The sequence below is a fragment of the Acartia tonsa genome, chromosome 4, assembly GCF_053477335.1.
Source record: "Acartia tonsa isolate MP-2025a chromosome 4, ASM5347733v1, whole genome shotgun sequence".
Taxonomy (NCBI): Eukaryota; Metazoa; Arthropoda; class Copepoda; order Calanoida; family Acartiidae; genus Acartia; species Acartia tonsa.
In genome coordinates, this window is record NC_137263.1 from 32,445,207 (window position 1) to 32,585,032 (window position 139,826).

Here is a 139,826-nt window from a genome sequence, read left to right on the forward strand (position 1 = left end):
AAATAACGAAAAGCGAAAAATCTCCATAATAAGGTTGCAGAGGGTACGTTGGACTGTAAATTACTCTGGTATTCAAAGTTTTATAATCATTGTTATCTTGTTTGGCTCTTAAGTGCTTTCATTAAATTTTTATTATCTGGTTTGTAACTAGCGATGATCAGACTTTCAACCAATGGCTTTATTATACAGAAGGAGTAATAGTTGGGGATGGTTACAATTTATTATCCTGTGACTTATCCATTTAAAATCCTTGTTCATTTCACAAATTAATCTCCTTCCTAATCACACCATTCAAGTTTAAGAAAAATAATTTCTTTCAAAGAATAAAGTGAAAAATTATATATCTCTCATTGTCCTCTCCCTGATAAATACTCTCATAAAGCCCCCCAAGGAAATCTCATATCTCTATACTATAAACAAACGGACAGTTTGAAGTTAACATAGCCTTGCTTTAAAGATTTTACAGGAGTCCCAACACAATGCTTTAAATATCAGGAATCTTATTTGTGATAAGACAATGGCGCCGATAAAATGATGTACATCCCCAATGATAATACACAAAAATAGCCTATGTATGTATAAAAGACACCACAGTTGGGCCAAGGAATAAGAAAACGTTGTTTTAAAACTTTGGGGACTTGTGTAATAAACAGCCCAATGCCCCCTCCCGGCTCCCTTCCTGCTTCAATATACATATTTGTTTATCTTAAAAATTAAAATCCACCCAATTTATAAATATCTTATTAATTCCTTGAATCCTTACTCCAAAGGCACCATACCAATGCTATATCACCTTCCTTCCTTTCGTGTAATGTTTAATACCCATTAAGTTTACCTTTCACCCACTTCCCTTTAGTTTCCAGCCCCCTTTCCCTTTATAAATAACTAATCAGAGGTCAATATTTCCCTTCTTTTTTCTCAAAACTAAATTTACCTTTCTCCTCTGAGAATCCCCCCCCCCCCCCCCCTCTCCCAAATTTCTTGCCTCCGTTCTCCAATATTTCCCAATTATTTAACATCCTCTTGCCCCCCCCCCTCACATCTTTTCCCCTGCTCTATTTCCTCTGAGAGGTGTAAATAACTTCCCCTCCTCATGTCTCTGATACTCCTTTCCCCTTGACACAGCAAAAATAGGGGACCTTTCTGCACACACTCAGACTAGAGACAGCACAGCTGATATTTATAAAGTTCTCTCTGAATTAATAATAAAACAGAATGTTTACAATTTTTTGTGTTGAAACAAAACATAAATAAAGTGATAATTGTAAGTACAAAAAGTATTATAAATAGGTCAAACTTTTTACTAAAGCTGTCATATAGTGTAAAAAAGTTATAATGTTAAAGAAAATCATATTTTGAATTAACTTATGTTATTGTAATGTTTTCTTAAATCTACATGTAAAATATAATGACAGAAATATGTGAAAACAGCATGTTTTTATAAGCTTATTGAATGAAATTGATTATACACAAAAGACAATTATTCCTTAAACTTTTTTAGTTTGTTATTTTTAATAATAGATAAAATATACCTATAGGTTTTTAATTGGAATTAAATCCAGTATATACAGGAACATGCATAACATAAAGTTGGTTTCTTTTGAATCAAATAAACTTTAGTAGATTGAATTTATGATTCATATTCCAAACATTTTATAGGGTTAAATATTGTATTGTACATATTTATATTTTATTGTTTCCTGATTTTTGTAAGCAAGCTGGCCGCAGATATAAGTTGTTAAAAATTATATGTCTAATTTTTGTTTTGGTTGAATATAAGGAATAATTTTCAAACAAATAATAAAACCAGCTGTAACAAACAACAATAGATATAAAATATATGGATATTGTGAGAGATTCTTGCATCAAACCCTGATTAAATGTTTCTCATTTTTGGCTAATATACCAACACCTTCCCTTATTACCTAACCCCATCTGCACCCCTGACTATTTAATGACCAATATCTGAGGACTATATTAGCAACCTAAATTGACGACAAATTCACTTGTCACAATATCCACGTATTCTATATCCATTTCAACAACTGAACCATTTATTTATTATTTTTTTTTTTGGGGGGGGGGGTTAACTCCACTTTTTATATATGAATTTAACATGTCATGGGCCTATATCAGACTTCTCGGAAAAGGAAGTGGTTAACGAGGTCTTTAAGCACAAACAGACAGACAAATAAAATTAGATAAAAGGAAATGAGTTATATTTTCTCTAAGTTAGGAAAACAAATCCTTCATTTTGTTGAAAAAAAATCAATAATTATGTCAAATAGTTATAAATATGGAGAATAATAACCATTAAATATTTATAATAATTAGAAAATATTTTTCCAGTATGGCTTCAAAACCGATTATTATCCGCTGGATTAGAAATGAAGAAATATACATTGTGTTAAAGACAATGCAATGTCTATAATACAAAACGATAAATAACTATTAGCCACTTGAATAAATAAAAAAAAATATGAACAAGGTTTAGCCGTTATGTTTTATTATGGAAAATGAGAATGATTTTTCAACAATCTAGTTAAATAGCCTGGAACCTTCTTAATGTTCCAAATGGGAAGGGGGGGGGGGGGGATCCCTCTAATTAAAACCATAAATTGATTATTAACTAACTGTAAAAATGTATTGTCAATGTCTTTTTTAGGTTAGGTTATAAGAGACTAAACTTTCATTTGTTCAAAAAATAAACCAGGATAGTCTTTTGTTACGCCCATCTAATTTGAACAAGTAAGATCATTTGAACAAACATATGTACATACATACAACTTTAGTAGAAACTTAATAAAGCCGTTTACGATATATCAGCTGGCATGATTGTGTACAGACAGGCACCCTAGTACTTGAGTAATAATTGTAAAGGTAATGAATAGCAATCTTGTTGATCATATATGATAACTTATTCCTCAGGTTAGGCTCATTTCAATTCATTTCAATAGAGGAACATATGTTAGTGCACTTTTAAAAGACATTTTGTAAACGGATAAATCAGAAGCGAAGCATCTCTTTGATCAGGCCTAGAAGAGACGTACGTATATATGAAGAATCCTGTATTTACACACAAAAAAAACAGTAAAAATCAGTTTATAAGCTCCTTAGTTCCAAGGACCGGGTAAACAAAATTGCTATTAATTTTGTGATTTTTATTTAATAGTCGTGAAAAAGACTTGTAACACTTGATTTTTCAGTATGGGTTAGAACTTTAATTCGGTGGATATTAATCGGTTTCTAAGCCATTCTGTAAATAATATTTCGTTCCTTTTTTCAATATTTAAGTTAAGTCACTCTAGAAAAAAACTTTTTATTTTATTTTCCTTTCTGCCATTTAAGAAGAATTATAATTGTTTTTTTTATCAGGGTTCGGCAGCATAAGCCTCAAATTTAAACCCGCTTGTATGCATAAAAAGATTCTGAAATGATGGAATTTCGGTTTAGACTGCTAATTGTAAAAATTTAATAAGAGGATTTCACTGAGGCCTAATATTGGCTGCCGAGCCCTGAAGTTTATTGATTTCATTACTGTATATGATTGATTTTAATAATATTGTTTTTGTTGTCATCCTTGTTTAATTGGATTAACAAAGAAAAGTGTAACTAACGTACTAAGCTATTTATTATACAAATGTGATTCTCAGTTAAACAATATTGTAAATATCATTTAAAGCGAAGCTTATAATTTTGTTATTTGTTTTTAGAGTAGTTGTGCTCTAAATACTGTTTCTAAAATTATAATTACTTATCCTAAAAAATTCAAAAAATCTATTTAAAAATGCGTCATCCTATTATATTAATTAGAAAGGTACTCTTTGTCTGAAGGTTAAGATCTCGGAAATTGCTGTTCCGAATAAGTTGTGCTTTTCATAGAAGCTTTACAAATATCTTTGGATGGGTTTAGACTATTTTTCTGACCTCTTTTGCACCCCCCTCCTAGAGGCTAGGGGCGGAGCGACTAGTTTGAAATAAAGAAGCTTTAAATTGTGAAGTGAGACGAACGTATCCAAACATTTTAACCAATAATTTTGAACTACAGAAGGTTTTTTTTGTTGATTACTATTGGGGATGTGCATCAGTGTGTTGTCTTATCCCCGAAGATTCTTGCTAAATATGAAAACAAAACTGACTTAGTGACAATTATTGTAGAAAAGCTTTGCAGCAAATAATAAATACAATAACGGTTTGAAAATCTACCACATTTCCCACAAAGTTATAAATTTTACCATCCCCCTCTCCCTCTTTTGAAATGTTATTGCTTTCCCATTGACAGAAGACTTTGTCTTAAATTGGCTTACTCTGCAGCGGGGTGCGTTACACTTTGCGGTGAGGGTAATAAAAGAGTAATTTTTATAGTAGAGAGAATCATTCTATGTAGCCTTTTCTTCTTAGTTTACGTTACAGATCGCAGTAGGGGTAAAAGCATATTTTCATTTCAATAAAAGAGACGCTGAAGTGTTATTCTTTGTATAGTCTTTTTCCTTGCAAACATTTTACAGATTTTTATAATATAATTTTCAGTGGCGTGCGAACCAAAGGGGGCATTTAGGGCAATCCCCCCCCCTAGCGACCAAAACATTTTTTACATAGTTCTTTATATCTTTGGTTTTTATGGTACTATAAATTTTTTTGTGGATTATAATATTAAAAAAAAAAAATTTCTTGCTGTTTCGAGCATCCAGTATGTAATTTACTTTGACTGTCATCACACAACATACAGGAAAAAGGATTTGTGACTTTTTCTACCTAAAATATATATTTATTTCAACAGATGCTCTTTAAATCTACTTGTCTGTATTCTTATTAATGATTTTTTGTGCTTTGCTACTTAAAGATGTTGTCATCCTTGTTGTCATACAATAAAGAAATATTTAAAATCAGTTTTACATATTAGGTTAATTTTTGGTAAATTATTTCTAAAATGAGTGTTTTTATCTCCCCCTAAAAAAAAAAATTTTAATGGGGTTATTCATCCTTCCTGATGAGTTTTCATAACATCCCCTTCCACCTATAAAAAATGTTTTGTGGTGGTTGGGGGGGGGGGGGGGAAGGTTAAATTATCTTATGTACTTTTTTTTCGAAGATGCTTTCTAGCTCCCTTCCATTCGGTCACTGCAGGGTGGGGAGAAGGGATGGGGGAGAAGAGATGGGGGGGGGGGGGAAGAGATGTGGGATATAAATGGGAAATAGGGATGGGGGAAGGGATGGGGAAGAAGGGATAAGAACTAGAAGGCCCTTAATCAAATAATCCCACCCCTTAAAACGCCCTTATTTAAAATTAGTATATATAATCAAAATTTTACAAAATCTACAAAATGCCCCCCCCCCCCTAGACAAAGTGCTTTGCACACCACTGATAATTTTTTATATGATTTTTCAGCAGGGCTGCAAAATCGATTAACATCCGCTGGATTAGAACCAGTTCCAAGTATTACTAAAAAAATCACGTATACATCGTATTACAGACAATTTTCTTTTAATATTATAATGAAAAAATATAAAATTAATACCAGTTTTGTTAAACTGAAAAAAATTGCTTCTAATTTTTTATTTTAATATCCACAGAAAGCTGCATATGATATGATGCAATAAATAACTACAATAGTTACAAAATCAACTTATCATAATTTTATGAATATGACATTGCTTTTTTCATTTTAATATCCGTGGAAATCAGTCTATAATTCGATGCGATAAATAACTATCAAAATCGCAAATTAGGATTAAAAAGTAAAGGAAAATTTTAAAAAATAATCTAATTTCAGTAAAGTAACTTTCTTTTCATACTTTTGTTTAGCCAAGATCTAAGAAGGATTTTTCTCTGTAGTATTTGCATAATTTCTATTGCCCTCACTACTCTAAGAATTTTTTGCTTGCAGAAGTTGGTATCTTTAGTTATTATAATGCTAAAGTATAACGTTAGAGTTAAATAGTAAAGCTGGATTAAATATATTGTGATGTAACATAAATAAGCGACCATTGCAACCAACATTAATGTGTGTAACGTTACATTTCTATTTATGTAACAAGAAAGATTATTTTATAAGAGCAAAGCTAAAATATTGATAATTCCATAACTTTTAATTCAGGGGGTTGTCAACACCCACTAAAATAAGATAATAGGTAAATATTCCTTCCCCAATTTCACCCCCACAAGGCTTCACAACCGCCCTGTGCACGCTTCTGGTTTTAATTCTTATAATTGCAGCTTACAAAATATCCGTTTTAGCAACTTTTTAACTAGTAAAGCTCTAGCAACTCTCTGTCCGTCCGTAATTGATAGCTCTTAACGTTTATTTAGGCATGGTAGAGTTGTCCTATCGATCTTAACTTGGCATGGTGATTCCTATAGTGGTTAGGTACGACTTAGAAAGCGTAGCAACTATATAATCGTTATCAGAATGTCCTTATGTTTATCAAAGTTTTTAACTTTTTTACAACAATTTTTTATGGAATATAATTATCCTATTCATCTGATTTTTGGATTACTGATTCCTAGGACAAAAAAGTACAATGTTTGAATCGAACCATCTACACAATCAAGTCCTAAAAATGTAAGTTTGTCCTTTAACAGTATCCTGTATTTGAACATTTTGCAACAAATTTACTTTTGTTTAGACTTACATAATACATATACAATACATTTATATTCTCCTTATCTAATTCTGGAAGTTTCAGAGCTTCGCTTTTATGGATGATGTCATCATTGTTTATTTATGACTCTCCAAGTGTAGTAGATATATATTGACCATTCGTCATAGATAGATACAAATGAAACACAGAAAAAATGTAGTTGGTAAAAATGCGTAATACATTAACAGTTACTTTGTTTCATAAGGAAGGGGGTAAAAACATTATGTGTGTATTATCTACCCTTTAGGTTTCAAACAAAGGTTATTTAAAATCGGGATTTAGTTTTTCTATCAAGCTGTTATGATGTATATCAACATAATATCATTATTAGATTACCGTTATATTGTAAATTTGCATTAATGCTTGACATGACATTATGTCTATTATATGTCAGCCCTTACTATTTTTATTTAATGACATATTGTCGATATAAATCAATAAATTGTATATAAACCTAATACTTCTAAGTTTAACAGAGTGATTGTACTAGTCAAGTACATAGGGAAGTATTTTGTACTCTAAAACATACAAGTTTTTGCTTATTTTGTGCTTAAGAGTAAGATATATGCTCATATATATGATTGAAATTAGTATTATGCATTTTATATACATCATATACATATGAATCATTTTAATGGATATAGAATATACGTGGATATTATGACAGGGGAAATATTATCTTCAATTTAGGTTGCTAACATGGAACTTATTTATTGGTCAATTTTTTCATCCAGTAGGAGGGAAACGGGGATGAGGTAATGAGGGTGGATGGGGGGGTATTGTTATTTTAGCCCGCTTTGAGCATCACTTTATCAGAGTCATGATAATCTGGAATAATATCCTCCAAGTAATAATATATACATTGAATCATTTTAGCTCAAAGTAGGAAGAGAAGGAGAAAAAGAACGGGACAATTTTAAAGTTTCAGCTGATAGTTGTTGACGCGAGGGGGGCGCGAGGGAAGGACGCGATAAAGTGTGGGGGTGTTGCAGTTGTGATAAGGGGGATGGTTCATGGATGGGATGGTGTAAGAGACAGCTATCTTTTCAAGGTCAAATTTATATCATTCCTAAAGTTTTATTATTAGTAGCATCACACTCCTAGTAAGATCCATTTAGTATGAAATCCTACTGTCAACATATGAATTTAGGAATTTTAGGACCATTTCACATTTTGTTATATGCTCTCTAAGTTGTTCTTATATACACTACAGATGGTTTTAAGAGGGATAGATGTAAAGGTGTCCATATATTGCATAAGCTCCAAGTGAAAGCTCTATAAAAATAGCCTAAACTTCCTCTAGACCTAATATAAGAATCAACCACAAAAATAATTAGATAAACTTATTCATATTTTACATATTAGTCTATGCATATCTCCAAAATTAGGTAAACCAATTTTTTTCTCATAAGTTAACCTATTATTTTAGTTAAACAAACCTAATTTATCTAAATTAAAGGAGTTGAATATGATTACTTTTTCAATTCATTAAATCTTATTTCTAATGACTTTTTTGGCACATCAAAATTATTAAAAGGCAGGAACTGAACACCATAAAAATGTTGAGTCCAGCTTTTTTTGTATCATGCAATCGGGCATTCTTTAAGCGCAACAAGGGAGAAAGAGAGAGAAAAAGATACAATGCGCTTAGAAGCACACTCTAATATATGTAAGGCTGACAAATAAGGGAGGTGGGGAGGTAGGATGTGTACTTCTGTGTGTATGTTTTAATTTAAGTTCAGTTCTACCTCTAAAGCACGGTTGTTGTTTCTGGTTCGGGTGTGGGGGGAGGGGGGCAGTGTGGTGTATTTGAAGCTTATCTTAAGGGGGTGGGGGTGGTAAGGAAGTTGGTGGGGTGGTTGCTCGAAAGCCCTGTGCTTCGCTCTGCTGTTGTCGACTGGTAATGATTGTTCCCCCCTAAAGGCATTTCCAGTATACAATTTTATTCTGTGCAACAATCATACGCACAAATATATACGCTTTTTACATCTAATTTAATTATTTTTACAGTATTTTAAAAATATTGTCAATATACAAGTAAGTTAAAAATCTATTAAAAGATATAGAAATTTTAAATGGTTGTGATTTTTGTGTGTTTAAAGCTATAATAATGATGATAAAAAGTGATTTAAAAAATGTTTTGGTTGAATAGATAAGCAGTGTTTATATAACGGAAAGACGTGTTGTTATAATGTTTATATATGTGAACAATCAACTATCATTAGCTGGGATCTAGAGAGATGTGACAATGGCCGTTAAATTTATAAACATATCCAATCATGATACACAAAATTACCCCATCTGTGGATTACATTTAGTGGATGAAACGTTTGGACATTCCACTTAATGAACCAACCAATCAAAATTAAATAAAATACACAAAGTTGTTAAGCCAACGAAAAAGTAAACATTATAATAAAATTTGGGGACCAGCATAATAAACATCCTAATGTCCCCTCCCTGCTTATTTACACATAATTATAGTGATTAAGTTACACATTTTATGCTATTTTACTTCTCATATGATTTAAAGATAGATCATTTTAGCATAGCTGTGTTTTGATTTTGTCTTTTGTAATTAAAACGTAATGAATTAAAAAATTTAATTAGTGGTTTAGTGCCTACATTTTCTCGAAGTAATTTGTGGATTCTTAAGCAACACAAATACACCTGCATTATTACTTCCAAATTCTTAAAATTAATGCGCTTATTGTCTTGGATGTAATAAATGGCAGACCGACAAACATAAATAACAGAATGGACGCTCATTAGTTAGAGGATTCATAACAAAGTAATTCAAAACTCTATCTTAAATATTAGTTAAGATTATTACGTTTTTCAGCAAAACGTTTCTGATACACGGACATTTGGAATAATAGAGTAGCTTAGTCATAAAAAAACAAAACCTTGATTTGATTAAAGTCTTGTATATTAGTTGCAGAATACCTTTACCTCTAAAATGTAATACTTAATAGTTGTACTATTAGGAGGGATATCTCTTCTGAAATAAAACTATGGTTTAATAATACTTCACCGTTATTAACCATCTATTTTTAAGCTTGTTAAGTCAGAGAGGAAGGGGGCATGTGCTTGTTTATTACACTAGTCCCCAAAGTTTTTTAATAAGGTTTTCTTATTCGTTAGCTCAAAAACTTTGGGGACATATAGGAATTTTTATTGGTTGGTTCATTGAGTTGAGTGTCCAAAAGTTTCAACTTCTATTTGTAATATAAAGAAGGTTTGATTTGTGTTTCGTCATTGGGGATGTACATTAATTTATTGGCCATTGTCTTATCCCTTTCGATCCCTGCAATTAAGTTCCTTCTGTAATTCCTGTAACAATCACCTTTTCTTCAAATAATTTTGAATTCTGGCTACCCTTAAAATATTCCTTTGTAAAAAGTTCCGTGTTTTTACATTTCAGCAAATTTCCAATTGGGAAATTTTAAAAACTTAAACACAATTGAAAACCAAGACATGATTTTATTAAATTTCTAATAAGTGTAGTTTGTATGCCGGAATTCTAACAAAAAACACCAACCTATATCAATTGAAAAATGTTTAAAGTCTTCAAGTTTTAATTATCCTTTGTTAATTTGCTAGTATGAAAAAACACCAGAAGTCTTAAATGACCTTTTACAAACAACCAATTACTGCGTGAATAAAGATTTGCAGAATGCTTCGCCAATAGACCAATTTTAGAGTATTAACACATTTTTTCTTTATTAAATGTTTGCAGATCGCTTCACTAATAGACAAATACCTATTAGAGTAAGAAAAATCTTCTTTTTCTACTATGTACCAATTTCTAAGTATATAAGCTTTGATAATAAACAAATATTAGAGTATTAAGTATATTCACTTTTACTTATCAAACAAAGAAGATATCTTCTTTGCTATCAAATATTCAAATAATAGACAAAATATTATTAATTTTTATAAAAAGTTTAAAAGTGTCACGATTACTCTTTACTGCATTTAACTATTCATATTACTTTGTTAAAAAACTTCAATTCTTTTTTATATGGACTCTAAAGAAACGCAACTTCATCTAGATAGAAAAAATCTTGTAGTTTGAAATCTAATTTTAAAATTAGATATTAACCGAAGTACCTTTTTTGCCTGAAACCTTTCCGTCAGTCAATTTTTCTATCGTAATATAATTATAATGGTTGGATTGACGGATAAATTTAACAATAAAAGAATAATTATTTATCGCATCAGATTATAGAAAGCTTTCCGCGGAAATTAAAATGAAAAAGTCCCGGGCCAAAAAACTGGTGTTAATTTTATGTTTTTATTTTAATATTCTTAGAAAATTTTCTGTAATACGATGCTATACATGATTTTTCATTATGGCTGAGAACTTGTTCCAGTCCTGCTGATATTAACGGGTTTTAAGGCCATACTAGAAATACTCATTAGGCGAGAAAAACTACATTAAGGATTATATTTTTTTCAGAAACTATGTAAATAAAAATATGCATTTGATCCACACTTTATGATTTAAAGTTGTGGCTGTTTGCTTGCTTCAGAAGTTGAATCTTTACCAGCAGCTGTGCCAGGACTGTAAACAGAAGGATGGAGAGTCCAGGTGCAGGAGCCATGGAGGGACCTGACATACAGTCAACCACAGGTACGATCTTGGCAAACTTTTGTACTGTTATTTTATGAACATGAGACTAAAGTCTGGGAATAATGGATTTGTTATTACTTGAAACTTGCAATAGATGTACTCTAATAAAGTTTAACTTGTAGCTGGCTAAAATAACGACCCCGTTCCTTTACCCCATTCCCTTCCTTCTAGTTAACGAACTGACCAATAAATGATGACAACATTAGCAACCTAAATTTCTGACAATTTTTCCCTTGTCTTAATATCCACGTATTAAATTTAAGGCAAATTAGCTCTTTAAACAACTTGTCGATGAAATGTCAGCCATGAACACTTTCATTTCAAATTATTAAAATTGCATGTCTCCAGAATGCTCAGAGTTTTGATGGGTTCAATCAAACGTTTGTGTCTAAAGTTGATAATTATTAGAATAGCTGATTTTGTAGCTTATTGTAGTACAATGACATATTATTTTGTTTGTGAGAAAAATTCTGTATATATGCGACAAAACTTACTTCAAGATAAAAATTCATGATATCTTGAAAAGTTTTTGCCATATCTAAGACATAAAACTGTTAATAAATCATTAGCTGCTTTAAGAAGCGAAGCTTTTTTAAAAAAAACATTTTTGTATTTTGGGGAACCTACTCTAAAAATACAAATATTCGTCTAAAAGATACACTACAAGGCTAATACAGTCGACTAATAATTTTTGGGAAAGTTTCCGATACCATTTATATCTAAAAATCTACTAAAAAAACGAATTTTTTATATTTAATAAGACGGACAGACGGACATTTTAAATTATAGAGTAGCTTAGCTACTAAAAATAGTGTATCTACATTATTCAATACCCCTCCTCCCCCATGCTACTCGAATTATAAATCTTCTTCAACCCTTTCTTTTCAGCTGATTTTAATATTTATATTGCATTGGTCTGCTTTTAAACCATTTATAATTTTATATATTGTGCAAATGTAAATATTGTTAAAAATGACTATAGGTATGTGTTTCTTAATCATATTGATCTTGAAAATTTGAATAGTATTATGATCCAAAATTGCGTACTTTCAATTTTCTTACGTGAAATATTGTTTCCAATAATAGTTATTTATCGCATCGTATTATAGACAGCTTTCCGAGGATATACAAATTAACATAACTGGTATTAATATTATGATTTTTATTTTAATATTCTTAGAAAATTGTCTGCAATACGATGCTACTACTTCAAATATATTAATTACGTATTTTTATTTTTCCTTTTACAGGATGACTGAAAATTTAAACCTTAGTTTTTAAAATATATTTATGGCTAGTAATACAGTGTACAAAGATGTCAGTTTGATAAAATAACCTATGGTTTCTTTAAAAATAATTTATATGCCTTTCTTTTTCTTAAAAAGTTATCATAATTTATTTGAAGTGTAAAACAAGTATTTTATACACATTTACAAATTTTGAATTACAATTTAATCTTATGTTTTTTCCAGAGACCTACCACCTGGCATACACAATAATAGACTCGTCCAGAGTGTCCACCTTCTTCATATCCATCCTTCTCATTGTCTACGGATCATTCCGCTCCATCGCCATGGAGGACAAGAGCGGGGCGGGTGCAGAGGAGTGCAGCGAGGATGACAAGAAGCGCGGGGAGAGCAATGTGACTACGCTGGACTCGTTGCAGGCCATGTGTCTACCTGTCGGAGCTTCTCTCTCACTACTTATCATGTTCTTCTTCTTTGATTCCATGCAGGTTAATACAAAATTAAAAATTTGTTGGAATTAAAAAAAAATAGGTTTCTCAATCTTTATATAAAAGTAATAGTATGTTTGTCTGTGTGTAGAAAGGGATGGTTTTACAGTGAAGCTTCTCTTATAGGTCCATGCAAGGTTCATAACTATTTTTGGGTGAAGTACAACTTTACCTATAGAAGAACCATTTCGGTTCAGTGATTAGAGATTCTTCGCAACTCACAGACAAACACATCCTGTTACTTTTATATAATGATAAGCTTCATTATTATATTGTATAGAGCATAAAATCAGTGTTGCCCATTTATAACTAATCCTATTATTTAAGGTAGTATGTTTTTTTTGTCTGTAGATTAAGATTTCGATAACCACTGAACTGACCGAGTTCTTCATTTTATAGAAGCTTTTTATAGGTCCCTGGATGGTTTTAGGCTATTTAATTCTTTTATCTAATATGGTTTTAGTTCCTTTTACGAACTTCGAATAAATATCTCCTAGATGTTAAGGCACAGCCAAGTTGTTGTTTGCCATTGAATATTTTATTTTTTAGTTGTTGTTTGCTGTATGTACTGCTGTGATTGCCACTGTTGCACTTGCCTTTCTTCTCCTCCCCATGTGTCAATATCTAGTTAGACCTTGTGTTTCAGGTACACGTTTTTTTTTAGGCATTTGGAATTGGGGAAACGAAGTAGCAGGTTTCTTCATTTTTTCACAGTAGCTTTTGATTGGTTATTTTAGGTTCTGTAAATGTTAAATATTTCCCCGCAGGGGTAAGAAATAGGAGAAAAGCTATTGTGAAAATACGACGAAACCCGCTACTTCGTTTTCTTTCCATGATCCTGCATTTGTATACCAAATTGATTTTAGTTTTTTTCATTTTTCAACATTGTCTTGTCATGAAAATGTTAATAATTAATTAATATGTTTAGCTAAGGGAAAGATCTCTATGGGTATGTGTGGTAGATACACCATGGCCGAGCTTCTCTCCCTTGCTATGGCCATCTTTGTTGTCTGCATATGGGTTCTTACAGGTAAGTTTTTTTTCTTCAAAATCCTTTTATTTTAAGGTCGGTCGGTCAAAGGCAATTAATCATTAAAAATGTTTGACTTCAAATTTCTTGATTAACTTAGGTTAAGTAGAGCACTAAATGTTATGGCTAGCTCGCAAAATTAATGCTTCCTTTAGAGACAGAAAATGTAATAAACCTCAATAATAAAAAGTAGGAATAAAATAATACGTAATGGAAAAGAAAGTCCATTACCGATAGATTGAGGGACCAATCAAAACACAAAATATATTTTGGGTTAGAAAAGGTTATTTAGTCCAATTAACATATCTTTTTTTGGTTTATAAAATCTGTTGAGGCTAAGAATAAACTTAGGTAAATTTCAGTCCTGTCTTTAAACAATATATACCTTTGAATTAAAAAATCTTTTATTTTTCATGAAGTCACTAATCTTGGGGGGGGGGGGGACTTTTATTATAAAAGTCCAAAATCTTATAAATCGTTTTCTAATTCGCTGGATTTACAAATTTGGGTAGTGTTATTGAATATAGTTCATTAAGTTGAGTGTCTAAACGTGTCAACCACCAATTTTAATCTACAGAAGGGGTAATTTTGAGTATAATCATTGGGGATGTACATCAAATTATCGGCCATTGTCTTATCCCTTAATCTCCCTGCTAATGTTGTTTACTATTGTGTAGGTCACTGGGCACTGATGGACTTTATGGGTATGGGGCTGTGTGTCGCCTTCATAGCATTTGTAAGATTACCAAGTCTGAAAGTGTCAACTCTTCTATTATCTGGTCTACTACTCTATGATGTTTTCTGGGTTTTCTTCTCACAGGTATGATAGTCATTTATCGCGTCGTATTATAGACAGTTTTTCCGCGGACAAGAAGATTAAAAATTACAACACAATTTCTAGTTTTGTTAGCCACGAGGAGCTAAAGGCTCGTGCTAAAAAATACTGAAATTAATAATATCATTTTTATTTTTCTATTCATAAAAAATTGTCTATAATACGATTTTTTAGTATGGTTTAGAACTGGTTCTAATACAGCAGATATTAATCGATTTCGATGCCAAACTAGAGCATAGTTTATGTTATTTTTAATAAATATAGAAAGTCTAGATGATCAATCTAACAATTAAATAAATGAATATGTAGTGTAGGAACTATCCGAACAAATTATTGGGAACACATTTTGGTAAAAAAAAGGACAGTTATTTTTTCATTTTAAAAGTAAGCCAAATAGTAGTTAATTTTAAAAAAATAGCTTTGCTTGCTGAAATTCTACTTCCAATAATTTGGGATTGAATTTTATATTACTAAATAAAACCATGATAATTGTCTGCTAGAAATTCCTAACTATTTTATTTATTGTGTCTAACTGACCATTTATAATAATAAATTATCATTCGAAATGACCAAATCAACGTTTTAAACATTATCAATTTATTATTTCCAGTACGTATTCAACGCTAACGTGATGGTGAGAGTAGCCACGCGACCCGCCGAGAACCCCATGAACATCATCGCCCGGAAGATGTCATTCGCCAGCGGGACCATGCAGCACGCCCCCCGCCTGTCCCTGCCCGGCAAGCTGGTGTTCCCGTCCACCAGGAATGCGGGACACTTCTCCATGCTAGGGCTGGGAGATATTGTTATGCCCGGTCTACTACTCTGCTTTGTTATGAGGTATCATATTTTTTCCTTTTTCTCATAAAGATGAAAAACTATGGATGTACGGACATAATTGTCTGGACGAAAAAAATAGTTATAGAGTTGATGTCCGAAGTGGTCAAGGAAAACTTAAAATCATGAATTTTGGAATTTAAATTTAGATTAAGTGAAACTCATTTCCTAGTCTATTTGTGGGACAAAGAAAGCAGATGATTACAAAGCTGATTAAACCTTACATTTTCCTTGATGGAACCACCTGTTTAGGTATGATGCATACAAGAAGGCTCAAGCTGCAAAGCTGGCGGAACAAGGAATACCTCTTCCCTCTCACTGGCACAGGTCAGCTACCAGGGATAGGGAAATGGCAACAGTAGAATTTTGTGTTTGTCTCATAGTTATCCTCCAGTAAAATTAGAAGCACTTAGAAAACATTCAATTATTCTTTATGGCTGACAATTACATTCATTCACATTATTTTCTTGGGTGTTGGAGGGGGGAGGGGGGATTTTTATATATTGCCTATTTTTTTTTGTTGAAACACAAACTCTTGTTTATTTTTAGACTTTCATACTTCCATTGCTCTCTGTTTGGATACTTTCTTGGATTAATCACAGCTACAATATCAAGCGAGGTAATTTATTTTTATTCGTTGCCAGTGATCTCAAGGGATAAGACATTAAGTGGTAAATTTGTGTACACACACAATTGAAAAAAATTAACCTCTTTAAAAATTAACCGAATTACCATTATTTTTGAATGGCTATTGGTTTATACAGCCCTTTTAAAATTTTCAAAAAATATTAACCCAATGAACGAGAGATCATGTTTATAAAACTTTGGGGACCAGTGTAATTCTATGTTCCTTCCTCCATGTTCATGAACACTTTTTATTTCTTTTCATGAAATTGAAGTATAATTTTTCATAACATATTTTTTCAGGTATTTAAGGCAGCGCAACCAGCCTTGCTGTATCTTGTCCCCTTCACCTTGCTTCCTCTGCTGACTATGGCCTGGCTCAAGGGAGACCTCAAGTCCATGTGGTCAGAACCTTTTGTCACCGTTCCACCTCCAAAATATCAAACCATTTAATTTGTGAATGGAAAGTCGAATTATAAAGGGAGGGGGCGAAAGTGACACTTTTTGAAACCAAAACTAAAAGTTAAAGGAACTCAACTAAAAAACGAGTTACAGGTCTGACATTTTGCATGGCAGTTGCTTTTTAGGGGTACAATATGGAACTGTAAAGAAACGGCGTCGCAACCGCCGAAAACCGCCGAGAAAAGGCAAAAAAAATTCGGCGGGAAACGGCGGTTTTTGGCGGTTGCGCCGCCGTTTCTTCGCAGTTCCATATTTTACCCCTATAAAGCAACTGCCATGCAAAATCTCAGACCTGTAACTCTTTTTTTAGTTGAGTTCCTTTGTTTACTTTAAGTTTTGGTTTCAAAAAGTGTCACTTTCGCCTCCCCCCTTATAAATGACCCTAAAGAAAAGATTCCTTTGAATGTCGTCAAATTAAATATTTTTATCCTTGATCAGAACATTCCTTTGTATGTTGTAGTAGTTATAATAAAACTCCATACCTTTTAAAAATCCTATAAAAAAATCTTCCAAAAAAAGAGGAGTCAAGCTGCTCCTTTACTCTCTGTGTATGCTGCCTAGAATATCATCTCATCCGAAGAAGGACATGTTGGTGACTGTAAGTGATGACAGCAAGTCAAGTTTATGTTAAACATATTTTGATAAAAATGCTCAGTTAGAACAAATACTCCTCAATTTATTACTTTTCCATAATATTATATCAAGATATATATAATCAATATTCATAATTAAAATGATAATTTTCACACTTTAGACAAGGCAAAACTTTTTTTCCTTTTTTTTATTTATTAAAAAGTAGAAAATTAGTATACGTGTATGTTTATGAATTTAATTCCATGGACATGGGATAATGTATCTCAAGAAAAAGTTTTTACTTCAATTTTCGTCTGACAAAAAGATTATCCTTTGAATTTTCTTGATTTACAAATAATTACAGTAGGCTGTTAAGCGAAAAGATACTAAAATGTTATTAAAAAGTCATTTATTATTTATTACTGGCGAAAAAAATGTTAAAATTATTCTTCAGATGCAATATTCCTTTTCCTTGTTAAATGCCAATTAAGTGATATTAGTATAAATTAAAGTTTAAGTTCACGAAACCCCAACTATGTATGTAATATCTGCCAGCTAAAGGTTTGAAATTAAAGTTAAAAACCTTTTAAAATTTTTGAAAAGGGTAAGAGGATTAATATCTTATTTTAGGTTCAGAAATATTCAGATTTGTTTCAAGATTTTCCTTGAAATTTTTCAATATTGGTCATAAAAGCATAAAATTATAATTGAAAAGCTCAACAATCTTATATAGAAATCATAAAAAAATACAGCTTTTTTCAGTATGGCTTCGAAACCGATTAAAATCCACTTGATTAGAACCGGTTCTCAGCTATAATGAGAAATCATGTATACCATCGTATTTCAGACAATTTTACACGGAGATTAAAATAGAATAATAAAATTAATACCAGTTTTGTAGCTCAGGCCTTCGGCCCCTCAGGGCTAAAAAAACTGGGTTTTATCCTATATTTTTTTTTCATTCTAATACCCACAAAAATCTGTCTATAATACGATGCGATGAAATGATTATTATTTTTGTCCTTTTATCCTTTTCCTCTTTCCTTTTTTATTATTTCTAGGGTTGTGTGCAATACCAGCAAGTATTTTTCTTGCTAAATTATTTTCACATACAAAGTTCTTGCTGTAAGAACCCCATTCCTTTAAAAAGTAATAATAGAAATAAAAGTCACAACATATAAAATGAATAAAACTATTTGAATTGTTTCATACAGCCAAAAAATCAGAAACATTAAAGATCTGTTCAATAAGGTATATTACAAATCTTTTATTATTTTACGAGAGAAAAATCATCGATAACAAATGTTTAAAGTTTAAATAATATTTATTTTTGTTTATATAGTAAAGTTTTTGTTGAATTACCATAATTTTTATATCATTAAGATACCAGGTTGTTTTTGAGAAAAAAATTTTAATCTTCAGAATTTATATTTTTTCTGTTGTATGCAAATATTGTAAACTTATTATTATTATTATTATTCTAGCTAGATTAGATGTTGTCAAATGTATGTAAATTCATGCACTTATAGTACTATGTAAGTAAAGTAAACATTGACTAGGTACATGTACTTTTAGGCATGTTTATTAAAAGCATTATAGATATGTAATGATCTAGTTTATATTTTTTCTATATTTTTTTGACATTAATATGTTATTTAAAACCTCTGAGAGAAGGGCATTGTATTTATATTATTGGCATTATAAATGAAGACCTGTAATTTTGTCTCTTTATGTTAATTGTTTAATTTTCATTCTTATATACATTATTGTTCCTTACACCTGGGTGAATATTTTTAACCAAGATGAAATCCTCTCCTCTTTGTAAAGTGAATGATAAAATGGTTAAGTAAGTGAATCTTTTATGAGAATTACTTTTTCTATTCCTTTTTCTTTTACTGTTTTTCTTCCTTTTTCCTCTTTTCTTTACCTCTTTCCTTTCCTCTCTTTTTCTTTTACATTTTCCTTTTTAATTCTTTTTTCCTCTTTCCTTCCTTTTTCCCTTTCCTTCTCCTCTTTCCTTCGCACTTTTCCTCATTCCTTTTCCTCTTCCCTTTTTCTCTTACCTTTTCCTCTTTTCTTTTTCTTTTTCTCTTTCCCTTTTCTCTTTCCTTTTTATCTTTTCTTTTTCTCTTTCCCTTTTCTCTTTCCTTTCCCTCTTTCCTTTTTTCCTTCCTTTTCCCCTTTCCTTTTTTCCTTCCTTTTCCCCTTTTCTTCCTCTTTCCTGTCAACTTTTTCCTCTTTCGTTTTCTTCTTTACTTTTTCTCTTTGATTTTTCCTTTTCCTCTTTACCTTTTCTGTTTCCTTTTCCATTTTCCTCTTTCCTTCCCTATCTCCTTTTCTCTTTCCTTTACCCCTTCCCTTTTCTTCTTTCCTTTTCTACTTTCTCTCTTCATTTTTTTCCTTCTTTTTATTTTTTTCTTATTTTTATTTTCCCCTCCTTTTCTTCTCCTTTTCCCATCCTTTCCCCATCCTTTTTCCCTCCTGACATATTCTTTCAAGTTTTCCCTCCTGATATTCTCATTTAACAAGGGGTTGGTGGTTCTTTGTTGAAAATATTCATTCCTGCCCTTACCACTTTTATTAACTTCTCTAATTTTTGTATCAAAGATTAATTTAACATTAAAATTTTGATTAGGCATTTATATTATTCTAACCTATGTAAAGAAAATTTGATCTTTCCTAATTTTATTGTTTATTATGTCCATTGTCATCAAAGCATTCGTCCATTCTTATTGATTACATTCTGTTTTGTATAATTCCATATTTCGTTTACTTTTTGTTGATTTTCTTCCTATTATTCATACTTTTCATCCTCTTTGAATTCCTTCCTTGATATAATCCATATCTATTGTTTTTGCCAACTAAGATAACTAGTTTTAAAGAATTTTTTTCAATTTTATTAGATTTTTGTTTCCTTAATTAAAATTGTACTTCAAAATTAAATTGTCTGTTATCTCTGATTCTTCAATGGCGATTGTAAAGTGAAACCTGTAAATTTGTTATTACTAGATAAATGTACTATACCCTGTCGACCGACCCCCCTTTCTCCTGAAAAGCTCTGATAATGTGATTGATATTATGTATAAAACTTATGCTCCTAGTCTTAGTTGAATATTCATTCAATAAATGATAACTGTTTTCTGTATTTTTAGCATTTTAAATATTTTATTGATATCTTGGTTAGTAGTAAGTATGGATGTAAAATATACATGGATATTATGACAGGGAATGATTATGGTTCATTTAGGTTGCTATTTCATGTGCTATTTATTGGTCAGATCGGTTTATCTAGAAGGAGGGTAGGGGATGGGTTAAAGGGGGGGGGGGGTAGATCGTTAGTTTGAGTCCGCTGCAAGTTTCACTTTATTAGAATACGTGCTAATCTGGTGTAAGATCTAAGTAATAACAAATCCATTGCATTGTAGGAGAGTGTATAAATCAGTACCCTCCTCGTATGGGAACAGGGTAGTTGCATTTTCATTCTTCCCCCGCTTCTAGCAAAAATTTTGTGCAGTGCACTATTATCTTCAGTATACACCCGTTATTTCTTTCTTTTTTTGTGTAAGCTTTATGCTTGTTTTCAATAGGCTTTATAATGCAGAGTCCAAATTAATTGTAAATGTCACCATTTTACCTATTTTGACTAACAATAATAGTTAATTTGTGAATGGTATTTACCCTTTATTCTTGCTATTAATTTAACAACATATAAAAAATGACACAATTTTGGGGAATAGTCCCTTTCGTAACATCGCCCCATAAGGGGCGATTCGTCGTATTTTTAGAATGGCTTTTTATGAGTTATTTTAGGTTAGGTAAGGTTATATTGGGTTAGGCGATTGTCCCACAGAGTTAGGTAATTGGCCCCTCAGGGTTAGAGCCCCCCACAGGGGCTAGAAATAGGAGAAAAGCTACTGTGAAAAATACGAAGAATCGCTCCATAAGGTGCGATGTTACGAAAGGGACTATACCCCAATTTTGGGCCAAGCCCCGAGTATTTAACCTCCTCCTCAGCTAGTCAGTACCTTTAAAAAAACTATTCACGCTAATAAAAAAAAATACGTCTGTTTTTCTTTTACTACAGAATGTCTTATAATTAATTGGCCTTATCACATTAGAGAATTTAATGCCGCGTTAAATTATATGCGCATTTGTCTTTATTTTGATGCACGAACACAAATCAGCTGATCGCCATTTCCGTGGACTTAGGGCAGTGAGATGTTCGATATATTTGTGATTTTTGGAAAGAATTAAACTTTAGATAAATAATAAGAAAGAATAATGTAACAGGTTTACTATAAAAATTATACTTTTTCAGACAAAATGGCGGTCGTTACAGCTAATGTTCTACTGAAGAACCTGGGTATGATGTAAGTCTTTAGCATTAATTTCATTTATTTAACTTTATTGTATTAATTTCCGCTGATTAAGTTATAGTGTGTTTTACTCAAACGAATTAAAAATCATATATTTTTGTCTCTGGTGATTTTTTGGTCAACAAAACTGGATTTAATTTTTTAATTGTTTATATTATATATACAACACTCTGAAATCAATCCTTATAACGACGCGCCTTTAATGCATAAAAGTTATTGTCAAAATATTGTCACTGCAAACTTTTAGTAAACTTTAATCTTTTACATAATTTCAGTTTTGCGTCAAACGTAATAATGGGATCCGTGTACGTTTATCATCGTGTATCAGAAACTGAAAGGAAGCGTAGGTAATAACTTTAAATCACAAGTTTTTCTTTAAAAATACCATTAAAAAAAAAATAGTATATCGTACCTTTTTTCTCAATTATGACCATAATCATCTAATATTGATATATAAGGCTTTATTTTAATGCAAGTAGGACATCTACATGGTTATTTACGGGATGAACCTATGAGAAAAGGAAGAAACAACGTCTTTCTGGCGCATCTACTATTAACTTTGGATTTTGCGCCCGTCTGTTTAAGTCACTTATACCCGGCCGCTAATTGACTGTGTACCATGATGAATTTCATTCATACTATTTCATTTGGTTAACTTCACATACTCAAATTTACATTAGCTAAAACACATTTAAACGCATAATTTAACTATTTTTGTTGGCTGTTTGATTTTTTTTCATTAATGTTTTCAGTGTATTAAAGTTTGCTGTCCTTAAAATCTTTAATAGTATGAGACTTGCTTTGCTGTTTGAATAATATACTCATTGTAACACACGTTTTATTTTGAAATGTTTATATATATGGATTGTTTTTAGGTTCGCCGACACCAGTGCGCTTTACAAATACAAGAAAGGATTGAAGGAGACCCCATCATGGTGAAAAATAACATCCAATCATTAATTGAAGTAGTAACTTAAATTTAGAATTCAAATAAAAAGTCAGCTTTGAAATAAAAATAGAATGTCAAATTATTCAACAGAATCATAATTTTATGATTCTTATTTCAGATGAAAATGTCTCAAGATTATATTTTACCAAGACATCTTGGTGAGTTGGACACTTATTATAACCACTTCCTACCTCTGAATTAAGCCTATTTATAAATCAAAGTTTAGAAAAGGACTGGTTCAGTTTTACGTAAATAGCGAATTTAAATAACCCAAATCGATCATTTAACCACAAATATCCCCTACCAAACTTTTACCCCCCTAAAAGGATTTGTTTTAAGCCTCCAACGGGAGCTTTGGTCCTGCTGGATACTTCTTACTTGATTTTTCTAATCGTAAACAAAATCTCATTTTTATAAAAAGTAAACGGATTTATCATCTGCAGTAAAAGATCTTATTAACCGCTGAAAAGATAGGGTTCTATTTTACAGTGAATCTTCACGAAGGTCCTAGGAAGGTATGGTACCTGCACTGTCCTTCACTGGCCTTTAGTTCGTAGCCGCTAGTTTATATCTTAACAAACAGGGTCTTAAGCAATGAGCACAGCATCGCAGTAAACTTACTTTTTACACAGGTATATATCATATTATTTATAATGTTTTTATTAACCAGGACAACAATGTACAGAAACTGTGTACCTGAACGTAGTAAGTCACAAGGCTGCAACAGACATCATGAATTATGGATTACAGGTGACAGTTTTTAGCCTTCTGAAAATGAAAGGCAAATTTATCTTTGTCCAAATCTTCCTTTCAAACTACACAAGGGAGTGTATTTCTTTAAACAAAAAATAATTCATTCTCTGCAAATTAATCTATACTACCTAAACCTTTTTCAAGAATTTTACATCTCTCATTAAATACGAAAGAATCTCTATATTATATTTTAATTTAGGATTTATCCCAAAACTGCCATACAGACGTTGTATTAGTTACGGACATAGGAGAAAAAATTGGGTAAGTTTGATTTAAGAACCCTTAAAAGAAATCTATTACCAATCTATTTTTGTTAGTATTTCATATGAATCATAAAGATTAAAAAAAATATTGATATTTTTGCAACTATTAAACATACAGTTACTGTGTTTTTGACAAAAATCGGGTGTGTTACCAAAAGATTAGTTTAATTCTGTTTAATTAAAAGTTTTAAATCAAAACAGTAACCTTATTTTGCTATTTTTGTAAAAAAAATTATGAAATAACTCTAATTTAGGTTTCATGCCTTTGTTTTGACCTGTGCCAGTCCTGTCATAAAATCATTATTGTCATCTATATTTTCTTTTAAAGAAAAGGTATGTGCTGAAAGTTTATTGTTATCATCTTTAATTATTATTTTTAAATCGATAAAAACGTTTTTACCATGCTTCGAATATGTTTTATGTTGAATTAAGAAAGGTATACGAAAGGCCGTTTAGTACCGATGTTTAAAAGATCATTGTATGGGCTAGAAATTATTTTCTGAAGGTATGAGTTCTGGTTTGTTCACCAACTTTCAAAGGAGGAAGTTGGATGTGCTAAAATTACGTAATGGTGTGAGTTTTAAGGCTTAAAAACAGTAGTAGAACGATAATATTTATGTTAACCTTTAAAAAAAAAAATTTCTATAGTTCTTTTCAATAAGGAATACACATATTAGTAAATATTATCGTTCTACTACTGTTTATAAGCCTTAAAACTCATACCTTTACGGAATTTTAGCACAAAATACCTCCCCATTTTATTTTTAAAATATTTTAATATATTTTCTTTCAGCATTGCATACACATATCAGAAACTTCTAGTGTTTGTATCCAACACCTGAGATCTTTGCTTTATGGATATTCTGTCACCATGACAAACAAAGAAATTGATGATCTTATGGGGCTCAATCAGTTGCTTGGAATCCAATTGAAGGTAACTTAATAATTCCATGATATCTTTAAGGGAACCGGGGTTATTATGTCCTCAACAAAAGTGTGCTTCTTACCCTGCCTTTTTAAGATGTTTAGTTATTTAGCTGGACAGAAATACATTCTACCTCTTTATTTGTTTGCTATTTATTACCTTGCTAAAAGCCTTAATAACCATATATTTATTTTAGTTAAGTGTATCACCATCAAGTACTGAGATGGAGGTGTCCCATCAGCTGATGAGATTATCCAACAAGAACCACCCACACCCACCATTCCCACCCCCGTCCTCACACCATGTTGTACCTCAACACCATCCCTCTGCCCTGCAGCATATTAGTCATAATGGTATGAGAGGAGTTATGACAAGGACTATTCTTGGACAAATTGAAATCACCAGGCATGTTTTCAGTTTAACTAATATTCATAAATTGAATATACATGATTTTTAAAGAGTGGCTGATCCGCCACCGCTGATTTAGATTTAATCCATGCAGATTGATTTTTAGTAACTTTTGTAACTTAAACAAAAAATAAGATAAATAAACTTAACATAAAATTGCAGGAACCACGACTCTGCTGCTGGAGGAAGCCAATATTCAGCCGGACCTTCTGTACCTGTCCAGATGCCAGCAAGTTCCAGGGTACCTGACAACAGAACCAACAATGCCATGGTCTTAACTCAGCCAAATCATTTTCTACCTCAAGATACTGCAAGGGGGGGGGAAGTTTTGCCACTTTCGCGTAATCCGTGATTATTAGGCTAGGTATTGATGTGAGACTATAGGTTATTTGGGATAAAAGTTTACTTTTGGGTAGTACTTCACGTATATTTAATCATTTTTTGGATAGGTCTCCAGGTTCAGGTGCTGCAGGCTGGAAGGTGGTTTCTGGACAGGTAAAAAAAATTTAAAATTTTTGTTTGAAGAGTTAGAGATCAAATTATTAAACAAAATATGCATCTTTATGGATATTATTGACATATAAGAAGAAAAAATTAAAATCGGCCTCCAGGTTCAGGTGCTGCAGGCCTCCAGGTCAACTCTGGACAGGTAAAAATCAAATTTTTTATTTGAAGAGTTAGAGGTCAACTTATAAATCAGAATATGCATATTTTTTGATATTATTGACATATTTGAAGAAAAAATTAAAATCGGCCTCCAGGTTCAGGTGCTGCAGGCCTCCAGGTCCACTCTGGACAGGTAAAAAAAACAAGTTTTTTATTTGAAGAGTTAGAGGTCAACTTATAAAACAGAATATGCATATTTTTTGATATTATTGACATATTTGAAGAAAACATTAAAATCGGCCTCCAGGTTCAGGTGCTGCTGGCTTCCAGGTCCACTCTGGACAGGTAAAAAATAAATTTTTTTATTTAAAGAGTTAGAGGTCAACTTATAAAACAGAATATGCATCTTTTTTTGTATTATTGACATTTTTGAAGAAAAAATTTAAATCAGCCCCCAGGTTCAGGTGCTGCAGGCCTCCAGGTCCACTCTGGACAGGTAAAAAATCAAATTTTTTATTTGAAGAGTTAGAGGACAACTTACAAAACAGAATATGCATCTTTTTTGATGTTTTTGACATATTTGAAGAAAAAATTAAAATCGGTCTCCAGGTTCAGGTGCTGCAGACCTCTAGGTCCACTCTGGACATGTAAAAAATAAAAATTTTTATTTAAAGAGTTAGAGGAAAACTTAAAAAAACAGAATATGCATCTTTTTTGATGTTATTGACATATTTGAAGAAAAAATTAAAATCGGCCTAAAGGTTCAGGTGCTGTAGGCCTCTAGGTCTACTCTTGAAAGGTAAAATATAAAAAAATTTGATTTGAAGAGTTAGAGGTCAACTTATAAAACAGAATATGCTTCTTTTTTTATATTATTGACATATTTGAAGAAAAAATTAAAATTGGACTTCATGTTCAGATCCTGCAGGCCTCCAGGTCCACTCTGGACAGGTATATAAATTAAGTCTTTTTATCTGGAAAGTTACAGGTCAACTTAAAAACAAAATATGCATTGTTTTGGATATAATAAATATACTTGAAGATAAAATTAAAATCGGCCTTCAAGTTTAGGTGCTGCAAGCTTTCATTTTCAGGTATTTTTGCTTTTTTTCCTGTTTTAAAACATGGTAGGTAGATATCATACATTTTTACTTTTTTATATGGACAGTGACACTTTTACCTGGCTCCTGGTGAACGCTGGTTGTTGCCGGCCAGGTGAATATCTCAAATGGTTATTTTGGAATTTAGAAGAAAGATTTCGAAATAGAATAAGTTTAAAACTTAAAATATAATAATATAGTGAAATTAAAGGACCTGGAGCCTGTCTGGACACACATTTTGAAGCCTTAAATGATTAATTTTACTATATTATCTTATTTTAACCATTTTTTTAATACATACCTTTACTCTAAATTCAAAAATTACCTGGATATTTACTTGGCCAATGGCCAACAGCGGTCACTGGGATCCATCAAAAAGTTTCAATGAATATGATAACTACCAGGTTTAAATAAATATAGAATAGAAAAAAAAGTAGAGGGAAATCTAATAAATAGGAAATATACCTGAAAATAGTCTCTAAAGTTCACCTGGAAGCCTGCAGCACCTGAACCTGGACGCCAATTTTATTTTTTTTCTTCAAATATACATGTAACATCTAAAAAGATGCTAATGTTGTTTTAAAAACTGACCTTTAACTCTTCCAATAAAAAATTTGATTGTTTTACCTGCCCAGAGTGCACCTGGAGGCCTGCAGCACGTGAACCTGGAGGCCAATTTTAATTTTTTCTTCAAATATGTCAATAATAACAAAAAAATGCATATTCTGTTTTATAAGTTGACCTCTAACTCTTCAAATAATTTTTTTTAGTTTTTTTACTTGTCCTGAGTTGACCTGGAGGCCTGCAGCACCTGAACCTGGAGGCCGATTTAAATTTTTCTTTAAAAATGTCAATAATACAAAAAAAGATGCATATTCTGTTTTATAAGTTGACCTCTATTTCTTTAAATAAAAAAATTTATTTTTTTACCTGTCCAGAGTGGACCTGGAGGCCAGCAGCACCTGAACCTGGAGGTCGATTTTAATTTTTTCTTCTTATATGTCAATAATATCAAAAAAGATGCATATTCTGTTTTATAAGTTGACCTCTAACTCTTCTAATAAAAAATTTGTTTTTTTACCTGTCCAGAGTGGACCTGGAGGCCTGCAGCACCTAAACCTGGAGGCCGATTTTATTTTTTTCTTCAAATATGTCAATAATATCAAAAAATATGCATATTCTGTTTAATAAGTTGACCTCTAACTCTTCAAATAAAAAAACTTGTTTTTTTACCTGTCCAGAGTGGACCTGGAGGCCTGCAGCACCTAAACCTGGAGGCCGATTTTAATTTTTTCTTCAAATATGTCAATAATATAAAAAATATGCATATTCTGTTTTATAAGTTGACCTCTAACTCTTCAAATAAAAAACTTGTTTTTTTACCTGTCCAGAGTGGACCTGGAGGCCTGCAGCGCTTGAACCTGGAGGCCAATTTAAATTTTTTCTTCTGATATTTCAATAATATCCATAAAGATGCATATTTTGTTTAATAATTTGATCTCTAACTCTTCAAACAAAAATTTTAATTTTTTTTACCTGTCCAGAAACCACCTTCCAGCCTGCAGCATCTGAACCTGGAGACCTATCCAAAAAATGATTAAATATACGTGAAGTACTACCCAAAAGTAAACTTTTATCCCAAATAACCTATAGTCTCACATCAATACCTAGCCTAATAATCACGGATTACGTGAAAGTGGCAAAACTTCCCCCCCCCTTGATCACAGTGCAATTCATCAATTACGAACCCAAGATAACTACCTATCCTCAGTTGTCATAGAAAAGCAAACACCCGAGAAAAAAAGAAATCGGGTAGGTAAAAGTATTAATAATGTGACTGAATTTTTACACAAATCATCAAATCCGCCCATAGAGTCAGCAGGTCGTACGAGAAGAAAAAAGTTGACCTATTTAACATCAAGAAACCAAAATGAGGATATAACTACAAATGTTCAACATTATTCATATCAACATCAGAGTACAAATGAAACTATTGATGATATTGTTAGAAACAGAATGTCACACGCAACACTTGTTCCAAGATCAGGTCAGGAACAGTCAAATGAGCCACATCATGAAGAAAGTAGTATCATCATTAATCAACATCCAGAAGCCAGTTATCAAACAGGAGCATCTACAGTTGAAAACAAACAAGTTGCTTCTAAATCTCAGGGTACTATAGAGCAGCCCGCAGAAGATCAGTTAAGTTTAGAAAGTAATAATACACCTGACAGAGCAGCAGTAGTTACAAACAGTTCGTATGTTGGAGACAAGGAGATAGAGAATATACAGCTCCCCGAATGCTTTCAGCAGGTATCAACATTTTCCAGAATGACATCGAAACCGATTATCATCCGACGAATTAGAACCAGTTCTCGGTCATACAAAATAATCATGTTTAGCATTGTATTACAGACAATTTTTCACAAATATATAAACTAAAACCATGAAATTAAGTTCGCATTTTATTATCCGTGGAAATCTGTCTATAATACGATAGATATATATTCCAATATTTCACATTTAATAAAGCTCTACGTTGCATAGAATTCAGAGAATAAGCGGTAAGGTCGCATTTTATGGAGTAAGCGGTTAGGTTAGACTTTAGCCACAGCAGTTACAAAGATAAGATGATTTTAAATCTTTTTTATTCCCCTTTGTTACTTTTAGATATATTTTTAAAAGCGAAGCTTTTCTATAATTAGGGTCGGTCCGTCCGTACGTCCGTAACGGATAGCTTTTTTCGTTAATTTAGGCATGTTAGAATTGTCCTATCAATTTCAAACTTTGCATGGTAAATTCCTTTAGTAGTTTGGTATGATTTAGAAAGCGTAGCAACTCTATAATCATTACCAGAATGTCCGTACGTCCACGATTTATCTGATTTTTTGCATATTGACTCCTGGAACAACAAAGTATACTGTTATAAGCGAAGCAACTCTATAATCAAGTCCTAAAAATGTAAGTATGTCCATAAACATTATCCAGTATCAAGCAGTTTTTCAACAAATTTACTTACAATTTTGCTTCAAATCTTATACATTTATAGTCTGATTATTAAGTTTTGACACTATACAAGTGTTAATGTCCGTTTGTCTTACCGTTTCAGTGCTTCGCTTTTATGGATGTTGTCATCCTTGTTAATTTAGGAAGAAACAGTGAATACTTTGGGAACAACGAGTATAGAAAAACAAAAAGAGGATCTGCCTCTTCTTTGCTGGTTCTGTAGTCAAGAGTTCGAATCTTTCCAATCTTTGTGGTAATAAATATTTATAATATTTAGTTTTGGGTAATTTCAATGAAATACATTAAATTTCTTTTATTGTTTCCATAAGAAAGTAATCGGATTCGGGGCATTGATGGAAAGCAGAATAAAAATCACGATATTTATTAGTAAACAATAAACATAGTAAAAGACCTAGTTAATTATGTACTATTACAATTTTTCTTGCTCTTTGTAACAGATTAAATAATTTTATAAAAAATAAATGATAAAATACCTACAGCTTAAAGCTAGACAAATTCATAAAACTGCGATTAATACCTAGAAAAATAATATATTTCTCTGTATTGTACTACTTTAGACAAAAATATCATCAAAAATATTAATTAATAAAATTCCACCCACAAGTATTTTATATTTCAGTGATCATATTAACACTCATTCTGGTTCAAATAAGTTTTCAAGAAGACATCACCGGTGTCCAAGGTAATGATATTTTAATAAAAAAATATGAATTATATAATTTATTAAAATGTCCGACAAACCGACAAGAAATACTTTAGAGTAAACGTCCATATTGTAGAATTGTTTGCTTGCCTTGATTTTTAATATATTGAAAAAAAATACATTTAGTTTTAATTTTTTAAAAGAACGTTAGATAGGTAATTTATAATTAGCCTACTTCGCTTATTTTTAACATAATTCTAAGTTTCGTACCTTTAACGCTGAGGTACAAATGCCTTTTACTTAATATAACAGACATATGCAGAGTTGGGGAAGTTTACCCTTATAGAGCAGGTATCGCATTCAGAAAATTACTAATGCTTTTTATAAATGGAAAACTTTTAGTATTTCTTTTACTAGTATATTTTAATATTTCATATCAATCGTATTATGTTGACAAAAGAAATATTCCATTATTAGAAGTTTTTCGTTTTTTATTTCTTTGAATCGGTAGGTAACAAAAGCATTGTATTATGTCTACTGCTGTTTGAAATAGCTCTGGGGATTATAGATAACAACGTAGAACCAACCCTTAGTAGTAGGCCACAAGGCACGAACATCCCAACTATTTTACTACTGGAACAAAAGGTTTCATTATAAATACGTCAGAGAAATCGCCCCTAGAAAAAAAGTTACGCCAGCACCTGGTCAATAATAATATTATATTAAGATGTGGAAGTTACGCCAGCACCTGATCAATAATAATATTATATTAAGATGTGGAGAGGTGCTACACTCTGCCTGGAAGTTACGCCAGCACCTGGTCAATAATAATATTATATTTAGATGTGGAGAGGTGCTACACTCTACCTGGAAGTTACGCCAGTACCTGGTCAATAATTATATTATATTAAGATGTGGAGAGGTGCTACACTCTAACTGGAAGTTACGACAGCACCTGGTCAAAAATAATATTATTTTAAAATATGGAGAGGTGCTACACTCTAACTGGAAGTTACGCCAGCACCTGGTCAATAATGATATTATATTAAGATGTGGAGAGGTGCTACACTCTGCCTGGAAGTTACGCCAGCACCTGGTCAATAATAATATTATATTAAGATGTGGAGAGGTGCTACACTCTACCTGGAAGTTACGCCAGCACCTGACAACCCATCACACAGAGAAGAAGGACAAACTGGAAGAGAAAAGTGATCATCAGTACGCTGAACGACCAAGTAGATCTTCAACTACCAAGTAACTTTTCTGTTAACGTAAAAAATGATTATTTAATTCTTTGTTGTTTTGGAACTGGCTTATCTCATGCCATGATACTGTAAAAACTCTTATTTTTTTTAGGAAACATAAAGGGGACCATGGTTACGCTACTCTGAGTGAGTGTCGAACTCTTGACCAAGAATCTTCTACAAACAAAACCAATCAGATGATTACCGACACTCTGCAAATGACTGACAATAACCAAAACACAGATGAAAATATCCCTAAAGACTCTGAAGAAAATCAAAATAATACATGCAAAAATGGAGAAAGTGAAGAAAATAATGCTATGACTGAATCTAATGGTGATGTTAAAAATGTAAATATAAGCCAAGCAGATGACCTAAGAGTTCAAGTTAGTCATGAACATTCTTATGGAACTAAACGTGATTCATCCCCAGAGACAGATCAGGTAATACATGTGAATTTTGGTGCTTTCACACAAAGTACCTTGTTGAGCACTGACAGCCCTTCCCCAATATATTTTTTTGTTGAAAATATTGGGATGGGGAGTAGTTTTTCGTTATCGGTGCTTCAACAGGCGCTTTGTATGAAACTTAATTTTTCCCTTTATAGACCAATGTAAAGCCATTATTTAACGCACAAGCGAACTTCCGTCATTCTATATGTCTCATACTGTTGGCTGTGCCCTTAGTGTCTAGGATAGTTAAGACAGTAAAATAATCTAAAGCCATCCTGGGACCATAATAAAGAAAGTGGTTTGCGAGATCTTAACGGACAAGCAAACCTATTACTGCTTTATATATTAAGATGTTTATTTTCAATAGTTAAATTAATAAATTATTTGTAGTGCATATCAGATGAAATGGACAAGACTGACCACGCCTATAGCACAGCACATGCTAGCACCAAACATTCTCCAACAAACAATAGCGCAGCTAACAAAAACTCGCCAACAAAACAGCTAGATGCTAGCAGCATCAGGGGAAGAAAAAGAGGTAGTCAGGATGATGCAGCAGTCAGCAGCCAGATGGCGGCTGAGGAAGAAGCTGCTATAATGCTGAGAAAGAAGAGGAATTTTCGGCGGACAAAATTGATAAAAGCAAATTCATTTCCGTGTGCCAAGTGCACTAAAACATTTCCTCAAAAATATAGGTTGGTATTATAAACTTATCTAAGAAATGCAGTCATTATTTAAATAATTCTAACGTATTTTGTTTTGTAAGGATGTGTTAATTTATTTGGTAAGCTGAATATTTAATTTTATGCCCCTTAATTATCTTACACAAATAAGGGAAGTTGCGACTGATAAATTCTGGTTACTACAAGCGGACTCGGGAGTATAGCCACTGAGCCACGATGCCTCTTTCAACTTTTATATTATTAGCTGCGCTGCCTCTGAAAATTTTTGTCCTTGTTCTGTAAGTAATAACACAACCCTAGTAATCTCTGTCTCAGCAATTTACCTTTTTTTGTGCTTATATAAGCATTTTTGTCAGATTTAAGTAGGACGTGCTCACATCGGGAAAGTCCGCACTTTACAACAAAAGTGGCTTACTTAAATCGGACATGTCGGACTAACGAGCCATTTTCGTAGGTTAATTGCTTACTTGAAGAACTATTATTGCCCTATAAACCCCTAAAAATCCCCAAAACTAAGGGTGGCTGATAAGAATCAGCCAAATCGGACGCTTTTGACGTAAATGTCTTACAGATTAAGATTTTAATCCGGATTATTTTTCCTCAAAATTTAATCCCTTCTCAGCCATTTAGGCTATATTTGTAGTTGATTGCTTACTTAAACAAGCCATTTTTGTGATTAATGTCCTACTTATATCTTCCATTTTTGCTACAAAATCCTTACTTAAACAAGCAATTTTTGTGATTAATGTCCTACTTATATCTTCCATTTTTGCTACAAAATCCTTACTTAAACAAGCCATTTTTGGGATTGATTGCTTACCTAAATCCTCCATTTTTGCTGCAAAACCCTTACTTAAGTAAGCCATTTTTGGGGTTGATTACTTACTTAAATCATCCATTTTTGTTGCAAAATTCTTACTTAAATGAGCCATTTTTGGGGTTGATTACTTATTTAAGTAAGGATTTTGCAACCAAAATGGATGATTTAAGTAAGTAATCAACCCCAAAAATGGCTTATTTAAGTAAGGATTTTGTAGCAAAAATGGATGATTTAAGTAAGCAATCAACCCCAAAAATGGCTTATTTAAGTAAGGTTTTTGCAACAAAAAGGGGATGATTTAAGTAAGTAATCAACCCCAAAAATGGCTTATTTAAGTAAGGATTTTGTAGCAAAAATGGATGATTTAAGTAAGCAATCAACCCCAAAAATGGCTTATTTAAGTAAGGTTTTTGCAACAAAAATGGATGATTTAAGTAAGTAATCAACCCCAAAAATGGCTTATTTAAGTAAGGTTTTTGCAACAAAAATGGATGATTTAAGTAAGCAATCAACCCCAAAAATGGCTTATTTAAAAAAGGTTTTTGCAACAAAAATGGATGATTTAAGTAAGTAATCAACCCCAAAAATGGCTTGTTTAAGTAAGGTTTTTGCAACAAAAATGGATGATTTAAGTAAGCAATCAACCCCAAAAATGGCTTATTTAAGTAAGGATTTTGCAACCAAAATGGATGATTTAAGTAAGTAATCAACCCCAAAAATGGCTTATTTAAGTAAGGTTTTTGCAACAAAAATGGATGATTTAAGTAAGCAATCAACCCCAAAAATGGCTTATTTAAGTAAGGATTTTGCAACCAAAATGGATGATTTAAGTAAGCCATTTTTGGGGTTGATTGCTTACTTAAATCATCCATTTTTGCTACAAAATCCTTACTTAAATAAGCCATTTTAGGGGTTGATTACTTACTTAAATCATCCATTTTTGTTGCAAAATCCTTACTTAAATAAGCCATTTTTGGGGTTGATTGCTTACTTAAATCATCCATTTTTGTTGCAAAAACCTCACTTAAATAAGCCATTTTTGGGGTTGATTGTTTATTTAAATCTTCCATTTTTGCTGCAAAATCCTTACTTAAGCAAGCCATTTTTTGTGATTAATTTCCTACTTTCATGATAAAAATTGGTAAAATTGAACCTATATTGCTGTAAAAAAAAACTAAAAAAACTTTATAAGTCAAATTATATTAAACTACATGATATTATACAGTATTACAATACATTCAAAAATTTTATATTCTTTTCAAGTTTAAAAAATGACTGATGAAAATTTGTTTTAAATTGATACAAATAAGATTTTAAAATCAAATTCATTAGTTTTCTGGATAAATCAATCTTCTGTTTCTGATTTAAAGTTGTGTTATAAAGTTCCAGCAAAACCACTCTAACCACAGACTGAAACAATCTGTCTTTGAAGTGATTCTAATGTACTCTAATGATATTTTGATTGATTGATCAACTCTGTTCTTCAATGAAGTGAACTCCTGAGAAAAAATTACAAAAAATGAAATATATCTTAATATACTGATATGAAATACACAAAACTACTCTTTCTAACATATGTTTCTTTAATATTTAACAATAAATATTCATGAATCACTATTAACATTTAGAATAAATAAATACTAGAAAAATAAAGAAAATATCTAATATAGTATTTGTCATTTGGGGTTAGACTTTTATTCAAAAAATAAATTTAAACCTATTATATATAAAAACAAGCAATGAAGTGCACAGATGTCTAAGAGGGGAAGGGTGTACAGGTATGATAACCCCCAACCCTCAATGAAATTTGGCATTCAGGAACTATGACATCATTGTGAAGCTTCTATGACACACAAAAAGTATTTTTTAGGGTTTAAAAACCATATTACTTAGTGAATCAAAAAAAGTAGCATATGTTCTTGATCTCCCTTAGATTTCCCCACAAGAAAATATTTAAAAAAAGAGCCTAAATTTTGAAAAAGTAACTTAAGAAAAAGTAACTTTTTAAATGAAACAACTTTTTTAACAAAATTAAGGTAAAAATCCCTTTATTTTTGTTACTAGCAGAAAACTTACAAAAAGTGTAATAAAAAACTAAGTTTTAAGTTGAAAGCATTTTTTTGAGTCTTGTAAGGTTAATGATATTTTTATGATCCTAACTTTATTAACAAAAAAGATATCAACAAAATAAAATTTCATCAAAAGAGTTTTTATTTTCAAAAGCATAATTTACCAGAGATCTAAAGAGATATGTCAAAAAGGGGGCGAAATAAATGTTGAAATTAATCCTTTATTATACACATTGTAAAGAAAAAATAATATTTTTTAAGTTAAAAGCATTTTTCTATTATTGGGGTTAATTATCCCCACAAATTTTAGCCCCAAGGTAAAAAGTTTTGGGAATAAAACAGATTTACAACTTGAAATGGAAATTACCACCCCTTTCAAAAAAAAGCTTGGAAGTCCTTGAAAGTCCTTAAAAATGTAAGAATCGATCTAACACCTCCAAAAAATTGGCAAAACTTAATAAAAATATGAAGATTGTTAGCATAATTATCCCTAAAAATGTCATCTCTTTATCTTTTATAAACCCTGAACCACTTCATTATGCAATTTCCATTTTTCTGGATATTTTGCTATGGTAGTCCATAAGTGTACAGATTTACTGTACATTGTTTCTATTTGTTAAAGCAACACATATGATAAAAGAAAAATATTCTGTTTAAAGTAAAATGCTTATGTATCGATCAAAAAATAATTTTTTTTGATTTTTTACTGATCCACTTCATTATGCAAATCCAAAGAAAATCAATGGGAAAAGTTTTATTTTGCAATTTTCTCCTCTTTTGAAGATTGAATCTGATAAAATAAAAAACTTTTATAAATAAGAAATATTTGAAAAAAAGAAATTTGACCCTTATTACTTTAGAGGACAGCTGCTGAACCCCAGTTTTATGGATGAAGTTAAATACTTGTTAAAGATATAAATTACCCTCAAAAGTATAAAAAAATGTTTTTTCGTGTGTTTAAAAAAATCCATTTTAAAATCTTGATTTTGAGGATGGTGGCCTTTAAGGTGCTCCTACTGGTGGTGATGGTGAGCCAAATGTTATCAGAGTGCATGCCCATGATGACAACTTATATATTGCACTATGGTCCAATTTTTGTAGTCATAGCAGCCTCAAGCCAAGCAGTAATAAAATAGAAAAAAATGCAATTTAAACTACTCTAATTCATAAGGTAAATATTGTAGTTTTTAGATGATGGTTATATTTTGTGTCGGGAGGCTCCATTGGAGGCTGCTATGACTACAAAAAATCATACATAGGTTAATAGACAAGTTGTTGTAATGGGCATGTACTTAGATAACATTTGGCTCACCATCACCATCACCTGGAGTATCTCAAAGGTCATCATCCTTAAAATCTAAATTTTAAAGGTAATTTTTTTAATACATGAAAAAACATTTTTGTATACTTTTAAGGGTAATTTTTATCTTTAACATGTATTAAGCTACATCCATTAGACTGGAGGTCAGCAGTTGTCCTCTAAAGTGATAAAGGTTGAATTTCTTTTTTTCTAATATTTCTTATTTAGAAAATTCATTAACTTCTACCTTATACTGTATTTCACAATAATCAATGCATAAATCCCTTGAAAAATTGTTATTTTATCAGATTCAATCTTCAAAAGAGGAGAAAAGTGCATAAAAAATGTTTCTTCATTGATTTTCTTTGGATTTGCATAATGAAGTAGACCAGTAAAAAAATCCAAAAATATAGTTTTTCATTGATACATAAGCATTTTACTTTAAAAAGAATATTTTTCTTTCATCATATGTGTTGCTTTAACAAATAGAAACAATGTACAGTAAATCTGTACACTTATGGACTACCATAGACAAAATATCCAGGAAAATGGAAATTGCATAATGAAGTGGTTCAGGGTTTAGGAGTTGAAAAAATCATGTTATCCCCTTTCTGTCTCAGATGGACAGACAGACAGATTGACATTTCAAATAATAGAGTAGCTTCACTACTAATTATAGAGTAGCTTTGCTACTAAAAATAAGCTCAGAACTCATATTTATAGTTTTAGGGGGGTCTTTTGCTCCACTAGCCTCTATAAAGGAAGTCCTGAAATGAAATCTGTAATGGTTACTTCTTAAGTTATGTTAAAAAAGTTTTCTTTATAAAAATCAGATTAATATCTTTAAAAATAAGCTCAGAACTTATATTTTTAGTGTTTTGGGGGTTCTTTTGTTCCACAAGCCCCTAGAAGAAAAGTCCCAAAATTCAATGTTTACATTATACAGGTAGTTCCAATCATATAAATGAGCTTACAAGCTATAAAAACAAGCCCAACAATCCAGGGCAAAATTTGGTACTGAATTATAAATATTATTGTATCATTTGCTGCATAACTAAAACACACACACATAGGAAAACTTTTGGGTACCTATATTTTTGGGTACCCCAATGCCATAGAAATGATAAAGGAGTAATAAAAGAATTTTATTTGTGTAAGAAATATATTTAGAAAGTTTAAAAAAAAACAGAGGGGGATAGGAATGAGGATACTTTGTTAAATAGTTTAATGTTGCTGCCCTACTTATGGATATACTTATCCTTGTTTCAAATTCGTAAAGTATAATGTTGCTGTGCTAAATATGTATGTTACTGTCCTTGTTAACATTAGAAGGAATAATGTTGCTGTGTTACTAATGTCCTTGTTAAATTTAGATTATTATAATGTTGCTGACAAACTTGTGGAAATAAATGCACTAGTTAAAATCAGTAATTTACCACAAAAATGGCACAATTAAGTAAGCAATTTACTTTTTTCATAATTACTCCACGAGGAGAGATTACTAGGGACAGCATAATATAATTTTGCTGCGCTATTTATGAATATACTTCAACATCACTTAAACATCACTATTGTATGATATTGCTGCTCTACTTTTATTTATACTTGTCCATGTTAAATTCAGTATAGTAAAATAATGCTGTTCTTCTTATGAACATACTTGTCCTTATACCAGTATTACCTCTAGGGGCTCGGTGACGCTTCGGGTGCAATTCCTATCCACGCCACATTGAACCTACTCTGTGTTTTAAATTGTAGTGTAACGCGCTCAATCGCCCATTGTATTAAGTAAGGTAACACCCAATAGACAACTAAATCTTTGATTGCACGAATTTTGTCTAGAGTCCTAACTGCATTTTTAGTCCATTGTCGTATCCCTTACATATCTGATAGTATTGGATAACAATAAAATATAATGTGGAGGGATAGGTCAATAGCAGATAAATAATGCATTAACATTAGTTAAAATATAATTTCCATCGTGATAGTTTTATTAACCATGCTACAATGTTACGAGGAGGGATAGGACACTTAGAGGTTAGTTAATATACAGCCATTGGTCAAAATTTTTATGATTAATTATTGGAAGGGAGATTAATTTTATTCATTTTCATATAACTAAGATTTTACGAGTTTCACCAACAACTTGTATCCACCGCAGCGTAAAGATAATAATTTTTAAGCTGTAAGGGACAGGAATCTTAATGGATAAGACAATGCATGATAAATTATAATACTCCCTAATGATAATAAACAAGATTACTCCTTCAAGATTTAAGTTATTGGTTGAAAATTTACTCATACAACAAATAAAATAATGTTTTTATAAAACTCTGGATGCCATTGTAATTAACAATCCAATGCCCCCCACCTCCCTGGTGAAGGATTATTTATCACATCGTTTTAAAAGCAAGGATACAAAATTTTATCATAAAATTAATTCAAGATTTGTTGTTTTATTCAGAGTTGCTCAGAAATTGTTTTTAAACCGCGGAAATTAATTAAATTCTGAGCCATACGGGAATAGTTATTTATTGTATTATATCATAAACAACTTTCCCAAATTTAACAAGGATGACAACATCCATAAAAGCGAAGCTCTGAAACGGTAGGACAAACGGACATTAACACTTGTATAATGTCAAAACTGAATAATCAGAATGTAAATGTATAAGAGTCAAAGCGAAATTGTAAGTAAATTTGTTGAAAAACTACTTGATACAGGATAATATTTATGGACATACTTACATTTTTAGAACTTGATTATAGAGTTGTTTCGCTTATAATATTGCACTTTGTTATCCCAGGAATCAGTATACAAAAATTCAGACCAATCGGATAATTAGAACACATACAAATTTGATTTGTTGTTAAAAATGTAAAAAAAAATCAACATGTTTAAAATGGACGTACGGACATTCTGGTAATGATTATAGAGTTGCTACGCTTTCTAACTCGTACCTAACTTCTACAGGAATCACCATACAAAGTTTGAAATCGATAGGACAATTCTAACATGCCTAAATTAACGAAAAAAAGCTATCCGTTACGGACGGACGGACCGACCCTAATTATAGAAAAGCTTCGCTTTTAAAAACAGTACATGAATTTAAAAATTTGAATTATTTATAGCATCGTATTATAGTTAGCTTTCTGCGGATATTAGATTTAAAAATTTAAAAGTTTAAAACCAGTTTTGTTAGCTCTGAATGGTCGAAGGACCTGGCAAAGAAAACTGATTTTAATTTTATGGTTTTTATTTTAATACTCGTGGAAAATTGTCTGTAATAAGTTGCTATATAGAATTTTTTAGTATGGATTAGAACCGGTTCTAATTCAGCGGATTTTAATTGGTTTTGAAGCCATACTGGAAAAAAAATATTTTCGGTACTAGGGCATACTGAAAAAACATTATATCCTGTTTTTTATGAATACAAAAATGTACATAAGATTAAAACCAGTTTTGTTTACCCGTGCCTTTGGAATCTCGGGCTAACAAAACTGATTTAAAATCACACAAAAAAAATGTAAAAAAATTTAAAAATCAACATATTTCAATTGGACGTACAAACTTCCTGTTCATAGAGTTGCTACGCTTCTTAAATAATACACAGGAATCACCACTTACTGTTTGAAATTGATAGGACAATTCTAAATCGACATAGTGTATGAACAGACGGACGCACAGACCCTTATCATAAACAAATAAGATTATTGAAATTACATCACCAGGCCGGGATTTGACATTATTATTGCATCGTATTATAGACAACTTTCAGTGTAAAGTAAAATCCTAATACTAAAGTAACAGAATGATTGTTTGTCTGTGTGTCTGTCTGTGTGTATGTATCTTGCTAACCGCTGAACCGATCGGGTTCTCCTTATCAGGGTAGATTCTCATGGTTTCTGGGAAGGTTTATAACTATTTTGGGGGAGGGTTCAACCACCCTCCCAAGAGAAATGACAAAAAAATCGAAGTTTTAAAAAATATATGGGAGACTTCAACGTAATATAAAGAGAATTATCGTAAAATAAAGAAGTAATGTAGAGACTTTAACAAATATAAACATCTAAAGTGCCACTAGAGGCCTCTAGGGGCGTAGCCGCTAGTAAAAAATATAGGAATTAAAACAAAACTGTAAGGTATTAATTTTATGATTTTATATTAATATTCATGAAAAAATGTCTGTAATTTGATGCTAAACATGATTCAGTATAGCCGACTAGCGGCTTCGCCCCTAGCCTCTAGGGGCTTTGCCCCAAGAGATGACAACAAAAAAATTCAAAAAAAAAAATAAGAAGAACTAAAGAAATCTTCTACAAAAGAAATTTTCTACAAAAGAAATCTTCTACAAAAGAATATTTCTTCAAAAGAATATTTCTTCAAAAGAATTCTTCTACAAAAAAAAAAAAAAAAAAAAAAAAAAAAAAAAAAAATGGGGGGGATTTTTTTTGTTTTTGAGGGGGTTGGGGGTGTCCCACCCCCCAAGAAAATAGCTTAAAACCACCACAGGACCAATAGGTATATACCCTGAAGAGTAGAATCCGATCGGTTCAGTGGTTACCGAGATCTTAAGGGACGGACGGACAGACAGACGGACAGACGGTCAGACGGACAGACGGACAGACGGACAGACATCGTTCTACTTTGTATTATAGATAAATTGATGTACATCCTTAATGATGAAACACAAAATTACCCTATTGTATATTAAAATTAGTGGTTTAAACGTTACACTCTACTTAGTGAATCAACCAATCAAAATTCAAATCATAAGTCCCCAAAGTTGTTTAGCCAAAGAATAGGAAAAGTTATTATTAAACTTTGGGGATTATTGTAATAAGCCCATTGTCTTATCTCTCGGCTGAGAACCGGTCTTAATCCAGCAGTTAATCGGTTTCAAAGCCATACTGGAAAATGGATTGTAACTCTTTAAAAGAAAACCTTTTTATAGTCAGGGTCAGTCTGTCCATCAGTACTGGTTAGCTTTTTTCGTTAATTTAGACATGTAAGAATTGTCCTATCAATTTAAAACACACTACATTATAACAAGTAGGTACGATTTAGGAAGCGTAGCAACTCTATAATTGTTAAAAGATCTTAATCATCTTATTTTTCGACTACTGATTCCTATGACAACAAGGGACAATGTTATAAGCAAAGCATATCTTTAATGAAGTCCCATAAATTTAATTATGTCCTTATACAGTATCATGCTAATTTAGTTCTGACACTCTACAATTGTAAATGTTCATTAACACTTGACATATCAGCAGTAGGGACCACTTTTAACGTCTTAAACTGTTTTTAACCTATTTTTAAAATGTATATAAAAAATATACTATGGCACCAGTAAAATCAGACTGCAGAGCCTAAATTTAAATTAAGTCCCTAATAAACTTTTTTGGGGGGATTTAAATATTAATTTTTACTGTTGCCGTGGTCATTTTGACCAAAGCAAAAGGTCTTTTTTTTATTTGGGTAAAATTCGTAGCTTTTAGAGTGTTTTGCATCATAAATATTGTATTCTGGTATAAAGTAACATTAGGCCTTATGATTTTACTATAAAAATTCACTAAAAAGTTAAATCTTTACAATATACCAATGAATTAACATTAACATGTTTGTGTTCGTTCACCTATTTTAAACACATAAAAATTGGCTGTAAAGGGTTAAATTTGATGACAAGATGACATGATGTCAACAAATGTTTATGCAATACAACAAAATTATTTTTGACACATATACAAATATGATATAAAATAAGATTATTCAAACTTATTTTTTTTAATATTTTTAAAAAGTATGTATCTTTTACGTGTATAGTTTTCATTCTTTTCATTTTAATTAAATAAAAATTATTTAACTACATTGTAAATAAGTCACTTTGTGAAAACACTCTTTCGGAAATTATAAATAATTGAAATGAAACCAGAAATCTTATTGGTTTAACTTTAGCATTATGTGTTTTATTGTATTATGTTAAACTTTTTATTGAAATTGATTGTTTTAGAAAAAAAATTATTTCCATTGAACAGAGAGAGTTTTTTTATTATTGTATTGATATAAACTGAATCATATAAAATTGTTCTGTAAGAAACAATTTAACCCCAAACTAAAAGTTGCTTTTGCTCCCGTCAAAATGATCACAGCAACATATAAAATTAATTTTTAAATCCCCCCAAAAAAGTTTATTGGGGACTTAATTCAAATTTGGGCTCTGCAGTCTGATTCTACTGGTGTCATAGTATATTTTTGATATATGATTAAAAAATAGGTTAAAAACAGTTTAAGTCATGACACGATGTCGGGTCGAGATTCAAACCCATCACCTCCCAGACAATGAGCGGATGCGCTACGTGTTGAGCCACGATTGCGAGTTACACACAATATTTAATAATTATGTTATCTTATTTGTTGGCCCAGAAGCTTTCGGTACTTATATCGAAGTTTTAGAATCGCAGGAACCTAAAGGGATATGACAATGGCCGATAAATTAATTTACATCCCCAGTGAACAAAAATTAATAGATTACAATTAGAATTAGAAACGTTTCGAAACTATAGTTTATAAACTTTGGGGACTTGTTTCACAAACAGCCCAATTTACCATCCCTCCCTGAAAAACGCACGCTCATTGGTCAGTTTGGGTACTTTTTTTTTATCGTCCATTGTCTTATTCCTTACAATTCTTGTTATAAACGAAAATTAAGTTTGAAGTAAAGAAAACAAGGATGACAACATCCATAAAAGCGAAGCTCTGAAACGGTAGGACAAACGGACATTAACACTTGTATAATGTCAGAACTGAATAATCAGAATGCGAATGTATAAGAGTCAAAGCAAAATTGTAAGTAAATTTGTTGAAAAACTACTTGATACAGGATAATGTTTATAGACATACTTACATTTCTAGGACTTGATTATAGAGTTGCTTCGCTTATAATATTGTACTTTGTTGTCCCAGGAATCAGTATACCAAAAATCAGACAAATCGGATAATTAGGTCACATACAAATTTGTTGTTAAAAATGTAAAAAAAATCAACATGTTTAAAATGGACGTACGGACATTCTAGTAATGATTATAGAGTTGCTACGCTTTCTAACTCGTACCTAACTATTATAGGAATCACCATGCAAAATTTGAAATCGAAAGGACAATTCTAACATGCCTAAATTAACGGAAAAAAGCTATTTAAAAAAGTAAAAAAATCAACATGTTTAAAATGGACGTACGGACATTTTGGTAATGATTATAGAGTTGCTACGCTTTCTAAATCGTACCTAACTACCAAAGGAATCACCATGCAAAATTTGAAATCGATAGGACAATTCTAACATGTCTAAATTAACGAAAAAAGCTATCCGTTACGGACGGACGTACGGACGGACGGACCGACCCTAATTATAGAAAAGCTTCGCTTTTAAAAATGTAATAATAAGTTTTGTGAGCCCCGAGATTCCTAAGGCTAATAAAACTGGTTATAATCTGTACATTTTTCAGTATGGCCTAGTACCGAAAATATTTTTTCCAGTATGGCTTCAAAACCAATTAAAATCTGCTGAATTAGAACCAGTTCTAATCCATACTGAAAAAAATCATGTATATCAACTTATTACAGACAATTTTCCACGTGTATTAAAACAAAAAATCATAAAATTAACATCCGTTTTCTTAGCCAGGTCCTTCAATTATCAGAGCTAACAAAACTGGTTTTAATCTTATAATTTTTTTATTTAATATCCGTGGAAAGCTGAATATAATACGATGCGATAAATAATTATTTTTTTATATAATCATACAAAGTAGAACGATGTCTGTCTGTTTGTTTGTAATGATGGATCTTAATAACCACTGAACCGATCGGGTTCTTATTAACAGGGGAGCTTCTCATGGTCCCAGGAAGGTCTATAACTATTTTGGGGGAGAGTACTATTACCTCCCAAAAGAAATCAACTCAAGAAAAAATCTCCCCCCCCCCCCCCCAAGAAAAAAATCTAAATAAAAAATCGGTTTTGGGATTCAACACCCCCATCCTCAAATGCCCCTAAAGGCCACTAAGGGGCGAAGCCAATAGTGTTTTTTATAAAGTAACAGGATCTATGCATGTCTCTGTCTATCTGTACCACATTATCTCGCTAACCACTATAATTCTTCTTACAATGTAGTTTCTTATAGGACCTGGTTAAGGTTTATAACTATATTAAGGGAGGATACCAACACCCTCCTAAAAAAATTGCCCTTACACTTTTCTACAGAACAAAATTAGTAAATCATCATATAAAACTTTGGGTACCAGTGTAATTTATGGTCCAATGACGCCTCCCTTCCTTATTTGCTCATAGATATACATCAAACGTTTTAAGTACAAAACATCAACCTATTTATATTATTATGCAAGTTCGTAATCGTAACCTTCCTTATATTTGTCTCTTATATATAGTAAATGTAAATAACAAAATGGATAGCTTATGAAAATGTAGAAAGCTTTGTGTCAAAATAGTTTTTAAAACACACGCACTTATGGACTATATGTACTGTATATCATATACTAGCGGCTTCGCCCCTAGCCTCTAGGGGCTTTGCCCCAAGAGGTTTGATCAACCTAATTTTTCTTTTTTTAGATTTAAAAATAAAAAGTAAAAAAAAAAATTTTTTTGGGGTTTTTTTTTTTTTCATTTTTTTGGGGGGTTGGGAGTGTCCCACCCCCCAAGAAAATAGCTTAAAACCATCACAGGACCAGTAGGTATATTCCCTGAAGAGCAGAGCCCAATCGGTTCAGTGGTTACTGAGATCTTAAGCTTCAGACGGACAGACAGACGGACAGACGGACAGACGGACAGACAGACATCGTTCTACTTTGTATTATAGATTACTGAAATAAAGTAATGCTCAAATGTGATCCAAAAAACAATAAAAATATTAATCTTTTAGATTCCTTGTATCTGCCGCTATCGCCGTAATGGTGCGTCCTACGTGGATGCTTCTGATAACCACTTTTGTTGGGCTCTAGGAGTTCTAGAAAAAAGTATTTCTTGGTCAAGTCCGTAAAATGACTCCCAATGACTACTTCAAGGGGTTGAAAAGGTTCGAATTAAGTAATGGCCAGAATAAAACAAAATTTGGGTATTTTGACGGATTTATAGCATTTACTTTATTTCAGTAATATATGATCATTTTAAACTTAAGAAAACAGAGACTTACCTTATATTTAATAGAACAACTATAGTTTCCTTTCAATAGAGCTTGGCTTGGTTAAAATTATGTGTTGTATTGATTTAACTTTACGATTTTCTACAATTCAAATATTCTTTAAAGTATTATTTAATAGATAGAATATTGATCTGTTAGAAAAATGTATAGTTAAAATAGAAATTTAATTCACTTGAGAATATTTCTTTTTTTATCAAATAACTCGTAACTGTAGAAAATAAATTGCACAGATTTACATAACAAATACATCTTTACTCTAGGAGTAACTTTGGCTTACTGACGCGCGGCTGACCCGACACGTTAGCTAGTGTCTTGACCCAATCGATGACCCGGCACGACACACACACACATATACACTTACACACACACGATCATACACACGGAAATACAAACACATACACAGATTTCAATTTTAGGTTTGGTATTGTAAGGGAAAAGACAATTGACAAATAAATTTTACTTAAAATTTAAAGCAACCAAAATTTGTCTTTTTAGTTATATTTTGGTGCTTTCACAGAAAGTACTTGTTGAGCACTGCCACCCTTTTATTTTGTAATAACAATTGTAAAACTACCTGGCCTCACCCCAATATAATCAAATATTAACAAGGATGACAACATCAATAAAAGCAAAGCACTGAAACGGTAAGACAAACAGACATTAACATTTGTATAGTGTCAGAATAATCAGAATATAAATGTATAAAAGTCGAACCAAAATTGTAAGTAAATTTGTTGAAAACTGCTTGATACAGAATAATGTTTATGGACATACTTACATCTTTAGGACTTTATTATAGAGTTGCTTCGCTTATAACAGTATACTTTGTTGTCCAATGAATTAATATACCAAAAATCAGATCAATCGGATGATTAGATCACATGAAAATTTGTTGTTAAAAAAGTAAAAAACAAGGATTACAACATCCATAAGTAGCGAAGCATAAAAATTCGTGACGGACTGACAGACAAAGTGAATTATAGAGTAGCTTCGCTACTAAAAACGACATGTTTAAAATGGACGTACGGACATTCTGGTAATGATTATAGAGTTGCTACGCTTTCTAAAAGCTACCTGTTACGGACACTGGACCGACCATAATTATAGAAAAGCATCGCTTTTAAAAATAAGGGGCGAGGTTGGGTTTCAGTGCTTAACAAGGATCTAATAGTAAAAGTGCCATTCTTATTATTTTTGGTTTATTTACTATGGGTAAAAGAACTTGGACACTGATATTCTGTCACAAAGCAGTCAAAAGTCAATGTAAGTAAGTACCCAAATTACATGGTTTTCAGGAAGACCGGACATCTTAAGCTTTTCATTACACTTGTCCTCAAAGTTTTATATTAATGTATTCTTAATCGTTGGTATACTTTGGGGACTTTTATTGGAATTTGATTAGTTATTCATTAAGTATAGTGTCAGTGTCCAAACGTTTCAACCACTAATGACAAACTACAGAAGGGGTATTTTTGTGTATCATTATTTGGAATGTACGTCAATTCATCAACTTTTGCCTTATCCCTTTAGATCCCTGGAGGTTAAAATTTCAATTAACGTTTCAAAAGCTTTTATGCCAATTAATAAGGTAAAGTAGTTAAGATACATACTTTAATTCAGGAATCTTAGGGGATAAGACAATGAACGTATAATTCTACAATGATGTTGAATCAAATAACCCCTGTTGTACATTAAAAATTACAGGTAAAGCTTTGGGCACTACAAGATATAAAATCAATCAAAACTCAATAAAAGTATCAAAAGTTTGGGTATAGTCCCTTTCGTGGCAATGCGCCTTAAGGGGCGATTCCTCTTTTTTTTTCACAGCAGCTTTTCTCCTATTTCTATCCCCTACCGGGGGCTCTAACCCTGCGGGGCCAATTGCCTAACCCTGTGGGGCAATCACCTAACCTAACCTAAAATAACCTATCAAAAGCCATTTTATAAATACGACGCATCGCCCCTTAAGGGGCTTTGCCACGATGGGGACTATACCCAAAAGTTTTTAAGCGGACTAAAGAGCGAGAGTGGTAATAAACCTGTGTAATTTATTGTCCTTCTAACTTCTTTACAGCCCAATGTTGTCTCCCTCCCTGGGTATAGTAAGTGTTGTCTACAGGGAGGAATAATGGATGAAAAATGAATTAAATTCTATCTTTGATATCACGAGAAAGATAAGAAAAGGAGAGTATAAATATCAGAGAGAATTTTATTTCCCATTGTCCAATCCCTTGTGAAGCTTCTCTGTAACGTCTGTTCATTTTTATTATGTCATAATTTTCCTATAGATTCAAATTTCAGGTAATGATTCCTGTAACAAAATTTAGATTTGGAAAGCGAAGCATTTCTATATCATTATCAGAAATTCTTAACTTTGTTTTGTTTTTAAAGCCTAGAGTGCCGAAGGCCCGGTCCAACAAAACTGGTGTTAATATTATGATTCTAATTTTACTATTGCTAGAAAATGTCTATATTATGATACAATACATGTTTTTTTCAGTATGGTTAAGCACCGGTTCTTATTCAGCGGATATTAATCAATTGTGAAGCCTATTGTAAAATCAAATAAATTACGGACTAAATGATGGACAGGCAGAAAAGTGAATTGTAGAGTAGCTTCGACTTCTATTCTTTCTTAGTTGTTTCCAGAGAGGGAGGAGACAATTGACTGTTTATTACAATAGTCCCCAAAATTTTACAATAACGTTTTCTTATTCGTTGGTTTTGGGGATTTTTACTGAATTTTGATTGGTTGATTAAATTGAGTGTATAAACATTTGAACCACTTATTTTAATCTACAGATGGGGTTATTTAGCGTGTCATCATTAGGGATGTGCATTAATTTATCGACCATTGTCTTATCTCTTTAGATTTTAATCAATTTTAGGCATATTTTTTGGTGGTATCTAAATTTTTTTTCTTGTGGACAGGCCTTTTAAGTGAATGCTTTTCATTACACGACAACAAATTCAGTTTTAAGTCCCATGTATGTGTTATAACATACAATATAGGCCAACGTTAAAATTTATCTGGAAGTGATGGGACAATGGCAGATTGATTATTATACCTTTATAGATAAAAATGAATTGGTTTGGCAAGGATAATTAATATTCCATTGTCTTTAACCATTATCCCAGAGTTAATTCAATCTACAGGCATTTGAATTTAATTTATGAAGCTATTTATAATTTAAAGTTTAAATCTATTTTTACAGTTTTGATAAGCAACAAGAGCGGGAAAATGTTGCTTTATCAAGATGACTGAAGTAAATAAATTTAATGTGTAGTAATTTTTTTCTGTATCTATTACTGTTTCTTGTCTAGATGAATTTAAATTTGAAGCGATTTTTTATACTTTTTAGTAGCGAAACATCTCAATAATTCAAAATGTCCGTATTTATGTCCATCCAATTTTTCACCTGCCTTGTTTGTTCATCCGTTTGTCTGTCTGTCCGTCTGTCTGTCTATCCGTCTGTCTGTCTATCTGTCCGTCTTTTTGTCCGTCTTTTTGTCCGTCTTTTTGTCCGTCTTTTTGTCCGTCTTTTTGTCCGTCTGTTTGTCTGTCTGTCTGTCCGTCTTTTTGTCCGTCTGTCAGTCTGTCTGTCTGTTTGTCTGTCTGTCAGTCTGTCTGTCTGTTTGTCTGTCTGTCCGTCTGTTCTTCTGTCTGTCCGTCTGTCTGTATGTCCCTATTTCTGTCCATCTGTCTGTCCATCTTTTTGTCTGTATGTCTGTCCGTCTGTTTGTCCGTCTGACTGTCTGTCTGTCTGACTGTCTGTCTGTCTGTCTGTCTGTCTGTCTGTCTGTCTGTCTGTCTGTCTGTCTGTCTGTCTGTCTGTCTGTCTGTCTGTCTGTCTGTCTGTCTGTCTGTCTGTCTGTCTGTCTGTCTGTCTGTCTGTCTGTCTGTCTGTCTGTCTGTCTGTCTGTCTGTCTGTCTGTATGTCTGTCTGTCTGTCTGTCTGTCTGTATGTCTGTCTGTCTGTCTGTCTGTCTGTCTGTCTGTCTGTCTGTCTGTCTGTCTGTCTGTCTGTCTGTCTTTCTGTCTGTCTGTATGTCTGTCTGTCCGTCCATAAGAAACAAATTAGGGAAAACATGATATTCTTGGTTCCTATAATAGATAGATAGCTCATAGCTGCTTTATTTCATAGAAATTTTTAGTCTTTTTTCTTATTTTTTCTGTAGTGACGCATCAGGTACAAGTCCTCTCCATTTAACCAACCCTTTGATTGCAGTACCTTAGTCTGAAAAATCCTAACTGTGCATGATAATGAGTTGGGCCTATTTGGGCCAAGGCATACCGCTTACTATTTATGTTGCACATCTCACATAGCAGCTGTGAGAGCCATTTTTAATGTCTAGATATGAAGTGGTGTTGTACCGAGATTCCGTCACTTCCCGACAACAAGTGGATGCACTACCTGTTGAGCCATGGTCGCAGTTTTCTCTTATTTAAAGGGCGAATATAGATTGAACATGATATGGCCTCAAAAAAAACGTGCCATTCCATAGATTATAAATAACTTAAAAATATTGACATATTCAATTGTATAAGTCTGTTTATAGCTTAAAACCCGTCAATCTGAAGAAAATATTATGTAATTAGTGTGGTTCCCTAAGAACTCAAGCACTCTAGCATCACACAAGGCTTCGTGGCAAGGTTGAATTAAAAAGCTTTCGTTAAATGATAGTCGTAATAACGTGGAAACCAATTAATCAGGGGTAAATATACCCTCCTTCTACCTTCCTAAAGTAAAATATTTAAAAGTTAAAAAAACATCAAATAATGTAAAAAGTAAAAAAAAATAATCGATAAAATTTTCTTGGAGGAAGAATGATTTCAAATCCCTGTTTTTTTGTGGCCGTGTGTGTGAATGTTGAAAATGCGTACTCAAGGGTGTTTATATCATCATAAATTAATCAAAGATCTCTGTACTGAAAATAAACTTTAGGACGTATTATTTACCCTGTCAATACTCCTGACGCCCTTCTACGCAAATTATTTTTATGCTTTTTAAAAATTAAATAAACTAGTATATAATCTAAAATAATAAACATTTAAATTATCTTTTAAGGTGCGTGCCACTGTAATAGTCAATCAAACTTAAGCAAAATAGTCAAAAAAAAGTCTTGTAAAGGGCTAAAATAAACAATTTTGTCGGCAATCTGATTTATTATATGTTCAATTGAAACAGAAAATTGCAAAATCTACTTAAGGATTTTTTTGAATTTTTAAATTTGGCATAGATATTCTAAAAGTATGTAATGGCACCTTTGATATAAGCTCATATCATATCGAACCTATATTTGCCCTTTAAATGAAAATAATTATTTTTAAATCTATTATCCTATTCTTCATATAAAAGCAACAGGATGTCTAACTGTTTCCCCTGTATGTCTCCATGTCTGTCATGTTAAGAACTTTGCTAATTTCTGAACAGACATTGTTTCTCTGTATGGTTTTTTAAAATGATCTTCTCATAAGTCCTAAGAAGGTTTATTTCTATTTGAAAAAGGTACTGCACTCCTCCAAAAATTAATTGTTCCTAGAAAAATTATTCTCCCCCTCCCTGATTTTTTAAACTTTTTTCTTTTAAAACAAAATTTTGGGGGAAGGCCAATTTACTATTTTTATCACCTTTCAAGTGCACCTAGAGGCCTCTAGGGGGCATATCTTTTGATATACAAAAAGGTAGTGATGATGATTGTAGGCGAGCTTGGTGATGTTTTGAGCACAAGTTCTATCCAGGTCACCTTTGAACATACTCTGCATTTTGAATTTCAATGTAACCCACTCAATCGCATCAGATAACCAACCCTTTGATTGCAAAACTATTGTGATTGATTGCTTGTAAGTAATTTATCAAAAATTTGCTTGATTTGGTATATAAGCCAACAAAGCAATAATTTTCATTGATTGCTTATGAGAAATTTAACCAAAAATTGCATGATTTGGTATATAAGCAAAATAAGCCTTTATTGTGATTGACTGCTTGTAAGTAATTTTTAAAAAAATAGCATGATTTGGTACATAAGCCAAATAAGCAATAATTTTCATTGATTACTTATAAGTAATTTATCAAAAAATTGCATGATTTAGTAAATAAGCAATAAATGTTATTGATTGCTTGTAAGTAATTTATGAAAAAATAGCATGATTTGGTATATAAGCCAAATAAGCAATAAATGTGATTGATTGCTTATAAGTAATTTATCCAAAAATTGCATAATTTGGTAATTTATCAAATAATTGCATGATTTGGTAAATAAGCCAAATAAGCAATAAATGTAATTGATTGCTTGTAAGTAATTTATGAAAATATTGCATGATTTGGTATATAAGCCAAATAAGCAATAAATGTGATTGATTGCTTATAAGTAATTTATCCAAAAATTGCATAATTTGGTTTATAAGCATATATGTGATTCATTGCTTATAAGTAATTTATGATATAATTTTATGATTTGGTATATAAGCTAAAGAAGCAAAAAATGTGATTGATTGCTTATAAGTAAGGGGTGTCATAGCTCAGTGGTAATGCATTGAGTTATGGTGATGAGAATTCAAGTTCTAGTCCCCATGTGGCAACTCTAATTACTCAGTTGAATACATTCAGGCAACTTCATCTGGTTGACTTAATTTGGGACACCTGCCATACTCGGCAAGGGTGAGGTAATAATGTGTAGCTCTCATGATATAGCAGGTCAAGTCATAATGTGCTTGAACGTGGAGCTTGATAGCCCTAGTGGCTATACAAAAGTTTCTCAGCCAACTCCATGACTACTTAGGTCCAAACACTAGGAAACTATGGCTAATCAATCAATCAATCAATTTCTTATAAGTAATTTATGAAAAAAATTGCGTGATTTGGTATATAAGCCAAATAAGCAATAAATGTGATTGATTGCTTATAAGTAATTTATCAAAAAATAGCATGATTTGGTAAATATGCCAAATAAGCATTAAATGTGATTGATCACTTGTAAGTAGTTTATCAAAAATTAGCATGATTTGGTATATAAGCCAAATAAGCAATAAATGTGATTGATTGCTTGTAAGTGATTTATGAAAAAATGGCATGATTTGGTATATAAGCTTTATAAGTACTAAATGTGATTGATTGCTTCTTTGTAATTTATCAAAAAAATGCATGATTTTGTATATAAGCCAAATAAGCACTAAATGTGATTAATTGCTTATAAGTAATTTATCAAAAAAATGCATGATTTGGTATATAAGCCAAACAATAGGTTTCTAAGTAATATCTTCTGTTAATTTAAAATATAGTTAATAATCAACCATTAAGAGTTATAAAAAAAGTGGTAATTGCTGGGATCTTGGACAAAGTAGCCTTGGACAAAGTGACCTCTGGACAAAGTAGCCTCTAGGACAAAGCTCTTGGGACAATTACTTTAGAAAAGTAGCTTCCTAAGGAAAATAGTCTCCTAAGGAAAGTAGCCTCCACTTTTAATAAAGGTCATGGCCACAGAGCTTGGCCCCCTATAAATTACTTAGAAGCAATCAATCACATTTATTGCTTATTTGGCTTATTTACCAAATCATGCAATTTTTTGATAAATCTATAATACAAAGTAGCTTGATGTCTGTCCGTCTGTCTGTCCCTTAAGATCTTGGTAACCACTGAACCGATTGGATTCTACTCTTCAGGGTATATACCTATTGGTCCTGCGGTGGTTTTAAGCTATTTTCTTGGGGGGTGGGACACCCCCAACCCCCCCAAAAACAAAAAAATTCCCCCCCTTTTTTTTTTTTTTTTTTTTTACAAATTTTACGAATTTTAGGAATTTTAGGAATTTTACGAAATTTACGAATTTTACGAATTTTGCGAATTTAATCACAAAATGTTTTCCTGCTGGGTAGGTGCGAAAATTTGTGATCTATTCTGCTGGGTAAGTAATAGAAGATGTAATTATACCTCTCGGGGCAAAGCCACTAGTTACTTATAAGTAATCAATGAAAATTATTGCTTATTTGGCTTATATACCAAATCATGCAATTTTTTGATAAATTACTTATAAGTAATCAACAAAAATTATTGCTTATTTGGCTTATATACCAAATCATGCAAATTTTTGATAGATTACTTATAAGCAATCAATCACAATAAATGCTTATTTGGCTTATATACCAAATCATGCAATTTTTTGATAAATTACTTATAAGAAATGAATCACAATAAATGCTTATTTGGCTTATATACAAAATCATGTAATTTTTTGATAGATTACTTACAAGCAATCAATGAAAATGATTGCTTAATTGGCTTATATACCAAATCATGCTATTTTTTTCATAAATTACTTATAAGCAATCAATGAAAATGATTGCTTATTTGGCTTATATACCAAATCATGCTATTTTTTCATAAATTACTTATAAGCAATCAATGAAATTAATTGCTTATTTGGCTTATATACCAAATCATGCAATTTTTTGATAGATTACTTATAAGCAATCAATCACATTTATTGCTTATTTGGCTTATATACCAAATCATCCAATTTTTTGATAGATTACTTATAAGCAATCAATCACAATAAATGCTTATTTGGCTTATATACCTAATCATGTAATTTTTTGATAGATTACTTACAAGCAATCAATGAAAATGATTGCTTAATTGGCTTATATACCAAATCATGCAATTTTTTGATAAATTACTTATAAGAAATGAATCACAATAAATGCTTATTTGGCTTATATACAAAATCATGTAATTTTTTGATAGATTACTTACAAGCAATCAATGAAAATGATTGCTTAATTGGCTTATATACCAAATCATGCTATTTTTTTCATAAATTACTTATAAGCAATCAATGAAAATGATTGCTTATTTGGCTTATATACCAAATCATGCAATTTTTTCATAAATTACTTATAAGCAATCAATCACATTTATTGCTTATTTGGCTTATATACCAAATCATCCAATTTGTTGATAAATTACTTATAAGTAATCAATCACAATAAATGCTTATTTGGCTTATATACCAAATCATGTAATTTTTGATAGATTACTTATAAGCAATCAATCACATTTATTGCTTATTTGGCTTATATACCAAATCATACAATTTTTTGATAGATTACTTATAAGCAATCAATCACAATAAATGCTTATTTGGCTTATATACCAAATCATCCAATTTGTTGATAAATTACTTACAAGCAATCAATCACAATAAATGCTTATTTGGCTTATATACCAAATCATGCAATTTTTTGATAGATTACTTATAAGCAATCAATCACAATAAATGCTTATTTGGCTTATATACCAAATCATGCAATTTTTTGATAGATTACTTATAAGCAATCAATCACATTTATTGCTTATTTGGCTTATATACCAAATCATACAATTTTTTGATAGATTACTTATAAGCAATCAATCACAATAAATGCTTATTTGGCTTATATACCAAATCATCCAATTTGTTGATAAATTACTTACAAGCAATCAATCACAATAAATGCTTATTTGGCTTATATACCAAATCATGCAATTTTTGGATAAATTACTTATAAGCAATCAATCACATTTGTTGCTTATTTGGCTTATATCAGCCAAATCTTCTCTTTTTTTCATAAACTGCTTACAGGAAGGAAGGGATTAATTATTACTCCTCCTTCTTTTTCTTCACTTCAACTTATATAAGCCACTTTTACTGTAAATGACTGAGTATTTATTTACTCCACCCTCTTTTATCTCACAAGTAAGACCAAATTGTTGTAGAATGCTGATATAAGTAAGCAATTAGTATTCTTTATGGCTTATCAGTAATTTACCACAAAAATGGCACAATGGCACATTTAAGTAAGCCAAAAAAAATGTTAATTGCTTACTTACACGTTTTGAGATTACTAGGGCAAGAATAGATATATTATTACTTGGAAGTTACATCAGATTTTCTTAAACTTAAATGAAGAAAACTCGCAGCGGGCTAAGATAACGATACCCTTATCCACCCCCTTTATACTATCACCTCATCTCTTACTAGATGAACAAACTGACCAATAAATGAGTTCCATGCTAGCAACCTAATTTGACGACATATTTTCCCCTGTTATAATATCCAATCCACGCATATTCTATATCAATTAAAACAAGTGTTATTTAGATTGACACGTCACATACGCGAGGTTCACGACAAAGAGAAACAATTTAAGTGTGACACTTGTCCTTCTCAGTTCTTCAAGTCTTCCAGTCTTTTTAGACATAAGGTAAATTATAGAGAAAAAATATTTAATGTTCAAAACGAAAAGGAATAAGACAATGGCCGATAAATTAATATAAAATAAGATGATACACAAAATTACAATTTTTGTTCAAACGATTGGACACTTAATTTAATGAACCAAGCAATCAAAATTCCCCAAAGTTATTCAGCAACGAATATGAAAGCGTTATTTGAAAACGTTTATAATCTGATAAACAGACCAATGTCCCCACTCTCCCTCATTAGTTACACAAAAAGTATTTCAATTTAAAATTAAAGATCATATATTTTTCTAAACGTGTACCACAAATAAGAAAAAATAGTTTCGTCACTTGGTTTTATTTTGTCATGGTAAATTACGGAGTGGAAACTGCAACATAACGGCGTCCTTCCTAACCGCCGCTGACGTTAAAGGGAGGGGGGGGTAAAATGTGGTGACTCGGGCCACGACGTACCAGCAATTTTATTTTGGATGCTACACCCTTAGTTTTAGAGATAATTGGGTAAAATCTTTTGGGCTGGGTCACTAATAACCCCAAGTTTTGGTATCTTTAAAAAAAAAACGGCGGCGGGACCGCCGCTCCCGCCGCCGTTTTCCGCCGCCACCAAAAAAATTTTTTTTATTGCATTTCTCGCCGAATTAGGCAATTTGGAATCATTTGAGACCATGTTATTTTTTTCAAAAATTTTTCCCCTTACAAGCACCCCTGCCCCCCGCATTAGTCATTTTTTTCAAATTCTCGTTTATCAAGGTATATCTTAAATTCAGTACTTCTCCTGTGCTTTTAAAGATATTGGAACAAAATCTTTTTTGATGGGTCAGTAATAAATATTTGAATACAAAATGGCGGCGGTACCGTCGCTTCCGCCGTCCACCGCCGTTTTCCGCCGCCGCCGCCAAAATTTTTTTTTTATTTCTGGCCGAATTAGGCAATTTGGAATCATTTAAGACCATGTTATTTTTTTCCAAAATTTTCCCCCTTACAAGCAACCCTGCTTTTTTTTCAAATTCTCGTTTATCAAGGTATATCTTAAATTCAGTACTCCTCCTGTGCTTTTGAAGATATTGGAACAAAATCTTTTTTGATGGGTCAGTAATAAATATTTGAATAAAAAATGGCGGCGGTACCGCCGATCCCGCCGCCGCCAAAATTCATTTTTTTTTTACAAATTTCTGTTTATCTAGGTTTATCTTAAATTCAGGGCTTCTCCTTTGCTTTTGAAGAAATTGGAACAAAATCTTTTTTATAGGTCATTAAAATTATAATAACATAAAAAAGGCGGAGCTACCGCCGCTGCAACCTTTCAAACAGTTTTCCGCCACCGCCCAAAATTTTTTTATCAAAATCTTTTTTGATGGGTCAGTAGAAAAATATTGACATATAAAACGGCGGTTTTAACGCCGCTCACGCCGTTTTCGGTCGCCACCAAAATTCATTTTTTCAAATTTTTGTTTATCATTGCATATCTTAAATTCAGGGCTTTTCCTTTGCTTTTAAAGATATTGGAACAAAATCTTTTTTATAGGTCATTAAAATTATAATAACATAAAAAGGCGGAGCTACCGCCGCTGCAACCTTTCAAACAGTTTTCCGCCACCGCCCAAATTTTTTTTTATCAAAATTTATGTTATTTTTTTCTAAATTCTTTGGCCTTAGAAATAACCCTTCTTTATGTTTTATAATTCTTGTTTTTTAGGTAAATCTTTATTTCAGTTCTTCTCCTGTGCTTTTAAGATATTGGAACAAAATCTGTTGTAGGTGGGTCAGTAAAATAGATTAACCTAATAACGGCGGTTAGACTGCCACTCCCACCATTCTTTGAGGGCAAAACAGCATTCTTGCGCAGGAAAATGAAATGTTGTGTTACCTAAAAGATAAAAGTCCTACTGCAACAAGGTTAATTTTTTACAATGAAGAAATGATTCAAAATGTATACTGGTGTATTTGCAGAAGTTCCTGTTGCTCATATTAGTGATGGTCTCCCAATTCACAAAAGAAATGAAAGTTTTCCATATCATGTAGTTACTGAAACTTCATACCTATTTATAACAACTTTTCTATTATAATTCATACCATAATTACCTACCTATGTTAATCTGTTTTTACTGACCAAACATAAAAGATTTAATTCCAATATCTTCAAAAGCACAGGAGAAGTACTGAATTTAAGTTATACCTTGATAACAAGAATCTGAAAAAATTAGTAAGTCCTACTGCAGGGTTGCTTGTAAGGGGAAAAATTTTTGAAAAAAATAACATGGTGTCAAACGATTCCAAATTGCCTAATTCGGCCAGAAATGCAAAAAAAATTTTTGGCGGCGGTGGACGGCGTTACCGCCGCCATTTTGTATTCAAATATTTATTACTGACCCATCAAAAAAGATTTAATTCCAATATCTTCAAAAGCACAGGAGAAGTACTGAATTTAAGATATACCTTGATAAACGAGAATTTGCCTAATTCGGCCAGAAATGCAAAAAAAAATTTTTGGCGGCGGAAAACGGCGGTAGACGGCGGGAGCGGCGGTACCACCGCCATTTTTTATTCGAATATTCGTTACTGACCCATCCAAAAAGATTTTGTTCCAATATCTTCAAAAGCACAGGAGAAGTACTGAATTTAAGATATACCTTGATAAACGAGAATTTGAAAAAGTCTCCCCGCAGGGTTGCTTGTAAGGGGAAAAATTTTTGAAAAAAATAACATGGTCTCAAATGATTCCAAATTGCCTAATTCGGCGAGAAATGCAATAAAAAAAATTTTTTGGTGGCGGCGGAAAACGGCGGCGAGAGCGGCGGTCCCGCCGCCGTTTTTTTGAAAGATACCAAAACTTGGGGTTATTAGTGACCCAGCCCAAAAGATTTTACCCAATTATCTCTAAAACTAAGGGTGTAGCATCCAAAATAAAATTGCTGGTATGTCGTGGCCCGAGTCACCACATTTTACCCCCCCCCCCCCCCCTTATTGCAACTTTATTCAGGGGTGTATATTCTGCACAAAATTAATTTTTTTCCCCTTCTAAAAAATTTATTATTTTTTTCCCCCCTCCTAGTTTTTTCCAGCATCGAAGGGAAAAAAATGGAAAATATTTTCAAAACTCTTTATTTTATTCATATTATCCCCACTCACACATATTCTTTTAGTTTTTTTCACTAAGGAGGGGAGAAAAATAGAAAAAATGTTTTCAGTTCTCTTAATTTTTATATCCCCCCCCCCCTTTAGCATGACGTTAGTATTATCTTGTTTTAGGTTTCTGTTCATTTAGACTTTAGACCTTATAATTGTCAACATTGTACAGCTTCATTTAAGGTAAACTATCAAGATGAATTAAAAAAAGAAATAGAATGTCTTTGTTACTGTCTCTATCTAAAGATCTCCCACACATTATGTTCTCCTTATAAGGGAAACTTTATACCTAATATTTTGAGAGGCATAAATGAAGCCATTAGTATGTAATATTTCATTAAATTAAAATTCATAAAAAATCTATTTTTAATGTTTAATATCTTATTTCGGTACAAAAATATCTATTCAATTGTAAATAAAATATCTTTTCTTAAGTATTAGAAATTCATTATTTCATTATAAATATTCATTTAAATTAGTAATAAACAAGGACGATTTTTCATAGTATTAGTGCAACTATTTAAAGCTATCGAAATAATATCCCTGTATGAAAGTAACAGTAACAGGATGTATATCTGTGTATGATCTTGCTCAACATTGAACCGATATGGTTCTCCTTTACTATGTAGCTTCTCATAGGTCCTGGGAAGGTTTATAACTATTTAGGGGAGGGTACCATCACCCTTCGAAGAGAAATAATCCCCCCCCCCGGGCCCTCCAAAAATACATACCCTAGCTGCAAAAAGCTGTAATGCCAAACTTATTCTAATATATATTTTAGGATGCGAAAGCGCTGAAATATCATGAAGAAAATAATGTCTGTGATTCTATGAATTATTCTCTCAAGTTGTACACTAACACAATCTAGTTCTAGTTAAGATAACTAAACAAGCAACAAAACGGTACAAAAATGATAAATCTTCTATTTTGTAAAATTTTTTGTTATAGGAAGTTTTTTCATTCAAATAATCTTTTTAAATCAAATATACAGTGTGTTTTTTTTATGAGAACTTTTTTGAAAGCAATTTTACCCCACTTATAGTTATCAGAACTTAATGATTAGATTAATGGCTTATTTTCTTCGTTTTTTAAGGCAATTTATAGAACACCAAAAAAATATTTCAGTTTTTATTTAAGAAGTACAGTAAAATCTAAAATTCAAAACTTAGGTGTCAACATCTAAAAATGGTTTTAGCGCATTTTTCTTGTGCTCAAATATTCAACCTTTTGTGCAAGAATGGCTGCTAAACACTTAAAAGTTGAGATATAGAGCTAAAAATGTATACAGATACTATTAAGGACATGTACTAGAACATATCAAAGTTTGAAGGTCATATCTCAACCAGGGAGGGAGTACTGGCCCCCCAAAGTCGACTACAGAAAATCCAATTTTTTGTTGCGAAGGGTAGAAGATTCAGGCACAAGAAAAATGCGCTAAAACCATTTTTCGATGTTGACACCTAAGTTTTGAATTTTAGATTTTACTGTACTTTTTAAATAAAAACTGAAATATTTTTTTGGTGTTCTATAAATTGCCTTAAAAAACGAAGAAAATAAGCCATTAATCATTAAGTTCTGATAACTATAAGTGGGGTAAAATTGCTTTCAAAAAAGTTCTCCTAAAAAAAAAACACACTGTATAACGAAATGCCAAAAGTAGCAATTAAATAACTTGGCTTATTCCCTAAAAATGCCTGTTGAGCTTTGACAACCCCCCTCCCCCCCTTTGTTTTGAAATAATACTTTGGTTTAGTTTAGGTTATATTGAGTAAGGGTTAGGGTTGTATAGTAGGCATTGGAAATAAACCCTCACTTCAAGGTGGTTCAGTGCTTAATAATTACTTTGAGGGAAAGTATCAAAAACCATTATGTGTAACTACGCTTTAGAATTATAATCTGTGATTTCTTGTAAAATATTCATTATTATAACTTAAATATTCATTCAGAAATAAAGATAAAATTGTTTAATATTATTGATAATGTTATGATTATGATGTTGGTATTATATAGGATGATTTGAAATAGTATGTAATAAACATTTACATGTTGCTTTACAATAACAGGTTTCCTAAATACAAAATATAATCGTTCAATAAGCAAACATTATATGTTTGTAAATTGTGATTGTATTTAATTTTTTTTTCAGAAAGTTATAAATGTTAAGAAATGGAGAGCTGGAGGCTTCACAACCCCCATAAACGGTCCAAAACTGTCAGGTAGTGTCAGATTCTTTTTTTATGGGGTAAATTAAAGTGTCACTTTTTACAGCACATTAAAGGGTAACAAAAACAAGTGGTGTTGAGCACTTTCCAGCATCGATGTTGGACATTTTTTTGTGTGAATCTACATGGCTCTTAAATGTTTCCAAGAATAAGTTTTATCTTTTTATTCTATGAAATAAAGTAGTGCCTAGGTAACCTTTTTTGTCCGAAGGTAAAGATCTTGGAAAAATAAAGTGCTGCCTCCAACGACAGCTGAAAAACACGTTTAGGTTTCGTAATTTTTTTTGTAATTAATTTGGTTGGTAAAGGCTGAGTCCGAATTTATTGGAAAGCTTAATAATTGTCTTTGGGTGTGTTTAGGCTATTTTCATAAACTTCTTTGTCCCCCCCCCCCCATAGAGGCTAGGGGCGAACTAATTATAATTAATGTTAAGAAGTAAAAAGATAACTAACTCAAATCATGATTTGAAGGCTACCAACCCGCTCGCGGTCCAGAAGTCGGCATCGTCGCCGCTCCCGTACTCGCTCACCACCAAAGCTACATGGATCAAGGTCACCGCGAGCAAGAACTGTCAGGTAATGTCACATTACTTTATTTTTAGTGCGTGCGCAGAATTTTGCAAGAGTAATACATAGTATTAAAGAAAAACTACGTGATACTACTGTTTTCAGAAATGAACTAAATGTGTACATTTTTTTGAATTAGTAATTGAATTTAAAAAAAAAATATTAATCTCTAGGTTGGTGAGTAGAAGCCCTTCTCCGTTTTCTCATATCTATCCAAGCACCTCTACCAAAGCTCCAGAACCTTTCCGTTACTCCCCCAAACGGTCTCAGACCAGTTACTACCCTCGCCGACGTTCCAGATCACGGCCCTCCTCAAGCCGTCGATCTAACACTCCAAAAGCATCTAGTCGCAAATCCAACAGCCCGTACAGAAGCAGGCAGCATTCAGAAAGAAACCCTTCAAAACCCTTTCAATCTAGTCCTAAATATAAGTCTGACCGCCAGCGTCACAAGTCAGGAAGTGGATCCAACAAACATGTAACCCGCTATCCTAGTCCCGTGCGCGGCTCTGCATCATCAAGTCCAAGCCCGCCGCCGCTGCAGACGAAACGTCGGGGAGTTACTGTAGCCGCCACGGCTCGGACACGCAGGAGTACATCACGCCAAAAATCACCTATACCAAAGAGATTACGCTCTAAAAGTCCCCTATTCACAGCAACTAAACCAAGTTCATCGTCTAGTCGCCATTATAATGATATTACAGACGTCGCTAGGGGGATGCGTAGAGCTACCACGCATGCTCCCATGGGAATTTCAAGAAAATCTTATGTGAGAGATCATGAGGATATACCAGCACCCAAAAACGTAGAGGTCATAACAATTAAAGATAAAAAGAAGAAGAAACGCACGAAAGGTAATCATTATTCAAGTATTTATATTTAACTATATATCAACTAATCAAGATTAGGTACTCGATAAATGATTAAGGTCTGTACCTCCGTACGTCACGGTTAGCTCTTTTCGTTAATTTAGGCATGGTGGAATTGTTCTTTCGATTTCAAACTGGATACCTAATGATTCCTTTAACAATTAGGTACGATTAGAAATAGAAGAAATTTTAGAACAGTTTCCAGTAGTTCGTACGTCACTTTAAAACATCCTGATTGTTATATTCAGCTTTACTATATTGGTTAACTCAACCGGTTCAGTACTTATTTAAATCTTACACTAGACAATCTACTTTTTATAATAGAATTGACAGTAATTGTAATTCAGATGACAAAGGTGAAGAAAAGAAGAAGAAAGAAAGTAAAAAGAAAAGATCTTTATCGCCAGGTTATAATCTTTTAGTTTCTTTTTAAAAAATATCATATCATTATATATTTTACCTATACACTTATCTAATCTTAAAATCACTAAAATTCAATCTTATCACAACCAGAAATTTGACCAAGTAAAACCACAACAATTGAACAACCGATTTTAACCAGCAAACAGGGTAGGCTATGTTCTAGCTAACCTAGCTGCCAATCTTGTCTGTCCTTTTAGAAGCTTCAAAAACACTGCTGAATTAACTAGCGGCTTCGCCCCTAGCCTTTAGGGGCTTTGCCCTAAGAGGTTTGATGAAACCAATTTTTCGTATTTTAGATTTAAAAGAAAAATTTAAAAAAAAAATTCTTTGGGGGGGGGGGATAGTCGACTCCACTATTTTAAGTAATTTTGTTTTAAAAAGAATTTTTTTTTTGGGGGGGGGGTTATTTTTCATTTTGGGGGGATTGGGGGTGTCCCACCCCCCAAGAAAATAGTTATAAACCTTCCCGGGACCTATGAGAAGCTACCCTGTAAAGGAGAACCCGATCGGTTCAGCGGTTAGCGAGTTCCTTCGCTACAAACAAACAAACAGACAAATAGACAAACAGACATCGTTCTACTTTGTATTATAGATAAACAAAATGTTTGTAACAAATCTCAATTAGTCCTTTCAAAATTAAAATTAGTTTCTCTTTTTAAAATGAATTAAAACGTATTACTTAACCAGTATAGTAGGCAAACATTTCAACCCTCTATATATATCAATCATGCTTTTGCTACACCACGCAAAATCTTAATTTCGTTTGCGCGGTTGCACCGCGACTGAAATAACAATCTTATAACCTATTTTGATATCCACGTAAAGCTGTCTATGATAATATGCGATAAATAACTAAACTGCTATTTCCCCCACCTTTCCTGAAATAAATGTGAAAAGTTTGTTAATCAGAGTTTCCCAATTTTTTTTCTTTCAAAGTTTTTATTTTTATTTTAACTTACATATATGTAACTAATATTAAAGTGGAGTTAGTCGCGTGCACAGGAATATGCTTAAAGATTACAGAAAATTATACACCTTTAGTATTAATGAAAAGATTTTTGTTTGAAATATATGCCTAGAGAAGTTCAACCTTCTTTTTTATGTATTTCAAACCAGGGAATCAAAGGGATAAGACGATGTATAATAAGAGGGGGGAAGTTTTGACACATTTGCGTAAACAGTGAGTATAGGCGTTATCTTTGGACTGAGAGGATAGGTTATAAAAGAAAAAATCATTCTTATATGATGAATTTTCCCAAGTTTTAAGATTTTTTTTGAAGAGGCCTCCAGGTTTAGGAGCTGCAGGCATCCAGGTTCAGGAGCTGTAGGCCTCAAGTTGGTCTCTGGACAGGTAAAAATAAAAAATATTTTTTTTCAAGAGATAGAAGTCAACTCATTAAACAAAATATGCGTCTTTTTTGTTGAAATATGTAAATAACATTTAAAAATATGCATGTTTTTTTATATAAAATGACCTCTAACTCTCAAAAAAAAAATTTATTTTGTATTTTACCTGTCCAGAGAACACCTGGAGGCCTGCAGCTCCTAAACCTCGAGGCCTATCCAAAAAATCTTAAAACTTGGGAAAATTTATCATATAAGAATGATTTTATCCCTAACAACCTATTCTTTCAGTCTAAAGATAAAGCCTATACTCACTGTTTACGCAAATGTGTCAAAACTTCCCCCCTCTTTTTTTTTCATTCCCAATTTTGATAAAAATTATTATCCAATCTGTAAATTAAATTTGTTGGTGGAAAAGTTTGAACACTACAAATGTATACAACCAAATCAAGATTTAATAAAAGTGCCATAAGTTTTAAAGTCAGTGCATTTTTTGACTGCTGCTTTGGTTAAGATAGATAGACATTAATAAACAATACACAATATATTTTAGACAAAACACCGAATAAGTTTTTTTGGCTATTCTCACTATTTTCATGTCAGTTGATTGATTAATATTGAATATTAAGCGACACACAAACACACACACACACTTACACATTGATTAACAATACAGAAAATACAAACAAAATTAATGTCTTTAATATAAAACATTAACAATAACGAATGGGGAAGGGCAGACATTTCTCACTATTTGATACATTAACATCTTAAAAATCATTCATATTCATATAAACAGGAATTATTAGGTGGAATAGTTGAAATAAAAAGCTGTTATTATTCCTGATACATCTTTAAGGGAAATTATGTATAGATTGTATCAATAAGGTTTCTATTATACATACAAAACTTATGGTTTTACGGAATTTCTACAATAATATAGTCTCCCTTTCATATTAAATTCATATCAGCTTATTTCAAAACATTAAAATAATATTAATAAATCTACAATTATTCATTGAAGAAGAAAACTATTTTTTCCACTTATTTTTAGGTTCCCCCTCAGGAAAGAAGAAAAAGAAGAGGAAAAGCTCCGATGAAAAGAAAAAAGGGTAATATTTGTTTTAAGCAGTAAAGAACTGAATAGATTAAACTCGTAAAATATCAATAGTCAGTATAGCGTATGCTTGTATGTTCTATTTTCATTTATATCATTCACAGGGTGTTTGTGCCACGTCTATTGTCAAAAACCTGTGCACGTACTTGATTTATTATCGATTTATTTCCTTCTTCCGATCGACCGGCTGAATGAATACGGTTAATTAAAAACCGTTGTTATACCTACAAATAAAAATTTTTATACAAGTTTTTGCTTACTGCAATCTAGTATAGTTCATGAATAAGAGAAATTTCCAATATCACAATAAAATATTATTTATGTTTAGATAGGTTTTAATAGTTATTTCTCGTATCGTATTATAAACGGCTTTCCGCGGATATAGAATGTACAATTATAAGATTAAAACTAGTTTTTTTAGCCCCGAGGTGCCGGAGGCACCGGCTAAAAAAACTGGTTTTAATCTTATGATTGTTCATTTCTATATTCGTAGAAAACTGGATATAATACGATGCTAGACATAGTTTTTTCGTATTCATGAGAACCGGTTCCTATCCACCGGATTCGAATGAATACGAGAAAAGTCCATATTAAAAAATATTCCAACATGACTTTTCAAATTTACTGCCATTTGGATAAATTACTTTTGCAACATCACTGAAAACAAATTAATTCATTTTTAAAAAGTTTAAAAAAAAATAAATTTTGTACTAACAAGAAAAAATTCTCAACAAACATGTACTTTAGTGTTTAGATATACCTAAAATAAATTTACTTTTCTATAGCTGTTTGTCATCCCTATTCATGAGAGTGCTGTACTTTATACATCGCATATCTTATACCTAGGCATGAAGAATGGGACAATTTTGTGGAGGTTATACACCCTGTGGAGCCATATTATAGTCCCAGAGATCCGGGTCCTTCTAAATATGACAACTATCTCCTATGTAGGATTTGTCTAACCTACTTCCCTGATGACCAGGTAAATAATAGCTGCTTCGCTCCTACGGTAATACAAATAGCCTTAAACCAAACCAAGATATTAATAAATCTCACCTGAAAAGTTCAACCCATTTGGAATATTAACCTACAAGATCTTTAGCTTTAGGTAGACATAAACCTTACTACTTTATAATAACACCTACTACACCTTTTATAATGAAATAAGATTAACCTTATTTCATTAGTATTCATATTTAGGCATTGTACCTGCACACCCAAGGAAAAGTCTATCCTTGTCAGAACCCTCAGTCAAACTTACCTACAAGAAAAACATATCCTGTATTATGCAAACGGCTCAATTGTGATAGTCTTATTTATATACATTTGGTTTAATCTTTATAAGTTTTGGCAATTAAGATATTTTTATTCACCTTTCAAAATTAAAGTTCTTTTCTATCTTTTCCAGATATTACTGGAGGGTTAACGTTTATATTGTGATAACCACATCCTTTACAAGTAATCTTTAATACTTCCAGAGAACAATGTTAGGTTGCGGCTGGGTTTGCTCAGTGTCTGATGTTTGTTGCTGATTTAGCGGGGTTTGCTCTGTTTCTGGTGTTTGAAGAGGAGTTGTGTTCTCCACTTCTTCTTGAGTTGTTTCTGTGGGATTAGAGATGTTGTTTTCTCCATTTGTGGTAGAAGATGTTTGGCTTTGTAACAGGTGTATCGTTGTTGTTCCCTGCATTTGTGGGAGGGCCAGATGTTTGGATATCATCATTGTTGGCAGATGTGTCAACATCTTCAGCATCAAGTGTCTTTGCAAGCTCTGTTCCTGCCTTGATGATTCTGTTGGCACTGCATCTGTAAAAGTAGCTGCCACATCTGACAAAGATGACCTTGCCATCTTGGAAGACCACTTTTCCTTTGAACCATTTGTTCTCAAAGCCTGTTCTACGGAAATAGACCCAGTCACCGTTGTAGTATACGGTGTTGTTTTTTCTGATCTTGGCTTCCAGAGCAAGTTTCAGTTTCTTGCTAGCTTCTGATTTGACAAAAGCTTCTCTTGCTGCTTTCATGGACTCAATGTGGTTTTTGAGAGCTCCACTCATGTCCTCGTCATCCCATGCGGGTAGAGGATCAGTGATAATGTTTGGCAGTTTAGGATTCTTTCCAAACATTATTTGATAAGGACTGAATCCTTGTACCATTAGCAAGGAATTCTTTGCTACCAGGGCCCATAGAAGTAGAGTTTCCAATGGCACTTTTGGAAAATCTTGCCGTAAGGCTTGCAGTATGTTGTCTACTGTTTCATGGTTTTTCTCGCATGTTCCATTCATCCATGGAGAATTAGCCCCAGTACTGCATACTTCTATGTTAAGTTTGGTCGATAGGTAGAGCATTTGTTCATTGTTGAATTGCCCTCCATTATCATGGATAAATTTGGTTGGGGTTCCCAGCCAGGAGATCCATTTTTCAAATATCGCATCTACAATGGTATCTGGTTGTTTGTTGGGAATGATCTTTGCTTGGGTGAATCTTGAAAAAGTGTCGACCATGTACAGAATGTACTTTCCATTCCTGAGCACTTTTAGGTCAATGGCAACAACATCATTGACATCTTTTCCCATTGTTAGAGCTACAACAGGAGTGTCCGGACTGCTGCGTCGCAAGATACATCCTTCACAGTTGCTAATGATTTTGTCAATCATGGCAGAGAAAGATGGATCCCATGAGTTGGCATGTTTCAGCAGGTTTATGAAAGCCTGTTTAGGACGATGTCCAATTTGGCTGTGCAATTTACACAAGTTTTGAAATTGAGTTTTAGGATCTGCAGTCAGCAAGTTTACTGCAAAAAATTCATCCACGTATAGGATATCACCTGCTTCTCCATTTTCAAGTAAGTTAACAATGAAATGGCCAGCTGAGGTTGTTTTCAGCTCCACCATTTGTCCATTGATTCTTGCTTTGTCCTGTGACATGTACAATATTGCGTCATATTTTTGTAGATCTGCTTTGGACATTAGCATAGGAATGTCAGATGGTATAATATACACATCTATTGACGTGAGTTTGTTTCCTAGGTAAATTGGGAGTTGCCAGAGCTCATTGGCTGTCAGGGATTGATTGTTCCCAAATCTGAAGTTTATGTTAGCAGGAAGAGGGCCTATAGCTTTCTCTTTGAGATGACTAGGTAAGCTTTTGAGATAAATACTCAGCCATTTTTCTCCACAAACTGTGCGGCTGCAGCAGGTGTCTAGCGCTGCACAGTTTAGAGCTTTAGCGGTGAATCTGCTGAGTTCTGAATCAGAGAAGTTTTCTGATAAGAAGATACTGCCTTGTTCATTGTGTCCGTCATCATTGTTTTCTGGTGTTTCTTCATACGTTTCATTTGTTTGGTCTATTTGTTCTTCTGCATAATTTACAGAGTAGAAACCTGCACCAGAGTTTTTCTTTTTGCTAAAGAATTGTTCTCTTGCCTTTTTGTATTGGGTACAATCTTTGATGTTGTGTGATCTTGCTCTGCAAAAATCACATCTTTGGCCATCATTATTGTATCTACTTTGTTGTGAATTGTATGTGTTAGAGGCTGGTTGGTATGTACCCCTGCCTCGGTATGTTCCTTGTCGGAATTGCTGTTGTCTGCTTCCTGATTGATTCCTAAGTTGGTTTTGCAATTGCTGTTTCTTTTGCCATGCTTGCTTTTTATAAAAGCTGGCTGCCATGGCATGACCTTCAGCAAGTATATCTTCATCTATGTTATCAATATCTAGATTGTTCATAGATGAGGATATGTCCTGGTTGTCAGTCAGTAGTGCATTTTCTGATCTGATTTCTCGGGACTGTCCTTTGATATCATTGATTTTGTCAGTCAGCTGGCATATTACTGCATCTTTGATCTTATCGAAGAGTTTATCTTCTTCGTGACTTCCAGCCATTGCCATTATCATTTCATATTGTGAATCTGAGAGCTTGGCTGTTCTTAAAAGGTGCAAAGCTTTACCTTTTTGAGACAGCTGCCCTATATTTGATTCATAATCTTTAAGGACTTTTTCATAGTGTCCTACATATTGCTTTATGGTTTGGCTAGGCTTTCTTTGGATGTCTATGAAAGCATACATAAAACATAAACATAAACATAAAAAAACATTTATTCAGTGACAGATTACGCCCCGTCTTACGAAGCAGTACATACAATAGTACACCAAGCTACTGCTTAGTACCAGGTGTACTTTACAATTTTTCATAATATTTATAAATTTAAATTGCATGACTAACACTAGATGTTATGTGTGGCACTGATTAGGCTTCCCTAAAAGTAGGAATATGCGTATCCGAGATGTTTGCATTGCCTTTTTTAGGTTGGCATTAAAATAATAAGAAAAATAAGAAATAATAATGTCAAAATAAATGTAGGTAAAATTAAATGGACAGGGGAAAGAGAGAAGGAAAGAAGGGTTACAACAAATTTTAAGGCTAGTTTTTCTTAAATTTTAAAACCATTTCTGTAATTAATAATGTAAGGTTTTTAATAAATCCAGGCAAATCAATATATTTTAAGTACATTCATTACATTCTTCAATATTACATATAGATTTAAAAAGTTCATCTTTAAGATTTAATGCAAATGTTTTTTTAGGAATATTCTCATTTAAAAGATCTTTTTCATGACAAAAATTATTCCATAGTCTTTGAAATGAAAATAATGGAAACCTTTCAATTTTTTTAAATTTGGCTATTGGAATATAAAACTCACTAGAATTTCTTAGTTGTCTCTGATTTCTTAGATTATTTCTAATCCATACACCATCAAAAGAATTTGGTAGCCTCCAGCGAATAAAATCATAAAAAAATAGTAGTTTTGTATAAATAGATAGCTCCTTAATAGGCAAAACATTAATTTTCCTAAACAAAGGTGGCGTATGGCTGTTATAAGCGGATTTGTGTATAATTCTAATAGCTTTTTTTTGTAGAACTACTAAAGGCTTAATAGATGATTCTAAGCCACAGCTCCATGCTGGCAAGCAATACAATAAATGGCTATTTATAAAAGAGTGGAATAGTGTTACTAAGGATTTTTCACATAATATATGCTTAACTCTATTGATTAAAAACAAACTTCTAGATATTTTTTTCCTTAAATATTCAATATGGTATTTAAAGTTAAGTTGAGAATCAATAAACACACCCAAAAATTTAATTGCAGGAATTTCACTCTGTTGGTTGATATAACCCAAATATCTAATTTTATCTGTATCATTCTCATTTTCATTATTAAAATCTAATTTAATTTTAATTTGGTCCCAAGTTATGGAATCCTCCCTTTTATTAAAGATCATAAATTTAGTTTTAGTTGGATTAAGAGACATTTCATTGCAACGAAACCAATCACAGATATTTTTAAGTTCAATGTTGAGTATTTCAATTATCTCATTCAAATCTTTTCCTGATATCAAAAAATTACTGTCATCTGCAAAGAGTAGTGTCATTAAGCTAGTACAATTTTTAATATCATTGATATAAACTAGAAACAAAATTGGGCCCAAAATACTTCCCTGTGGGACACCCTTGCTGATTCCTAATAAATCACTTTTTTCGCCATTTGTATAAACAAACTGATTTCTATTACTTAAATAGTTTTTAAACCATTCTAATTCTAATCCATGTATACCAATTTTTTTAAGTTTTTTTAATAAAATTGTATGCGAAATTGTATCAAAACATTTAGCAAGATCACAGAATACCCCTATAGTAATTAAATTTTCATTTTTTGCTTGTCCCAGATAATTCAAAAGGTGAATCATAGGATGTAGTGTAGATTTTTTTGCTTGAAATCCATATTGATGTTCATAGATAATTTGATTAAATTCAAGATATCTTGTGAGTTGTTCAGATACAATTTTTTCTAACAATTTTGAAAAAATAGGTAGCAAACTTATTGGACGATAATTGCCAGGGTTACATTTATCCATTTTAGAGCTGTTACTATATTTAAAAATTGGCAAAACTTTAGCAATTTTTAATTGTGAAGGAATTTGACCTGTTTTAATAGATTGGTTAATAATGTGAACAAGAGGTACGGCAATACTATTTATAATTTGTTTTAATAAACAATTTGATAATCCAAACATGTCAGAGCTCTTTTTATTTTCCATTTTTTTCACTAAATTAAAAAGAACATGAATATTTATTTCTCTTAGCTTAAATACACTGTCTGTATCAGGAATAAAGTCGCACAGATTAAGTGGGGAAGGGTTAATTTGGCTGGCAATTTCATCAGCAATTGAAGTAAAATAAGTATTAAATTTGTTAGAAATATCATGATTATTACTGTAAGATGTATCATTGACAATTATTTCATCTATACACGATGTCTTGTCATTTGATTTTGAGATTACTTGTCTTAAAGTTTGCCAGGTTTTTCTTAGATTTTCTTTATTTTGATTAAGTTGTTCCCTGTAAAAAATTTTCTTTGCATCTTTTATTGCCTTATTGTAAATGTCCCTATATGTTGTATATGCAATGTTATTTTCTGGTGTTTTATTTTTTGAATAAATTGTCCCTAGCTCAAGTTTTTTTCGTCTAGAAATCATAAGCCCTCCCGTCATAAATCCCTCTATTTTATGAATATTTTTATTAAATTTAACTTCTTTGATGGGAAAATGTAAATTAAAAGCACAATCAAATACTTCATGAAAGTTTTCAAAACTAATTTGTGGGTTTAATTCATTAAGAACATTACCCCAGTTGTTCGTGTTTAACATTGCATTAAATTGAATAATTTTTTCACTTGTTATATCCCTGCTGATAAATGTTTTAGGCTTTTCTGTTTTTTGTGTTTGAGAACTAACATGAAAAATAGGGAAATGATCAGAAATTGAGTTCAGAATAACGCCAGATTCCAATGTATTATTGCAAGAATTAGATAAAATATTATCAATCAATGTACATGAAGCATGTGTAACTCTAGTTGGTTTAGTAATTAAAGGCAAAAACCCGTTAGATAAAGTGTTCTCTATAAAATCATTTGTTTTTAAATGAGATTCAAATTTAAGGAGATCTAAATTCAAGTCAGACATGATGTAAGAGTCACCTTTATAAGATGACATTGCTGCTTGTAAATTTGATATTTTATCAATAAAATATTCCATCTGATCATTAGAACTCATGCCTTGTATTGGAGAATTAGGACGATAGACACAACTAATTATATTGCTTTTTTTCTGTTCAGTAATAACTTTCAATGTTAAAGATTCAAAAAGATTTTCTTCAAAATATGATAAATCATCAATTACAGTAAATCTATGTTTTTTATGAATATAGATTCCAACTCCCCCTCCCTTCCCCTTTTTTCTAGATGAAAATACAAAATTATAATTTTCAAGTTTATATAGATCTTGATCAATAATTGAAAATATTTCTTGAATACAAATTATGTCAAAATAAATGTTGTTTTGTAGAAGAAAATTGATATATTCTTTAAATTCATCAAATTTCGAGGGTAAGGAACCAAGATTCCAGCTTAAGAATTTTATCTTCCTGCAATTCTTAAATTTATTAATGAGTTGTGTGTTGTCAAAATAGGAACATTTTAAATCTATACTGAGATACGGGCTTTCAATTTCGTTTTGATTTGCACTATTTAATTTATCAGCAAAACATTCATTTAGATAATTAATAAATGTCAAAATTTAAAGAAAAAAATAGCACATAAAAAATGTTGTAAAATTTTGCGTGGGAAAACTTAGGAACTTTTATTAAGGAAGGGAAGGAGAGAGGGGGTGAGAATATTTTAACTTCCTGTTGAAATAAGATATTTAGGGTGTATGAAAGGACATTTTTAAAAATTGAGGGGAAAAAAAATAGCGAGAAATACTATTTTGAATAAAATTCAATTACTAGTTTAATTTAGAAGGTTAAGATTAGGTCATAATTACTATTATATATACTAACTTTGAGCACTATTTAATTGTTCATTAGTTCATTGCATGATTTATCAAAAAACTTCACAGATTGTATCCTGTCTCCTTCGTTCTTAATATATTTGATCACTCTACCATCCAGGTGCCAGCATTTAGAGAATTGTTTACTTCTGATCAGTTTCTGCATTACATCATACCTCATTTTGGTGAGGTCGGCGCTTATCGAGTATCTCTCTACACCATTTTTGACGTCAATTTCTCTTATAGGCAGATTTTTTTTGTTTGAGAGGATAAAATCTTTCAATGGGCGACTATGGAACCTTACAATTATAGGTGGAACTTTGTATGATCCATTCTTGTCTTTCGGTATAGGCAGAATATGGGCATTTTTGATGAATTGACCTGGTTCAGTGGGCATTTTGAGACGGTTTTTGTTCGCCTCTAGCAGAGGTTTGAGGACCTCTTCAACTGCTTTCATGGCTGCTTGATTGTGGCCAAGGGACTTTTCCTGATCTTTATCAACTTGTACACCATTGATTCTTACACACTCGTTTCTGCTGTGTTGTTCTCTGTCATCAAGCTTGATTTTTAGCAATTTGATTTCAGATTTGTAGCTCTCCATCTCTGTCTTCAGATTTGTGTTAACAACCTTTATGGCGCTAATATCCTTTTCAATTTGTGGAAATTTTTGAATAAGGGGTAGAACCTTCTTGTAATTTTCCTCAAGGACATGGACCCTTTGTATTAAATCATCCAGGCTGTTGAGCTTATCCATCACTTGCTTGTGGTCGGAGGATTGTTTTTCCGTAAGCTTAGTAATAGCCTCCATGATATCTTTGGAGATATCCTCACTTGTCAACTCAATAGGAAGATTTGCAAAACGGTTTTTGTCCGACATTTTTTAAAACAAATTTTGTCCCTTCTGGCTTGAACTATGTATTAAAAGCGAGACATTTACGACACGTCCGCTCAGTTCAAGTATTTTAAGTCAAGCATCCCATACTTCAGCCGCTTTTCCTATGCCAGTTGTTTCTAGGTATTTATCTAGGACTGATAGTACTTTCTTAACTCCTTCCTTATCATCTCCTAATGCTTCTTCATTGTGTTCTGTGTACACATGATTTTGAAGATCCGGACCAAATTTGGATTTGTTGGTCAGGTTATAGGCTAGCACTGCTCCTCGTTGGTTTTCTGGAACATGGGTGATAGTTTTCCATGCATTGACCCGCCTCTTGAACTCTGCATAACTCTCACATTCTTCTAAGTCCGGAGGGTTAACTAACATTTTTTGAATCGACATTTTGTAAGGTGTGTGGATGTTACTTCCTTTTTATCTCTTATTTTAACGGGAAACCGTTGTGTTAATGATTTATCATTTCAATTTATGATAAATCAGATTAACTATTCGGATGACCGTCTTAGTTTACGGGTGACCGTTGTTGTTTACGGATGACCATTGTTTATTTACGGATGACCGTTGTTTATTTACGGATGACCGTTATTTGTTTACGGATGAGCGTTGCTTGTTTACGGGTGACCGTTCTTATTTGTTTTCGGATGACCGGTGTTTGTTTACGGGTGACCGTTGTTTATTACGGGTGACCGTTAATTCACTTAAGAGATATTTTTAGAGAATGTTTGTTACTGTCCAAAGGTAGCAAGCAGAGTGAATTAGTTTTCACAAGCTCTGGTACCATTGAAAGAAACTGTACTTACCCTTGTTGATTGTTGTGTATCAACCAAGGACTGTACAGCTGCAACCTAACATTGTTCTCTGGAAGTATTAAAGATTACTTGTAAAGGATGTGGTTATCACAATATAAACGTTAACCCTCCAGTAATATCTGGAAAAGATAGAAAAGAACTTTAATTTTGAAAGGTGAATAAAAATATCTTAATTGCCAAAACATATAAAGATTAAACCAAATGTATATAAATAAGACTATCACAATTGAGCCGTTTGCATAATACAGGATATGTTTTTCTTGTAGGTAAGTTTGACTGAGGGTTCTGACAAGGATAGACTTTTCCTTGGGTGTGCAGGTACAATGCCTAAATATGAATACTAATGAAATAAGGTTAATCTTATTTCATTATACCTTTTGGGACAAAAGGTATACATTCCTACAAGATTGAATTCTTAAAAAAGGGATAGTTGCATGAAGTGCATTTAACAAGTTTGATTGCAAGCATAAATTACAAGAATACCATCTAACATGTATAATTTTATATTACAATAAATAGCAATCAATTAGGTACTACCAAAATAGTCATTATGCTGTTTTTATGAAAACAGGACAGCCTTTTATGTTGCATAAATCAAATAAATAAGATTTTCAAGTCTTAATATTTTCAAAACTACCTGGTAGAAAATTTAAATTCATTAAATTATATGTCCTATACCTAGATGTAGTTTAAACTATTGAACAGAAAAAATATGCAGTTCTCTAAATTCAAGTTTAAATGCATTTCGTGCAACTACCCCTTTAAAAAAAATACATTTCATTAACTAAACAAATAAAGTAATACTTAAGATGTTAGATGTTTATGTTAATTTTATAGCTTAGGTATACAATTGGAAATTAACAGTTTTTCATTGGCTATTTTCTTAGGCTAGGGATGAAGCCGCAAATAAATTTGAAATTGTTTATTTTTGCCAAGTGTTGCGTTACTGCGGAAGTTTTTTTTATTATTGTAACAAGATAAACAAAGCTAATGATTATCCTGACCAATACTAACTTACCCTGACATCACATTACATGACTTGACAATTTAGAAAAAAACTTAATGGGATACTCTTTTTCTCAATTGTCTTAAAGATGAGAGTGTGTTTGTGTAAAATAGGGAACTTCAATGAAAAGACAGATACACTTTATTTTAGAAAAATATTTTGTACCTACTTACAAAAATTAAATTTACTTTTCAATCTTTTGTTGAAATAGGCTTTTATAGGTCATTCATGTGATTGTGCAAACCTCACCAAGATTTATGTGATTCCCCATTGCTTTAATCAGATTAAAACTAAGTTTCAGAGTGACCTCTTGATTTTTAACTTTGGTAGAAAAAAAAAACAATTTGTAAGAAGTTGATGATGTAGAAAATTAAATCTTTTAGTATTCCGATTACGTCGTACTTTTTACAGGCTTCACAGATCAAGTTTTTATCTTATACCCAACAATGACGATTATGCTCGATTGTAGGGAATATTAGTTCAGTTTTGATTTTTTACACATTTTTTCCCTCGAGTTTTTTTTATACTTACCCAAATGTACGAAACAAAAAGGTTCTCAAAACAATATTAATAAAGCGTAGATATAGAAGTAGATTTTTGTTGCTACACACAGTTTAGCTGATTTATTGATTTTATAAAAACTAGTGATGGGAATCCGGATCCGGAATCCGCCCAATTTTCGGCCAATTTTGGAATCCGAATCCGGAATCCGTTTTTTATAGCGGATTCCGGATTCTAAATTGGTAGGCTAAAATTACCGTCTTGAGTTTTTCTTACAACTCCCTCTTAAATTTTTTTCTATATAACAAAGGGAGAGGTCATTTTCTAGTAAATCCCGTAAAGGTGTGTGTTATAAGGCCTAAAAATAGTAGTAGAACGATAAGGTGCTCTATATATTTGTATTTCCTATTGAATAGAACAATAGGGAAGAAATTTTTTTTTTTTTTTTTGATAACCGTACCTGGAATATCTGAAATTTCTATCAAACGCTTTGTTTGGCTCAAACTGACACAAATAAAAAAAAATATAATTATAATAAATCAACCTGTAAAGAATGACTTCTTCCTTTGTTTAATGGTATAGATTGTTCTTAACTTTTACCTTGTACCTATAGAAAACATTATTATTATAATTATATTTTTTTTTAATTTTTGTCAGTTTGAGCCAAACAAAGCGTTTGATAGAAATTTCGTATTTTTTTTAGATAATCCAGGTACGGTTATCAAAAAAAAAATACATATATCTAGAGCACCTTATCGTTCTACTACTATTTTTAGGCCTTATAACACACACCTTTACGGGATTTACTTTAAAATGACCTCTCCCTTTTAATAATTACTAATGTGATGTAAATGTTTTAGTTATGCTGGAAGTCAACACTTTAAACAAATCAAGGCTTCAACCAAGTAACATAGTGATAAATTAACGAAAAAAGCTATCCCTCTGTGACGGACGGCCTTTTAAAATACTGCTAGAATCCGGAATCCGAATCCGGAATCCGCCAAAAATAAGAATCCGGAATCCGCAAGAATCCGTCACTTTTTTTGACGGATTCCTTCAGAATCCGGAATCCGAATCCGGCCCAAAAATTCGACGGATTCCCATCCCTAATAAAAACAATACTACTATTTAATAATATTATTCTTTGCGTAGAAAATGAAAAATCAGCACCTGTCCCGTCATCCTGAGCAGGCATTCTGTGTGAAGGTTCCTACAGATACCTGGGTATACACTATACACGAAGCTGTTCAAAAACTGGCAAACATGAATTTCAGGTAAAGTTCATTTTCTTTTCATGGGGGTAAAATGAGGGGTTCTGTACGTTCAAGGGGATTAATCTCATGTATTAAAAAAAACTTGAGGTGTGTAAATTAATTACATCAGTGCAATTGTCTGTTACAAAATTGTAACAGGATGCTTGATATGTGAATACTTACAGTTAAGCCCAATCGTCCAAGGAATTATATTTTCAAAAATAATGTTATTGTTGAAAGTTGATTTCTGTTACGTAGAAAATTGTTATCAAACAAGCTTTAAGATGCGTGTATGAACTTAAGACTCTATAGAAAAAATAGAGTCATATTACGAGTCAAAATATCTTCCTCTGCTGTTTTTAGCTTAGTAGGGACTTTCAGGCAAAGGTCTTGCGTTTAAAGGGTTGGTCGTCTTTAACATTTTATTTCCAGTAGATTGAATTATAGTTCTCTAATGGAAAAGTTTTATCTTTAATATAAAATTCCAGTTGTAAAAATTTACATAAAGATTTAGGCTAATCATGGCTTATCTTAATAAATATAACTCTGTCAAAAAAATAGATCCTAAATTCTTTATTCTCATTTAAACGCTAATCGCATATTAATCCCCAGTTTCTTAACTTTGCTGGAAGTTATTTCTTTTAAAATATTTTTTTGTTGTGACAAGATTGAATTTCTCATTGGTATCTTCACAAAAAAATCAAGAATCCATCTTAAATAGCAACAGAGAAAATAAAAAGATATTTGAAAAATAAAAATGAAGTTACTTGTCATTTCATATATGAACACAGAAATTCATTAGAATGACGGGAAAACTAATTTTGATAGTATTACTCATAAAAATCAGACCAAAAACGCTAAAGATATTGCTACTTAAAATCGGAGGTCTAGCTTTATTAGAAGCCGAGTAAATATCATTACGGACGGACGGACTGACGAACAGACAAAGTGAATTGTCGACTACCCTCGGATCTAAAAAGAAGTTAGAGTAGAGCAAAAATAGAGATATTTTTTCCAAATACGTGAGCTATTCACAGAATATGATATTTTAAATTGGCCGTTTTCATTTAATTTTATATAATTTTAGCAAGGAAGAACTTCGAGAGAAGGTTCGGCAGATGAATTTGATTGAATATCCATCCTCACTGTATGGTTTCTCATGCGCAAAGTGCCGGTAAGTTTTTTTATTTCTATATATTAAAGTTGGGATGGATTTAGTCGCGTAAAAAATATAGACGGCATAACTATCTTTTTAGTAGCGAAGCTACTTATAATTCACTTAATGTCTGTCAGTCAGTCGTTAGTTCTATGGGTTTAATGTGATTTACAGTGAAGATTCCTATGACACATGCGCATCTAGCCTTTAATTTGTTCTTTCCGTCTGTCTGTTGGTTTTGATTCAAATGAGATAAACTTTATTTTTCGTAATTATCTTTGATGTCTTGCATATTCTGTTTTCTTTTCTTTTTTATTATTCCTTCGCATGATTTTTTGTGCTTCGCTACTTATGGATTTTATCATCCTTGTTCTACTACTTTTTCTTACAATAACCAAATGCAAGTTATTGATTGAAAGAAAGATGGAATTCCCTGGCTTATAAGAAGACTCGTTTATTTCTAGTTACAAAAAGTTTTATTTTATTACTTATTATCATGGCGTATTTTTCTTAAAAAGATCCCATACTTCATTTAGTTGTTATGTTCTAAATGATACTTATTATAAGAACGTTGTAGTCAGGATTAATAAAATTCTTTCACCTATCTTTCACCTATGTATATAAACAAAAAATTTGTAATTGTACAGTTTTGTTAAAATTTCACATTTAAACTTTTTAATAACTTGACAATTCTTAGTAGCTCATCTACTCTATAATTAAAGAATTTCCGTTTATCCAAGCTATTATTCACCCCTGTCCTGGATAAAATGTTTATTTAAAAAAACATGCGCGTTCAGTTTTTTTCATTTCCTGATAAATTTTTGTCCCCCGATTCCAAAAATATCTTTCCCGAAATCCTAGCTGTTCTATAAGATCTCCAAAACTGCAAATTACTTTTGTCACTGATTTTTCAATAATTTTTTACATAACTAATACGAAATTTTGTTCAAAACATGTTTTAGTGAACAGTAAAAAGTGTCTAACACACCTTAGAATATACATTACTTGAATGCCATCAAGACCTAACAGAATCATAAAAATATACCTGCCCTTTTGACAGTTATTAACTGTTAATTTATGCATGTTAAAATTGTCCTACCGATTTTAAACTTTGCATGATGATACCTGTAGCAGTTAAGTACAAGTTAGAAAGGAGTCAGGTAAAAAATAGAAAGCGAAGCAACTCTATAATCGTTACCAGAAAGTCCGTACGTCCATTATAAACATGTTAATTTTTAACTTTTTTAACAACAAATTTTTATGTGATAAAATAATCCGATTAGACTGATTTTTGGAATACTGATTCCTAGGACAACAAAGCACATTGCTATGAGCAAAGCATCTCTATAATCAAATCCAAAAAATGTTTTTTTTTAAATATCATGTTTCTATGGATGTTGTCATCCTTGTTAACTTAAAGATTTAAAAACTAAACATTGTATGCAATAAAGCAACTCTATATTTAAGCTTGGAGCGATGGGATTTAAATTTGAAGAACCAGTCTTGAAGTAACAAGGATGACAACATCCATAAAAACGAAGCACTGAAACGGTAGGACAAACGGTCATTAACACTTGTATAGTGTCAGAACTTAATAATCATTTACTAAGTATATTTGCGATTACTTTTATTTAATGAAATCTTCCAATTTTTAACATGTACAAAACGGCCTGCTTAATTGTTTTAAGATCCATGTCAGATCTATATAGGAAATAAATGTCTATAAACGAGCTCAAGTTTTCCAAGGAATATATGATTAAAACTCATACACCCCTGTCCTGGATAAAATGTTTATTTAAAAAAACATGCGCGTTCAGTTTTTTTCATTTCCTGATAAATTTTTGTCCCCCGATTCCAAAAATATCTTTCCCGAAATCCTAGCTGTTCTATAAGATCTCCAAAACTGCAAATTACTTTTGTCACTGATTTTTCAATAATTTTTTACATAACTAATACGAAATTTTGTTCAAAACATGTTTTAGTGAACAGTAAAAAGTGTCTAACACACCTTAGAATATACATTACTTGAATGCCATCAAGACCTAACAGAATCATAAAAATATACCTGCCCTTTTGACAGTTATTAACTGTTAAACAGAGCCAATTTGGGTTTTAACTAGAAAAGACATTGAAGGAGTAGTTTTTCAGACTTGACTAAGAAAAACAAAGTTGCAGAACTCGCCAAGCCTAACAATAGTTGTAAGATGAACTGTTGCAGCAGTGGCGGAGATTATCTTCGTCAAAAATATATATAACAGCGCATAGCAACGTTGTGCCCATTCTATGACAAGAAGGACTCATATTAGGGGGACCTGAACATCAGACATGTTTTTTGATTGGTCAAATTTTTGTTTCTTGATGTATATGTTGTTCTGGGTCCATCTTAAGGTTAACAGTAATGAGTTTAAGAGTTTCTGTGATCTTTGTAACTTTTTCCAGATGTTCTCTGAGATTACAGGACTACATTTGTGTCTATTTGTCCAAGTTTCAATGATGTTCTCCATTGTTTTTAGGATGCAATAATATTGGTGTGGTCTGAACAAACTAACAAACCAATGAGGACAGAATAAGATAAAAATTTGAACCTACCAATCACTGTGTTGACTGTTATTCACGTTAAACTCACAATTTTCAGTTTCTCAGAAAAGTGTGTCCTAGATGGATGCCAATAATGTCTATTATTATTAGGCCTAGTAAATTCTACAACTTTGTATTTATTGGAAAAGCACAACAACATGAGTCCTTCCTGTCCAAAAAAAGGGCACAACATTGCTATGCACTGTTATATATATTTTTGACGAAGATAATCTCCGCCACTGCTGCAACAGTTCATTTTACAACTATTGTTAGGCTTGGCGAGTTCTACAACTTTGTTCATATTGACCCCCCCCTCTATCTCGGCTTCTGTTACAGATAAAGACGTAAAAATTTTTTCTGGTGGTTCATGTGTATTTTTAGAGAAAATTACTTTTTCTAGTCATAGCAGTCAGGCCGCTCCTTAGCCGCTTTTTTAGCGGCCAGCCGCTAAATTTTAAAACAGCTGTAGAGCGGCCAATTTTACAGCTAGGATGACCAAATTTTAGGACGAACTTTTATTTTTCATAACAAACAAATTACTTTTTCTGATCATTGCCAAAAAACGGCAATTAACGGAAACCGCCATTTTCAGCGGTTACGGCGGTTGGCGGCGCCAATTGATATTTTTATCTGTTTATTATTGCTCAAGGATTTACCAAAAAAATTTATAGGTCTCTAGCTGTAATAGAAGCCACGATATTCATGATATATGTCTGTAGTAAAAGCCGGACAAAAATCGGTCATAAAGTCGGTCAGGGTGCGGTCAAACGGTCATAACACCACTTTTCTCATAAGGTCATTGATATCTCAGTATTCAACAAAAAAATTTTAGGTTTCTATCTTATATACAAAGTCATAATGTAGAAATTAAGAATTATTTAGAATTTATTTTTAATTTTGGTGCTACCCAACCGACTTTGACCGGACACCACAACCGACACAGACCAGATATCCTAATAAAATCAACTCTTGCCGACGTATAATTACTAAACTTAAAAAGTCATGAAGTCACAACTCTCTATCTTACCTACAAAAAAAATGACATTGAAAAAATAGAGGGGGGGGGGTCAATATGACCCCCCCCCCCCCGATCTGTAGGGGTTAATAGCTGTCAAAAGGGCAGGTATATTTTTATTGATTCTGTTAGGTCTTGTTGGCATTCAAGTAATGTATATTCTAAGGTGTGTTAGACACTTTTTACTGTTCACTAAAACATGTTTTGAACAAAATTTCGTATTAGTTATGTAAAAAATTATTGAAAAATCAGTGACAAAAGTAATTTGCAGTTTTGGAGATCTTATAGAACAGCTAGGATTTCGGGAAAGATATTTTTGGAATCGGGGGACAAAAATTTATCAGGAAATGAAAAAAACTGAACGCGCATGTTTTTTTAAATAAACATTTTATCCAGGACAGGGGTGTATTTATGAGGTATAAGGTATAACCAAAACGATAAATAAATCTAAAATAATATTTGGAGAGCAGATATAAAAATCGCATTCTAGTTTCGTGATTTTTTTTCGAATTAATTTCGTTGTTGGTTTAAGCTGGTGGTTTATACTCTACGTAGCTATATACAGTGGAAAATTCTACGCAGTAGCGGTAGGAGATAACTTTGCAGCAAGATAGACAGTAAAGACTCTCTTCCTAAACTTGTGCAAACACACAAGTAAACCATGCTTGTAGAAGATCATTAGTAATTCAAAAATGATTACTATTATTATCTTATTATTATTTTTTTACTGAATGATTCACTAGTTTTTTTTACTTTTTCACAGTTTCTGTAGATAGCCGATGCTTCGCTCCATTTAGAAAAATTGGCCCTGTTATTTTAAGTTTAAAGATTATTTGCAACTATTTTATTTGAAATAAAATTGGTTTTAGTTTTGTTTGATGTTTTATGATTTTCAACTTTTTATATTCGATAAGTATCATTACAAAGTAATAAGAACCCTTACTGACCTATCGGCGATTTTATTGAAAGTGCCTTGTGGAGCACTTAACCAATTTTAATTCCTATGGGCTTACCTCCCATATTCTTAAGGGAAACTGCAACCTATTCAAATAAGGGGGGGGGGCTAATGCAACCATCTCGTAATGGCGTTGCTACAAAATACCTACTCTACAAAAGACCTACCCCTACATAAGACCTACTCTACAAAATACCTACCCCTACATAAGACCTACTCTACAAAAGACCTACGAATATATATTGTTATATAAACATCAAATTTATTAATAAAGTAATACATAATCAATACATGGCCGCAGCGCTCGGCCCCCTGGCCTGCCTAGCCGCGGGCGCTCGGCCCCCTTGCCTATAACCTAACCTAACCTTACCTAAATATTGTAAAATAAAACATTAAAATTTGAAAAAAATCTACCAACCACTTTTTGTAAATCAACAAGATTCTAAAATATGATTAAGTTAATGTACGATAAACATTCATACATTATTATATATAAGTTAGGTTAGATTAGGTCTTATGTAGGCGTTGGTCTTTTGTAGGCGTTGGTCTTTTGTAGAACCGACGAGTAGGTCTTTTGTAGGGGTAGATGTTTTGTAGAGTAGGTCTTTAGTAGCAACGCCTCTCGTAATCAATGTGCAAATTGCATTTAGAACCCGAATTTCGTTATGAAACTTGGCATGAGTAATCCTTGGTAGGTCTTTTTTTCCATGATCGAACAAAAAGTTTGAAAAGTAACGGCTAACGGCTGGCGACTTAGCCAAAAATGCCAACAAACGGCTAAACAGCTGAGCCTACCATGGATAACTCATGCCAAGTTTCATAACGAAATTCGGGTTCTAAATGCAATTTGCACATTGATTACTAAATGGTTGCATTACCCCCCCCCCCCCCCACCCCCTTATGGAACAAGTAAAATTGTATTATTATTTAATGTAAAAAAATGATGGTTTCCTGAAAATCACAGGCCCATCAGTATAAAAATATCTTGAACTTTTTTTTTTAAACGGCGCGCATTTATGAAAATTTCTATTATTCCACTTTTCTTCTTTATTGAAAATCGAAGACAAAAAAAAAATTTTATACGTAAATATTTTATATTCATGAATTCTTTTGTTTTAAAAAAGTTTTCCAGAATTTTATGAATTCATAGGAATTTTAAAATTTATATTTGTTAATGAATTTCCCCGGCATTGTTGTTAAAGGTAAAGCTATTCTATAGTTAGGTTTTGTCTGTCCGGCAGTCTGGAACAGATAGCTCTTATCTTTAATTTATGCATGATAGAATTTACCTATTAATTATGCTTTGTATGATGATTCATGTTACAGGTAGGAACGTTTTAGAAATCGTATCAACTCTATCATCGTTAACAGAAATGTTAAGTCAATTTTAAATATGCTTTAACTATTTTGACCAAAAAAATTGTATGTTTCATCTGGTTTTTGGAATAATGATTTCTAAAACAACAAGGTACAAGGTGTAGAATCTTTTTAATCGAGACCTAAGAAGTATCTTATATATATTTTCCAACAAATTCACATTCAATTTATAGTTAAATTCTTCTTATTAAGTTCTGACACTTAATATTCGTTCGTCCAACCTTCTTTTTAAGCTTCGCTTTTATGCAGCGTTGTGGAGCCGGAGCCGGGAGCCGTGAAGCCGCCATATTTTGCCGGAGGCGTTATTTTCGTTCAAAAACGGCTCCGGCTCCGGGTTAGCTAAAAAAAGAGATTTTTTACTAATTATAATTTGGTAACTCTGTTGTGTCGTGTGTAAATGCCCCTTTTAAGTTTTTCAAGTCCATTTTTTATAAAAAATTGTAAACCTTTAAAAGTAAAAAATAGACTCGGCAGAAAAATATGTTGAGTTTTTCTTCATTTTAGGGTGGAGCTTGAGCCGAATCAAAATTAAACGGCTCCGCAATGCTGCTTTCATGGATATTGCCATTTTTGTTCCTTAAAAATTCAGCTTCTGTCCAAAATTGTGACAATGTCGAACGCTAAATTTTCTTCCTTTCAAGATGTATTAATTTGTATTACTTTTAAATGGGGCCAATTACGATGAATTATGGGAAGCTTTTTATTTAATTTGGGAAAAAGAGGAAAGGGCGTAAAAGAAATTTTTGTCTGATATATTTAAATTGATTTATTATTACTTTGGTCTTACACCAGACTATCATTTACTCTAATAAAGTAAAACTTTTAGCTGGCCAAAATAACGATCGCCCCATACACACCACCCATCACACTATTCTACTGCTCCTACTGGATGAACGAACTGAACAATAAATGATATCCATGTTAGCAACCTAAATTGACGACAATTTTTCCCCATACTATCCACGTACATTCTATATCCATTTACAAACATCATTCCTTTTAAAGGACGGTGAAACTAATTTAATTCTTACAAATATTTAGATTGACTGATGGACAACCTAGCTCCAGCATTGATTTTTCTGATAACAATAACTTTATAAAACATGCTAAAAAGGTAATTAAATATTTTATTTTATTTTCTGTATTTTTCAAAATAAAGAATAATTTTTACTAGGGTTGGCAATCCGCCCAATTTTTGGGAGTTATTTTACGGGAGATTGGGGTGTCCCACCCCTCAAGAAAATAGCTCGATACCTCCTCAGGACCAGTAGCTATATTCCATAAAAAACAGAGCCCAATCGGTTCATCGGTTATCAAGATCTTAAGCTTCAGACGGACATCTAGACATCGTTCTACTTCGTCTGTTAATTAAATATTCAATTATGTAAATTATGAATTCTTTAGTCCAACAGTCAGAAATTAGAATATTACTTTTTTGAGTGTACCTAATATTAGCCCAGCAAGTTTTATTCAAGATTTAACCCGGGAGGGAAAGGACATTTGGCTCTTTATTACACTTGGTCCCCAAAGTATCATGGAATGTTTTCTAATTCGTTGGCTAAAAAACTTTGGAGACTTATATTAAATTTTGATTGTTTGATTCATTAAGACGAATGTCCAAACTTTTCAACCACTAATCTATTCTAAAGAAGGGGTAATTTTGTGTTTCTACATTGGGGATGTACATCAACTTATCGGCCATTGTCTTATATCTTAAGATCCCTGATTTATTTAACTTTATGTGATATTAAAATTAAAGAGGCACTCAAAGCAAAGTTGTTGTTGAGTGGTACTTCAACTTTATAATAACATTTGTCTTAGGAGTTAGTTGTGTCTCGTTTAATAGAATTATTAGTTAAAGACTAGATAAATTCACCTTCTTAAACAATGATGCACACTGCTGATTTGTTAGGTGTCTAATTAAAAATAAAGAGTTTTGGGAAAGATACAACGAATTTCATTTTATTTAGGAGACAGAAGAAAAACTTCTTTTAAAAAAATCGATCAATTAAAGGATCTGTTTCTGTTAGCTATAAAGTTTAGCGTGTTATAATTTAATATTTTTATTATCTTAATCCTACCCCGTCGTTTTTATGACAACAGAAGTATGAAGTTATCATCACTATCGATAGATATGTCGATATGATTAAAGCTAATTATAGTCACTTTAAATTGCATATCAATAGTGTGTCAAATAAAAATAAATGCGCAATTTTAAAATGATAAAGCGCTTGCTTCTCTTTTATTTATGAACAAATAAAACTTCTTACGCAAATCTTTTGATAGATATAAAAATTCAAAAGAATTTATTTCAGTCCAAAATTTTAATTTTATTTAAATTGATAGATTTTTGTTTTAATAACTTTATTGACGCATTTTTGTATTGGTTTTTATATAATTTAATGATTCATAAAATTTAAATAAATAGTTTCATGGTATTTATGGATATTTAAAAATCACTTGATTTAAATACAACTAAATGTTTGGTAAAGTCAAGCTTCTGATGTCAAATGTGAAGGTGCTAGTTGTTGGTATTACATAATTCTAAAAGGCTATGTTCAACAAAATGCATTGAAACTTAAACTAGGAATCTGTCTGTCTGTAATGCGTTACACACGTAAGGCTATTAGAGGGCTCTTCGAAACAAAGTTATTAGAGCGCTCTCAAAGTTATGGCCGTTTTTGGTCTTGTTTTTTTTTCATATTAACATTGAAATCTATAGGTATACAGCTTATTATATTTATTGTACATAATTGCTGTAAGAAATACTAATTTTAAATATTATTCTTGTATTTTATGCTAGCAATTCTTTTTATAAAGTGGAAACTTTAAAGATCACAAATTGCACATTTGTTTGTGTTACTCAGACACAGTGGGGTAAAATTTGATTTTCTTTTTTAAAACCCCCTTAAACATTATATATTTATTATTTACTTGTCCTATTGATTTAAAACTTTTCAAGACTATTCCATTAACAGTCCTTCATAAGTGTAAATGTTTCATTGTTTGTCCCAATAATTAATTTTGGAGTTTCATTCTCTGGATTTTGTCCCCCTTTTAATTTTTTTTTTATTTTAAGTGTTGTGAGCCTGGACAGGAGGAGGAGGTCAGAATTTCCTGGTGTAGGGGCTGTCATGTCAGGTATAAGCAGATAGGGATGGGACATTCCACTGGAAATTATACTTGTACCTAATGTTTTGTAAACACGGGTTAAAAACTTTGGATACTTTGATTAAATCTTGATTGGTTGGTGTCCAAACTTTTGAACCAATAATCTTAATCGACTGAAGTTGGTATTTTTGTATCATCAATGGTGATTTGTTGTACTTCAAACTATCGCCCACTGTATAATTCTTTAATCAATGAATTAAAGGGAAATGGTCATGTAGACCTTGCGCATGCAAGCTTAGATTATGCAAACTAAGATTAATTTATAAATACCATTCATATAATGCTTGTATAATTAATATTTAACTGTGATTCTACTTACCTCCACAGGGCACCACAGTTTATCACCTATCCCTAGTGGAGAATTATATTTGACCCACACAGAGTGCATATTTTGTTTACCTATTTACAATGACCAATTTAGTAAAAGAAAGAAGATACCTAAGATATAGAAACACTAAAATAACTTAAGATTTTATTTTTTTTTTAATAATTTTTTTTTCAGGTTTGCCAGTAGCCGGGATCTGGAGATCCACATACAGAAACAGAAAACTAAAGGGCGCTGTTTTTTGGATAAAGAATCCATCGAGCATATTTATGCTAATAAGGTAGAATGTTCTTTTTACTTAGGCATTAGCGTAAATGATAGCGTGCCAGCTTGTTGTCGGGGAGGTGTACGTTTTGAGTCTGGTCCACACTGCGTCATACTAGAAACGATAAAAATGGTACCTATGTCTGCTATTTCTGGCACGTCACAATAATAGTAAAAGGGGGGGGGGATGCCTTGGCCTATAAATAGCACAAATCATTCCATGCACAGTTAGGATTTAAGACAAATGTCGTGCAATCAAAGGGTTGGAACAAATTGAGTTCTGTGCTCTATTAAAAAGATCCTTGGGTGGTTTTAGGCTTTTTTTTCTCCCCGACACTATTTTTAACAATATTATTAAACATTTAAAAAAATTCTGACTCAACCAAAAAAGGTCCCATCATCTATGAAATGAATGAAAACATTATTGTACTTAAATGATGTCTTTTTGTGATATGTAATATGTGAAGAGAACTAGAAACTTGATCCTTAATTAAAACTAAACCAGGTTCTAGAAATGCATCTACAATATTCCAACATATAGACCTAAGACTTTTATCATTAATCATTATTTTCGCTCCTGTCTCTATCCGGGATATTAGGTAAATCAACACCTTTCAGACAACCAATCCCTTAATCTAAAATTTCTAATGTACAATGTGATTTTTAGAAGTGAAGCCACTCTATAATTAAGGTATATTAGTAAGTCCGTCACTTCAGTGCTTATTTTAGGTTAACTTTTAATTTGTGTAGGACAAAACTTGAATTTTTCATCTGATTTTTGGCATATATGAAGTAATAGGTATCTAATATTTATATTTCACATTGGTAAATAAAATAACTCTGGTACACAAAGTATTACAAAAACGATCTCTTAATTTTAGTAAAGTAATATTTTTGTTATTATCATTGGGCTTTACATCGCTTAGTCCTTAATTTTCTTGTCCCACTCATCTAGTAGTACTGGCCTCGGGGCTAACAAAACTGGTTTTAATCCTATAATTTTTCATTTTTACTATCTGTTGAAAGCTGTCCATAATAATAAGAGGTTTAAAAATATTAATTAACTCATAAAAGTTATATTATGAAAATCTTACATATTGTTTTATTCTGAACTATTTCTACAAAGCTATTAAACTTTGTAAGATAAGAATATATGATGAAAGAAAAATGAATAAATTAAGCATATTTTACAATATTTTTAGTTAGATATTTTAAATAACTAAGAAGTGCAAACTTTAAATATTTTAAAGTTTTGCATATACATTTTTTTACGTCATGTCTATAAAATTACAAAATGTAGAAACAAATATTTACATGGAGGGAGGGGAGATTGGGCTGTTTATGAAACTAGTTCCTAAAGTTTTTATCATATTGTTTTCTTATTCGTTGACTGAACATTTTTGGGGACTTTAATAGAATTTGGGGTGTCCAAACATTTCAACCACTAATTGTAAACTATAGAGGGGATAATTTTGTGTATCATCATTGGGGATATACATCAAATTATCCGTCATTGTCATATCCCTTTATTTCCCTGAATATTTTACTGTTTTTATATGAACTTCATATTTTAAAACGATCAAGTGAAGTGTAGTATTTAGTTGCAAATATTCTCTATAATTAGCAAAGATACAGAGATAAAATAAAATAAGAAACTCCTCCCCCCACTCCTCCCCCCTAAAAGATAACCTTCTCCAATTAGATTGTTAACTAGCTAATAACAGAACGAGTTTATTTCTTTATCAGACTTACTTCCGTCAAAATCTATATCTAAAAGATGTAACTAAGGCAAATTGAGTAAAAAATGTTTTTATAATTGTTTATTATATTTTCAGGATGTAGGTAACGATGAAGCTAGGCCATCACAACAAGCAGCAGCGTTATTTATAAAACAAGAAAAGGATATGGTACAGAAACAAATATTTTTACCCTATCCTGTACCAGGTAATGATGCTGTGCCACCTCCAGGTATTGATGCTGTGCCACCTCCAAGTATTGATGCTCTGCCTGCTCCAGTCTTCCATCTGCCTCCAGGAGTCATTGTTCCAACCCTTGACGGTCCTAGTTATACAGATATAACAAGATCAAGTTCTATTTATAGAGAGAACAGCTTCAATGTGTATGACGACATGGTTCAGACGTATGAAAATACTACGCAAGAGTCTGAGAGCAGCCAGGTGACCAACCATAGCCAGGTCAGCACGGCTAGCAGCTCTAACTGGGAGGATGACATGCAACAGCTCATAGAGGAAATTGTTTGTTATTTTGATTTCTTATTTCCCTTAAGTATTTTAGACATTTGAACATTGTTTTGGCATTTTCTCTTAATATATCTTGTTAAACACAGGAAAAAACGACCTCCATCCCATGTTTTCAAATAAGGATAGGAGGTTTTCAGTGCTTGACAGGCATCTTGAGGGATAGCACCATTTCTTTTCTATACTTCTTTACGACAAAATTTTAAAAGCTTCGTAGGTTTGGTTATAAGTCTTTGACAATAAGAGAAACCTTCATTAAAACTATGTCAAAGCAAAAAAATAACAACATTTTTATAACTCAGAATGTTAATAAAAAAGTTCCCTTACAGCCACAGCAGCACCAGCAGCCAGGTCAACCTAACCTGCAGCGGCAGGGTCAATCTAACTTACAGCACCACCAGGAACAAGATTCGCCTCTATTTGGCAAACCACTGCCATGTCAGAACAGGGGACGCAGGTTGTCAGAACCAACCCCAACACAGGAAAACATTCCCTTCCTGGTGGGTATGATGCCCCCAAGCTCGCCTGATCCCCTCGGTTTTAAGCCCATCCGGATCAAACTTCCTGACCATATGAAAAAGGAAAATTCTGGCGGGAGTGCAGATAGCTACCATGAAAGTAACCAGCAAGTTTTGTACGGCCAAAGTATGCCTCATTCTTACGACCGCTATGAGACAACTTCTCATTCTTCGCATAATCGAGATTATCCTACATCGCACAGATGGGAGGACAAAAGTCAAATTTTTAATTATGAACGCAGTCAGTCCTGGGATGACACAAGTAATTCTAACTACCAAGCAAAGCATACAGATAAAGAACCCAGACAACCAATAATCTCACGGCATGATCCACGCAATAAATCTCTACCCAACCCGGATGAACGCCGCATATCTGAGTTGCGCAAAAGTCGCGAGGAATTATTTACTGATGACCACAATCATGTAGCTTCGGATGTTCGTGATTACCGCTATGATCATGGAAAAGCTGCACCACGAGCGTATGACCGCTTGGTAGCTACGGCTGGACCACCAGCGTATGACCGCGGTCAAAACGACGAAGCTGTGTCTTCAAGTTCGACGAAGCACCAACCTAGACAAGGAAAAGTATATTGATAACAAAAATGATTTTTAAGCCAAAATTTTTAAAGCATTTGCAAAATAGTAAATATTTACAGTTGTCAATCTTCAAGAGAATTTAATTAGTTTTAAATGTAAATCTCTCTCACGATGTATAAAGGTCTGATCTATTTCAAATCTTGCATTATGATTCCTGTATCGATTATGAATGTCACCACTGTTTCCAATATATGCTCTATGTAAAATGTAAGAAAATACTATCTAACTTATTTATTATAAAAAAGGCTTTGCATCAATATATTTTTAAAACAGAAATCCGAAGTTCTGGAGAAGGTCTTGATATCGAGGCTGCTACTGAATTAGACGAAGGTGAAGGTGGCATTGACGTTTTGGAGGAGGCTGATCCCGAGTCCTGCAGGTTCCAGCATTGTCCCTGGAACGGGGAGCATGTACAAACCTGTCCCAAGCTCGCCATCTCACAGAAATGTGGTAAAGGTTAGTGAAATATTTTAATTATCCTGCTTGTGGTGAAGCCACACGTAAATTTGTATTTTAGAAACATCTTTAAGAGCTAACAAGGGGGGTGGGGAGTTCTGACACATTTGCGTAAACCTAGTATATAGGCTTTATCTTTGGACTGAGAGGATAGCTTATTAAAGATAAAATCATTCTTATATGAAGAATTTTCCCAAGTTTTAAGATTTTTTGGATAGGCCTCCAGGTTCCGGAGCTCCAGACCTCCATGTGGTCTCTGTACAGGTAAAAATTAAAAATAAATTTTTTTTTAAGAGTTAGATCATAGATGTCAGCTTATGAAACAAAATATGTATGTTTTTTCTTCAAATATGTAAATAACATTCAAAAAGATGCATATTTTGTTTTATAAGTTGACCTCTAACTCTCAAAAAAAATTGATTTTTATTTTTTACCTCTACAGAGAGCACCTGGAGGCCCCGAGCTCCGGAACCTGTAGGCCTATTCAAAAAATCTTATAACTTGGGAAAATTCATCATATAAGAATGATTTTATCTTTAATAACCTATCCTCTCAGTCCAAAGATAAAGCCTATATACCAGGTTTACGCAAATGTGTCAGAACCCCGCCCCCCCCCCCCCCCTTTATAAACAAGTAATAGATACCTATTAAGCTCAATTGTAATAGATATTAAAATCTTATTTTATGCCGTTAAAAAATTGCTTTTTATCGCTTTTTGAAAAAATTATCTTAGATTTTTTTTCTAAACGCTTTTCCTTTCAAAGCGTAAAGTTAGACCTCATAAAATCCTATAATAACTTTAAAACTTCTGTAATTTCTTTAATGTTTTTTTTTACTTGATTCATTAACCTAACTCAGGTTTATCCTTAGTACTTGCGTTATTAGGTACATAGTTATATAAATAAAAAGAAAGTAAGTATGGAACATGAATAGTACATTTCTTGCAAAGTTTAAAAAGTGTTAAGTTTTAAAATTTTATGTTATAAAACAGAGTACCTATAATTATTTTATTTTATATTTGAAAATTTTCAATTGTTGGAATTTTAAAATAAGATTTAGGTATGGTTGATTGGCTTCATATTTGTCTAGTACGATATTATTATGATTTTAAATAAAGATAAGGAAAAAAGTATGAATTTATCCATGAGTAGCGTAATTAACAATTGTTTCATTAATAGAGAACAATACATTGCTATACATATGATAATATAACAAATGTCATGCGAAATTGAGTTTATACTTTCGGAGTTCGAAATGTCAAAAACTTACTTGATTTTAAAAACTATGGGCTTTAAAAAGATTTTTTGTGGGGGGGGGGGGGTTCATAGATTCTGGTTTTTTTTTGGAGAAGGGTATTACTTTTCCCAAAAACTTATAGTAATGACTGTGACAAAGGTTTGGGGCTAAATTATAATGGTGTGGGTAAAATCTAGTATATTTTTTTAATTTTGGGGTGGTAAACGTGGTTGGTCGTCGCTGGTGCTGCTCCTGTTTAAGAACCATTACAAGAACACCATCAAGCTTCCCTAATTAAAGTACACAATGCAGGGTTCAGAGATTGAAAAAAATCTATATTTTGAAAATTAGAGTAAAACACTAGAGGGAGAAAGGGTTAAATAACTGTATCTCCCCATTGCAACCGTCTTCTGCAACCATCCTATTGGGTAATTGAAAATCAACCAAAATGGTGTCGCTTATATTAATACAGCAAAGTAGCAGAAAATAATTTAGAAGCAGACAAAGGAGGTTTTTGAAAATGAAGGGAGGTAGTTGTCTGTATATACATCTATACTATATATCTGCTTTTTGAAACTAGGAATTTTGCCCCTACAACCAAAGACTTGGGGAAATACCTTTCTAGAATAAATGTAGCTTCCGATAAAATCCCAACAAAATTGATCCAACCGTTTAAAAGATCTTTTTATCACAAAGAAGTAGGTTAGAGAAAGAGTAGCTTGGCCACTTAAAAGGAATTAAATGTACTTTAAATAAACGAAAAAAATATATTTAATTTACGTAACAAAACATGAACGTGACTACTTAGTACTAATGTTACGAATTTTTATATCAAGAATTTAAAAAATGCCACTATGCCAATGGTTTGCATAAATTGTTGCTTTTAGTACTATAAAGTGACGTTACATGATTAAACCCAATTCACCAACTAAAGAGTAACACAAGTAAGTTACCAAGATAAACATTACACATACGACCAGACTTCAGTTAAATAATACCTGCGCACGTCTAATAATACTTATTTAGGACTATGTGGAGTCAGTGACAGGCATCAGACCTTGGGCTTTAAACAAAACCGGTTCCTACCACCCAATAAACGGGATAACAAGACCAATATGTGTCCCAAGCTGAGCTTCTATGTGAACCACTCACTAGTAGCCTCGACCAGAGACCCCCGTAGGGTTGATAGAGGTGTGGTGATGGTGCCACTCCATGCCACTGCCAAGCTGCAGGATCCCAGGAAGAGGACTGGTATGGTTTATCCAAGGTAATTTTAACTGTTGTAAGAATTTAAAAATTAATTAAGATTTGTGTAAAACACCTTTGTTAATTTAATAGGTATTTAGGACAGCTTCATAGTGGTCATTGATTGGCTATTTGATTAAAATTTAATATCGTCTTTTATTGATGAAACATTAATAAAAAGAAATAAAATTTTACATATTTTATATTGAATTCCTAACATAACCGGGTAGATTAGGATTAGCTTGAAATATTTTCAAAAAAGTATTGTATCCTTGATTTGCTTTTCATTGAATTTAACATTGCTTTCCCCAATAAAACTTATTTAATTTAGTTTGAGGAAATCGCAAAAGATCATCAAAGATCCTGCTACGAATAGGAAGTACATCCTTGCTACTTGGGACCTTCCTCCTCCTACATGGCAGACATAACATCAAGTATCCTGCCAGTATAGCAAGTACTTCCTTGCTACTTAGGACCTACCTCCTCCTGGCTGGCAGACATAACATCAAGTATCCTGCCACTATAGCAAGTACTTCCTTGCTACTTGGGACCTTCCTCCTCCTACATGGCAGACATAACATCAAGTATCTTGCCAGTATAGCAAGTACTTCCTTGCTACTTGGGACCTTCCTTCTCCTGCCTGGCAGACATAACATCATGTATCCTGCCAGTATAGCAAGTACTTTCTTGCTACTTGGTACCTTCCTCCTCCTCCTGCCTGGCAGACATAACATCAAGTATCATGCCAGTATAGCAAGTACTTTCTTGCTACTTGGGACCTACCTTCTCCTGCCTGGCAGACATAACATCAAGTATCCTGCCAGTATAGCAAGTACTTTCTTGCTACTTTGGACCTTCCTCCTCCTGCCTGGTAGACATAACATCAAGTATCATGCCAGTATAGCAAGTACTTTCTTGCTACTTTGGACCCTCCTTCTCCTGCCTGGCAGACATAACATCAAGTATCATGCCAGTATAGCAAGTACTTCCTGCTACTTTGGACCTTCCTTCTCCTGCCTGGCAGACATAACATCAAGTATCATGCCAGTATAGCAAGTACTTTCTTGCTACTTGGTACCTTCCTCCTCTTGTCTGGAAGACATAACATCAAGTATCATGCTAGTATAGCAAGTACTTCCTTGCTACTTGGGACCTTCCTCTTCCTGCCTGGCAGACTTAACATCAAGTATCCTGCCAGTATAGCAAGTACTTCCTTGCTACTTGGTACCTTCCTCCTCCTCCTGCCTGGCAGACATAACATCAAGTATCATGCCAGTATAGCAAGTACTTTCTTGCTACTTGGTACCTTCCTCCTCCTGTCTGGCAGACATAACATCAAGTATCATGCCAGTATAGCAAGTACTTCCTTGCTACTTGGTACCTTCCTCCTCCTCCTGCCTGGCAGACATAACATCAAGTATCATGCCAGTATAGCAAGTACTTCCTTGCTACTTGGGACCTTCCTTTCCACGCCTGGGTGATATAAAACAACATTTTTTCAAATAATCTTTTTTATAACACATTAGTTATATATTATCGTTAATATTTTTTGTTAAAGCTTTGAACCTCAAATTAACGAAAGATAGTAATTGCTATCTCTTTGTTATTCATTTCACGATTTATTCGATAAAATTTTGTATTCTTCTTTGTATATTTTACCCCATAAAAGTCTTCCATAAGATCGTGCTATGTATAAAAACAACAATGCATATGATAGAAAATTAAAAATAATATAAAAATTACTTTTTTTTGTTATTAAGCTCTAAAAGTCGCATCTAAATTTTGAATTTTTAAAGCAATTTTTCTTTTATTTAAAAACTTCTAAAAGTGATAAAAAATCCGTTTATTTGAATATTATTTTTATTTTCATATTAATTTTTTTTGGACAAACTTAAAATTCGTTGAAACCAAGCAAAATTAGTTTTTAGATTAAAAACAAAACATTCATATTCTAGAGCTTTATTTGTAATGATGTTAACAAGCAACCTTAATATACTATGTGCCTTATTGTACTTGTGATATTATATGTATATTAAGACATATAAGTTGGAAAGAATTTTAATGTTAGAGGGAGATTTAAAATCTGCATCAAATTTTAAGAATTATAATAAAGAATTATACAAAATACGAATTTTATAAAAAAAAATCCTTAAAATTTGATGTAGGTTTCAAATATCCCTCTAACATAAAAATTCTTTCCAACTTATATATCTTACTGTATATATCAAAAAAAGTGATTAAAAAATAGAGTACCTACCTATCCATTAATAGAGTAAAAAGATTTTTAACGCAAATCTTTTTAATATAATGTTAATTGTTTTAAGTATGAAAAAGTCCTTGGCTATTTAAGTGGATTTTATATTTTAAGTCAAAATAGATATATTTGAATCAAGTAAAAAAAAAGTTTTTTCACCAAAATTGTTCTGCTAGCGACCAAACTGCTTGCCGAATATCATTAGAAATATCTTATTAAGGACTACAAATAATCTTTTAGGAGCCGAAAAAATTTTGAACACAGGAAGAGTGCGGAAGTGCTTTTTTATCTTGTTTATTTTTGTTAGGCTTATTGAGTGACTTTGAACGTAGGTTGTGAATGTGTACTAGTGTAGCCACCGGTTTGCAGCCGTAAAAGTTCTTTTTTTTTCTCAACAATTCAATTCTAGTAGCCACTGGTTTGCAGCCGCAATTTTTTTCTTCTCAACAATTCAATTCTAGTAGCAACCGGCAGGTTTGCAGGCGTAAAAGTTCTATTTTTTTCAACAATTCAATTCTATGGTTAAACTCTCCAAATCCCAATCATAAAAATTCCTCTTTGTATTCTATTAAATAGGTAGCTAATTATGCTGAAATTCCACAGTGAAACCTTTTCATGTAAGCCACATTGTGGATTTAGTTCTCTAAGCATTTTATGTAAAATGATGCATTTTTTGTTAGTTGATTTTTTAATCTATTTTGTAATCAAAAAAAGTTAGATTTTAGTAATTTATTAGATGCTTAACAAAGCTTATATTTTTTTTTTGCCTTTATTATTAAACAACCATAAAAGTTTAAATATTTCTTTAATTTAACATGCAGAGCTTAATATTTTTAATTGCCATGGAATAAAAAGATCACAAGTTTTCTTTGTTGTTTTGGCTATAAACTTAAAATTTTATGGGCATTATTTACTTTGATATTATAAAGAAAGTCAACAGTTATTATACTTAATTTTTAACAGATTTACCAGTATTTGAAATCATGCATTCAGATTTTAAATAATTTACTAGTCTCATGTAAGAACTTTATTTGATATATGTACTACTTATTTCAGTTACTAACTATAGTTTTAAAATAGTTATTTATCGCATTGTATTATAAGACAGCTTTCCGTGGATATCAAATATAAAAAAAAGATTGAAACCTGTTTTGTTTGCCCCGAGGGGCCGAAGTCCCGTGCCAACAAAACTGGTTTAGATTTTATGATTTTTTTATTATATTCGTGGAAAATTGTCTAATACGATGCTGTACATGATTATTCATTATGGCCGAGAACCGGTTCTAATCCACTGGATATTAATTGGCTTGAAAGGCATTCTAAGATATGATTATCTAATCCAATCAAAAGTATAAAAAGTAAAAGAACTAAAAAATGCGCTAATATTAGTTAAAAGGAATGTTTGTAGAAACTGTTGTGTTTTCATACTTTACGTTTACTGCAAACCTATTAAATTATCTTCAATGGTTTAGGAGAACATAACAAGGGAAAAGAAAAACATAACCGCGGGACATAAAAAGTTGATTGGCAGCAGTGCAGCCCAGAATTTTAAAACCTTGATAAATGTACTTTTAGTTTACAAATTACTAGTGATGGCAATCCGTCGAATTTTTGGGCCGAATTCGGATTCCGGATTCTTAAAGAATCCGTCAAAAAAAGTGGCGGATTCCGGATTATTTTTGGCGGATTCCGGATTCGGATTCCGGATTCTAGCAATATTTTAAAAGGATTTTAAATTTTTTTTTAAAACTAAGTGCTACATATGTCCTAAAAATCAATGTTCTTGGTGTTCTCTATAATTCACTTCCGAGAATCGAACCAGATTTTAATACATATTACCTATATATATAATGATGAAAATCTTTGCCTTCAAAGAGGAGGAGTTGAAAGAAAAAACTCAAGACGCTAATTTTAGCCTACCAAATAAGAATCCGGAATCCGCTATTAAAAAACGGATTCCGATTTCAAAATTGGCCAAAAATTGGGCGGATTCTGGATCCGGATTGCCAACCCTACATATTACAAAAGTACATATTTTGTATCCAATGAAGAACTACTTTGCCATAGCGAATAAATATTGCTGAATTGTTTTTCTGCGTATTAATTCTAATTTTTACCAACAAGTAAACTGTTCTTAATAAAAAAAAAGTTAAAGGCATTTTTTTTTCACTTGTAGAATGTTCTCTTTTAATACTATAGGTAGCAAATTTTATTTATTGAGCATCAGTACAAGAAACATACTGCACAAAATGAAAACATTGTTACATAAAACAATCTACAACTTTTACTATTAACATAATACAGAGGCATAATATTCAGAAGAAAAAAAAGATAAATCTATGTTTATACTAGTTTGTACACATACAAACTATGGGATCCACGGATTTTGTCATGTTGGGATACAGAAACCAAACCTCACAAAAAAAATATCGCTTTAATTTTGTTTCTTTAAATTTGTCCGGATTAAAGAGATTTCTTTGGTTTTAAAAAAGTTTGACAATTCTATAAATATTTTTAGGTTTTTCAACATCTTGATAATTAAGATATCCGGTTTCTGTACTCCTAACAGATAAAAATCCTCGAGTGCCAGCGTATACACATATATTGCTGCCATTTTTGCAACAAACAGGAAAAAGCCTTAAGCCATTTTAGTGCAAAACTGAATTACATTATTTCACATCTTCAAAAGGAAAGTCTAAGTTCTATCTTTTGCAAAGTTTTTGTTTGTTTGTTTTTGTTTATTAGAAAAATTAATTGTATTTCAATTTTCTTAAACACAATGTGCATACCTAATAAGTTTAAGAAATTTTTTTCATTCAAATAAATTTAAAGACTGATCGATAAGTTTTTTTTTACGCATTTAGCCAAACAAAACATGGTAGTTTACCTTTTGCTTTTAGCGTAGCAAGCTTCATTGCTACATTTTACCCTTAGTTAACCCTTACAGCTCGGGCCCCAATTCCCACCTTAATAGATCGGGGGGGGGGGCTCCAAGAGCCCCCCCCTATATCTCGGCTCCTGTTACAGATAAAGACGTAAAATTTTTTTCTGGTGGTTCATGTGTATTTTTAGAGAAAATTACTTTTTCTAGTCATAGCAGCCAGGCCGCTCCTTAGCCGCTTTTTAGCGGCCAGCCGCTAAATTTTAAAACAGCTGTAGAGCGGCCAATTTTGCAGCTAGGATGACCAAATTTTAGGACGAACTTTTATTTTTCATAACAAAAAAATTACTTTTTCTGATCATCGCCAAAAAACGGCAAATAACGGAAACCGCCATTTTCGGCGGTTACGGCGGTAAAACGGCGGTTGGCAGCGCCGATTAATATTTTTATCTGTTTGATGTTGCTCAAGGATTTACCAAAAAAAATTATAGGACTCTAGCTGTAATAGAAGCCACGATATTCATGATATATGTCTGTAGTAAAAGCCGGACAAAAATCGGTCATAAAGTCGGTCAGGGAGCGGTCAAACGGTCATAACACATTTTTTCTCAGAAGGTCATTGATATCTAAGTATTCACCAAAAAAATTTTAGGTTTCTCCTTATACACAAAAGTCATAATGTAGAAATTAAGATTTTTTTAGAATTTTTTTCTAATTTTGGTGCTACCCAACCGACTTTGACCGGACACCACGACCGACACAGACCAGATATCCTAATAAAATCAACTCTTGCCGACGTATAATTACTAAACTTAAAAAGTCATGAAGTCACAGCACTCCATCTTACCTACAAAAAAAATGAGATTGAAAAAACTAGAGGGGGGGGCTCTTGGAGCCCCCCCCCCGATCTGTAAGGGTTAATAAATAAAAAATAAATGCTTTTAAAGAAACGTACAAATAAAATAGGACTGATATCTGATATTTTTAGTTCTCCACTTTTTTTCTAATTAAACAAAACTTTTGCAAAGCTTAAGAATAAAGAATTAGAGAAATGAATGATAAATTATCGTTTCCCAATTTTTCTTACTACCTAAAATCCTAACGTTTCTACAAAAAAAAACACCAAAGGTTATTATTACATTATCAAACATGTTTATTAAGTCAAGGGTACATTTTTGTAAAAACACAATTTTTCATACAAACATCACCTTGCAGGGGGAGCACAATTGAAGGGAGATTGATCTTAAATTCCGGAAAATTTTCATATTATTTCTACATGATATTTTGAAGAAATAAAATTTAATGGGGGGGGGGGGGGGGGTACTTTATAGTAAACGTTAAAATTTGAAATTTGAAAACTTGTAAATTACAAAAATGTTGCATTTAAAGGAAAAATGAACTTAAATGACGATGCGAAAATAATCTCTTGAACTTAATAGAAAGTGCAAGTATATTATACAGGGAGAGGTCAAGGAAAGATTAATATAACAAATTTTTGTTTTTGTATCATCTTAAAACATTAATTTATCTATCATTGACTTCTCTATTTATTGATTTTCTCTATTTTTTGTTCTTTAATCGGCTTTTTCCTTTGTTTAATGTATATTTTTTTTGTTTCTTCCTTTAGTAACAAATTATGCTAAATGCTACAGTATACAATATAAAACTGTTAAATTTGATGTATTTTTCTTCATGCTTTTTTTTCTCTAAAATAAATAATAGAAAATAATTTTTTCTCTTGTATTGGTATTTATTAGTATAGCGCAGCTTCTCTATAAATAAGGTATGTATGTCCGTACTTGACTGGTTTACAGTATTTACAGACTATAAAACTGTCGCTTTAAAAATATTTCAAGTTGGCTTGTGCAGTTTTGAAGCAGAGTCAAAAAAAACACAAGAAAAGTAGATAATTGAATTAGACTATTTAACATGCCATTTGAATGTAGTACAGTTCTTAAACTTCAATTTACAGAAAGGATAATCTTTGTATTATGAGTAGAGGTTTTCATTAATTTTGTTTATCTCCATTGTCATATCCCGTGTAAGATCCCTGCTAGAGATCTTCGAATGTCTTGCTTTAAGATGTTTTCAACTTTAAATGGAAATAGAATGCGTTGATATTTTAACAAAGAAAAATTGTCAATTTAGGTCACTAACATGGACATCATTTATTGGTCAGTTCGATCATCCAGTAGGAGAAGAGATGTTGGGATTAAGGGGGTGTTAGGGGGGGGGGATGCTTTCTATTTAGGCTAGCTATAAGTTTCATGATACTCTGGTGTTAGATCCTAGTAATAATAATTCATTACAACCACCCTGTGTATTAAATACAACATAATAAATTATCAAATTTAAACATGTATTCATAATCCAATAAGTAATATCATACCTAAATTGTGTATACTTTCTTGAAAAGCAGAAAATGTTGAAAAAATTAAAAGTAGCAATTCATTGACCACTGTTGTATTACAAACAAGGACGCGCCCTCCCCCCCCCCCCCCAAACAAATTTTGGAACAGGTTTACATTGTGCCACCACTCTATAATTTTTGATGTTTGTTTGCTTCGCTTTTGTTTGCGTTGTTGCCATACTTTAGGTTTTTGTCAGCCGGTGCTACTATTTAAGGTACCAAAGTTGCATGCATATAATATTTTCCAATTTCTTAAATAATAACCTTTTTGTATGTAATTCTTGATTCATCTCGTAAATTTTTCTTGGTTTTATGTAATAAATAGGTTATACTATTTTTATGTGTTATGTTAGCTCACAGGCATCATTCTTTTAAATTAGGTTGAAGAATATTTATTTTTAGAAGTAACAAAACGGTTGAGGTTTTTCCTCAAATCTCATGTGCACCTTAAACAAACCTTTAATAAATATATTTTTTGATGCTTATTTTAAGATTTTGATGTTTATATTAGTTAGGGATCGCAATCCGTCAAATATTTAGACCGGATTCGGATTCTTACAAGAATCTGCAAAAAATGTCGGATTCTTGCGGATTCCGGATTCTAGCAATATTTTAAATTTAAGTGCTACATAGGTCCTAAATATAAATGTTCTTGGTGTTCTCTATAATTCACTTCCGAGAATCGAACCAGATTTTAAAAGATATTATGTATAATGATACCCTAGTAATCTCTGTCTCAGCAATTTACCTTTTTTTGTGCTTATATAAGCATTTTTGTCAGATTTAAGTAGGACGTGCTCACATCGGGAAAGTCCGCACTTTACAACAAAAGTGGCTTACTTAAATCGGACATGTCGGACTAACGAGCCATTTTCGTAGGTTAATTGCTTACTTGAAGAACTATTATTGCCCTATAAACCCCTAAAAAACCCCAAAAATAAGGGTGGCTGATAAGAATCAGCCAAATCGGACGCTTTTGAGGTAAATGTCTTACAGATTAAGATTTTAATCCGGATTATTTTTCCTCAAAATTTAATCCCTTCTCAGCCATTTAGGCTATATTTGTAGTTGATTGCTTACTTAAACAAGCCATTTTTGTGATTAATGTCCTACTTATATCTTCCATTTTTGCTACAAAATCCTTACTTAAACAAGCAATTTTTGTGATTAATGTCCTACTTATATCTTCCATTTTTGCTACACAATCCTTACTTAAACAAGCCATTTTTGGGGTTGATTGCTTACTTAAATCCTCCATTTTTGCTGCAAAACCCTTACTTAAGTAAGCCATTTTTGGGGTTGATTACTTACTTAAATCATCCATTTTTGTTGCAAAATTCTTACTTAAATAAGCCATTTTTGGGGTTAATTACTTATTTAAGTAAAGATTTTGCAACCAAAATGGATGATTTAAGTAAGTAATCAACCCCAAAAATGGCTTATTTAAGTAAGGATTTTGTAGAAAAAATGGATGATTTAAGTAAGTAATCAACCCCAAAAATGGCTTATTTAAGTAAGGATTTTGTAGCAAAAATGGATGATTTAAGTAAGCAATCAATCCCAAAAATGGCTTATTTAAGTAAGGATTTTGCAACCAAAATGGATGATTTAAGTAAGTAATCAACCCCAAAAATGGCTTATTTAAGTAAGGATTTTGTAGAAAAAATGGATGATTTAAGTAAGTAATCAACCCCAAAAATGGCTTATTTAAGTAAGGATTTTGTAGCAAAAATGGATGATTTAAGTAAGCAATCAACCCCAAAAATGGCTTATTTAAGTAAGGATTTTGCAACCAAAATGGATGATTTAAGTAAGTAATCAACCCCAAAAATGGCTTATTTAAGTAAGGATTTTGCAACCAAAATGGATGATTTAAGTAAGTAATCAACCCCAAAAATGGCTTATTTAAGTAAGGATTTTGCAACAAAAATGGAGGATTTAAGTAAGTAATCAACCCCAAAAATGGCTTATTTAAGTAAGGATTTTGTAGCAAAAATGGATGATTTAAGTAAGCAATCAACCCCAAAAATGGCTTACTTAAATCATCCATTTTGGTTGCAAAATCCTTACTTAAATAAGCCATTTTTGTGATTAATGTCCTACTTATATCTTCCATTATTGCTACAAAATCCTTACTTAAACAAGCCATTTTTGTGATTAATGTCCTACTTATATCTTCCATTATTGCTACAAAATCCTTACTTAAACAAGCCATTTTTGTGATTAATGTCCTACTTATATCTTCCATTTTTGCTACAAAATCCTTACTTAAACAAGCCATTTTTGTGATTCATGTCCTACTTATATCTTCCATTTTTGCTACAAAATCCTTACTTAAACAAGCCATTTTTGGGGTTGATTGCTTACTTAAATCCTCCATTTTTGCTGCAAAAATCTTACTTAAATAAGCCATTTTTGGGGTTGATTACTTACTTAAATCATCCATTTTTGTTGCAAAATCCTTACTTAATTAAGCCAATTTTGGGGTTGATTACTTACTTAAATCATCCATTTTTGCTACAAAATCCTTACTTAAATAAGCCATTTTTGGGGTTGATTGCTTACTTAAATCATCCATTTATTTATTTTATGCTTTCTTTAATTCAACCTTTTTACTGTAAAATATGTGCTTGAACACCAGCTATCTTATGTTTACTTACCTTTCTTTTGAGCTACTAAAACCTCACATAAACTTGCTCAAACATTTTTAAAAATTATTTTATATATTTATTTATAATACAAAAGACTCTGATGAAAATTTATTCAAGTTGATACAAATTAATTTGATGTTTCTGATTAAATGAAGTCTATAGGAGTTCCATCAAAACCACTCTAACAACAGACTGAATTAAAAAAAACAACAATCTATTTTTTAAGTGATTCTAAATGCCCCCTATTATTTTTTCAGGTGATAAGTTTATGTTCTTCACTGAAGTAATCTAATGAAAAATAATTACAGACAAACAAAATATATTCAAATGTACTAAATAGGATTACATAAAAATATTTCTTAACAATTTCCAATTAAACATTCAAGAATTTTTATCAACATTTAATAACAATAAATACTAATAAAATACATCAAATATAGAAACAAATAATATTCCAATGCCTGTTTGTTAATAAACATGAATAAATTTCAAGAAAAGTATTTTAATTTAGGGTAAAACTTTTATAGGAAAACTTTAAAACATTTTGATTATTATTGTGCCTTGAATACCAGTTTTTCAGCTATTTGTAGTTTAGGAGCTACATTGAAAATATGAGAAAAAAGATGAAAAGTTTTGAGTAAGGTGGAACATTTTACCATGTAGCTCCTATACTAAACTTAGCTCAGGAATAGTTCTTACATATCCAAAAACTAGAGCATATGACAATTCACAAATAGCTATACAATTGAATGTGTGGTAACCAACAGTTTTTAGACTTAAGATGAATCAAATTCATCCAGAGGTGTATTGTAGTTATATAAATTAAGTGTAAGTTCCTGCTTTAGTGTCAGATAAATTGCCAATATGAACCCACCTTAATAAACATAATGAACAAACTAACAAACAAACAGACAGACAGACAAATTTTGAGATGTCCCAAAGACCAGACAAAATGACATGAGAGCATTGAAAAAATATTTTAAATTGGTGGAGTTGAAAACTTGATGCCTTTTTTTCTAAACATTAAAAAAAATATTTATTTTCCTTTCACAGAAAGATAAACAGACAGATGGACAGACAGTCAAACAGACAGATGTAAATATAGACAAACATATTAACAGACATTTAGATAGACTGTCAAACAGATAGTAAAACAGATAGTAAAACCCCCAATTTATTAGGGTTAATATTCTTGTTTAAGTAGGTATGCTTGTTATGTTGCCCTACTTATATTCTAATTATTCTTGTATTGGAAGGTATAGCTTGGTATTGCTGCACTACTTATAAAATAATCATTCTTGTTAAAGAAAGTTAAGAATGTTATTTTGTACTACCTATAAAATAATTATTCTTGTTTGAAAAGTATACAATGTTTTTTTGTGCTGCTTATTGATATAATTATCTACATAAAAATAATTAATCTTGACAGAAGACTAACAGACAGACAGAAAAACAGTTCAAATACAAATAGATGGATAGACAGACAGATGGACAAATAGATAGATGGACAGACAGATGGATAAGCAAACAGATGGACATTTAGAAAGACTTCAAGACAGATAGATAGACAGACAGAAAAATGGATAGAGTAACAAATAGACAGATAGTCAGATGGACAGAGAGATGGTTGGACATATAGACAGACAGACAGACTGACAACAGTCTGACATACAGACATGCAGACAGATTTTCAGACATACAGATAAACATATGAACATACGGACATTTAGCTAGTCCAGACATATGGGATTTACATACAGACTTACAAGAAGAAATACAGAAGTGCAAGTAAAAAATTGAACAAGGATGACAATATACATAAGTAGCACAAAAATTGTGGATGGGAATACCTACAAGTAGAAAGAAAGAGTATTCTTTAAAATCAAGAATATATTAAATTACTTGGAGAAAATAAACACAAAACCTTTTTTTATTTTGTATGATGACTGACATACAAATGCTCAAAGTAAATTACATACTGGATGCTCAGAACAATTGGAAAAATTATTATGATACTGTCATCTTAAAAAAGTTTGAAAATTGGACCAAAAACACCAAAGATATTAGGAAATATGTAAAAATATAAAAATAGCCAAAAACCTGCTCAAATGCAGTCCAATCACTATGGATGTTTTTTAAAAAAACTGGAAAATTAATTGATATTCTTATCTACAAAATTTTGAAAATTGGACCATAATCACCAAAGATATGGGAAAATCTGTAAAAATATAAATATAGCCAAAAACCTGCTAAAAGGCAGTCCAACCTTCATAGATGTTTCATTAAACAGCAGGAAATTTAATTTAGATATCTATAACAAAAAAAATTTTAAAAATCAGATTATGAACACCAAATTTTTGGTGAAAACAACAAAAATAGCCTAAAACCTGCTAAAAAGCAGTCCAACCGCCATGGATGTGTGAAAGTTAGTTATGATCCTTAGCGATGGGAATTTTGTCATAAAGTTTCAGCCTTCTATCTGTCATAGGAGCCGAGAAATTCATGTTTTCCCACTTTTTCTCTGACAGACAGAAATACTGACAGACGGACGGACGGACGGCCAAACAGACAGACGGACAGATGGACGGAAGGATTAGGGTTAATATTCTTCTTAAAGAAGCTATGCTTGTTATTGTTGCCCTACTTATAATCTAATCATTCTTGTTTAAGAAGGTGTAGATTGTTATTGTTTCGCTTCTTATTAAATAAATATAAAGATTTAAAAAGGTTAAATTGTTATTGTTGCCCAACCTATGATCTTTTTATTCTTGATTAAGAAAGTCTACTTTTTATTGCTACGATTCTTATGAAATGACTATTCTTGTTTGCTTATTTTTTAAATGTTAGTATTTGAAATATATAACAAAGGAAAGGGTTATTTTGTCTTTCTTAATGATAATTAACTAGCGGCTACACCCCTAGAAGCATCTAGGGGTAGGAGGGGGAAAAGTCAACCTCAGCCTATTTTGAATTTGAGTTTCAAAAGAGTAAAAAAATATTTTTTGTTTGGGGGGGGGGTGAAGATACCCTTCCCAAAAATAGTTTAAAACCTTTCCAGGTCCTATAAGAAGCTTCACTGTAAAGGAGACTAATATCGGTTCAGTGGTGAGCAAGATCCTTCGGGATAGACAAAAAACGCTACTACTTTATGTGATAGGATAGTGCATCATCACCTTTGTCAAAATGATAGAATATTCAGAACCACAGTTTATTACTTAATCTTCCCATTTATATTTACCTTCATCAAACAAAATTCTATTCAAATATGTATGGTCTTATACTAATTTGCAAAAATATTTGTTTTAAAAATGACAATATGCAGACGTGAAGGCCCACCACAGGCTTTAATGCAGGGATCTAAAGGGATAACATATAGGCCGAGAAATTGATGTACATCCCCGATGATAAAACAAAAATCTTCCATTACAATTAGTGGTTGAAACTTTTGGACACTCAACTTAATGAATCAACCAATCCCCAAAGTTGTTAGGCAAACGAATAGAAAAAAATTATTATAAAACTATGGAGACTAGTGTATAAAACAACTGGATGGTCCCCTCCCTCCTTTTAATGGATTGAACTATCCCTCTTTTCATTATAGACTAAATATTTGATTTTACCAGGAATCTAAGGAGATAAGACAATGGACATTAAATTTATGTAAGCACCTTAATTACAATAAATCTTTTTTGTAGGTTACACTTTTTTAGTAGAAAGGTTAAGACACTGTTGGTTTGTAAAACCCAAAAAGAAACATACTAGTTTTTAAAAGCGAAGCTTTTCTATAATTAGAACGTCCGAGATAGATAGCTTTTATTCGTTAATTTAGGCATGTTAGAATTGTCCTATCGATCTCAAACTTTGCATGATGATTCCTGTAGTAGTTGGGTACGATTTAGAAAGCGTAGCAACTCTATACTCATTACCAGAATATCCGTACGTCCATTTTAAACATGTTGATTTTTCTACTTTTTTAACAACAAATTTTCAAGTGTTTTAATTATCCGTTTGATCTGATTTTTGGTATATTGATTCCTGGGACAACAAAGAACAATATTATAAGCGAAGCAACTCTATAATCAAGTCCAAAAATGTAAGTATGTCCATAAACATTATCCTGTTTTTAAGCAGTTTTTCAACAAATTTACCTACAATTTTGATTCGACATTTATGTTCCGATTTTTCAGTTCAGATACTATACAAGTGTTAATTCCGTTTGTCCTACCGTTTCAGTGCTTCGCTTTTATGGATGTTGTCATCCTTGTTTAACAACAAACAACAGATTTGTTTTTGGGACAAGTATAATTTCCAGTCCAATGTCCCCTCTCTCCTTTTTTTATACAAAGCTTTAATAAATTTTAAAACAGAAAGAAATATTGAATATTAATTATTGAATGATATAAGGGGATGTTGTGTTTGATGGTTTAAAAACTTTGGGTACTTTGAAACAATAATTTTAATGTAACATTTCTCTATACTCGGAAATCTGTCTATAATATGATTCGATAAATAACTTATTATAATAAATTATTATTTCAGAGATCAACAATGTACTGAGAAAAACACCAGTATTTTTTATAGCATCGCTCTCATGGATTCTACATGATTCTTGTTTTTACTTTAAACTAAATTTCATTTTTACCAAGAATCTTAAGGAATTAGAAAATGAAGTATAAAATTATGAAAATATCCAATTACAATACAAAAAAAAATTAATAGTTATTTATCGCATAGTATTATAAACAGCTTTCCGCGGATATAGCATAAACATCAAACAATTATAAGATTAAAACCAGTTTTGTTATCCCCGAGGTGCCGAAGGCACTGTCTAAAAAAAACTGGTTTTAATCTTATGATAATACATTTTTTATATATTATGTTGAAAGCTGGATACAATACTAGTGTAATAAACAGCAAAATGTCCTCTCTCTCTCTCTCTGCTAGTTCCCAAAGTCTTATAATAACGTTTTCTCATTCGTTGGCTTAACAACTTTGGGGAATTTTACTGAAATTTTAATTTTGATTGGTTGGTTTAACCACTGGCATACTTAACAACCTAATCATTCAAAATCCAATTAAAGTCCCCAAAGTTGTTAAGCCAGCGAATAAGAAAACATTATCGTAAAACTTTTGGGACTAGTGTAGTAAACAGCACATTGTCCCCCTCTCTCTCTGCTAGTTCCCAAAGTTTTATAATAACGTTTTCTTTTTCGTTGGCTTAACAACTTTGGGGACTTGAATTTTGAATGGTTGGTTTAACCACTACTATCTATAATACAAAGTAGCTTGATGTCTGCCCGTCTGTCTGTCTGTCTGTCCGTCTGTCCCTTAAGATCTCGGTAAACACTGAACCCCATTTTTAAAAAAATTTGCTGAAGATTTCCCTGGTCCTTTTACGAATTTCGACATAATTTTTTAAAATCACCTCTTGGGGCTAGGGGCGAAGCTGCTAGTACTTAATAACCTACCTATTCAAAATCCAATAAAAGTCCCCAAAGTTGTTTAGCCAGCGAATAAGAAAACGTTATCTTAAAACTTTGCAGACTAGTGTAATAAACAGCCCATTGTCCCCCCTCATTTTCTGCTAGTTCCTGATAATTCAATTATATTACAAGGAGGACACAGAGAGGTAACTTAAAATAGATCTTAAATAGAACTTCAGATAAAGTTGTTATAAAACGTTGGGTGCCAGTAATTTACAGTCCAATGGCACCTTCTTCGTTGTTTTTGCTCAAAGATACACATTATCTAAAACATTTAAAGTAATACAGCCCCCCCCCCCCCCCCCCCACCCTCCCCTCCTCTTTATACAACCTAATCTAACCTTGCCTAGTTTCAGTGCTCAACAAGGTACTTCAAGTGAAAGCGTTAATGTTTTTTTAAGCATTTATGCATGTTTTTTCTTGTTTTTACTTCAACCTAGATTTTTTTACCAGGAATCTTAAGGAGTAAGACAATGGACGATAAATTGATGACAATTTTCCCATTTACGAAAGGAAATAAATAAATCATTGGTCAAAAAGTTTTGACACAGGCTCAGCTATTTTTGGACTAAGCAATCAAGTTTTATGATAACGTTCATATTTTTTGTGGACTTTTATTGAATTTTGATTGGTTGGTTTATTAACTACAAGTGGCCCTGCCCCAATCCCCTAGGTGTCCCACCCCTCAAGAAAATAGTAATAAACCTTCCCGGGAACTATGAGAAGCTACCCTGTTAAAGAGAACCCGATCGGTTCAGCGGTTAGCGAGATCCTTCGTTACAAACAAACAGACATCGTTCTACGTTGTATGGATAGTGTCCAAACGTTCACCCCTGATCGTAATCTATAGAAGGGGTAATTTTGTTTACCATCATTGAGAATGTACATTGTACATCAATCAATCTCCCATTGTCTTATCCCTTTAGATTTCTGCGATAATAAAATTTGGGTATGGTCTTATATGGATAGCTTTTTTGTTAATTGGGGCATGTGAGAATTGTCCTATCGATTTCAAACTTTGGATGGGGATTCCTGTAATAGTTAGGTACGATTTAGAAAGCGCAGCTACTCTGTAATCATTACCAGAACGTCCGTACGTTCATTTTAAACATGTTGATTTTTTTACTTTTTTAACAACAAATTTTTATGTGATCTAATTATCCGATTGATTTGGTTTTTGTATATTGATTCCTGGGACAATAGTAAAATAAAGTACAATATAATAAGCGAAGTAACTATAATGAAGTCCTAAAAACGTAAGTATGTCTATAAACATTATCCTGTATCAAGCATTTTTTCAACAAATTTATACATATATTTTCTGATAATCCAGTTTGGACCCTATACAAGTGTTAATGTCCGTTTGTCCTACCATTTTAGTGCTTTGCTTTTATGAATATTGTCATCCTTGTTATATTAGATTTTGATAGGTTACATTAGCTAGGTTAAGTTGGGTTAGGTCAGTGGCGCGACAAAAAAAGTTTGAGTATGGGGAATGCTTTTACCTATAATCAGGCACAACTAAGGGATTAGATAACGGTGATAAATAAAGTTACCCCTATTGTGGATTTAAATTTTTAATTTAATTGATTGAAGTTTGGGCACAACTAGTTAGAAAACAAAAATTCAAAATTCAAAATCTCTAAAATTATCCAAAGTTTTTTTTTTATACAATGTTCCCTCCTTCCCTGGGTATATATCTAAATGATCCTTTTAATCCAGTTAAAATAAAACATATCGTGTTAATACCAACTTTTTAGGGATATTAAAATAAAAAAATATTATGAGATTAATTCTAGTATAGTTGGCTTTAAGGTCCGAAGGCTTAGGCTATCAAAACAAGTAAAATGTTTTTACTTTATAATTAAATATCTTTTGAAAGTTGTCTATAAAACGACAATATACATTTATTTGTTTATAAGTATGGCTCAGAACCAGCAGAAATTAAAAGTATACGATGCCATACTGGAATAGTTATTTATTGCATCGTATTATCAACAGCGTTCCAACTAAATTAATATTAATATTGAATCATATAATGTAAAGCACTACCCTATATCAATTCACCAAGTTGAACTGGTTATAAAACTTTGGGTACAAGTGTAATTTACGGTCCAATGGCACCTCCCTCCTTATTTGCTCAAACAAATGCATCATAAAAACGTTTTAAGAAATAAAGCCAAACATTAACCCATTGACTAATTTAAAAAAAGTAAATTTGAATAACAAAATGATTTGCTCATAAAAAAAATTAAAAAGGGTGGGGTCAAAATAGGTAAACAAGGATGACAACATCCATAAAAGCGAAGCTCTGAAAAGGTGTGATAAATGAACATTAACACTTTTAGAGTGTCAGAACTAATTAATCAGAATATAAATGTTTAAAAGTTGAAACAAAATTTTAAGTAAATTTGTTGAAAAACTTAAATACAGAATAATGTTTAAGGACATACTTACATTTTTATAGATGCTACGCTTACAAAATTGTACTTTGTTGTCCTAGGAATCAGTATTCCAAAAATCAGATCAATCAAATAATTATATAACACAAAAATTTGCTGTTTAGAATGGACGTACGGTCATTCAGGTAACAATCATAGAGTTCTTACGATTTCTAAAGTCTACCTATCTACCACAAGAATCACCATACAAATTTTGAAATTGATAGAAAAATTCTGACGTGCCTATTTTAATTTAATTTAATGCATATTTAAATTAACACTCAAAATATTCTTAAAAGTATATGTCCGTCTGTCTGTCCGTCAGTTTGTCTGTCTGTGACTGTCCATCTGTTTATGTCTGTATGTCTGTCAATACCTTTTCGTTAATTTAGGCATGTTAGAGTTGTTCTTTAAATTTTTTAAAGGTTTTTAGAGTTTTAGTGCTCAACAAGGTACCCTGAGTGAAAGCGCAATTTTAATTGGGATAAAAAATATTAATTTTTAATTGAAATACCTCCCCAATGATGATAATAGTTATCTATTGCATCGTATTATAGACAGCATTCCGCGGATAGTAAATTTAAAAATTAAAAGATTAATTACAGTTTTGTTAACCCTGAGGGGCTGAAGTCCTGGGCTTACAAATCTGGCATTGATATTATGTTTTTATTTTCACTTTAATATTCATATAAAATTGTCTAACATTTTTCCAGTATGGCTTTGAACCGGTATTAATCCCGCGTATATTAATCGGTTTCAAAGCCATACTGAAAATAAAATTACCCCTGTTGTAGATTAAAATTATTGATTGGGCAATACTTGTTCAGAACCAACCAATCAAAATTAGACAAAAGTACTCAAAGTTTTTAAGCTAACCATAGAGCAAGGATAGTTATGAAGCTTTGGATACCTGTGAAAATAAGGTCCAGTGTACTCTCCCTCCTTGGGTAAAAATGTAATTTACTGCTCAATGATCGCTATATCCCTGGGTATGGTGTGTCTACAAAAAGGCAGTGTCCAAACTTTTCCACCGATTATTTTAATCTAAAAAAAGGGGTCCCATTTTTATAATTGTAATTGTGCATGCATATTGTAAACAGTTATCGCGCAATCAATGTTTTTCTACAATATAATACATGTTTTTTCAGTATGACTCATAACCTATCAATAGGGAAAACTTAGATTCGTAGCCACACTAAAATAGTTATTTATAGTATCGTATTATAAACATTAAACAGCTTTCCGTGGATTTTAAAATGTACCATTGTAAGAGTAAAAATATTTTTAAAATAATTATTAAAAAAACTTCATTTTATTTGCTCAAAGATATGCCTCAAATAAAAAACGTTTTAAGTAAAATGCCACCCCCCTTCTCCTTATACAACCTATCCTGACAACCTGACCCAAAATTAAAGGTTTCAGTGCTCATCAAGGTACTTCGAGTGAAAGCGTAAATATTTTATTCTATAGCATCGCATTTATGGATTAATTTTTCTTGTTTTTACTTTAAACTAAATTTTCGTTTTTACAAGGAATCTTAAAGAATAAGACAATGGACGATGAATTGATGAAAATTCCCTATTTACAAACAACTTTGAGGACTTAACTAATCAAAATTCAATAATTTCTCATTATCATCTTAAGTGTTCAAACGTTTCCAACCCTAATTGAAATCTACAGAAGGGGTAATTATGTTTACCATCAATATGGATGTAATTTAACGGCCATTGTCTTATCCCTTTAGATACCTGCGATAATAAATCTTTAATATAAGTACCTAAAGCTTTTGGGTCAACAAACAAGATAACGTGGTTATTAAACTTTGTATATACTTCAGAGATAATCTCGCCCTTACAAGGTAAGGTATAATTCAGGGATCTTAAGGGATAAGACAATGATCATTAAAATTACCCCTGTTGTGGAATTAAATTATTTAATGAATTGATTAAAGATTGGGCAAAACAAGTTAAAAACCAACTATCAAAACCCCTAAAAGATCTTTTATAAAATATGCGTGGTTATAAAACTTTGGGTATAAATAATAAAATGGTAGAGATAAGAAAATGAAAATAGAAATATCCCGAATGGGAGGGGACATTGGGCTGTTTATTACACTAGTCCCCAAAGTTTTAAGATAAAGTTTTAATATTCTTAAATTCTAATTGGTTGGTTTATTAATTTGAGTGTCCAAAGTTTTCAACCACTATAGAAATTATACAGAATTCGTAGTTTTGTGTATTATCTAAGGAGATGTACATCAATTTATCGGCCATTGTCTTATCTCTTTAGATCCCTGATAAACAACAGAGAAACAAAGATGACAAAATTAATAAAATCGAAGCTTTGATGTCCTTGCTTAACCCCCCCCCCACTCCCCAATATGGATTTATGAATGCACGGACCGACTCCAGTTATAAAAAAGCTTCGCTTGTAAAAATTTATAATACATTGTCCAGTAGAGCTTCAAAACCGATTAATATCCGCAGGATTAGGATCGGTTCTAAGCCATACTGATTTATGTAATATATAGCATTGTATTACAGACAAATTTCTATGAATATTTAAATAAACATAATTATTCTTTTTATATACATTTTTTTTTCATTTTAATATCCATAAAAAGCCGCAATAATAATAAAACTTTATAAACTTCTCATTAAAAATGTTCTTACCTTAATCATATAGAACTGCCAGTTTTCTTTTCAATAGAGTTTGGCTTCAATAATGCGTAGTTTTATTTTAACGTTACGGCTTTAAATAATTTATATATCCCTAAAAGTATTACTTAATAGAATATAAAATTATTTAGAGGCACCGTTAAAAATACAGTTAGAATTTACTCGACTGAATTGTTTCATTACTTATCAAATAACTCTATATATAACTAAAAGATACATTGCACATAATTATAACAATTGCGTGGTTCTCCTAAGGTTGCCTTTGGATAACTGACGCGACCCGACACTCATTGTATTGACCGGCGCGCACTTACAAAACACACACACACGCACGCACACACACACACACGGACGCACACACACACACACACACACACAAACCAACCATCAAACTAACCATCCCCTATTAATCACACAAATTTACCTCTAGTTTTCTCTTCTCTGATTAGCTATATCCTTAAAATATTAAAGTAACAGGATGTCTGTACTGAAGGATCTCGCTTACTCTCCTTTACAGGGTAGTTTCTCATAGGTCCTGGGAAGGTTTATAACTATTTTGGGGGAGGGTAACACTACCCTCCTAAGAGAAATCGCCCATAGAAAAAAAATTCTCCCCAAAAAAATTAATCTATTTTTTTAAAAATAAAAATAACAAGGATGACAACATCCATAAAAGCAAAGCGCTGAAACGGTAGGACAAACGGACATTAACACTTGTATAATGTCAGAACTGAATAATCAGAATTTAAATGTATGAGAGTCGATGCAAAATTGTAAGTAAATTTGTTGAAAAACTGCTTGATATAGAATAATGTTTATGAACATACTTACATTTTTAGGACTTAATTATAGAATTGCTTCGCTTAAAATATTGTACTTTGTTGTCCTAGGAATCAGTATACAAAAAGTCAGATCAATCGGATGATTAGATCATATAAAAATTTGTTGTTAAAAAAGAAAAAAAATCCACATGTTTAAAATGGACGTACGGACATTTTGGTAATGATTATAGAGTTGCTACGCTTTCTAAATCATATCTAACTACTGCAGGAATCACCATGCAAAGTTTGAAATTGATAGGACAATTCTAACATGCCTAAATTAACAAAAAAGCTATCCGTTACGGACGGACGGACGGACCGACCCTAATTATAGAAAAGCTTCGCTTTTAAAAATAAGGAGCGTCAGCCCCCACCTCCAAAAAAATTTTTAAAAATTCAACTCCCCCCACCTCAAGTGTCTCTAGAGGCCTCTAGGGGCATAGCCACTAGTCCTTATAATAAAGTAACAGGATGTGTGTTTGTACCAAAGGATCTCGCTAACCGCTGAACTGATCGGGTTCTAATTAACAGAGTAGCTTCTCATAGGTCCTGGGAAGGTTTATAACTATTTTGGGGGAGGGTACCACCAGCCTCCAAAGAAAAATTGCCCCAAGAAAAAAATTATTCCAACTCCCCCCCCCCAAAAAAAAAATAATTTTTTGAACTAAATTTAATAATCAGGGGGGGGGGGGACACCCATCCCCCAAAATTTTTTACTTTTTCTTTGAAAATCTAAAATAAGAAATTGGGTTATCAAATTCAACTTCCCCCTCCTCAAGTGCCCCTAGAGGCCTCTAGGTGCGTAGCCACTAGTAAATAATAAAATGCTTACTTTTTTCAGCATTCTTCAACAATATTGTCTGACATGTAAGTTAACAATGGGCAGATAATATTAATCCTCACACATTTATAGTAAAAGTTGCTCATTTCAGAAGAATTGAAGAAACAGTATCATTTGGTTTATAAGCCAAACAAGCAATAATATATATGGATTGCCTGTAAGTAATATGCCTATACAAAATATGATTTGGTAAATAAGTCAAAAAAACATTAATTTGAAATGATAATTATTTAAAGGTTTTGCTAAAAATCTGTAAAGGTGTGAGTTTTAAGGCTTAAAAATAGTAGTAGCACGATAATATTCACTAAATATTTTTTTAAGTTAGTATAAATTTTTATCGTTCTACTACTTTTTTAAACTTAAAACTTACCTCCTTTACAGGTTTTTAGCGCAACCTACTCCTTCCTTCATCAATAAACAGTATGACATATAAAATTAGTCTAGGGTTGGGCCGGATATCCGGCAATTTAATCTTTTATATTTTACAACAAAAATCTCTGTTTTTTTAATCTTCAATGGCTTTAATTTTCTTATTATTGAAGCTAGAAGAACAATTTTTTCTGAATATGTTTATGTTTATGTAAATTTTTTATTAGAAATCTCAAAACATAAGTTTTGGCGGTGGCAGCAGTACTTGGCAGCTGCCAGCTGCAAACTGATGGTTGGCAGGTAAACGGCAACAGATTTTATGAAATTGTAATATGTCATGAAGATATATAAAAAAAGCCTAAGTTTAAAATTTGAAATCTTCAAGTAAAAATTTGCGGTCACAGGAACCGTTTAAAGATATCTGGAGACCTGGAGGTTCAGGACTTGCAGGATTATACCTGGAACCTGAAATCGACTTGAACATCTATATTACATATGAGGATGTACGACTATAGGATATTGTAGATAACATAAAATGCTTTGTTTAAGTAAAAAAATATTTTTACTTTTTACCTAAATGACCTTACCAGATTTGCTGGTATCCTGTGCCCGCCAGGAAGGAGGTATTAAAAAAATTTCAACTCTCAGTTATGTGTCATACCCATATTTCAAAAGTCACACAGTTATAGCCCTCTACCTTTTATACACAGAAAATGGGATAGAAAAAAATCAGAGGGGGGGGGGGAGGCATTCAACGCCACCTCCCCGCTAATCCTCCAACCGTTAGAGATTTATATTAGAGTGAAGCTTCTTATAAGTCCCAGGGTGGTTTTAGGCTGTTTAATTTTTATAAAAAAGTCGTTGTAAGGTTTTAAGTTATTTTCCTGCACTTTCATGTCCCTTCTAATATATATCCCTAGATACTAGGGACGCAGACGCTAGTATAATATAAAACAACAGTTTATGAAGAATTTTTTTTGCGGGAATAGTCCCTTTCGTGGCAACGCTCCTTAAGGAGCAATTATTCGTATTTTCACAGTAGCGTATCTCCTATTTCTAGCCCCTCGCGGGGGACTCTAACCTTGTGGGGCTAATTGCCTTACCCTGCGGGGAAATCACCTTACCAAATATAACCTAACCTAACCTAAAATAACGTATTAAAAGCAATCTAAAGAATAAAACGAATCGCCCCTTAAGGTGCGTTGCCACGAAAGGACTATATCCTTTTTTGATACTTTAATCCGGTAATTTGGCCGGATAACCGGATATTTGCTGGATATCCGGCGTTGACCGGATATCCGGCCGGATACCGGATATCCGGCATTTGAAATTAGCCGGATATCCGGTATCCGGTATCCGGCCAAAAAAATATCCGGCCCAACCCTAAAAATTACCAGGAGATCTGTGTGTCTCTATGTATCAGAGCCTTTGAACCAATATGGTTATCCTTTACAATAAATATTATCGAAGGTTTAGGAAGGGTTATAACTAATTTAGAGGATGTTACCTTCGTAATCCATGGAAAAATCATCCTAACCTTCAAAATTTATTTCTTCTTTTCAAAACTAAAATCCTTATAATATAGTAACAGGATGTCTATTTATTAGTTTGTTTGAAAGGGTCTCATTAACAGCTGAACTGATATGATTCTCCTTTACAGGGTAGCTTTAAGGAAGGTTTTTAGATATTTTAGGTTAAGGTACCACCACCCTTTCAGGAGAAATTATCACCCCCAATTTTTTTTTAAAATCTTACTTTAAGACTAAAATTATAATAGGGTTAGGTAGCCCCCACCCCCCAAAAAAAGAAAAGTTCCTCCCAAATTTTTTCTTACATTTTTCTTAAATCTAAAACTAAAAATATGGGTAATCGAAAGTCCCCAAAGTTGTTAAATCAACAAATGAGATAACATTATTATAAAACTTTGGGGACTAGTTTAATAATTAGCCCATTGTCCCCTCTTTCTTTTGACAATATGATTATTAAACTTTGGGTCATTATTCCCTACTTTGGGTACTTATTCTCAACTCAGTGCAACATTAGGATGTAAGAACATTAGCAAGGCTGGCCTCACAGGCTAAAACAATGATAACCCTGACAGAAGAAGACTCAACCGAGAATCTTGCTGGACAGTATCATTTAATTTTATCAGGGAGGGAGGGGACATTGGGCTGTTAATTACACTGGTCCCCAAAGTTTTATAATGACATTTTCTCATTCGTTAGTTCAACAACTTTGGGGACTTTAAATAAATTAAGATTGGTTGAGTGTTCAAACATTTTAACCAATAATTTCTACAGAAGGGGTAATTTTGTGTGCCATCATTGGTTATGTACATCTATTCATCAATCATTGTCTTATCCCTTTGTATCCCTGAGTATCATTTCATATAATGCTATTTTGTTCAGGGATCTATATGGATAAGAAGGGCCGATAAATTGTTGTTGTATATCCCCAATGATGACACACAAAATAGAAACATCTGTAGAATGAAATAAGTGGTTGAAATGTATGACCACTCAACTTTATGAACCAACAAATAAAAATACAATAAATGTAAATGGCAAGCCAACAAACAAGGAAATGTTATTATAAAACTTTGGGGAGTAGTGTATTAAAAAGCCCATGGTTTCTTTCCCTCCCTGTATTTTGTTTTTTACTAGGGGCTACTCCCTGGCCCTAGAAGCCTCTAATGGGGGAGGGGTGAATCAATTTTAGGTCCATAAAGAAAAGGTAAAAAACATCTTCCTAGGACCTATGAGATGCTACATTGCATAGGAGAACCATATTGGTTCAGAGGTTAGATAGATTCCTATCGTATTAAAAGAAAAACTGACAATCTCATATAGACATCCTGTTACTTTTATATAAGAAGAAACAAATACATAAATTGTTACTTTCAATATATAGATAGATTACAATTACCATTACCTCGTAAGGGCAGGATTCCCCTTAGATTTAAGGGATCATTCACAGAATATAGAGCATCATCCATTTGTAATTGGATGCGATACTCTAACACTCAAGGATATTAGGTTAAGTAAAACAACCAACCCTTTAATTGCACGACCTTTGTCTGAGAAGTCCTATCTGGGCATAGTAGTAAGTTGCTGCACCTGTTTATGGGCCAGGGCATTCCCCCTGCTCTTACTATTCATGTCTAGCACCTGACAGAGCAGCAGTAGGCACCATTTTTAATTTCTATAGTTATGACGCCAGGTCAGTCTGAGATTTGAACCTATCACCTCCACGTCGACAAGCAGATGTGCTATGTGTTGAGCCACAATTGCGGTTACTTCAATATATAGATAGTGAAGTCTAAGTTTTAAAAGAAAAACTAAAAATTTATATAGTTGGAGAAAAAAAATTGCATTGTATCCTTTTAGATTTTATTTTATTTAGTTTTTTCTAGATATTCACATTTGTGGTTAAATTTACAAGCATTTTGATAGGTTTGCCATTATTGTGGCTTAACCCTTACAGATCAAGAGAGGGGGCTCCAAAAGCCCCCTACCCCCCTCTAGTTTTTTTAATGTCATTTTTTTGTAGGTAAGATAGAAAGCTGTGACTTCATGACTTTTTAAGTTTGGTAATTATTAGGGTTGGGCCGGATATCCGGCCATTTTCAATATCCGGCCGGATACCGGATATTGAAACTATCCGGCCGGATATCCGGCTCTATAGTTTTTTATACTTTACACCAAAAATCTCTGCTTTTTAAAATCTTAAATGGCTATAATTTTCTTATTATTGAAGCTAGAAGAACATTTTTTCTAAATAAGTTTAACTTTATGTAAATTTATATAAGATTTCTGAAGAAATTTTTTTTTACTAATTTAATATCTGGTAATTTTGCCGGTTATCCGGCCGGATATCCGGTAATTTGACCGGATAACCGGATATCCGGCATTTTAAATCAGCCGGATATCCGGTATCCGGTATCCGGCCAAAAAAGTATCCGGCCCAACCCTAGTAATTATACGTCGGAAGGAGTTGATCTGAACCTAGTAATAGTGTCTAACTTTTTATCTTTGTGACGTAACAAAAATCCATCTCTGTTTAGGGGTTTCCTTTCCCACCTCCTCTCTCATCCTTCGATTTTTGTTACGTCACAAAGATAAAAAGTTAGACACTATTACTAGGTTCAGTTGATCTTATAAGGATATCTGGTCTGTGTCGGCCGTGGTGTCCGGTCAAAGTTGGTTAGGTGGCACCAAAATTATAAAAATTCTAAATAAATCTTCATTTCTATATTATAAATTTTGTGTATAAGGTAGAGACCTAAATTTTTTTGGTGAATACTTAGATATCAATGAACATCTGAGTAAAGTGGTGTTAAGACCATTTGACCGTTTGACCGCTCCCTGACCCATTTCATGACCAATTTGTTGTCCGTCTTATACTATAGACATATGTCATGAATTTTGTGGTTACAGCTAGAGACCTATAATTTTTTTTGTTAAATCCTTGAGGAATAATGAACTTCTGTAAATAGTAAGGTCATGACCGTTTGACCACTCATTGATTGATTTTCTATTTACTACCTGTAGTTTTGCAGTTTTTAAGCTGCCAGTTGCTGAAATTTAAAACAGCTCTAGACCAGCTAATTTTTGTATGTAGTCTAAGAGATATAAGTTTTCCGGAATTTTAATGTAGGGAGTAGATTTGAAATCTGCATCAAATTTTAAGGATTTTTTATAAAATTCGTTTTTGTAAAATTTTTTATCTAAAAGCGAAAATACATTTTAAGTTAATTAATTTTGACCAATAGGATAGGTGGATTTTAAACTACCTGCGCTCTAATTGGTTGAATGATGTACGACATCCAATCAGAGCGCAGATTTTTTAAATCCACCAACCACAGATGCCAAAATTAATTAACTTAATTTGTATTTCCGCTTTTAGATAAAGAATTATACAAAAAACGAATTTTATAAAAAATCCTTAAAATTTGATGCAGATTTCAAATCTACTCCCTACATTAAAATTCCGGAAAACTTATATCTCTTAATGTAGTCTATTATTGTGATCATAAACAGATAAAAATATTAAAGGGAGTGTGAACGTAAAAATTTCTCAAATTTTCTAAGCACATTTCACTACACGGATCAACAAAAATGTCCTATTAACAAAAATATCCAGAAATAATGCCTTGATTTTATGGTATTTTGGGAGTGAAAAAGGAAAAAAAGGGAAAATCTGAACGTTTTTGTTTCTTATAATGTTTGTAGGGATATTTAACTTGTCATATATAGTTGAAACAATTTACTTACTGTTAAAGATTTATTTTATGACATAAAATTACCAATTAGTTTTTTAATAACGTAGTAATTAGGTAATAAAGATCTATTTTAAATTCGTATTATTGACAAAAAAATACCTCACTGTCTAAAAAGGGTTAAATCTCAAAGGTTATTTAAGATAATAATATCCTTTTCTATTGTTTTGGACAGTATATAACCCACTTTGGAGAATTAGTTTACACTTTTATCAGACTATTTATAAAGAAATATTGCAACTTTATTATTTACAAATTTGTAATTAAAGGTGGGCGAGAGATGGGCCATCTAAAGTTACTTGGATACTAATTAAAAACCTGTTTCTAGCTTTGTTATTGTATTTGGTTTTCAATAAAAAATATTGCTTATTTTATCAATTTCTAAGTAACTATACATTGGTTCAAAGCAAGGATTATGTTAAAAGTCAGCTTACTAGATATTCAATCTCATAATAAATAGATTTTAAACATAGTAATTTCCCTAAACAACCTTAATCTTAAGCTAAATTCAAATATTCAAAGTTGTATTAATCAAATATTGTAAAAATACCTGGCAAATTGATTACTCTCAATTTAATTTTTATTGTGGTATGATTTAGTCTACATTTTATTCCTATTCGTCAAATTAAGTAATTGGGGACTTAGACATCCTACATTTATTATCACATTAAACTTTTTAAGGAGGTTTTCTTCTTAGAACAGTTAAAAATGAAAATCATTTGATTAATTTTTTTAAATAAAAAAACAAACAAAAAATTAATATTTTAAAAATCAATATAATTTTTAAAATCTAAATAAAAAAAAACATAAATATATGATGTATAATAAGGCGGGTTCATATTGTAATTAGACAAAGAGGGGATATGCAACAGATAAAATATAAGGAATCGATGAAAGATTTTGCTTATTTGGCTTATATACCAAATCATGCTATTTTTTGATAGATTACTTATAAGCAATCAATGAAAGTTTTGGCTTATTTGGCTTATATACTAAATCATTCAAGTTTTTGATAAATTACTTACAAGCAATCAATGAAAATGATTGCTTATTTGGCTTATATACCAAATCATGCAATTTTTTTTTATAAATTCCTTATAAGCAATCAATCACAATAAAAGCTAATTTGGCTTATATACCAAATCATCCAATTTGTTGATAAATTACTTACGAGCAATCAATCACAATAAATGCTTATTTGGCTTATATACCAAATCATGCAATTTTTGGATAAATTACTTATAAGCAATCAATCACATTTGTTGCTTATATCAGCCAAATCTTCTCTTTTTTTCATAAACTGCTTACAGGAAGGAAGGGATTACTTATAAGCAATCAATGAAAGTTTTGTCTTATTTGGCTTATATACCAAATCATGCTATTTTTTGATGGATTACTTATAAGCAATCAATGAAAGTTTTGGCTTATTTGGCTTATATACTAAATCATACAAGTTTTTGATAAGTTACTTACAAGCAATCAATGAAAATGATTGCTTATTTGGCTTATATACCAAATCATGCAATTTTTTGATAAATTACTTATAAGTAATCAATCACAATAAATGCTTATTTGGCTTATATTCCAAATCATCCAATTTTTTGATATATTACTTATAAGCAATGAATCACAATATATGCTTATTTGTCTTATATACCAAATCATGCTATTTTTTGATAAATTACTTATAAGCAATCAATGAAAGTTTTGGCTTATTTGGCTTATATATCAAATCATGCAATTTTTTGATAGATTACTTACAAGCAATCAATGAAAATGATTGCTTATTTGGCTTATATACCAAATCATGCTATTTTTTTCATAAATTACTTATAAGCAATCAATGAAAATGATTGCTTATTTGGCTTATATACCAAATCATGCTATTTTTTCATAAATTACTTATAAGCAATCAATGAAAATTTTGGCTTATTTGGCTTATATACCAAATAATGCTATTTTTTCATAAATGACTTACAAACAGTCTATCACAATAAATGCTTATTTGGCTTGTATACCAAATCATGCAATTTATTGATAGATTACTTATAAGCAATCAATCACATTAAATCTTTATTTGGCTTGTATACCAAATCATGCTATTTTTTGATAGATTACTTATAAGCAATCAATCACACTTAGTGCTTAGTTGGCTTGTATACCAAATCATGCAATTTTTTGAAAAATTACTTACAAGCAATCAATTACAATAAATGCTTATTTACCAAATCATGCTATTTTTTCATAAATCACTTACAAGCAATCAATCACAATAAATGCTTATTTGGCTTATATACCAAATCATACAATTTTTTGATATATTACTTATAAGCAATCAATGAAAATGCAAATTACTTATAAGTAATCAATCACAATAAATGCTTATTTGGCTTATATACCAAATCATGCAATTTTTTGATAAACTACTTATAAGCAATCAATCAAAGTTTTGGCTTATTTGGCTTATATACCAAATCATGCAATTTTTTGATAGATTACTTATAAGCAATCAATGAAAATTTTGGCTTATTTGGCTTATATACCAAATCATACAATTTTTTGATAGATTACTTATAGGCAATCAATCACAATAAATGCTTATTTGGCTTATATACCAAATCATCCAATTTGTTGATAAATTACTTACGAGCAATCAATCACAATAAATACTTATTTGGCTTATATACCAAATCATGCAATTTTTGGATAAATTACTTATAAGCAATCAATCACATTTGTTGCTTATTTGGCTTATATCAGCCAAATCTTCTCTTTTTTTCATAAACTGCTTACAGGAAGGAAGGGATTAATTATTACTCCTCCTTCTTTTTCTTCACTTCAACTTATATAAGCCACTTTTACTGTAAATGACTGAGTATTTATTTACTCCACCCTCTTTTATCTCACAAGTAAGACCAAATTGTTGTAGAATGCTGATATAAGTAAGCAATTAGTATTCTTTATGGCTTATCAGTAATTTACCACAAAAATGGCACAATGGCACATTTAAGTAAGCCAAAAAAAATGTTAATTGCTTACTTACACGTTTTGAGATTACTAGGGTAATCTTTGCCTTCTAAAAGAGGGAGTTGAAAGGAAAAACTCAAGACGCTAATTTTAGCCTACCAATTAAGAATCCGAATCCGCTATTAAAAAACGGATTCCGGATTCGGATTCCAAAATTGGCCAAAAATTGGGCGGATTCCGGATTCGGATTGCCAACCCTAATTTTAATTTAGGGTAAGTTAAGTAAAGATTAAAAGTGCCCCATAGGGTTATTGCATTGTAGGATAGGACTCTGCAAATTAGAAATCCCCGCAGAGGCTAAAAACATGTTTTTTTCTTCTCAAAAAAATTAGATAATGGGTGGGCTGTGTTAAAATTAGTTTTAGAAAGGCACCAAAAAGGCAAATATACTAACCAATGCATGTCTGTCTGTCTGTCCGCGACTGCTCGAGATATTTGATTTTGCTTAGCTACTATAGAATGATATGTGAAAATGATTTACTCAGCTGTTATTACTGATAAGCATCTTCTCTAAAACTCACTTAATGTTTACTTTAGTTGTACTTTAGTTAATAAGTCATTAATTGACAGACAGACAGACATTCAATTACTTGAAATTGTAGCTATATGTCAAATTCTCCTTTTTTTGTTGTTGTATAATATATAGAATTGTGACGCAAGAAAAGAAATATTTGATTTAATTAAAAGTATATATTAACTCTTCCCAACACTTATAAAACACAAATAGATGTAATATATCTAGATGGTCCATCTGACTCCAAAAATGACCTTTGTTTATTTTTTGCATTCAAGTACCTTGGATTACCTTGTACGGGCGGGATTGCAGTCCAGGACTTTTCGACTTGATGTACTGTCCACTCCAGGTCGTGGTCCAGCAATCCAGGAAGACTGATACGCACCCTTCTATGTCCAAATCACCCAAGGATATTAGGTGAAGTAACATCCATCAGAAAACCAACTCTCCGTGATGCACGACCTTTGTCCCAACTGTGCATGGTAACGAGTTGCGCCTTTTTTTGGGCCAAGGCATTCCCCCTACTCTAACTATTTACATCATACATCTGACATAGTAGCAGTGCAGTGGGAACCATTTTTAACGTCATGACGCGTTTAGTTATGACCTGTTGTCGGACCGAGATTCGAACCTATCACCTTCCCGACTTTGAGCGGATGCGCTACGTGTTAAGCCACGGTCGCGGTTTTTTTGCATGCAAGTAATTCAAGCGACGATATTTTCCTAGGATATAACTTCTGGAAAGCTAACCTCATCCCAAGGAATTCAACAATTCATAGCTAACTTATTTATAGGTCACGGTTGGTTTTTTATTAAATGAATAAGTTAGGGTACAATGTTTGGCACTTTTGATATAAGTAAATGATAATAAAAAAACCCATAGAATGCGATAATAACTTCAGAAAAATCGAAGAAAATAGTTTTCATACTTAATTAACGTTTTTAAGTTTTTCTTCAAAAAGTTTAGATAAGATGCCTTTAAAAGTCGTCTATGATTTTGTCAGGGATAAAAATGTAACTTTAAAATAAGAATTACAACATATTTTTTCAATTAGTACAAAGTAAAATTTTGAACATTTTATTGATCAGTATATTTTTTAAAATGTGAAGTAGAAACCTGAATATTTTATCATGAAAATTGTGTTATGATTTGATTGTCTGCTAGATTAAAAGAAAAAAGATACTGACAGTACTTGTTGGTTCTTTAAAAAAAATTAGGTAGATTACTTTCAGAACCCCTTTTTTTGCAACGTTATTTCAATAGAACAGAGCCATAGTCTTAGTGTACTCAATATCTAGACAGCCAACCATTGTTTTAGAATTGTTCAATTTTTTTAACTTCTGATAAAAACAGAATTAATGGTATTTTTGTAAATATTATACCTCCAAGAAATGGCTATACTTCCCAATCATATGTTGTGTGATATTTAAGAGGAATTATTTTGATATAATGTCATTAAAATATTCATTGAAAAAAGTGCTATTCTAGCTTATACTTTACATTTTAATGTGTATGATAATTCAAATAAAAGATAATGAAGATTTATATTATATTTAATTGTTATAACTATAAAGAAAAACCTGGAAACAGTAAAAAACTGACTTTATTTTATTGACGTAGGGAAAATTTTGTCAAATATTTGAATAAAAAAACAATATAAAACAAAATAAATTATTTTTAATATAGTCACAAAAAGGCTTAATGAGTTTAGGAAATATTTCATTCACTAATCATGTCATTTAAACTCTATTACACAGAATACAGTGTAAAAAGATGTTCTCCTTTTAATTTTAAGTAATTTCAAATGCATTTTAATACCTTTTAATGATTTATTTTTTGAAACATCTTTTTATAAAATGTTATTGATTTTTGAAGTTATATGTTAAAATGTTTTTAAATTTGTTAACATTTTGTTTTAAATGTAGAAAATTGGTAATTCTAAACATTCAAAAAATGATTTTATTAAATTTTCATCACTTAAATTGCATGTTTGATGAAATTTTCAACTGATAATTCAAGAAAAATCGTTTAAGTTTTATTATATTTTACTTTGAAATGTTAAAAAAATATATTATTGTCAAAAATGTAGAAGTTATACTTTCCTCAAAAAAAGACCTAAAACATGCAAATTAACACGTGTAATGAGATTTTTTTTCTTTCAGGTTTAATTTTAAGTAATTATTGATATTTTTTGTAAAAAGGATTTTATATAAAAAGTTTTAAAACTTGAGTTATGTAGTGGTTCTAAAAAAGGTTGCGAATTTATGCAATTTTCTTGCAAAAAAAATTTTCTAGGATTTTAAAAATAGCAAAGGGTGTTATTAGACGTACTTACAGATACAATTGCTAAGTAATTTTGGCCAAACACTAAAATAAAGTTTTTACATCTGAGGGTCCTCGGCCCTTCCCCGAACCCAGGTCAGGGTTGCCATAGGCATGGCTCACGGTTGCCGAATACCACACTAGGAAATGAATTTTCTAAAGAAATACTTTGTCTTAAGAAATGCGACTCTTTGTAGCTGACTCATTATGCGAACGAAATTCTAAAAAAATATGCCCTTTCCTATCAAAATCTACACAATTTCAACCAACACAAGCCCTTTGACTGATTTAGAAAGTATGTCTAATTCTATATTATCTCTATTATCACACAAGTACTGCAAAGGACGATTATATCCAAAACAATAAATGATTCTCTGTACTAAAGAAAGAAGATGTCTATATGTCTGTTAATTACACTAGTAAAAATTAAATATTTGGGGACTTATTTTGAATATTGATTGGTTGGTTCATTAAGTTGAGTGTCCACGCGTTTCAACCACTAAATGTAATCTACAGAAGGAGTAATTTTGTGTATCTAAATATGATCCAATGATAAGAAAATGAATTAATAACGACACAAACAGGAGAGAAAAATGTTTGTTTCAATCATATGCAATGGTTTATCACAGTTACTCACACAATGCCGTACAGGCAATTTTTTGTAAAACTATATAGCAGCTTCGATACTCAAAAGTACATCAATATGTTGCTAGAAAATATATTGCTGGATTTTCAAAAAAAAGTTTCAATGCTAAACAAGAATGATTGAATTCAATGTAAGTAGATGTTTAATTCATGATCAGTTTAATTATGTACTAGCCGCAATTGGCACTTGTGGGAAGGGGTAAGTCGACCCTCCAATTTAAATTTTAGTCTTAAAAAGATTTTGTTGTAAGAAGGGTGGGCGAATTCTCTTGGGATTGTAGAAGAACCTTTCGCTTGAAAAGTTATAAACCTTCCCTGGACTTAAGAATCTTCCAAAACCTTTTGGTTCAGTCAGGCAACCTATTACTTTAATGTAAGGATAAAACCAAATATACGAAATTAAATAATCTAAAACTAAAAATTTAACTAGTTGCTAGTTATTTCAAATTAAATGATCACTACACCGTTAAGATTAATATATAAACCAGCATATTTTTCAATTTCTTAATTTACCGCTAATGTGAACCAACCACATGTCTACTTGTCAATATACCAGCGTTTTATTGGATGCTTTTTAACAAAGTGACACCTAGTTGGTTCTTTTTTAGAATTAAATTTCGAACAATTTTCATTTATTCTTGTGATCAATTGTACTTCGAAATAGTAATTTTTTACTTTAACATTCGATTCTACAATGAAATAAGTTTGGAAAAGTTTGAAAGGGTTGATTCGTTCGTAACGGATTAGTCTGATCGCTTGGTCATTAATTTAATTATTTTATAATTCTCCTATCCTAGCAAGGTACATTTTAGAAAGCGTAGCAACTTTATAACCTTTACTAAAGGGACAGTATGGCCATTTTAGACATATTTATTTAGATGTAGGACATTATAGCATCATGTAATAATCAAAGTATCTCTATAATAGAGTTTATCAATGTTAGTACGGCGACATGACATAAAATACCCTATATTTAAGCTGATTAATCAAATTTTTTCTCGGGTTTCAAAATGATATTTTGTTATCAAAAGTGCAATTTGTCCTTTCTTGAGCTTGCTTTGATTATTAATTTTATCCTTGTTTTTAAGTTTGGCTGAGTAAGTATGATGGTTTTGGATATGTGTGTGTGTGTGTATGATGGTTTTGGATATGTGTGTGTGTGTATGATGGTTTTGGATGTGTGTGTGTGTGTATGATGGTTTTGGATGTGTGTGTGTGTGTATGATGGTTTTGGATATGTGTGTGTGTGTATGATGGTTTTGGATATGTGAGTGTGTGTATGATGGTTTTGGATATGTGTGTGTGTGTATGATGGTTTTGGATATGTGTGTGTGTGTATGATGGTTTTGGATATGTGTGTGTGTGTTCTACACTTGTTGTATAAGCTTGAGAAGTTAGAAGTTGTGATATTTAGTGTTCAATCATATTTACACAAAAATATATTTTTCTCTGATTACATCAGACTTCTCTGAAGCAATACATTAATACATAGGAATCTAAACGGAAAAAGGATATACGTGGATATATTGACAGGGGAAAATTGATCGTCAATTTAGCTCATTTATTGGTCGGTTCGTTCAACACAGTAGGAGGGGAGTGAAAGAGGGAAAAAGGATGGGGGTTATTTTAGCCAGCTGCGAGCATCACTTTATCAGAGTATATGAAAATTTGGTGCAACATTCTAGTAATAATAAAAAGAAGAAGAAAAATTGGGGGGGGGGGAGAGGTCATTTTTTTTCACGGGGCAATTTTTCGGGTGATAGTACCCTTCCCAAATTATGATCCTTGATCCTATGAGAAGCTGCACTGTAAAGGAGAACCATATCGGTTCTGTAGTTAGCGACATCCTTTTGGACATGTATTAATATGAATACCAGCACCCAAGATTGACAGGGTATTGATATGAATACAAGCACCCAATATTGACAGGGTATTGATATGAATACCAGCACCCAATATTGACAGGGTATTGATATGAATACCAGCACCAAAGATTGACAGGGTATTGATATGAATACCAGCACCAAAGATTGACAGGGTATTGGCTTTGAAAAGGATAATTCTGAATACAAAATGTAACCAGATGAAACCAACTTTTTCTATTTTCAGAAAAGAAAATGCATTCTTATATCCAGGGATCTTGGGGGATAAGCCAATTGATGATAAATGAATATACAATACATCTCCGAAGTTGCTAAATAAAATTATCCCTTTAGTAGGTTAAAATTATTGGTAAAAGGTTTGGACACTTCTAGTTCAGAACCAATCAATTAAGAATTAAATTTAAGTTTTTGAGCAAACGAATAAATGCAATTTACAGTCCAATGTCCCCCTTCCTCCCTGACAACATCCTATCCTAATCACAACAATGTCCCCTCCCTCCCTGACAACATCCTATCCTAATCACAACAATGTTCCCTCCCTCCCTGACAACATCCTATCCTAATCACAACAATGTTCCCTCCCTCCCTGGCAACATCATATCCTAATCACAACAATGTTCCCTCCCTCCCTGGCAACATCCTATCCTAATCACAACAATGTCCCCTCCTTCCCTGACAACATCCTATCCTAATCACAACAATGTTCCCTCCCTCCATGTTAACATCCTATCCTAATCACAACAATCATAACCTCTTGTTTAAAAGCGAAGATTTCCTACATTTTGTGTCGGGACAAAATGATGTAATTATCCTATTCTTTTTTAGTGAAGCACAAACAAACTCATGGATGGAACAGAGTCAAAGTGAAGGACAGACAAAATTAACTTCTAAGTAGCCCCGCTACTAATTTGATTACTATGTTTGATTATTCCTTATTTATTCCTTTAATTATTTATTATTATTTGGATGTTGCGCCAGTTTTTCATGTACTCTGTTAAAGTGATGCTTGCAGCTGGCTAAAATAACAATAACCACCATTCACCCCTCTTTCACTATCCCCTCTCCTCCTAATGGATGAAGGATGAAGTGACCAATAATTGAGATATATATTAGCGACAAATTTTCCCCTGTCAATACATATATCCACGTATATTCTTTATACAAGAGCATTATTCTTTTAAAAATCCCGTAAGTTATGTTTTGGTTAACAATACTTATTTTTGGAGAAAAATATAACCGGCTAAAAACAAAAATTAAATAAAATTAGTATTTAACATTTATATGTCACCAAACTTTGCTACTTTCATTTTATTACAAAAATAGCTACTCAAAAACAAAGCTACAAAAAAACCTAGACAAACAAAGAGTTTCTGCACTTTTTATATAACTATGTTATATCGAAATATTAACGTTTCTAGATTTAATTATTGAGAGTTATTCTTATTGCCTCATCTTTATACTAGGTATCACTATTTCAAAAAAGGTTATCAGGCATAATTCTCTTTCCTTCGGACATTTTTGTAAGTTGCTACGATCTCAAATTGTTTCTAACTGGTTTAAGAATAATCAGTTTCTTATTTTAATCTGTTGTAAAAGATTTCAACAAATGTACAGTATTTTGTCCTTTTATAGATGTTGCTATCCTTGTTATGTAAAAAGAACGTAAAAAACACGGAATTGCTTGAAGTAAAAGTTATTTATCGCATCGTATCATAGACAGCTTTCCGCGGATATTGGAATAAAACACTATAACATCATTAGCACCGAGAGGCTGGAATTAATATTATGTTTTTTATTTTAATATTTGTGGAAAATTGTCTGTAATACGTTGCTATACATGATTTTTTAGATAGGCTGAGAACCGGTTATAATCCAGCAGAAATTAATCGGTTTCGACGCCATACTGGAAAAGATTATGAAAAACACGGGGATTAGCCGTGAACAGACGGAGTAAAGGACTTCTTGCCAAATTATGTGTTTGTCTCAATAGGATTATGGCCAGTATGTATCCCAAGAATGTACGCAAGTTTTAAAAGTACATAGGCAAATAAAAACTACTTCTTAGATAGGAAGTCGTATTTTGTATAATCTAGTGAATAAGAAATTATAAAACTCGAGATAGATTCCTATTTCAAATTATGTGTAATGTACAAAATTTTACCGTCTGATAAACTATGACCCTCAATAGACATATCTATCAAGTATGGGCATGTTACAGCCAAAAGATAAATCACATTTTGAAAAATAATTGTATGATCCCCCCCCCTCACTCTCTCCTCGCCCTAGATGCATCTAGAGGCGGAGCCACTATTAATTCAAATATTAAGATAAACTCCCTGGGAAGATTTTTAATCTTTCACTTTTTTTGTGGGAAGAATTCATATTTTGTTAGGCATGTTATTTTGATTTTTTGTTATTAATTTTTTTTTCTTAAACGAATTACATTATCTCGCACAGTGTTTTTAGTAGCGAAGCTACTCTATAATTTGAAATGTCCGTCTGTCCGTCTGTCTTAGTTTGGGGGAAACGTGATTTTCTCGGCTCCTATAACAGATATAAGGCTGAAATTTTTTGACAACATTCCCATTATGAAGGAGCACAATTAACTATGAAACATCAATGGCGATAGGACCCCTTTTTAGCAGGTTTTAGGCTATTTTTGTATTTTTCACATTTTTCTCCATATCTTTGGTGTTTATGGTCCGATTTCCAAAATTTTTTTAGTTATAGTATCAAAATTAAATTTCTTGTCGTTTCAAGAAAACAACTATGACGGTCAGACTGCCTTTGGGCAGGTTTTAGGCTATTTTTGTATTTTTCACATTTTTCTCCATAATTTTGGTGTTTATGGTCCGATTTTTAAAATCTTTGTAGTTAAAAATATCAAATTAAATTTCCCGTTGTTTTGAGCATCCAGTATGTAACTTACTTTGACCGTCAGTCTGTTATTTATAGTACTGAAATATGAAGAAATGAAAAACAAATGTTGAAAAAGTTTTGTGATTTTTTTCCTAATATATGTACATGTTTTTGACAACTAATCTTTAAATTCTTATAAATATTTTTTGTGCTTCGCTACTTATGGATGTTGTCATCCTTGTTCCCTTTTTACCCATTATTTTTAGTAGCAAAGCTACTCTATAACTCGCTTTGTCCGTCAGTCCGTCCGTAACTTTATAGGGGAATCGTGATTTTCTCAGCTCCTATTCTAGATAGATAGCATGTTTAGTGAAGATTCCTATGACATATGACCATCTTATCTATACATTGTTTTGTCCATATGTCTGTTATTTGGGGTGCTAGACCGATTCCTAGATTTTCAAGTTTTCGTGATTTTCTCAATTCCTATTCAAGATAGAAGGCTGAAACTTTCAGGGATTAAATTATTTTACATTCTACATTCTTTACCAAGTTTTGTTTATTAATTGGGGTGCTCGATCGATTCCTAGATTTTTAGGTTTTTGTGATTTTCTCTATTCCTATTCAGGATTGATGGCTGAAATTATCGGGGATTGAATAAATTCATTTTCTACATATTTCAACTATGTTTCATTGGATTTGTCTATTAATTGCGGTGCTACATCGATTCCTAGATTTTAAAGTTTTCATGATTTAAAGGTTTTGTGATTTCCCTATTTTATCAAGTTTAATGATTATTGAATAATATTTTTTTTTCCGATATCCATTCATAATTCTTGAGCTTTGCTACTTATGGATGTTGTTATCCTTGTTTCATTATGATGAACCGCAATAGAATAAAGTTGATAATTATTATAGATTTTTTTTTCTATTTCTTTCCACATATAGTACTAAATACATTTGACGCCATGCCTAGGCCAGTTCAAGATATTTTTTATTTCATTCAAATCATTTCCATTAACAGTGTATTTTTTTTATCGAATTTGTAAATATGTTATCACAAACCATATTTACAGATTGATATATTACTTAGATATTGTCTAACCGGGCGAAGGTTAGAGCACTAGTTCGGTAGCGACGGAATACACGGCTGAAGGTATTGCTACGCTGCTAAATAACAAGCCAACTGTTTAAGGTTTCGTGATTCTTTTGGAGTTTATGCATTTTATCTCTCTCTTTTAATCATTGTTATGCGAACATAACATCTGCTCTATGACTCACTTTGTAGCTTTGCCTATTCAATAATTTTTTATGCTTCGACAATGTTGTCATCCTTGTTTGTGTGTGTTTAATCTCAAAGAACTCTTGAACTTGCTTGTCTTCTACCACGTGTTGTAATTAATTACTGAAAATGACTTTACGATCCCATTTGATATTCTGACACATATACGCATTTACATTCTTATCTTGTAATTGCGTAAGAGGACACACAGTTAACCACAATAACCTATATAGGATCGGGTATACACTATAAGGTTTTATTTTGGTGTAACTATAAACCAAATCTTGGCAATGAAGTGCATGATTAAATTTCCTACAGACAACCAACTCTTTGATTCCATGACCTTTGTCTGTAGTCCTAACTGTTTAAGGTATTGACTTTCGCCTGTTTTGGGTCTAAGCATCTTCCCCTATGTCGTGCATCTGACATTGTAGCAGAAAGAACAATGTTAACACATTTAATAAGTACAGTGAGATCTGAACCCAATTATATTCGACAACGCATTGAAAAATTAACAAACAAAATATAAAAAATTAAAATATGGTGTATGTATAAGGTACGTATCCTTTAACATGATGATTATTAGTAGAGTGGCTGCGCTGCCTTTATTATTCTGTATTTTCACCGGAATCTTCAGTTAAGTTTAATAAATCAATATGACAATTATAAAAAAAACATTAAATTTGCGTTCTGTATACATTCTCGAAATGTAGAAATCCTTTTCTCGTATTCATTCGAATCCGGTGGATAGGAACCGGTTCTCATGAATACGAAAAAACTATGTCTAGCATCGTATTATATCCAGTTTTCTACGAATATAGAAATGTACAATCATAAGATTAAAACTAGTTTTTTTAGCCGGTGCCTTCGGCACCACGGGGCTAAAAAAACTAGTTTTAATCTTATAATTGTACATTCTATATCCGCGGAAAGCCATTTATAATACGATACGAGAAATAACTATTCTTTTTTAAATTCAAATAAAAATACAGCAATTCCTAACATTTTTACATGTATTATTAAATACCAAAATAAAATTCTCATTAGTTTATTTTATATTTGAAATAAAATAAGTCTTTTATACTTTTTGTATTTATTCTTTTTTTAGATTATGTACATACATATTACATATGTATATTCCATCTATAATAGGTCAAGTATTATCTATTAGTTATAGACTAAGCAAGAAAAGATTTTTTCTGCACCCCTGTCCAATTTATCATCTCAATAAATTTAGGGTCCTTTACCTGCGGTGGAGCCCAAATCCAGTAAAACTACCCTGAACCTAATGCAACCTAACCTTATCTGGCCCTAAAAATAATAAACAAACAAGCGAAAAACTCCACCGCCTCCACTTATTTCAAATACATTTCAAAGTAAGGGGAGGGGGTTCTGTGACCACTTTGAGGAAATTTGAAAATTTGTAGAAAAAATCTTTTTAAAAATTTTAATAAGAATAAGTAAAAATATTAAATTAGTTGTAAAAAATTTAAATTAGTGGTGCGGCTAAGCTGTAGCAGATTCTAGTAAACAGTAATGATCTGTTGTGGAGCTACTCTCAATTATAACTCAATTATAATCCGCCGAGACTTTTATTAATTAATGGTTGCAAACAGAATTGGCAGAGAATAAGACAACATGTCACCATCCCACTCTCTTCAACAAATTAATACAAAAATATATATTTCTGAATATCTATTTCCTTTTTTGTATAATCAGATATTTATTTGGTAGGAAAGCTACTCTATAACGCTTATGTCCGTAAATGCATGTGGAATATCAAATTTACTCGTCTGTTATATGAGGTAGACTGATGTATATTCCAAACTTCTATCTCCCCCAAATTGCAAGGATCCTTTATCCAACGACGAAAATTGACTTCATTAAACTTTGCTATCTCAATTAATCTGTTAAAAGCTTTTGTTTTTAAAGTTAAAGTTGCGGCAGTTTATCGAAGTCCTAATAGTTTATTGTCAGTTTAAGATAGATAGATAGTGATTAATTAAAAAAAATACGTAAAAACGATTTTAACCGAAAAAAGCAGAAAGCATTGTAGTAAATTTAGCAACTTAAATTTGTTCCAATTTACCTTTTGTTCTTTTGTAGGGACCAGTTGTTGTTATATTTCAGCTGACATACCAATGAACAAATACAAAATCGGGGCAGTGTTGGTGGGTGGTTGAGAATTACGTTCTACAGGATATCATATACCTGTCCAAATCAATGACGTCCAAGGGGGGGTAAAGGGGTGATTACCCCCCCAACAAATTTGGAGGTGCCGTAGACACCCCTAAAATATTTCTTACCCCCAACCATTCCGGAGGGGGTATTTACACCCCTTAACAATTTTGAGGGGGTAAATACCCTCCCCCCCAAAAAAAAATCCCTAACAAAATTGTTTTGGCGCGCTTCACGCGTATTTTTACTACTAAATATTTAATAATCTTTTCATTATTAGGTAGGTACCTTTTCACATTATTCAATTACCCCCCCCCAAAATTTACCCCCGGGGTAAAACTGGGATTATGTGTAAATTTTTAACAATACGTGAAGTTTAATAAAAATTCAGATAAAAAGGTTGAAACAAAGTGATTACAATTAATCAGACTCACAACACTATTTCTCTGCCAACTTAGGTTCTACCAGAAACTCACATTGTAGCTCATGTCAGAAATATACACAAAGTGTAGGTATTTCACAAAAAAAATTCTTATTTATAATTTTCAATGTCAATTTAGACTAAAAATTTTAGCCAACAAATGAAGGAACGTGTTAATGATATAATTGGGCTAGACAGACGTATTCAAAATGATAATCCAACATGCTAAAAAGCTAAAATTGATTCAAGACTTGAGCTAGTATGAGAAAAAGTTGAAGTAAAAAGGAACATTTTCTAGGAACATTGTAAACGTGTGCAAATGTCTTTTTGTTTCAAATAGCTGTATATAAAAATACTACACAATGTTTTTCTCACTTCTAAAGAAAGGTTTTGCAGTTTTTTTAATGGATTGGGAAATACGTTAATTTGTATAAAGGTTTGTATCTATTGTTTTACACAATTTTCTTTTGCCAAACATAAATTAAATTTCTGTAAAACCGAAGTGTAAATTTATTTTCAATCTTCATTTTGGAGATGATACGCTAATAAAACTGCAACAAATTAACTGAAGACGAGATCGGAGATTTCAGCCTAACTAATAGTTTCTATACGTTAATTGAAAATTGTTACTGCGGCTGAGGCTGGCAAATGCTGAGATTGGCAACGGCTTTGAGTTACTGAACCTTCTTCTAAGCCATCCAACTTTCTAAAATCTTCACAGCTTGTTGCATGGGTGAGTTCAGCTGCAGATTCAGTTTCTTGAAAACTGTGGGCAGCTGAGGCTGAGGCTTTTTGGAAACCGAAACTGCGTGGTAGCTGTGAGGCAGAATTGAAATTTAATAGCTTTGGCTGAGGCCGTTTTTTTTTCTCTCCAGAAAATATCATTTCATAGATAAAAACTTTATTTTGATATTTGTGTAATAAACACTCTAAGAACCATTAAAATTTAGTGTTATGGGGCTATGGGGTTGAAC

General features: G+C 32.1%; 4 protein-coding genes across 16 annotated transcripts; all 4 read left to right on the top strand.

Moving 5' to 3' along the window:
* Positions 1-11,102: 11,102 nt before the first annotated feature.
* SppL (signal peptide peptidase-like protein) lies at positions 11,103-16,838 on the top strand. 2 transcript variants are annotated; one of them, XM_080157555.1, is made up of 9 exons: positions 11,103-11,278; positions 12,751-13,013; positions 13,563-13,659; positions 13,942-14,043; positions 14,721-14,863; positions 15,489-15,718; positions 15,968-16,042; positions 16,265-16,334; positions 16,643-16,838. In XM_080157555.1, exons 1-9 carry the CDS (start codon positions 11,224-11,226, stop codon positions 16,790-16,792), a joined length of 1,185 nt encoding a protein of 394 aa, XP_080013681.1. In that variant the 5' UTR covers positions 11,103-11,223; the 3' UTR covers positions 16,793-16,838. The 2 variants fall into 2 exon arrangements, with proteins under 2 accessions (XP_080013681.1, XP_080013682.1); XM_080157556.1 differs by lacking the exon at positions 11,103-11,278 and adding an exon at positions 12,142-12,260.
* Positions 16,839-21,571: 4,733 nt separating this feature from the next.
* On the top strand, positions 21,572-61,724 carry LOC145316839 (uncharacterized). Of its 2 annotated transcripts, XM_080157589.1 has the most exons (20): positions 21,572-21,744; positions 22,026-22,097; positions 22,626-22,857; positions 23,370-23,449; positions 23,652-23,713; positions 23,970-24,048; positions 24,509-24,649; positions 24,837-25,045; positions 25,211-25,362; positions 28,472-29,067; positions 29,904-30,013; positions 30,401-30,463; positions 31,544-31,678; positions 31,781-32,111; positions 32,511-32,815; positions 56,349-56,451; positions 59,699-59,758; positions 60,357-60,565; positions 61,233-61,271; positions 61,424-61,724. In XM_080157589.1, exons 3-18 carry the CDS (start codon positions 22,818-22,820, stop codon positions 60,441-60,443), a joined length of 2,553 nt encoding a protein of 850 aa, XP_080013715.1. In that variant the 5' UTR covers positions 21,572-21,744; positions 22,026-22,097; positions 22,626-22,817; the 3' UTR covers positions 60,444-60,565; positions 61,233-61,271; positions 61,424-61,724. The 2 variants fall into 2 exon arrangements, with proteins under 2 accessions (XP_080013715.1, XP_080013714.1); XM_080157588.1 differs by having other exon boundaries at positions 61,233-61,724.
* LOC145316841 (uncharacterized) lies at positions 61,720-91,621 on the top strand. The gene is made up of 12 exons (XM_080157590.1): positions 61,720-61,791; positions 62,269-62,373; positions 62,538-63,217; positions 63,580-63,639; positions 66,054-66,111; positions 66,963-67,098; positions 78,363-78,484; positions 79,551-79,637; positions 86,585-86,657; positions 88,623-88,684; positions 89,217-89,319; positions 91,139-91,621. The coding sequence occupies exons 1-12, from the start codon at positions 61,742-61,744 to the stop codon at positions 91,604-91,606; spliced, it is 2,004 nt and encodes a 667-aa protein (XP_080013716.1). The 5' UTR covers positions 61,720-61,741; the 3' UTR covers positions 91,607-91,621.
* A 188-nt stretch (positions 91,622-91,809) lies between these two features.
* Positions 91,810-100,805, top strand: LOC145316842 (uncharacterized). 11 transcript variants are annotated; one of them, XM_080157602.1, is made up of 7 exons: positions 91,810-92,657; positions 92,948-93,132; positions 95,395-95,635; positions 95,945-97,885; positions 98,444-99,225; positions 100,187-100,260; positions 100,437-100,805. In XM_080157602.1, exons 1-4 carry the CDS (start codon positions 91,825-91,827, stop codon positions 96,039-96,041), a joined length of 1,356 nt encoding a protein of 451 aa, XP_080013728.1. In that variant the 5' UTR covers positions 91,810-91,824; the 3' UTR covers positions 96,042-97,885; positions 98,444-99,225; positions 100,187-100,260; positions 100,437-100,805. The 11 variants fall into 11 exon arrangements, with proteins under 11 accessions (XP_080013728.1, XP_080013726.1, XP_080013727.1 ...); XM_080157600.1 differs by having other exon boundaries at positions 98,444-100,260; XM_080157601.1 differs by having other exon boundaries at positions 98,444-100,260; positions 100,452-100,805.
* The last annotated feature ends 39,021 nt before the right edge of the window (positions 100,806-139,826 follow it).

Coding starts and splice junctions, on each gene's coding strand:
- SppL (XM_080157555.1), top strand. CDS start 11,224: ATGGAGAGTCCAGGTGCAGGAGCCATGGAGGGACCTGACATACAGTCA. Junction 16,043..16,264: donor CTTCCCTCTCACTGGCACAG/GTCAGCTACCAG, acceptor GTTTATTTTTAG/ACTTTCATACTTCCATTGCT. Junction 16,335..16,642: donor CAGCTACAATATCAAGCGAG/GTAATTTATTTT, acceptor ATATTTTTTCAG/GTATTTAAGGCAGCGCAACC.
- LOC145316839 (XM_080157588.1), top strand. CDS start 22,818: ATGAAAATGTCTCAAGATTATATTTTACCAAGACATCTTG. Junction 32,816..56,348: donor ACATTTCCTCAAAAATATAG/GTTGGTATTATA, acceptor AGTGTTATTTAG/ATTGACACGTCACATACGCG. Junction 59,759..60,356: donor ATTGTACAGCTTCATTTAAG/GTAAACTATCAA, acceptor TATATATTTTAG/GATGCGAAAGCGCTGAAATA.
- LOC145316841 (XM_080157590.1), top strand. CDS start 61,742: ATGGAGAGCTGGAGGCTTCACAACCCCCATAAACGGTCCAAAACTGTC. Junction 66,112..66,962: donor TCCGATGAAAAGAAAAAAGG/GTAATATTTGTT, acceptor TCTTATACCTAG/GCATGAAGAATGGGACAATT. Junction 86,658..88,622: donor TTATAAAACATGCTAAAAAG/GTAATTAAATAT, acceptor TTTTATTTTAAG/TGTTGTGAGCCTGGACAGGA.
- LOC145316842 (XM_080157591.1), top strand. CDS start 91,825: ATGTCAAAGCAAAAAAATAACAACATTTTTATAACTCAGAATGTTAAT. Junction 92,658..92,947: donor ACGAAGCACCAACCTAGACA/AGGAAAAGTATA, acceptor TATTTTTAAAAC/AGAAATCCGAAGTTCTGGAG. Junction 95,636..95,944: donor ACTGGTATGGTTTATCCAAG/GTAATTTTAACT, acceptor TATTTAATTTAG/TTTGAGGAAATCGCAAAAGA.